The sequence below is a fragment of the Astatotilapia calliptera genome, chromosome 6 (genome assembly GCF_964374335.1).
Source record: "Astatotilapia calliptera chromosome 6, fAstCal68.1, whole genome shotgun sequence".
Classification (NCBI taxonomy): Eukaryota; Metazoa; Chordata; class Actinopteri; order Cichliformes; family Cichlidae; genus Astatotilapia; species Astatotilapia calliptera.
This window is the reverse complement of record NC_137427.1, coordinates 16,601,730-16,745,908: the sequence shown is the minus strand read 5'-3', so window position 1 is coordinate 16,745,908 and position 144,179 is coordinate 16,601,730. Positions and strand designations below refer to the sequence as shown.

At 40.8% G+C, this 144,179-nt stretch overlaps 3 protein-coding genes and 1 long non-coding RNA gene across 6 annotated transcripts; 1 reads left to right on the top strand and 3 right to left on the bottom strand.

Annotated features, from left to right (window-relative positions):
* The first annotated feature begins 14,307 nt into the window (after window positions 1–14,307).
* Window positions 14,308–15,226, top strand: LOC145429299 (uncharacterized). Its single transcript, XR_013909534.1, has 2 exons — window positions 14,308–14,390; window positions 14,978–15,226. It is a non-coding gene; the product is annotated as an uncharacterized LOC145429299 (long non-coding RNA).
* A 31,966-nt stretch (window positions 15,227–47,192) lies between these two features.
* On the bottom strand, window positions 47,193–124,892 carry septin9b (septin 9b). 3 transcript variants are annotated; one of them, XM_026170576.2, is made up of 11 exons: window positions 124,642–124,892; window positions 95,734–96,411; window positions 64,874–65,050; window positions 59,797–59,925; window positions 59,551–59,632; window positions 58,945–59,082; window positions 55,494–55,611; window positions 53,358–53,453; window positions 53,012–53,108; window positions 49,633–49,684; window positions 47,193–49,172 (listed from the first exon to the last, which is right to left on the bottom strand). In XM_026170576.2, exons 1-11 carry the CDS (start codon window positions 124,667–124,669, stop codon window positions 48,956–48,958), a joined length of 1,812 nt encoding a protein of 603 aa, XP_026026361.2. In that variant the 5' UTR covers window positions 124,670–124,892; the 3' UTR covers window positions 47,193–48,955. The 3 variants fall into 3 exon arrangements, with proteins under 3 accessions (XP_026026361.2, XP_026026362.2, XP_026026360.2); XM_026170577.2 differs by lacking the exon at window positions 124,642–124,892 and adding an exon at window positions 109,961–110,101; XM_026170575.2 differs by lacking the exon at window positions 124,642–124,892 and adding an exon at window positions 103,676–103,922.
* Window positions 124,893–128,071: 3,179 nt separating this feature from the next.
* Window positions 128,072–132,012, bottom strand: LOC145429298 (uncharacterized). Its single transcript, XM_080302577.1, has 4 exons — window positions 131,606–132,012; window positions 131,002–131,055; window positions 130,560–130,663; window positions 128,072–130,238 (listed from the first exon to the last, which is right to left on the bottom strand). The coding sequence occupies exons 1-4, from the start codon at window positions 131,844–131,846 to the stop codon at window positions 130,128–130,130; spliced, it is 510 nt and encodes a 169-aa protein (XP_080158703.1). The 5' UTR covers window positions 131,847–132,012; the 3' UTR covers window positions 128,072–130,127.
* An 8,007-nt stretch (window positions 132,013–140,019) lies between these two features.
* On the bottom strand, window positions 140,020–143,271 carry LOC145419367 (ubiquitin carboxyl-terminal hydrolase 37-like). The gene is made up of 6 exons (XM_080302819.1): window positions 142,781–143,271; window positions 142,565–142,688; window positions 142,327–142,478; window positions 140,949–142,221; window positions 140,622–140,779; window positions 140,020–140,535 (listed from the first exon to the last, which is right to left on the bottom strand). The coding sequence occupies exons 1-4, from the start codon at window positions 142,882–142,884 to the stop codon at window positions 142,092–142,094; spliced, it is 510 nt and encodes a 169-aa protein (XP_080158945.1). The 5' UTR covers window positions 142,885–143,271; the 3' UTR covers window positions 140,020–140,535; window positions 140,622–140,779; window positions 140,949–142,091.
* Between the last annotated feature and the right edge of the window lie 908 nt (window positions 143,272–144,179).

The window sequence follows — 144,179 nt, the reverse complement described above, 5'->3', positions numbered from 1 at the left end:
CTTCAGCAGAAAACTCCTAGTTTCGTAGTTTATCGGTCAGACGCAGCCTTTCTGTGATCGGTCACGCTGCTGCTGGAAACTGCAACCAAACACTGCTCTCAGTTTGCAAAGTACTTGGATGTCTGAAAAGTACCACACAAATAAAAATAGACAGGCGGGCGCGGGCAGACAGACAAATGGACACACAGGCAGAGCCGCTGTGTGCGGTTGTCTTGACAACAGAAGAAGAGCAGCACCCTGAGAGTGGATGGAGATCGAGACATGAGGAGGGATGGACAGAAAAAGCATTCCTAAACCCCCGTTAACACACATGAACCATTAAAAAAAAGAAAAAAAGTCTGTGCTACAGCATCCAACCTTTGCAGAATAGATGCCTCTGTCAGGATCCACTGACAATATGAAATAATGGAGACTGGCTATTTTAATCAAAAACTGTTCATTCAGCCCATTATGTTATCTCCACTGATTTCACCCCAACTGCCATTCTAAGAATGCTTAATGAGCTACCAGCAATGCACTGAAAAGTTGCCCATTATCCTTGATTGCTGTAACATCCTGATCATCATCCTACCCAACATGAACCCTGACATTAGTCTGAGCTGCAGTCCAAAATAAGAAATCCAAACGTGAGCTTCAAAATGAGTAACTATTATGTTTCTGCTCTGAGTGTTACTGTGCAGCACACCGATGTACGTGTGTGCTATTGAACATGTCTAGATGCATTCATCTCTGCATAATACTACACCAGAAATAACACTTAAGCTGTCTGTATCTTCTCGAGTGGAGGGGCTCAAGTATCTCAGGGTCTTGTTCACGAGTTAGGGAAGAAGCGAGCGTGAGATTGATCGATGGAGTGTTTTTAGTGATGCAGATGGTGTCCAGTACACCGGTGGTGAAGCGTGAGCTGAGCATTAAAGCAAAGCAAAACTGTCGATTTACTGGTCGATTTGTGTTCCTATCTATGATCACAAGGTGATGACAGTAACCAAAAGAATAAAATCCCACATACAAGCTTTGGAAATGAGTTTTCTCAAATTGTGTCTGGGCTCAGTCTGAGAGATAGGATGACAAACTCGATCACCCAGGAGGGTCTCAGAGCAGGGTTTGTTGTGTGGTACCACAGTTGTGTACAGTTGTATCCAGGCTATCGGGAGGGATTTCCAAAAAGAGTCCCCAAAAAAGAGCAAAGTAGCGCCTTGCTACTAATCTCCTAACTAATTATTCATTTGCAAAGTGGTGACTGAGCATCTGATAACGCAATCAGACATGAGCAACCAAGCGAACGATCCATTCAAAGACAACTTCACTTTTAGAGTTTAAATATCTAATTTTCACTAATAGACTTCATGGTATGCCTCCTTTTCAAAATAAGATAGCTGGCCAATGGAGCAGTAAAAATAATATGAATCCTTATTATAACAAACCAGTGTAATATTCACAAATAAGTTAGGTCATCTACAAATGGTACAGTACAACAATAGCTTCATAAAGCTAATTTTTTTTTTTAAGCTGTTACCTTTAAAGGTTGGATTATCTAGACTCTGTAGCTTATTTTGATCTGAATGATATTCATTCTAAATTATAATTTTATAAAACATGGTGAAATCACAACTACATACAAACAGCTTGAAGACTTCTGCTCCGCCTTTCCTCAATGTGGCATGGCACAGCATGGCACAGTGTGGCTGGGCCTGGCACAGAGAGCCAGACCACCTGGCTGATGCCAACTGTGATGTATAGTTCTACCTTGGCAGGGACCCCCTGCACAGTGACACAAGAGCATCAGGAGGGTCTCATGAAGAACAGGCGCTTAACATCGTGCCTCTCCATCTCTGTTAACCTCCTCTGTGCAAAAGGGGGTGGACCCTCTCTTATGCCAAGCAGCATACACACAAATGCACCAAATGCGCACACTGTGCATGTCTTTGCACACACATGGTGACAGATGGGGGATGAAGTTGTCAGACCCTTGCTCGGTGGTGCTGTAGACCCTTGTCGGCTGGCTGCTGCTTGTTAATGTGTTAATTAGACTACTTGCTCCTCCTGTTAGGTAATTACAGTCAGTCTGGGCCAGGCCACTCATCAGGGGCCACTGAATGCAAGACAGTCGGGCAGACAAGGCCGAGTAAGGAGACATATGACTGAGATGGTATCTGCTGCATTGATTCACCAAAGAGTGAAGAGTGTTACAAATGGCCAACACTAAAGATCATAAAATATAGATCTTACAAAAATAGTTTGTTAGTCTAACATAAAGGATCACAGGGACATTTTTAAATGTTGGTTGATATCAGATGCAAATAATCAGTTCTTGTTCCTTTATTTCCTCTTATTTAAGAGAGACTTCACTGAAAGTAGTGCCATCTTTTTTTAGAAAGGCTCCAAATCTGTAGAACCACCTGTAGAAGTCATATAAGTTAGGGTACTTATCTGTATATTCCCTACAAATTGAGAAAAACAAAACATATTGGCCTCCATAAAGTCTGCATAAATTCACGTAAGCGATACAATATCACGGAGTGGTAATGCAGTTTTAGCATAGACTCATTTTAAACGTCTGCATGTCTGCATTACACCACAAGAACAACTATGACAATAATGTATGCAGATTTGATTGCCAACGTGATGGTTTTTATATTTCTTATGGAAATGAATGGAAACCAGGACATCTGAGGTCAAATTCATGAAACTTTGCATAGATTCATAGCCACAACTCGATATATGCAAAAAAAAAAAAAAAAAAAGAAATATGCAAAAGTGTTCTTTTGTCAGATTTACAAAGTTATCCAGGAGAAAGCCACAAATGGATGTACATCACCTGTTTGCAGATCAAACCTCCCGGCTCCGATGCTTGTTAGACCTCAGTCAGCAGAATGGCAGAGAAGGAGAGCAGTTGCTAATTAAGTCTCGTTGGCGAACACCTGTGATTATACACATCTGTTACGCATGAGTGTAGTTATTTAAAGCAAATTCGTGGCATATACTTAGAAACCATCATTAGGCTCATATTTGAGTCATTGCTGTTAAAAGTCAGAAAGTTTATCAGAAATTACCTTAAATTTAACTCTGACTTTAACATACTTTAAAAAGTTCTTCAAAACTCTGGATGTAACTGTCTCTCTACACTTACAATAACCACTCTGGGAAATATTTAGCAAACTAAAATAGAAAAAAATCATTATACATAGAGCCATAATGAAAACAAACAGCTTTTTTTATTGTGAAGCAGACAGAAAGGGCAATAAATGAGGTGACAAAGGGGAAAAAGATAGAGATAATTTGTGTGGTAAAAAATGAGCAGGGTGCAGGAGAAGGTAAATGAAAAGTAAAAAAAAACCACACAATTTTAAAGCACACTGAGTGGACGTCAGATAAGCGCTAGGAGGGGTGGAGCGGTGCCGGGGTGTCGTCATCTTTGCCGTTATCTCTGGCTCTTTCCCGCTCCTGCAGGAAGCAGCCAGTTCATTTGCCTATGAGTGCCTGACAGAGGCGATTAAGAGCAGTTTGTTTTATAGACGTGGGCTAATTGAGTTGGCTAGATTGCCGTCGCTCGGTTTGCTCTCTCCATATTGGAGATTACATATTTCCTTTTTTCATATCTTGGTGCTGCAGCCGCCCGACCCATCTATCTCCATTCCTTCTCTCTTCCATTCCTTCTCTCCCCCCATGTAAAGTGAGAAGGGGCTTTGGTCCTATGTCTAATTAGTGCTCCTCTCCATCACTCTTCTTCTGCCTTGTTCACGACTACATCCTTGCCCCAGAGACCTTGCCTCGCCTCTTCTTTCTCTGTCTCTGACCCTTCATTCTCATTATCTACTCCTCTCTCCCTTCTTCCTCATCGTTTCCTCTTTGCACCACTCCATCCTTTACCCTCTCCATCTCTGTCATTATTCACCCACCCCCTACCTCTGTTACGCTCTCTCTTTCTTTTCCTCACCCCCCACAACATCTCTCGCTCTCTCCCTCTCAATGAGTTAATTAGGCTCATCTCTGGCACCCTCTTGCTGAAGCCTGTGCCCACAGGGCCGGTTGCAGAACTCCGCTGATGATTGGGGAGCTCTATTTTTAGAAGACAACAGAAAGTGGAGAAGCACAATGAAGAAGAGAGACAGCTGAAGGTCATTTGGTACTTTCATTTTGAGCCTCTGTATCTGAATGTGAGGAAAGGAAAAGGCAGAAAAATAAAAAAGGAGGATGACGAATGAAGCAAACATCTTCCGCGTGGATTGGATAATTTAAGGCAAAACTCTGCTTATGCTGTTCTTTTAGACCATTTCTTTTAGAGGAACTACATGAAAAGCCTGTGATTTTCCTTTCCCTTTTGAAACTAACTGTTTTTGTACACCTCAAAAGTAGATGCACATGCTGAAGTTCCAGCCCACTGTGTGCAATCATAAACTCATCTCTCTAATGAGCCAAGCCCTTTAAGAGCTCTGTATGCATACTATAGCCTAAGTCCCGCCGTCATTTGCCATTCATACTAAAAACGCACATCTTCTTGTGATATACTTTGTTAAATTGCCCGAGCAGCACATTATAACACCATTGTTGTAGCAATAGACAACAGAGCTGCACCATATATAAAGATTTCTTTCTATGCAACCTCGTAATCTCTCACAACTCATTGCCGTAGGGATAGAATGAATAATCCCTCGAAATTCCCCAAACCTATAACAAACTGTGGGCAGAGAAAATTACAAATCTAAATATGTGGGACGATAAAAGCATATGCAAATGCTGCACCATATATCACAGCAAGTGCTGCAATGTGTTTCCCCCCCTTTAGCCATGGTAGGAAGGAGAACAGTACATTGTTTTGATGTAGACAACAGCCACATGTGCAAATTAACGGGATTACCTTCACAAAAACCGAATCTATTCTTTCGTTTTCACTGGCACAAAGTTTCCCCTCTTTTCTGTGTGCAACAGCACAAGAAAAAAGCTCGCCATGCAGACTGCGGGCAAGCTAAGTACTTCCATCTAACTGAATTCTGGCCGAAAGAATCCGTTGGCCCTACGAGTTTCTCAAGAATTTCAGCTCATAGCCTCCGTCAGGATAGTCCAGAAGCCCACGAGCCAAAACGCATTCGTCAAACAATAACGTTTATCTATATGCTTCACGTGTTTCTGGAGACTTCATGCTCTTCGTGGTGCATTTGTGCCAGAAACTTCTACTCTCTGTTTTCACAGCCCAGAAAATGTCAGAGGAATTACCAGATGGTGAAACTCTAGAAATTAAGAAACTCTTGCGAATGTCCTCAGCCAAGAATCAGTTACATGGAAATATTCACCTTGGCTTAGCCTCCCAGAACTCTTTGGATTTACATACAGAATCAGTGTTTCAGATTCTGTTTTCATTGGCCTTCAATCATTTTTACTGTACAATCTGATTTTCAGTTGGTAGTTGGTTACATTAGGGATCAAACATGCTCGGTTTGGATCATGATTTGGGTTAAAATTTACTAACTGATTCAAGGTTTTTCAACTTTTTTGATTCCCCAGCTGATATACATATTTGATGATGGCACTAAATATTTCTCCCATACTGTCTTTTCTTCACTGGCTCTCTGTGAAATCACAATTGAATGAAATTAAGCTCTTTCTCCTTACATGCAAGGCCTTTTTTATTGATCTCATCTTATCTTAAAGACCCCAGAGCACCGCATCACCCTAATAGAGCACTTCACTTTCAGACTGCGGCCTTACTTGTGGTCACTAGGATATTTAAAAGTAAGCATTCAGCTCTCAGGCCCCTCTTCTGTGGAACCAGCTCCAAGTTGGATGAGGGAAACAGCCACCGTCTCTACTTAGAATTAGACTTAAAACTTTCCGTTTTGATAAAACATATAGTTAGGGCTGAATCCTCCCTTAATTGTGCAGTAACAGGCAGAGGCTACTGAGCACTTCCCATGATGCACTGAGTTTTTCACCATCACTCACTATTTTTCACCTTCTACTTTGCAGTATTCTGAATCTCAGGCACTCTTCGCCCATCACTGTGCGCTTTGTTGTGCCTGAGGGTTTATCCTCTTAATAGGGAGTTTTTCCTTCCCGCTGTCGCCAAGCGCTTGCTCATAAGGGATCATTTGATTGTGGAGGTTTTATCTGTACTATTGGCGGGTCTTTACTTTTTAATATAAATTGTCCTTAAGACAAATATTGTTGTGATTTGGTGCTTTATAAATACAAAAGAGTAGAATTTAAGTGAATGAACTAATTAGACTTCAGGCTGAACTAAAAATAAACATAAAATGCATCCATGCATGCTAACAAATAGGTAATTTTGTGATTACTTTATGTTTTTCCATGAGATCTGAATAAAGTATGTGCTGCTTAAATAATTTGTAGTGAACCAGCAAGATTTCTAAATTTTAAGTCCGACTGAAGACCTGCTGGATGTTATTTGAGCCACTATAGTCTTATGAATCTTCTCAGTTCAACACAGCTGTACGGACGTGATACGGCACAATGACACGTCTACCTCTTCCGCCACTATCATGCTGGTTGGGGTTACATTTTTTAACCACTTTATTAATACACCAATTGCCTACTGTACCTTAACAAACAAGACCCCATGGCACACTTTCTTAATGACAAATATAGACAGTAGAAATAGCGGAGACTGTATGAGTGAAACCACCCGGAGTTCATTTACCCTTCTCCCTCTAATAAACAAAGCAATCACTGATAGTAAGAGACACAATTATGAGGTAATTACAGAAAATAACAGATTCTCCCTCTCTACCTTCCACGCTTGTTTCACACGGGTACCCCCACAGATTACAACAGCCCCTATCATCCCCTCCCTTCCTGTGCCACCCCACCCCACCCGCACTCCATAAACACACACACTCACACGTATGCTTGCACAACATGCGAGTATACACGCAGATACACAAGCACAAAAAAAACAAAAAAAACCACGCACGCAGATTTATGCAAAAGGTTATTCATGCGAGTGTGCTCGCTCCCTCGCACGCAGTCATCCCATGCCCTCCCAGAGCTCGTCTTAATTAGCAAGCAAGTCGTCTCATGGCAACACACTCGTCAATCTCCCTCTATGTAGCCTCACACTAATTAACTGATTTAAATGGGAGTATCGAAGTGACACAGGGTGGAGGTTCTAGTCCCTCAACTGCCTGCCTTTCATGAAAACCCTCCACCAGCTCCCTTATTGGGGCGTATTTTTGTCACCATCTCTTTTTTCCTCTACTCTTTCCTCGCTCCATCCCTCTTTGCTTTTTTCTTGTCTGTCCTCCAACAGACCCGCTCACTTGTTTGATTACAGTTATCAACCCCAGGCAGCCTTTTCATCCTGCCAACTGGCAAGTCACTGTGCCCCTGTGCCCACATGGCTTGCTGGAAAGGGCAAAACATGGTCATTATCATGGGCAGCTCCGCGGGGAGGAGTTCCTCAAAATATGTAAATGAGAGCAATGTTGAAAGTGCCATACACCAAGGATGAACAGGGAGACTCACAAAAAGAGCTGCTGGCGGTGTCTCTAAGTTTTTTCAGAGTGCAAAAATTACAATTTGAAGAGACTGTGGTGCATCTCAGTATCAAACTGAGCCAAGAGCCACAGGATAATGCGTAACAGCAGAAATGAAATCTCATTTCCATAAAATGAAATGTGACTAAATCTGAGCAACCATTTTTGTTTCAGAGATAGTCCCGCTTCCAGCAGTTTTAAAGCAGGCAATTTCTTCATTGTTCTGAATGAATTTATTTTGGTTGCCAAGTATTTAGACAACATGAAGCAGAGTTTTTTCTCTACCCCACTGACTAGCGAGGTTTTGCCAGGAAAGGATCTATTTATGTATATAAAGAAAGTCTTTATGTAGAGCCCAGGCACAGGCTCCAGTCAGTCCCTGCAGAGATGGACTTAGCAGCATTTGGAAGATAAATGATGTCCAATTAATATGAGATACAAAAGTCTTTTCCCCACAATTCTCTGTTTCAGTCTGGGAGGCATCATGGGAGGTCCTTGGCTGGAGCAGCCCAATAGCTGTTGGGTCTTGCAAGCTGCCCTGAGGGCTTCTCACCTACTGCTCAATTACAGCTGAGAATGATAAAGCACTTGGTGGTAGCTGAGCTACAGAGCTGTAAGCTCCATGTCGGGCCCTCATCAATATTTCAGGACTCTTTCTTTATACTGTATTTCCCTTTATCTGGACGACGATAGCCCACATCACACCTCAACTTTTCCTACCCTCAGGCAGGGTTGTGTTGGGAAATGAGCATTTAAGCCTGAATTAAAACAAGAGCAAATGGACACAAATGAGGTTTCATTGAAGTATGTGTCTTATTTGTTTTGGCAGAGGTAGGTGTTTCATACAGAGTATGAATTCAGTGGCAGGTTTCAGTATTTCCAGTAAGCGTCTATCTCTGGGGATTTTGCTGGTAAGACACAAAAAGACCCCCACAGGCTGTTGTTTTTGGATTTTTATCAGCTTGGCTTGTTTTACAAATCTGCTTTTTCTTCTTATTAGTCTTTTTCTCGTCTCCTCTTATTGTTCTTCTTCCAAGTCACAGAATTCAATTGCATGACAACTTTGGGTTGAGTTCAGGTCACTTCCATGTAAAGGAATTGCGTCTGACATAAAACTTTTGCCTAAATCAAACACTCAGATCACAAAGAATGAAATTTCCTTACCGGATCACTTGCGGACTTGGTTAACAATGACTGCCTTCAGCGCTGTTGACAGATGAGGATGCCAGAGATGATGGGTGAGATGATCTGCTACAACAAGTAGCAGATTATCCCAAAAATGGAATTCCCCTTTATTCCTGCACACTGAAGTGTTTTTTATGTTGTTCCAGCGTGCAGGAAGACACTGTCAGTCTGCGCCCTCCAAAATCAGTGGAGGCAGAAATATGCTTTCATGAAGGTTTTAGGTTTCAGGACCTAAGATTGAAATGATGAAATTCAGGAGAAGTGCTAAAATGGCCAAAAGAAGTCTCAGAAAGCATTATGGTTAGGCTTAAAATGATTACTGAAAAGGTTTTGGGAACTTCACTATCATTTTTAACAGTAAAGATTTTAGGGGGGGAACATTCGTGATTGAAAGAAGCTGACACGGAGTATTTTCTGGAAAACTATTTAGCTAACAGTTACATCGTGTGCTGCTACTCTTTGTGAAGACACCACTTGACTTGCTCGTTTTGGGCCATTTATTGAAATGGAACTAAAATATAATAAGAGGAGCTTAGGCATCTACAGCAACAGATAAAGAAGTCAAAACATAAAAATAAGGGGATATGAAATTGAATCAGTGTGCAGCAGTGAGGGTCAGTATCTGCGAGCCTACTGAAGCACAACCTAAGGGGTGTTTTAAGGCCATTTTTCTCACAGGAATCCAATATTATCAGAACAACCACCACATCAATACACACACACACACACACACACACACACACACACAGTGTAAAGCTGTGGAACCCTCCCTCCTGAAACCCCCTGGCTTCCCATCACGGCTCACAGTGCCCGTTTTTCACAGCAGGTAGCTAATTCTGCTTTTATCCCCAAGTAATATTGGCCTTATCGCTCGCGCCACTGCATCTATGCCGAGACTCGGCGAGCCATGGGGGTGCGGATGGTGTGGGGGTGAGGAGAGGAGAGGCGAGGCAGGTTCTGGTGGAATGTCAGCTTGGTGGAACTGATTGTGCTTTGCAGTCACAGAGCTGTTGCTCTATTAGGTATAAACGCACACACTCAAAAATACAAACAAACAGCCTTGCTTCCATGACTGCAGTGGACGGCAGTGACTCACAGTACATATATTTATTTCCTGGAGACTCATCTAAATAACTAAATGCAATGTAATGAACTCCCGTCTAGTCTTTCCTTACCCGAAATCTGTTCTAACCACAAACTGATTTATGTCCTCAAAACTCCAGAAATATGGCTGCACACACAAAGAGAGAGTAAGAGAGAAACAAACTCCCCCAGGTCCTGCTCACTCGAGCCCTTCGTAGACCACCAATATTCCCGCTGATATTGCCTCGGTGTTACATCATTCAAGACACACCCACGCACGCACACATTGCATTCCCCACTGCTATCACACACCATCCAGTAATCTCAAGGAAGCCACAACCTCTGCTCTAGCCACAAGGCAAAAAACCATTTCACATTTCGCCCACAGCTGTCCCTCTTTGACCATTTTCACTTTTACATATTTTCTCATTCCACTGCTAAATTATAAGACTTGGAGCTCCACTCGTGCCGCCCCCCTCTCCTAACCCACCCACCGTCACCCTGTGGATAAAAGGTGCCTCTCTCTAAGTGACACCTGTCAGAGTTTACAGTAGACTGGTAATATGCTCCGATGCTACACCACGCCATACATCACACTCTTGCTGTCACCCTTACACATGCAGACAGGTTAACACAAACATACTGGGGAAACTTTGCAGTGCTGAACACTAAATGCCACTAATAGGCTGATTCTACACACACAATGAATTCAAGTTGCCTGCTGTACACCACACCAAGCTTAACGTGCTGCACTTAAGCATTCCCAGGCAAACTGGGGACATATTCCCATGATGCCTATCTGTGCTGTGTTAATGAAGATATATGGCACAGGTACAGTGATGACAATTTCATAGGCAGCAGACATCCTCCATCTGTCCCGAGGCATCATTTCATACGATGGCTGTCTGCTCCGTGATTTGGAAAGTCCATCGTTTCACACACAATGAGGAAAAAAAAATACAGTGAAGAGTTTAGGAAAATGAGCTCTCTGTCCTGTCAGATAGAAAACTCAATCCAGATTCTGCCATGCTGATTTAAGCTATTGTTTTCATTGACATTGAAAAATTACAGATCGGTTGTTATGCAAAAGTTGGCTAAAGTTTATCCACAGAAAACCCCTTTGCACCACCTTTAAACATCATTTTTCTGTATTAATGTTTTGAGGTATGAAGACTTTCTTCAATGCCAACCTCTAAATTTGTGTCGTTAGTCCTTAAAAGATGCCTTTTACCTCAGTGTGCAATAACACCATTCTCAATAGAAAAGGAACAGCAGTATCTGCGTATCTGACACCATGGGATGAAAATACGTTAGCTTGTTTTCGTAAGCACAGTCTTCACCACAATAATCGCTTAGAACTAGAAACACTACATCGATACACTGAAGTTAAGGGTTTTTTTAAGTCACTTTAATACAAAGTCAAATCACCTTTGAAAAAAATATATTAATAATGCTGCAGGAAATGTAGCTGCTGAGCACATCTGTATGATAGCTAAAATGGACAGCTTTAGTAAAACTTAGGCAAGACTTTTCTAGCTTTTTTGCATAAATGAAAAGTTATATATAGTTATATATTATGGGATGGTTAAGAGTAAAAATTAATGATAGAGGGAAACCATTCCCAGGTGTATACAAGTACCAAGACTGTTACGTAAACTTACTATTTTGATAAAACCCATTAGCCATTAGATGACTGTCAACAAAGGCCGGTAAATATAATGTTTTTCAGATAAAGTATACAAGACTTGATTTTCTGAGTATTTGCCAACCAGAAGACCGTGATCTGTGATCTGCTTGGATTTTGTTTGGCTTGTGTTCCCTTTATGATTAGTTTAATTTGCACTCCCTTTATATTTTAATTCTGTAGTTGGGTTTAAGCGCCAAAAAGTACCAGATGAAGTTTAGGAAAATACTAATGTTTGTTTGTGTCAAAGAATGCCATTGAACCATATTAACCCTTCACATTGAAAAACTATGCATACTCAGTGCTTTTAAATGCAGAGAGGTCCTTTTGAAGCATCCGAATGTGACAGACCAATAGCGAGAGACCCATCTCACTATTGCCATGACCCGCTGCACCATGCCACAGACGCCAAAGGAAAGCTTGCATCTGTGAGACGCCAGCGGCTTTAACAAAACAACAGTGGTTAATGCCCTGGGAATGGGAACGGGTTATATTATTACAACATGAATGGGAAGCCAACTGCGACAAAATGTGTTTGTTATGGAAATCGTTATTGTCTTTCTTTGAGGAGTTTCATCCTCTACCCTCTCCACTGATGCACCCCAGCCCTTATTCTTTCCACTCTCCCTATGTGTGTCTCTCACTAGGTGGTTAAAGCTGGGAGGGCTGAGGTAGTAGCTGACTGACGGATGCGGCGGAGCGTGTTGCCATGGTGCTACCTGGCGGGGAATGTTCCTGCAACAGGAGGCTAGCAGTCTGCCAATGACAACTCGGAGAGAAAGAGGAGGGCGGTGTTAGCGGTGTGTGCGTTTATATGACTATTCATGTGTGGAGGGAGGTATTGTCTAATTTCAGAACCACATTCACATACTAGCTCAAACAAAACCTCGCAGGCATGCATGCATCTAAGCAAGTGCACACACTTTCCAGTCTGCAGAATTAAATCTCACCACTTCCAGAGATAGTGCAGCTGAATTATTTATGGCTGCCCGTCTCCGGGCCAGGCTGTAATAAAGTTACGGCCGAGACTAATTTGCAGTTTGATGAGGTGGGCTTTTAGCAGCGGATCCTGGGCCAACATTAAGTACATATTGTTTTTACAGATTTGATTACTTTTTTATTGTTATTGTTATTAATGCACTGGGTGTGTGCATTGGGTTTTTGTACTGGCTACACGTCCTCGTTTGGTGTAGCCAGTACAAAAACCTGACCAGAGGAGAGAGCTGAAACTGAATAAGCAGTATGTAGGGAACTATTAGACATATTCGGAATGTAATCGCCTCACTTTAAAAATCCAATAAAAGTGGCAGCTCAACACCTTTTATTGCAACCTGGAGGCAATCTGCTTCTAAATACATAAGCCTCAGCCGTGAATCAGCTGTGAATTGGACCTGAGCCATCTTCCTGCTCACACATATACGCACACACAGGTGTGCACGCAGTCAGATACACAAACATGCACACAAGTACCTCCATGAGGGCCTACAGAAAAGTATCAGGGCTGGTAAGCTGATGTCGGCACTCACAGTCAGTACATTAAGGCTAGAGTGGAGGAGCTTTACAGTAATGGGATGATGGTGTTTGGAAAAACAGATTTTGATTTGCGATTTACCCAGGCTAAACAATATTCAATTTTACCCACTTTTCAAAGAGCCCCCCACTTTGGCTGGAAGAGACGACACACAGTAAACCCTGTGCATAATTTGATGGAGTGTTGTTGGGTTGTAAAATAAGTACTTTCAATAGCTATTAAAGGCTTAGAGCCTGTAAATATGTTATGGTGATTAAAATACATAAAGAAGCACAGAGTTATACAACACCTTGTTGATACCAAAACACCTCACACTGCTAAATAAGAGCAAGATGCAGTGCATTCCCTTCCCCTGAATACATGATAATCCTTTGATTAATGACGCCCAACATATTTAATGCCTAATACGTAGAACGGGAGCTGACAAGCCAAACAATTAGGTCAATTACGGGATGACAACTATGTTGCGCTGGGTTAATTACTTGAATCTTCCATGGTGAGACACATCCATTTGAGGGCCAATGGCATGTAACAGAGTGCACATGCAAATGAGCTCACCTACAGGACACAGCTATGCCCGACCATGTGATCTGTTATGAATAAGGATCCGTATTGAGCTGTATATGCATTTTCTTTTGCATCTTTCCAGAGATAGATGAAGGAATTATTTGTTTCATTGTAATTTATCAGTATTTCATAGCTGTTTAGGCTTGGGTGGAATTTGTATATCTCGCCCAACCTGTCTAAATGTGAATAGATTACCCCGAACTAAATATTTATAGAGAGGAAAAGAGAGGCACAGAGACTATATATGTGTGTGTGTGTACATTATATATATAAAAGTTATGAATCTTTGGCGTGCTGTTAGTTTGATTAGAAAGACATGAGAGGAGGCCCATCAATTACTATTAAGTTATTATTAATATTATTAAGAGGTGTAAAACAAAACAAAAAAAATCTTTAAATGGTAAATGGCCTGTATTTGTATAGCGCTTTACTAGTCCCTAAGGACCCAAAAGCGCTTTACACATCCAGTCATTCACACACTGGTGATGGCAAGCTACATTGTACACAGCAAATTCAAAAGTGTTAAATTTTTTGGTGTTAATAGTCTCCTTGCAAAAGTAGAGTTAATTTTACTCTAAGCAGAGTCACATTCTTTTAATGTAACTCTGAGGTGTAAAATGATAGTAGTTAAAATCGAGTGTTAAAAATGAGTGTTTCTCTGTCAAATCTGGAGGTGTTACAATGGAAACATTAACTCTTGACCTCTTAACTCTGAACTCCTAGAGGGGCTATGACACTAATAGAGTAAATTCACAGACTCCGCCCTCAGCACCATAGGCTCCAATCGAAGCTGAAGTGAAGCCGTTTCAGAACATTTTGCTCTACATATTTGAGTTGTTTGCCATGCTTGGTAAGTCATTTTTTCAAAGATTGTTTCAATTGTTATTAGCTTTTACTTCTGTGGCTCTTTGGAGGTGAGACAAAGCTGTGTGAAAGGCATTAGCCATGTTGCTCGCTGATAGCATAATATTCTGTTTTAGCTAGCTGAAAGGTATTGTTTGCGGGCAAATACCACAGCCTTGAAAAAAAGCTTGCATGTGAATTTTCAGTCAAACTTTTGGTCAAATACACCTAAAACAATGTCTAGAATGTGAAATGTTGGTGTAATGGTGCTACTTGAAGCCTGAAAACGATCGCCCATAAAAAAACAACAACGAGCAAACAGCAGTAGCTGACGTCCTGACTGGATTCTACGTTAGCATTTAGATCCCTCCAGAGTTTTGTGCACACGGTTTAGGTAAAAATGAAAAAGGTTGAGGTTTTACATTTAGTTCAGTATTACCTGTTGCCTGTGTCTTTGTCTTTTGGGAAAATACTTTACACAAGTAATGGCTCAAAGAGGATTCCTTTTTTTTTTTTTTACTGTGCTGCAATTGTTTACTGGATTATTTGTGCCATTAATTAGTGTCAACTAATTTTTATTCAATCTCCACACAGGATATGCTTGTTAAGATGGAATATGGGGGAGAGCAGAAGTGCGTTGAAGTTCCACAAAGGGATGAATGAAGGACATGCATATTGTATTGAAGCAATAAGTGATGAGAATGCTGTTATTTGCATTTACCATGTCAGACCTTTTGATAAACAAAATTCTAATGAAAGTGAGAACATGTACACTGTTACATCTTTCAGAAAATGTTTTGAAATTGTGGTGCACAGTTCAGAATAAATGTTTTTCAAAAACCATTGCATCTTTTTAGTAAATGTTTATTTCCAAAAGAAATTTCTAGAAGTTCAGAACAGTAAAATTCCCGCTTTTTAGAATGAATTAGAAGATAACTCTTACGTAGTTAAACTAAAATACTCTTTGAGAGTTAATATATAAACTCTTAACACCAAGTGTTAAATTATCAACTCCAGACAGATTTGGTGTTTAACACTAAATCAGAGTTAACGTACCAACTCTCCAAAAAGAGTTAAATTAACACTCTCTGGTGTGGACCCATATAGACACTTTAATAGTGTTGAAATCAAATCCGACAGTGTTAATTTGGACATGCTGGATTTGCTGTGTAGCCACAGCCACCCTGGGGCGCACTGACAGAGGCGAGGCTGCCGGACACTGGCGCCACCGGGCCCTCTGACCACCACCAGTAGGCAACGGGTGAAGTGTCTTGCCCAAGGACACAACGACCGAGACTGTCCAAGCCGGGGCTGGAACCGGCAACCTTCCGATTGCAAGGCGAAGTCCCAACTCTTGAGCCACGATCGCCCTAATTATCCCCTTTAACATGTAACAGCTCTGTGGTCGGCTACTTATGACTGTTACTTTAACTTTGCATTTTCAACACAATAATAGCATGTTTTGTTAGCAGAACTAAAATAATTACAAGTTTTTTCTTACTATTTTCTTATGTTTTATTACCAACGAAACCAAACAGTTGGGAAGTTGAAGAAAAAAACCTCTAATAGTATCTATTTGAAATAAAGCTGCTTTAAAGCTATGCAGAGTCCCACCTGTGCCTGTGCAAATGAATCGAATTAAAACAGTCTACTTTGATAACAATAAACAAAACACAGGGTTTGAAATCGTGTTGGCATGTTACATGTTAAAGATGATGCCAGTACAATTAGAAAAAGTGCACTGCACAAGTATGGCTTGGTTGGAAGGGTTACCACTAGAAAACCTCTTCTCTCTAAAAAACAAAAACATGTCGGTACGGATCTGTCTAAAGGACAAACTGAAGATGTTAGATCATAATGAACAGAACCACATCAGGAGAAGAATAATTTATCACATCAGCACAATGCCTCATGGTAGTAGAGGGCTCCTGATTTGGGCCAGCTTTGCCTGGGACTTGGGCACTTTGCAGTCACTCCACTATGAGCTGTGAACACTATGAATACTCCAAACACAACAACAAATCTACGACCGAATGGCTAAAAAAGCATCAAGGTGTTTCTCCTTCGATGCATGAACTAAAGAGAGCTGTGCATCAACAAATGGCCACAAACCTCAATGAACGTAATTGTAGAGAAGAGTGGGTCAAAACTCCATGATGTGATCATTTTATACTTCAAGTTACTGCTGATCAAGGTGATTCCACAAGTTACTGAACTTCTTATTCTCTCATTCAAATAAAGCTAGCCTTTTTGTTAAAACCATGGGGAGTCTGTTTTCAGATATCAACCAAATGTCCCCATGTTCTTTCTCTTTCTTTCCTGATTCTTTTCTTTCCTCCACAAAATCACACACACTTCTCGAGTGCTATAACCTAACTAGAAATGTACAGGGGGCCTCTTTTAATGCCTTGTCGCTTACAGAGAAACAGGACATACTCATTTGTATCACACTGCTCTGTGCATTAAGAAAGGTTGGCGTGGGAGCAAAAGAGGATGGCGAAGGTCATTTACATATTCACTTAACAGAGTGTTGCCTCTCTCTTTTCTGCACTGTGGCACTTTAATCAAAGCAGGTGGCGCTGTCACTGGCCCTGGAGCACCTTTGAAACACACTGACACCAGTGTCATGCTGAAAAGGACATGCTTTATATCCCCTTAAATAGCTTGCAAAAGGGTCCCATTGACTACACAAGCAGCCAACACTTCCATGCCTCTTCGTTCTGGCCTCTATTGTACTTCCAACTGAATGTGTCAATGATACTGGCTGAACACAGCGCACTGTTTAACAATATCTTGTGGGTTTTTTCTTCAATAGGTTTGTAGCATTAGTGCACGGTGCATATTTATATTGATATCCGTGAGATGGTCTTCTATGATACTTGGGGAAAACGACACCAAAAAAAAGAAAGAAAAAAAAGGAGAAAACGTATTATGGGGATGTGAAGTTTGTGATATAATTTTAGCTGTTTTCTTCTGAAAGGGAGGGCTACACAAACACTGATACAGAAGGTAATGACATGCAGACATCCACATTCAAACCAGAACACACAGCACACACACATACACAGACTTAATCACACACACACACTAACATGTGCACATACAGTAAACCCCTTCAGCACACGCAACCTAGAAGCGCGGCAGTACAGTATGAAGGCTGTCATCCATCAAGAGGTATTGCCTGTCCTTATTAGAAACTCCTAATCCACTTGTTTCTGCAGTCTATTCTCTTGGTAGTCGCCCTGTGCTACCACTTTAATGGGCCCAGAGAGCTTAGCACGCGCACACACACACACACACACACACACACACACACACACACACACACACACACACACACACACACACACAAACACATTCTCCGTCCTTCTCCTCCTATAATGGTCTTGGAGTGCTGAGAGTGAAAGAAGAGAAATGTTGGGCCATTGCTGTCAAACTATGAGTGTGTGTGTGTGTGTGTGTGTGTGTGTGTGTGTGTGTGTGTGTGTGTGTGTGTGTGTGTGTGTGTGTGTGTGTCAGAGAGAGAGAGAGAGAGAGAGAGAGTATTATAGGGCGGGAGAGCACCTAATGTTTTTTTGTTCTTTTTCGAAGAACAAATCCAGTATAGTTTTTACATTTTCTGCCACTTATCCAGGTCTATAGGTCACGGGGGCAGCAGTGTCCTCCTCCCTCGCCACCTCCCCCAGCTCCACTGACACATTCTCTCCAGGGTGTCCTTGGACTACAAGGGGGCTCCTCCTAGTAGGATATGCCCTACACATCTCACCTCGGAAGCTTCCTGCTCAGACTCCCAAACCACTCTAACAGCTCCATTCAATGTGAAGGACTAGTGTCTTTACTCTGGCTTTACTCTTCTTCCTGAATAACCAAGCTCCTTACCATATTGCCAAGACAAACCACTGACATTATTTGGCAGAAAATCATTTCCATCGCTTGTATCCACGACCTCATTCTTTCAGTTGCTACCCACAGCTTGTGGCCTCTGACAAGGGTGGGAACACCATCTCAACTACATAACTACATAAAAAGATGTATTCCTTGTAAACCATTTTCATTGTTGTTGATCAGGATACCTGTCTGTCTGCCAACAGTATTACACAAATGCTGCAGGAAACATGGTGGAAAGGTGGAGTGTGGGCAAAGGAAGTCAAAAAAATTCTGACAGCTTGAATTTTCACAATAAAAGTCTTGCTTCAGTGGCATGCATTTCTATATAAAACCCCCCCACAAAAAACAGAAGTATTTGTTGAGTAAATAGTGGGTTTCAAATTCAGGACCCTTCACATGTTAGGTGTACCAACCACAGCTCTATGAAAGCACATTAATATTTACTTCCTATTGCCATAGTTTAAAAATGCTTATGTATGTGTTACACAGCATTGTACAGCATTGAATATAATTCTCCTAAAACTCATAATGAGTTTCATCTGCTTCAGAAAACCAAATCAGATCAAATTATTTGTTACATATTTGGCATTCAAGTTCCCTCTGCCTTTGAAGATTAAAAACATTTTGTGGTAACAGTTGTCAGCTGCATATGCTGTTGGTTTGTAACAATTCTGAAACGTCTGCAGTATTGTGTCACAGTTTCATCTTCCTGTTCTGTGAAGCACCCACTTGGAGCTGTTAATGAGTAATCTTTGCAGACTGGAAATACATCAGAATAATGGAGTTTATTTTTGTTCATGATGCAGCCAAGTAATCAGGTAATCAAGTCTATGATAAAAAGATTGTCTCCCTGTTTTTTTTTCCCCTTTTGATTCTTTGGTAGCATTCCTTTAAAGAAGTATCAAGGTAACATAACTGTGCTTTTGGAGAGCTGTTATGCCCCTTAATAGCCAAATATTGTTTTTTCACAGTCATAGGTGGCATGCATGCTAAAAGCTATATTGTGTTTACTCAAACGGTTCAGTTTAATATGGAGACTAAAAATACTGAATAAGACTAGCTAAAAGTCATACAGCCACTCAAGTTTTCCTAACCATTACTTTTGTCAGACAAGTCCAAAGAGCAGCCATATACACTCCCATATAATGACTCCCATACATGATGCTGTCCTCTACAGGGTTTCTTCAATATACAGCTTTGAAAAAAAAATGTATTGGGGCAACCATATGGTGAAGATTATTGAACTAATAAGCTTTTGCTTGTAGCCCATGGCAAATCTGAGGTCATATAACACATCACATTTTAATTTTGTACATTCATCAAACAAGAGGCATCTCCACATATGCCATTTTGTACAGTCTACATACACTTACATACGACATACAGTTATAATTCGTACAATTAAGAGCTTGTAACCAGCCATGGCTCGCATTACAGTTGTGTGAGGGAGGACTTGGTGAAAAAGAGAACCAGATACAACAAAATATTGTATCGACAATGTGGTTTTGCTCTGTGAGGCTCCTCGGTGCTGTTGGATTAAGTGCAGCTGAGGTGAACGGCGTGTGTGTGTGTGTTGTTGTTACACAAAAAAGGGATGAAGAGTGGCTCTATGAGCACTATTTGCTCCATTTTTAATGCTTTATGCTGCTACATGTCTGTGTTTGTGTTTACTTGTGAACGCGTGGAGGTGTTTGGGTGCGTTTGTGGATATATGCGTGTGTGTAAGCGAGCCAGTGTAAGTGTGGCCCTATCACTTCTTTCTTCTCTCTGTAGTCTCTCAATTAGGCAGCGAGCGGGCCCATGGGGAGCCATTGTTTGAGCAGCTGGAAGACAAACAAGACCGCCACAGCACACAGGAGCTCCCTGGGCAACACTCGAAACCGCCGCAGTCATTCACTCACCGTCTCCTGAACATGCACGCATATATGCTAACACTATATTTGCATATATTTATCAGTGCATATAGGCACAAATCAAAAAAAGCATAAAAAAAGAGAATAAAAAAATAGAAATAAACCTAGAAACACACACGCAAATAGCAAAATCTGACACACAAATCATAAACCACATGTACGCATACACACATAAAGAGGTTTATACCACTGTGCTTCTTGGTAAATGGACCAAAACCACAGATCCGGGGGGGAGGCCACACATGTTTACGCACAAATTACACCCTGTGGAATCGCTTAGTCTTGTTTCTACAACAGAAAGCCACAGTGTTAGATGATAATGTGAACATGGATATGGATATGCCAGTTTACTTAAACTTAATTAACAGCAGCTTTGGCGGTGCAAGTAGCCATAAAGACCACAAGGATTTTGCTTTCAAATTTCAGCCCACTTACGGGAGAACAGAGGCGAAAGGGAGCGCGCTCCCCTCTCTGCTTGCTTTCCATCTGTCTCCATTACTCCCTCATCCTCTCATCCCTTAATCTCTGCTTTTCTCTCCAGAGAGCGAAATAGAGGATTTTCAAGTCATAAAAGTTTTATGGGAGTCGTAAAGGGTGAACATGTACAGTCGGCCCTTCTGAACTCTCACTGGCGCTCTTTATATCCACCTGAGAGGAGAGGTGTTCAGTCAGCTAAAGAACCAAGTCTAACATTAACTTATTTTGAGTTTCGCGTATTGTCCTGTTTTATTTCACCTCTTCTGATTTTGCCATGTGATTCAGGTTAATTCTACTCACCGATGTGTGCGTGTTTAGTGGTCTGAGTCTGTGTTCACACTAATGACCACATCGCTGAGGAAAGGCAGAAAAAAAAGCTCAGTGAAAAATGAAAACTTTTCATTCAGCTTCAAGCCGCAGACACTATTAGTCCGCATTAGAGATTGAAGTACACAGATGCACTTCGGGGCCTCATTAAAGCACAGGTATGTTTATTGCAATCTCTACCAGTGTGGATATACACCACAGCTTCTATTGTGGGTTTGTCTATCTGTCTTTTCACAAAATAAGGAAATAACTTCCACTCACAACACGGGCTTGCAAATAGAAGATGACAGTCATTCAGCTGAATGGGGAGGCAGCTGTTTTTTTCCCCCTAACCTATGTGGCAAGCAGTAAAATAGCAAGCGAGCAAACAACAAGAGAAATAAATGACTTTCTGGACAAAGGCAGCGGCAAAGCAGAAAGCATTTCTCCTGAGGCTAAGAGGGGCAATGAGAGAGAGAGATGGAGAGATGGAGGAGGGGAGGGGAGGGAGCGGGGATACATCACCTTGTGCAGCGCTCCATATCATTTGCATGGTTTATACTCTCCAAGGCCCCCACCATGCAAATGACTCATAAAGTAGAAATCGAGAGACTTTGGAGCTGGTGTCAGGAGTGAATTTATATATGATTGCCAGGCGAGCCCGGTGTCCTAAATCATTTTCAATTAGATGACACTTTCAATATCGAGCAGCTGATTTAGAGATATTAAAACTTCTTCTCCCTTATCCTCCACAGAGTTGAAAGCAAGCAAGCTTATCAGCCACCCCTCCTCATCCCCTTCCTCCCTTGCCTCTTCTTCTTTTCATTCCCCTTTTCTCATCTTCCTCCTCTTAAAGGTATATGTCAGAAATATCTTTCAGAGGAAGGATCCAGCTCTTCAAAGGATGAGAAGCCCCCTGCATATAAAAATGGGGGCGATTTGAGTTCCCTTTTAAAATTACCATCCCATTATCTAGGCAGGCAATTGCAGAACTGAAACAAATAGGATTCCCCTCCACCCCCTCCACACACACACACACACACACACACACATTTTTTAGACTTTGGCAATAATTCAAAAGGTGGGGGATAGAATACATTTTAGATTTGTGATGACATGGGGCTTAATTGTCATCAAATTACTGGCAGTTGAAGAGATAACGCTTTAAATAGTGAAGCAAAGTAAAGTCGCCTTGAAGTGCTTGTAAACCAGCACATTTTTTCAGTGTTTTACCCTCACAAGCAACCTTTATGTGCTGCGTCTTTGCTTTCACATCGTCAAGGCAAGCATTGATCCTGAATCTCTTTAATAGTCGTCCCCTCATTCACATTCTGCACACGTGGCCCTCTCGACCTTTCTCAAGGCTGCCTTTCAAGCAGTCATTGTACCGCACTTAACTCCGGTGCATCTGTAAACCTCAGCCTGAAAGGCACCTACATTTAACCAAGTGCATCGCTCCTGGTTCATCGTACCTTTCCTCAAGGCAGTAAAACTGGCTGAAATTGGCCGAGTGGGGTCCATATCAGAAGCTTTACCAGCCAGCTCAATCTCCAACACCCTATTTTGTCAACATCTAATGCACAGCAACCCCAGCCCATTCTGAGACAATAAAATCTATATCTTAATGGACGTACTCCAAGAGAATGTCCCACAGTAATGCATCCAAATGGCACTGCCACCCCCATCATTACAGTCAACCTCTCACATTTTGTCTAACTTATGCTCAGCAACCCCACCACTCCCCCTCAAATCACCACCCCCACCCTTTTTAGAAACAATAAAACCGAGGCTTAGATGGACATCTCCCATTTCTTTTCTTCCCTCTACACGCTGCCCTCCACCTCGTCTTCCTCTTCATCCAATCCTCTCTGTCCTTCCCCTCTCCTCCCCCCACCCATCCCTGCCTGCCACTTTTCCATGTCCCTCTTCATCCCAGCGCCCGTGCTTTCCCTCCCCTTCGTCGTCTTTCTGTTTCTGTGTCTACCCCACCTCGTCGATCTCTCGCTCCATCCCATCAGCCCCCGCCCCCCTTCTTTTACTACTCTCGGTGCGATTGTGTATGAGGCAGGTCTTGCTGACAGGCCTGGGCAGGACCGATAACGCAGGGAGCTGAACAATGGGGGAATATTGTAAAGCCTAATGGAAAGGAGCTAGAGGTGGAGGGGATCAGGGACATAAATCAGCATGCCTGGCACTGATGGGACTTTTCAACAGCCATAAGAGAGGCAATACCTCTCAGAAAAGTTCAGCAGAAGAGAAGAGAGGACCTACGTACTCTACTCTTGATTCAGAATATGAGAAGAAATAACATGAGACGCAAACACACTCACTAGGGCACGTATGCACATTTTCATGCAAACACAAACATTCATACATGAACAATGTCTGGACCTCGATGTACAAACACACAAGTACACACCATCTAAAAGCACTTTTTGAAGGTCTATATTAAGTGGGCACTGTCAATCTGTGTGCGGATGGATGGGGGTGGTGGGGGTGGGGGTGTGCAGGGTTGACTTCCATAAGCAACTGAGTGCGATAACCAGTGGGGATGGATGAGTCACATTTTACTTTTATGGTGTTCTGCTATTCACTGTGTAAAGATAATGGACGGAGCCACTTAGTAATCAGAGGAAGAATTAAAGAGCTTCTCTCATCTCCATTCTGACTCACTACAAAGCTTTTCTTATTCCATCACTTCTTACGCTCTCTCTCTCTCTTTTTTTTTAACCTGCCATCATTTCTAATTATCTAGAAATAAATGCATTGCTTCTGCATTAGAAAAAAAGATGCTGTGTGTGCTGTTTTTATCCAGTCGAAATGAGAGTGAAGGCAGAGTAGGCAGAGCGGCTGTGTGTGAAGAGGGAACAGAGGTCTGGAGAGTCTGGTGAAGTTGTTTTCAGAGGACAGAATGCTGTCATTGTGTACAAACATGATTAATATTAACCTTTAAAGAAAATAAGTTGCTAATTCCACCATTCTTGTTGTTTGGTGACTGTGTGACATCTCATATTTAGACCATTTTAGCCATGTATTTCTTAATATCTGCAATTATGAACTAAAAGAAATCACTGAAACTTCAGTGTTTACTGTAATGTGCTAAAGTCTTCAAGCCACCCCTGATTTCTTTACGTTTTGCTTCCAAAAGAGCCAGCTTATAATTTTTAAAGTGGCCTTGAGGATTACTTCTCCAGACTTTCATAAGGTCTTTCAAAGTTTTTCTTCGGACACTTGCAGTCCACTCCTTGTAACTATGATTTTCAGAGGAATTTTTAAATTTTTTCCATTTTTTCAGGCCATTTAACACTGACCTATGAACCACCTTGTTGATCTATCTTTAGCAAAGAAATCAGTGCAAATTAAAAAACACAATTTGCTCACATTTCTTTGTTTGAATCTACAAAATATGCCAAAAAACAGTGCAAATGGCAAAAAGTGGTATTTCGGAACCAACAAATTTGGCATTTCCAGGTGTGCAGAGCGTCCCCAAAAAATGGGAGGACAGAAGAAGAAGCGTCAGGCCTTAAAAAAACTGCAGCACATGAGAGTCGAAACAGTTAAAAAGTCCAGCAAAGAGCCGACACATGACCTAAGATATCTCTGGTACATGTTTGTTTTTAATGAAGCTTGATCAGAGATTAAAATGACAGCTGACAGCAACAGAAGACTATGTAAAATTTGACAGCAACGCCCTAGCGAGATGTTAAAAAATCTGAACGGCTTCAGTGTTTCCTGAATTCTTTTTTATGTCACATAATGTGTGTCTTGTGTTAAGGCAACAGATCCAAAACAAAAATCACAGAAGAGAAACTAACCCCAGTATTGAAATACTGTTGTTAAATAATAAATACTAACCAAATAAAAGACTATTTGGTGGATAAGATGATAAGATAACATGTTTCACATTATTAGACCAAGCGCAATCATTTTAGCCAATTTTTTTGTGACACATATGTGACTGTGTGGAATGACAAGTCAGTTAGGCGTCCTTCATAGTTCTTAAATATCCATTAATCATTTCCCCCTATTCATATGCCTGACTCTCACACAGATAAGGGTTTTGCATGAAAGAGGAACTGGATAAGACAGGGAAAAGGGGGAGATCACAGACTTGTTAAAACTAATAAGCTGCTACAGAGCCACGTGGAGAGGCCCTGGCGAGATGGGAATTGCTGATTAAATTAAAGGCTCATTAATCAGCCCTTGACCATGACTCCCCATTCCTCTTGTTCAGCCCGTGCCACTGACTTCCCCCATTTTTTGTCTTGCGTTTCTACATCCCTCTTGCCAAGAGAGGGATCTCCCGCTGAAGGGTCAGGGTTAAGAGTCAGCAGGAGAGGGGAGGGAGGGGATTAGAGGGGAGAATACCTGGCAAGCCTCTTTTCATGATTAGTCTGAAAAAATAGCAATCTGGTCTTCTGCCTACTTGTCTGCCTCCTGGTGAAAGTGAGTACATCCAGGGCCATCGTTTTTTGCAATGCCAGCAGTCTACCACCTCACATTTACACACAGCCACTCACTTTCTCTCTTTTTCATCCAAACTCAGACAAACAAAGCTTTGCTGGCAGCCAGCTAAATTTCTGCTTCGATTTGGCTGCGATTCTGGCAGCACTGCTGGTAAACTGTTTGGCTCACTTAGTTAAAGAGGAGCAAAAAGTGAATGAGCGATGGCTGTCGGGATGAGTAGGCAACATTGATGATGAAGTGGTTTAGAGAGCAGAGTGCCTGTTTCATAATGGTGGTGATTATGCTGAGGTCATTAGAACCTACACATTACATCATGGCTGCCAGCAAGGGGAATCCCCTCTGGTTCACCTTAATGGAGAAAAATGTGTTTTACCCTCATTGCAAAACCAATCAATTAGTCATTCAGTCAGCCAATCAATCAGTAAATCCATCAGTTAGTCTTGAATGATCCCTTCCTTCCCTAATATGAAACATGCATTATGGATGTTGTGTCTCCTCTGATGTTCTTAGTGGAGAAAAACATCATGTCCTCATTATGGTTCAATCAATTAGTTAGTCAGATAATCATTCAGAGAGCCAATCCATCAATCAGTATTTAAATGTTTCCTATATGAAAGACAGCCTTTGTGTTTACTGTTATTGGGATGGTGATGCTCATTTTCAGTCTCGGGTTTTGTTACCTTTTTTTGTTTGTGTGTAATGGACATCACTGTTGTAATAATAAAGCTTTGTCATAATCATCACAATCACAATCATGACTTGTAAGAGTCCCGCAAAAAGTTTACTGAAAGTGCATTACATTAGTGATTTATTGTTTTTTTGGATAAATTACCATTTTAGTCACGTTGACATTGGATTTGGACTAATTATGGTGCAGAATGTGAAAACCAAGCTGAAGCGCTAAACTTGTTTCCTGAAATGAACATGAAAAATATATTTTTTTACTTATTTATCTTTTTTTCTATGAATGTTTGACATGAAGATGTCAAACTGTGTCTGTTCTTTGGATTACTATGATTAAACTTCTGCAGCAACACAGAAAAGTCACCAGCATCACAAAGAGGGCAAATTTTGCTGAATGGCTGGCCAGGTCGTACCTCTGGGTGTGTGTAGCTACACTGAGCGAGGGGTTTCCCCTAATAACTGAGAGTTCCTGGACAAGGATTCGGGCCAAAAAAGTGCACTGTTTGTTTGCAGATTTTACAACAGAAACTGTCGCTAGCTATTTTTCTGTTAATTTTATTTTTGAGTCATTTTCACAAGCATGGGTATTTCCCCAAAGAAGTCACCATTTTTCTACTTAAAAAGGTGTAAAAACATGTTAATATTTTAGTTCTGTAATTTGAAAAATATAACAAAAAATTGCAATAAAAGTACAAAGGAGGAGTTTCAGATAATCATAGCCTGTAGAGTAGTCACATGTGGTAAAGATTTGAATTATTTTAACCTACTAGTAATGTTGTTATTTACAACTTCACACAGATTTCTTTGGTCAAAAATTCCTTAAAAATAGCTCTTCTGAGTCACAAGTAAAAACTGGCAAACTTTTGCTAGCTACATATTTTATTTGGTCTAAACTTAAAAACATAAAACAAGTAATGAATGAAACAACAGTAACTAATAACTAAAGAAAATCTAAAAAATAATTTGAAATAATGAAGTAAAATGGAAAAAGAACCACAGTTTCCTGGGTGAAAAACCTAAATCCTGAAAATCCATGCATAAGACTATACTGATTACAGTGCAAACCCCTATCCGGTTGTTCAGTGATGACGCGACAAACCCTACTTCCGGGTCTAAAGTAGTCTGCGTTTAATATGGCTTTTGTGTTGTTAACATGTTTAATGTTATGTATTTTCTTCTATTTTATCTCAAAAAGCTCCTAAAACAGTCAGTGATCACTGTTGATCTCCCTCGGCTTTTATTACCGCTAATCATTTATTTAAGCTCAGTTTTTAAAACCTTAGGATGTAACTACAGCCCAGCCCATGCAGCAGTATATGAATGACTAACCTCGTATTGTGGATGGATTATCTCAGTTGTTCTCCTGGCTGAAGTTTGGTCCTTTTACAGCATCCTGCCATGCGATTACATTTGTTCCTGACCACCGAGAACACTCACGGTAACTTTTATCGAGTGGAAAAAAAAGTTAGCTTGTTTATATTATGCTAACGTAGCTGTGTCGCTAGCGGTCACGCAGCACATCATTATATACCAGCTAGCCCAACTTCAGTAACCCTACAAACGTTACTGCTGTTTAGTTTTCTGTCTTCATTTATGCTGGAAGTAATAACAGAGCTGTACGTTTTAATTTGTTTCCAAAACCCCGCAGTCAGGACATGCTATATTGTATTTAGATAGAAGCTAGCGAGCTAACTCCCTGCTAACTTCTAACTCCGTTAAATGTCATAAATTCCGTTTTCATGGATGCCTGGATGTTAAACTCAATTGTTACACCTGGGAGAGCAGAACGCTGATCATTTTATTAAAGATGAAAGACTTTAGACAGTTTTTCAACTCTCAGTAATGCCACAGTGATCGTTTGATATATGGACCTGCAGCGGAGTTTAGACCCAGACACGGCTAGTGACGTCAGACTGAACAACCGGATAGGTGTCCTGGTTAAGCAGGCAACCCCTGTATCAGGGGCTATTTTCCTTAATGCGTGACATGGATTGGAGAATGCTGATTACAGTAACTTAAACTCTCACAGCTGAAGTTAAGGTTTTACACAGAGGTGACCATAACATACCAGAAAACTTTATACACGTTACAGTCTAGAGACCTTCTCAGTCTACACTACTGACAAGTGTTAATCTGTTTTCCACTGGTATCAGGTGAATGCTTGGTTAAAAAAAAGGGGAAAAAAGGGATAATCATGTATTAAAATAGGTATTCCTGTATTCTACCTCTCGCCCTGTCAGGTCCCCCTCAGGATAACCTGATAGATTTAACAGGGCTCCCTGACATATTTGACAGGGTCCCTTTCACTCCTTGGTTGCCCTATCCTAGCTCACTCCACTGTCCCCCACTCGCTCCATCCACCGGAGAGCTGGGAAGTAATGGGATCTGTGGGCTAACTGACCCCTATATATGAAAGGCGCTGACATACAAAGCAAAGAGGGAGCGGCCACTTAAAGAGGAAATGGAATGAATAAGGTGGGGGAATAGAATAGGAAGGTGTTAGCGAGGGAGAGCGAGAGAGGAAAGCAGACGAGGACGATAAGAGGAGCATAGAAAAAAAAAAAACAAGTGCCCAGCCATGTGTGAAAGACATAATTGAAAATGTCAAAAGAAGTAAGGAATGACAGCAATGAACTGGCTGAGCATGGCAGTGCAGGCTGTCAGTGATCTACTACCTCTATCCTGAATAGATTCTCCCTTTCTCTCCTCTCCTATATATTCTCACTGTGGCACGTGCACACACAAGCACAGTTAAATAAAATGCAATATTCTCCTTTACTCATTTGATTTCATCCATCTGCTTTTTGTCTCAGTGACTCCACGTGTGTCTGGCTGGTTGTTCCCAGCAGAGCATGTGGGCGTGCAGCCACACACTGCTAGCTAAAGGCTCCTATGTGTGTATGTGAGAATATGCATTTAGATGGATTTAAAAGGGAAATGTGAACACGAGATCAGCACTTGACCCTAATGTCAGCTTTACCGCTTATCCTCACTTCTGCCCTTCTCTTCTTCATGAGTCCACCTCCATTCCTCAAACAATCATCTTTTTCATCTTTCAGGATGAAGACCAGATTTGTGTCGCCCACATTTGCCATTGATGATGATATGTATGCACGACTTGTAATTCAGCAAATCTGCCCACCCTCAGGTGTTTTATCTTATAATAGAGGAGGTTGGGGGGTCTTTGTGGGCTTTAGATGTGTTGTGGGAGACCGTAAAATGCCACTTAAGCAATATCATACAAGAACAGTAGCTATAGGTGTGCAGGTATGTGTAAGAAAAAAACCTTCATCATTTAAAATGCTTGTCACATTTAGGCGTAAGTCTGTAGTTTTATAATGGAATGAAGCAGAAAATATATATTTTTAAATCTATATGAATATTACACCAACAATATTATTTATCAGCTAAATTAAGAGTACTGGCAGCATATAAAGAACATTTCCATTCTTCCTTTTAAAACCAAATTACACCAAAGCTTCATGTGCGAACTGAGCTAGCATTTGGATTAACAGCAGGGGAGCATTTAAGTTCAAGTGTGTCTCCTAAAAATGATAAAAATGCATTTAGAGTAAACAGGAAACATACCCAGCTTGAAATCAGACGTCTTAGCCTTCATCCAAAATCTTTGTGGTTCAATGCCAAAAAACCAGAATGTGGTTATGATCAGGATAGCCAGAGGTCCAATAGCAGTTCAGCCAGATCCTCTCATACAAAGCAGGAACTATTCATTATATTATTGCCAAAAACGCAAATGGTATGTTTTGTATTTTTTAATACAACAATTTTATTAAGTTGTGCTCAGCCAGCCACAAGACATCCATTGAATATACAAAGAATTACATCTTTTAAAATGCATTAAACACTTTTATTCTATTAAAATGTACATCTACATATAAATTAAATTCCTGTCTTATTTTGTGTTGCAACTTATTGAACATACGTATAAAGGCCTCTGAGCCGTAATGGTAGCAACAGTCAACCCTCTGCCCTTCCAGTGTAAGCAAAACATAAGTTTGCAAGGTATTTATGAAATGCATTGCCTGTTAGTTCAGTAGGATAAAACAGAATGACTGATAATATGTTATGAGAAGTTTTGAGAAGTTTGTAGAAAGCGCAGCATGGCTGATGTTCCTGAAGGACATCGAATACACAGCAAGGTAAAATACAGGTATTTGAGGTTTGAACGACAGCCAATCAGTGTCATCTGGATATTCTGGATATTTAAGCTGCCAATTGCATCGACACTAATGCACCCACATACCATCAGAGAAGCAGACTTTTGAACTGAGAGCTGATAAAAAGCTGGATGGCCTATCTCCTCTTTAGTCCAGAAGACGCAACATCCATGTTTTCCAAAAAAGAACTTCAAATTTTGATTCATTTGACCACAGAACAGGTTTTTACTTTGTTTTACTACATGTTAAATGAGCTTTGGTCAAAAGAAAACGGCTTTTCTGGATAATGTAGATATATGGCTTCTTCTTTGTGTGGATGGCATGGTGACCTGTGTTTGCAGATCACAATTTCTATTAGTGTTTTTGAGCTCATGCAGCGAACTCCGTGACAGAATCATGTCTGTTTTTAAAGCAGTACCACTCGAAAGACTAAAGATCATTCAATATCGATATTACTTGGCGATACATTTTATATTTGGCCTTATATTTGGCCTTACACCTTGTACACAGAGATTTCTCCTGAGCTGCAAAACAGCTGTTTCTTTTTAGTACCACTTTTTTTAGTGGTAATAGTACCACTAGAGCCTTCTGTTCTCCCTTTCCCAGTTTTTTTGTTTTGATGTGTTGCTGCCATGAAATTAAAAAAATCAACTAACATTTTTCATGAAATGTTAAAATGTCTCACATTTGTTTTATTGTGATTAAAAAATGAGTTTATGAAATTTGGAAATTGGTGAATTCTGTTTTTGTTTACATTTACACATCACGGGAAATTTGGGGGAAATTGTCATTTAAAACATTCCATAATTATTTAAAACTACCAACAGATTGTAAAGAAACAACAATGTCATGCTGTGTTAAGAAGATATCAACTGAAGTTAAACAATTTCTTTCACAGTTAGGCTGCTTTATGTTTTATTTTTGGAGCAACAAACATAGATAGGACTTAAAATACTCTACATTCTTTCATTTTGTTGGTAATGAACGCGTGTAAATAACTTGAATTTTTGTTTTGTCATAATAACTGCATTATTGCGTAAATAGAAAAAAAACCACACGGTGTTATCGAGACAAAAATGCAAAGTTAAAGCACCAAATAATCATAAATAGTCATGAAGAAAGGCATTCTGAGCACATTCTTATTCACAGTGTTCAAACATATTTCAGCATGCCCACTGGTAAAATGCTGCCCCCTGGAGGTGTTTGTTTCAAATTCTGTAGAGGGTAATTACAAAAAGTACCTTTAAAGTTTGTATCTTTGTGAGATCATTTATAGTAAATGCTGACCATAACATTTCTCTGCTGTTATCTTACTTTATTTAATTTAAAACATTAAGTATTGTAAAGTGAAGGGAACAAAAGATGCTGACAAATTTCTATATGGTATGTTCTATATGAACATTTTGCAACCTGGCAGGTACTTTCATGTATTGTTAGAAAATGGATTTGCTACTGCAAATGAGCTCTACATCATATCAATGTGCATATTTGATTTGTCAGTTAATTAATACAAGATGAAGAACTGGATTATAGATAAAGACTACAAATATTTAAAAGACCGTCCAATCAGACGTCACCATGAATATTCATCCTGTATAGGGTTCAAGAACTTCAGTTTCAGGACAGCAACATAAAGATGTGTGGCCATTTAGGGAACGTGCGGTTTCTTCAGTCATCAAAGCAAAAACAAGTCCTGAATTATCACTTCTCATTAATATCTGCACCAATTCCATTTTGAAGGAGCTAATTTTTCCTTGGAAGAAAAAACATTTTCTCAGCACCATTAATTAAAGAGAAAGCGGGGGCTGTACGGTCGTATGGAGATGTGAGGATGTAATTTGCATAGCTTGATGACATGGGTGGAAATCACTATGATACATATAGGCTTTCCGAACAGTCATGAATATTCATTTATTCCGTACGCCACCAACACAGCACATCAAAAATAGATGTGCAGGGTGGAAAACGATCTTATCAGAAAATCCACGGGTGACATACAACGTTCGGCTGCGGTCCTTCACCATGGAGAATCTGCTCAGTGATTTTAAGTTCATTGAGTTCAGAGTGTTGGTGTAAGCCGGTTTACACAGCCATTTGATAACAGAGCTCAACAGAAATGTCATGTAAGTCTTGTGTGAGAGATATCAAGACCCCCTGCTGTAAAACATGAAACTCCAAAAGACTCACTGCAGAGCAGCATACTCTAACTCGCCTATTTAGGGAAGAAGCAAATGCCACTGTGGCTCTGTGAGACAGTAACGGACTATATCCTGCAGCGAAACTGAAGGTGAACAAGGTAGCTCATCCTTGTTTCTTTTTGTTGCCAGTGGGAATCGGTTTTACTTAGGTTGTAATGCCGCCCTCTGAAAAGAGGGAATGAGAAGGAGAATGTTGGAGGGAGGGAGTGAGGGAGGGAGGCAGCGGCCAGGCAGTGAGGGAGCAAGAGAGGGAGGAGGAGAGGAGGCAAAAATGGCTGCAGGTTATGGGGAGTTTATTTAAGACTCAAATTAAACATCCAGAGCAAAGGCGCCAACAAAAATTAAACCTTAATGACAAATTATTACCCCTATATTAGCAACTCACAAAACAGAAGGAGAGGGGGGTTCAGAGGTTCAGTGTGCGTGCGTGTGTGTAAGGAGGATATTTACTTGTGGTCTTTTGTGTTGGTGCTGAGATGATGTCAAAGACCGTTATGACCATATGAAAACGTTACAGAAAAAATACAGTTTGTATTACTTTGCTTATGCAGCTTGTCTTAAATGAGTCTCAAAACCAAATGGAGCCAAATGAAAAACATGAAAATGTCAGTTTAAAACACTGTAGCTGGGATTTGATGCAGAAATATTTAGTTTTAGTCTTCTTTTCATTTGCTTTGTTTTGGTAATCCTACATATATCTCATTCTATAACTGGAATGCACTATTGAGAGTAGTATTATGTATGTATGCGAGGATGTGTGCTGGCATGCGTGTCTGATCGTGTGCCCAGTTGCATCAAGTTCACCAGCATCCAAGCAAACACGCGAGTGCATCGACACAAAACAGAGCCAGGCAGCGAGGCAACAAGAAAGAGTGCCGACACAGCAAACAATGCTGTGACCAGGGACAGCCGGTAATGGGATAAGTGGCGGGTTGCAAATGTGTCAACTGGAGTGTGAACGCCATGTTAGGTATGCAAATGAGGAGGAAAACCTATTGGCTTGGAATGCATGGCCCATCTATTCCGCAGCCGCCAGCCACACTGATACAAGACTTGTCAGAGATGGCCTGTGGTGGTTCCAGCAGTTTACACTATAAATTCGAGTTTATGGGTTATTGATTCCACCCTAGGAAAATCAATTCAATATATCACTTGCTGTAAACTAAATGATAATAAAAATGCCCTTCTTTTCCAATATATACTTTACTGTTCCTCCACCTCCAAAGGGAATTTTTATTAACGCAGGCACCATACAGGGCAAAGATAAACAAAGCTTAGGGTGCTCATTAGCCGACTGCATAATACTGCATCTCAGTTCAGATGTGGCTGTATCTCAATAAACTACAACTACTGATGAAAACAAAAATAGAAACAAACATGGATGAGTACAGAGGGATCTGAAGGGACCGGCATTGCTGCACAGCTTTGCAGACAGTTTTCTATATGTTGTAGCTGTTTATTGTCACCAGGGGGCAGTGTCAAATTTTTTTAGAACAACCAGTTTGTGGGAGAAGAGCTAAGTGGTAACACACGAAGCGCTGAAGTGAAACACTGTACAAAGTGTCGAGTGCAGCCACTGTCTGTGCCTTTAATGCTGCTTTTCTTGCACTTCTGTCTATGTGTGGTGACTTTACTGTCATCCCCTGACACTTTTGAACAATCAGCTTTTAACCTTAGCAGCCCCGCTCAAAAGCATGCTGTCTTTATGGTCTTTTTTTTTTAATTATTAAGAATCATAATTAATAAAATAAACATTGTGCTGTATACTTAAAACTAACTGACGCCATAAACACAACTAGAAAGCACTGAGGATCACTTTCCTATCGACTTGTATACAAAGCGACTTCTTTTTGCAGTCAACCGTCGCCTCGCTGATGACCAATAGAAAGAATGAGGTTTTTAGGCACGTCCTCAGTGGCTTCTCTTTTCAAACACGTATCCATCTGTTATAGACAGCGTATGGCACTGACACCGCTTCTACACTATCCTCTGGATATACTGCGCTGCATGAATTGATTTTCTTTTAAGAAAATCTTTTGAGCACATGCTGCTTTTTACAAACGGACTGGATAATTTATAAGCAGGTATTTAACATTATCTAATATATGACAAGTTCAAGACCAAGCTAGTCATTCTTTTAGCGTTGGAGGAGTTTAGCAGTGGAGCTTTGGCCCACTTACATCCAAAAAGATATTCACTCAATATGCTTGAGGGAAACTGCTCCAAAATCAAATTCAGTTGTCAAGTTTCAAAGTAAAATCAGAAATAAATAACACAAAAAGCCACCAAAAACATAATTATACTGATATGCCTTTTTCAAAATCCTCTTCTTCTTGTATGTTTTTATGCTCCTGCATGTTTCCTACATGTTCCTGCATGTATTTATTTATCTTGTTGATTTGGTGCACTTTCAACCAGAAAAATTGTTTTTTCCGCTTTGCACATTAAACGATGAAACGGGGCTCGTGGCAGTAATTGCATGCAGTAACTTACAGAAAAAGGACACAATTTATGGTGAATGCAAAGGCAAAAACAAAGACAAAAGTGACCCGCAGCAGAACTGAATAACATGCCAGCATGCCTGGAGTTTCTTTGAAGAAAAGTCAGGAACCCTTAAGGTTCAGAAAGGAGAAAAACCTGATTTCTGTTCCTCTGCATTTTTCTTTGTCCTTCTAGCCCTCCCTTCTCCTCCTTCCCTCCTCCCCCCTTTTTTCTAATTTTCCTGAGGACGGAGGTGCCTGCCTGCCTGGCACATGACATTGATTTCCATCAGTGCTTGGAAATAACCTCAGAGCCGTTGCCAGGGCAACCCGCATCTACCTTTTCGCATTTTTGCATATTGCCACTGAGGGTTTTTTCCTGTTTGTTTTTTTTTTTCTTTCACTGTGTCGGCCGCAGCTCGCAGTAAGCGAGGATGACAAATGCTTCCAGGTAGAGAGCCGATGGCACGGGATGGAGAAGCAGCATGAGGAGGGGGGTGTTGGAAGAGAGAAGTAGAGAGAAGCGGGTGGGTGGTGGGTGATATAAGAAGAGGGAGTGCACAGAGATGGATGGCTATGCCAGGCGAGAGCAGCCAGGGCCGTGGATACTCTGGCATGAAATGTGTGTTGGGGGAGAGGGTTATTGATGTCTCCCAGTTGGGGACTGGGGGGGGGGGGGGGGGGGGGGAGCCAAGAAGGAGAAGACAATAAAACACCAGAGAAATGACACCAATGGACTCCTGCCTCCTAATTAACCACATAAAGGACACGCTCAGATATTCAAAGAGAGAAAGAAGAAAAATGCATGCAGAGGGTTGGAATGAAAAGTGAGAAAAGAAAGGACAAATCAAACCAGAAAGATGCTACTTTCTTACTAGCATGAAGCATCTGCCACACCAACATCTGTATGTGGTGCAGGCCAGCACGCCACTGCCACTCACCACGTGTAAGAGACTGTCGTCGCTGTGTGTTAATATGCATATGCATGTATTGTTGTGTGGCTATCACGAGTGGCTTTCTTACTTTGGTCATCAGTTCAGCGGAGTAGAGACCGAGGCTTCCTTGTTATTTTGAGGGTTCCTTCAAATTTGTATGTGCACGGGAGCATGGGGCGTGTGAATGGATGCGTGGGGTTGGCTATCAAATCACCGAAGTGTGTCATGAGAAATGTTGATGCACACACAGAGAGAAAACGAGAGCGAGGGAGGGCGAGAGAGAGGCCAAGCTACCTACTCCGACGTTTGCCTCCTGATTTCTCTTCCCTGTATCAACAGCCCAGTCAAAGCGCAGCCAGGGGGGAAATTAATTTCTTATTACCTGATTATATTATTGGGTTTCGCTTGGAGTGTCTGTTAAATATTCTATATCAGCATTCATGCTGGGTATAGCATGGTATAGAGGACTGTATTGTAAAGAAGGGCTATGGGCCGAGCGGGGCAGGCCAGCAGCACGAGCCTGAGTTTGGGGCTGTAATCGTCTGAGACATGCCTTCTCGTCCTGGGGAATAAAGACTGGCGGTGGCAATATGCTGGCAGAAAGCAATTTGCTCGAAAGCTATTCCCTCCACCGGACACACACACCCCTGCATGTGCACACTAAGTGCAAAGCCTAGCCGAGTTTCAGTCGGGTAAAGCACTCACCATCATACACATTTTCTGGCCCTCACTTGTACACATACACAACTACAAATACGTTTTTTTTTATTTTCATTTTTTTCAGTAAAATAAGTGTCATCCATCCAGCCCTCAAATTTGCCTTTACAGAGGATTTCAGACATGACCAGTAACTCGGTGCACTCTGGCATCTCCCCATGTTGCACAAACACTAACTGATAGTGGAATTTAGAGGTCATCACATGGAGAAAATGAAAAATAATACACAGAACACTGCAGCGGCAGCAGCCAACAGTATATAGACTAAAACAGATCGACATTTCGGGTGTAAATCAAGCTCTCATATATCCCGATAAGTCTTGGAGGAGGTACGGTAAACAAAATTGATCATTACAAAATTCATGAGGTCCAGAAATCCTAACTTGGGCCTCTTTCCTCCTGGAGGGCAATGTTATTATTTTTTACCTCATTCCTTGCAACAAATCTACACACCATGTGGCTCGAAGACTCAAGAAAAGGGCAAATTTGCATACCCTCCATAAGGAAGAAAATCTGATCATATAAATGTAAATAAGGTGAGCTTAACTTATATTTTCCTTGAGAAAAACTGTGAATTGATAACATGAGTGAGCAGCAGGCAAAGGAGCGGTGGATGGAGTGGAGAAGGTTCCAAGGTGCCTGTGGATCAGTATATATATTAATACTGGGGACCAACAGTAGGGAATTAGTTTGTTTTTGGAGGGGTTTTTGGCCTCAAATGCTACAGCTGTGGACAAACAGCACGAGGCAATGGTGCAACATCAGGAGCACAACCATGTGCCTTCTGAATGTTTTACTCTGATAGGCAGTTTTTTAATGTTGCATTATCATTTGTTCTTTAATCGGTCGAGTACTTATTCTGAAACATTAAATGTACTGTTACAAATAACACTAAATACTATATAACCCTACACTGTGCAGCAAATAAATAACTAATATACATCATTGCATTCAAAATGGTTCTTGGCTTGTGTTAAATCACAAAGCTTTGTTTCTTTGCATAACTTCTAATTGAAACTTACAGTGAGGTCAAATATTGTCTATAACCAACTGAGTAAAAAGCATCGGTCACTAAAACTGAAAACAATCAACCATAAACTACAATGACTGGCAGATAGATGGTGACAAGGGAGGCTGTAGCAGTTAGCTTTCTGCTAGGCTACAACACAACTAATTTGAGTCACTGAAGTGAACCTTTAGGGTTTTCCAATAGGTGGTAGTACCTAGTACCAGGTATTTTTTTAGCACATACTTGACCAGGGTTCGCCTTGACATCCTCCTTTGTCGTAGCGTTTATGTTGCATACAAATGACTAAAGCAGTTAATTTCACAGGCAGACAAGTAACAACCTCAAACAACCACTCACTAACCACTTTTTGCTAGGGACCGGTGGGGTGTGTGTGTGTGTGTGTGTGTGTGTGTGTGTCACCAACTCCACCTTCTGGGCAATGGCACACTGCCAAAGTGCTAGCTTTAACACCAGGCTTCATAAACCAGGATGACATCCTCTTGGTTATATCCATCTTTTATATACAATCTTTGCTTTAAACATTACTAATTCAGTTTTTGTTTAGTTTGGGTTTGGGTTTTTTTGGTGCTGCACAGTGCAACAGCCCCTTACCTACAATGTCTTCTGGACAGTATGTTGGCTCCTCCATGTTTTCCTCTCTCTGTCTTTTCCTGTGCATCTACAACTCCAGGTGTCCATGCTGTAAATTGACCTATTGATGTAGATTACTGTAGCTACTGAAACCAATATGCTTTCAATATACTAGAAAAAGGGAAAACACAGTGCCACAGTGGTTAGCACTGATACCTTATAGCAAGAAGGTCCTGGGTATGAACCTCCCAAAGACATGCAGCTAGAGGGATTAGCTTAATTGGTGATTCTAAAATGCCTGTAGATGTAAATGTGAGCATGAATGGTTGTCCGGGTGCGACCTGCCCAGGGTGCAAGCAGCCTCTCGCCCTATGGTAGCTGGCTCCAGTTAAGTATTCTCTTAACCAAGGCTAAATCACTTCACTGTTTTATCAGCTCACTATATTTATGTAAAACTACATATAAATATTTTTTTTTATCTTTTAAAGTTTTGTCTTTCTTGTCCTTAAACTATATCTAAACAAATAGAGGTTTTTTTGCTGAGAACTAGACTTCTCCAATGACTTCTCATTGAGATCAACAAAAGCATCTGACTGCTTCATTTTAGTTAATATACTGTATTTGGCTGCAAGGCACAAATGCTTCCAGACTGAATGTAATTGTGACAGAGAAAAGTTCATGGCTGAGAAGACACAAGACAAGCATTCTATTAGTCTGCTCGGGGACACGCTGCTCTGCCTACAGAGAAAATGAAAGGACAATCTCTCTGGCTGTAGGCGCACCGTGGGCTCAAATCTGATTATGTTCCCCACCTATTGTGACTCAGAATTTGATCTTTTCATTTCTGTCAAACAAACAATCTAATTTTCTTCTTATTTTGACATACAATGAAAACATTAGACGTATGCAACATACTCTAAGAGCAACACAAGAAGAAGAAAAAAAACAAAACAGGTTTGGGCTTTCATTTTCTCTCTGAGCAGTACGAGCTACAGACCAACACAATGTGATTCATATTATCTTGACCTCGAAGGGGGTTTCATTACAGTGAGACTGCGAGGATGCCAACTCGGTCAATGGTGCATGAAACTGCCTCCTTTTATTGGCATGGCATTCAATCAGCTCCTCTTGGGTATATGTCCTTGGCTTTGCAGTGGGGCCACCTATAATAGCGCTCCATGCACCTGCCCACATCTTACTACCCCTTTTAATGCCTTTCCCCCGCAACCGCACTTCCATTCCTGCATAAATATAATCAGCCCTGTCAAGAAAACCAGAACCACTTGCTCTCTTCCTCTATTGTTTCTGATGGTTTATGCAGAGCAACCAACGCTTTCTCCTCTCAATTCCTCCCCATGTCTTTGAATTCAACCAGAGCTGGCTCGATGCCAGCAGATCCTCCCCCAGCGTTCCTGCTTGCACTGTTTAACCCTACAGCATGCCCACCTGCCTATACATCACCCCTCTTTCATCTCTTGGACAACTATCACCCTCAACTAGTAATAGCAAAAGGAGAATAAAGCAGGGGAAAGATGCCGTTTAGGAATTTATCCATTCAGACTAACAGTAACAAGGATTCAGGTAATTATTCATGCAACTGTAGGTTTGTTGCAATCATTGTAAGACCAAACTGAAGAACTATAACTGTAGGTCTAGGTGACTTCTGTCACAGCAACAACTTATTTCTCTGAAAAGCTGAAAATGTTCTGGGGAAGCAACGTTTTGTCTGTCACCCAGTCCACAGGGAACAGTCTATCTGCTACAGAGTGGAGGGATGGCCACACGACAAGCCATTTTATTACACAGACACCGGGTTTACTGTTTTCTCGCAGCAGCCTGGCAGCGGTTGGTGGAAATACAACTGACTTGGCATGCCAAAGTACCTTGAAGGCTGGTCTATATTTCATTGTCAATTGCTTTGGTTATCATGCAGTGTGCATTCATTCACATTCTGCATCAGTGTGAGCTTTAAATTATGTGCCAGTCAGTCAGCCCCATTAAACCCCAAAGCAGTCCCTGGGCAGCCCTTTCGTCTCCTCTATTTGTTCCCCACTGCAGCACTAAACAGCAGCTCCCACAACACTGACTCCAGCTAAACAACCTTTGCATCCCTGGAGAGGTATACTTTTTCTTGTCTCATCTACACTGGTGACTTTAATGAAATGTGCAGCTGTCTTTAAATCAAAACACGACCAATTTGCATACGGACCGGGACGGGACAGTGGACACTCCCCTCCGTCCTGACCACGTCAGAGCTGGCTGCGATCTAAGCAGATGAGCACTCTGATGTCTGAGCAGTATGAAGGAGACAGCGAGGAGGGGTTGGAGGAGGAGGAGCAGGAGACATAGAAGGTGTGGATGGGGGGTGAGGGGAGGGAGAGGTGGAGTAGGAGGGGCGGGAACATGGCTGGAAACAAGAAAAATCTAAATTAAACAAACAGATGGATGTGGCACATTTGCATACATCAACAATAAACAGGGGTACTATGCTTCATGTCCAGCAGGGCTCAAGGGTAAACCGGGCAGAGGATTACAGAGAGCGCTGGTCTGTGTACACGTATTTGTTTTGGTGTAAATAAGTTTGCCGAATCTAAAGGTGCTGATTAGCCCGGGGTGAGCTGGATGCCACGCAAAACAACTGTCAGCATGCACAGCTTTAATAAATGCAAACGAACAGCGAATTAATTACCGGCAAATTACCTTGCATCGATTACTCTGAAGGCGCTGCGGAGCGAAGCAGGGGATGTGGGAGCTGGGCAACGGGTAGCAGCCTTTTGTTTTGGGTGTTTTGCGGCTGAGGACTGAGGAACAGGCAGAAATAAGAGAGTTCTCTCCTGTTGTGTGTGTGCATGTGTGTGTGTGTATAAGTAGCTGTGAAGGAGACTGGCTGAGGAAAGATGTGTGTGTGTGTGTGTGTGTGTGTGTGTGTGTGTGTGTGTGTGTGTGTGTGTGTGTCTGTGTGTGTGTCTGTGTGTGTGTGTGTGTGATTTTGGGACTGAGACAAGCAAGCAAAGTAGCCACTAGTGCCTCACCAGTGCAGACGGGCGTTGGCTCGCTCAATGACAAACTTACCAGGCAGATGGTAAACTGGCTGAGTGGAAGTCTATGTGGTTGGCGTGCTGGTTGTCTGGCTAGACCGGTGGCTCATTGGCTGTCTGGCTGGAAGAACTCTGCCTGGTAACGACGGAGCCAGTGAAGGAACAAGGAAGCCTGTGTTTTTGAACCCTGCTTTTCTTCTCTCTGTTCCTTCTCTAAATCTGGCTTTGACTCTTCTTTGTTATTTAGTATTTGTTTACACACAAAAGTATATCCTGTCGTGTGGAAAAGGCGGAACGGTGTCTTATCTTTGTTGTTAAATGATCAACATGCAACGTAACCCACCTGTCTGTGTTCCTACCAACGGGCACTAGTGATGTGCCGCATTAGAGCAGTATGGCTGTGGATGAAGTGCAGTGATATATTAGGTGATATGATCCAGCTGAGACACATTATGTACCTGCTCTTAGAGTTGGTGGGAGTTTCTATATTTCTAAAACACTGTGATGGAGGGGAGTCTGGCTGCCATTTGCTTTATCAGAATTAATCAGTTCAGAGTTACAGTGAAGCCTTTTTTTTTTTTCATCCCTCTGAAAGAGCTCTCAATTATTATCCAGCCTCACTGAAAAAAAGGCACACATTCATACCTTGTCAAACTCCAGCTGCCCCATCACCGCCGTCAATCCAGCCGACACTTCATCAGTGAGGCACAAGCCCAGCCGGCCACCTGCAGATGGGCCGCTCGCTGACTGAGAGAAAGCAGGAAAACATATTTCACCATCACTTGCTGTCAAATTTAAACACACATCAGATCTGCTTTGGTTGATCTTACATAGCTTCAAACGATGCCGTGTAGCTAGTGTTGTCGAAAGCCTAATTAATTCAGGCCTCCCACAGCTTTACAATGTGACACTACACGTTGGCTCGTTGCCTGAACTGAGCATTGGTTGTCTGCAAAAACACAATGTAACTCAATATGTGTTGCATCAGCTATCCGCGGAAAATACTCAGAAACATAAAGCAGCCCCAGGGGCTGTCTCTGCTGTTCTTGTGACTTATTTGTTAGGAAACAAAGCCTGTGATGAGCGATGGCGGTGATGATGATGATGATGAGTCAGAAGTCTTTCTGAAGTGCTGAGCAGGACGTTTCCAGCAATCAGTGCCAGCAATGAGCTTTGTTTGTTCAGATGATCAGAAACATCCTGAGCTGCCATTCAGTAAAGACTGTGGTAAGCTCCTGACACCAGATAACAAACGAACAGATGAAGGCACGAGGGCAGTCCAGAATCTATACATTTCAGTATAGATTCAGTAAATATGGTTAGTATATTGCAGTTATGGGGTGGCTGTAGCTCAGAAGGTAGAGCAGGTCATCTACTGATCGTAAGGTTAGTGGTTCGATCCCTGGCTCCAGTCTACATGTTAGGTAGAAACAGTACTTGTGTGATTGGATGAATGTGGCATGTTGTATAGAGCACTTTGAATACTCCAGGAGAGTAGAAAAGTGCTATATAAGAATCAGTCCATTTACCAATACTTATTCAAAATCATAATATACATTTCTACTAAAACAGACATTACATTAAATGAGAAATGCAGACCGGCAAGTAACAGGGAGCAATAAGGATATCCTCAGCTAAGCATTTTATATAATAGTATAATACAATACAAATAAGTAGAGCAAAGTCAGGTTTTATAAATTCCCCACGGATACAGAAACAAAAACAAAACAACCTTGTAAGCTGGATGTGTAAAAGTGAGTTGACTTACCTATCCATTCACTAATCTCTCAGTTTAGTTTTATTCTTTATTTTTACCAGGACCATGCATAAGAAAAGTGACTCTCATAACAACAACATTTGCTACTACCTAATTTCAGACCCTAGGCAGGCACAGCATTTCACAAAGCTAGGTCGCTGGATAACCCTCGTGCAGCCAGTTAGCATAATTGAAATGACACAGATAAATATATATATTTCTGTTTTGTACAAAGCTTATGTATTTTGGTTCAAATGATCCTTATATCAGTGTATGAAATAGTCTAATCACAAACAGTACAGCAGAAGTCTACTTTTATTTATGTCTGTTGCACATACAATGGCGCAAATGTATAAATTAGATGGTTGGCAAAACTTAAGATGGAAAAGAGAAATAAATAAAAACATACCTGATGCAGAAACTCCCTTTTTTCTTTTTTTCAGTGACAAGACTTCAGATGAAATTCCTCCCTCTCCTCCCACATCCTGCCACTCTTCCTCTCAACCTCCGAACCAACCAGGCCACAACAGTGTTTCGGTCATTATTAACACCATGTTTTCGTCATCTTACTCATATTTTGAAAAGAAGTTGGCAAAAGTTTTAATCCACCTGCACCAAACTGCATTAGCAACATTCAGTTTCTCTTGTCATTAGTGCCAACAGCTAACCGTGCTAACGTTGGGTTTGCCTGCTAGCGGCACTCCTGCAGTAATGCAGTGGGAGAGGAGGGCAGCTGTCCTCCTGTCTCCAAGGCTGTCATACAAACATTGCTGGAGAACTGCACCTATCAATAGCCACAAAGGAGAAAAACAGCTGTGTGCAGCAGCAGCACTTTGGTAATGTGTTTGCACTATACAATATAAAATATGTATCATGGACCTCATTGGATATTGATAATTTCCACTCCCAAAAGAGCAGAGACAGGCCTTTTTTTGCTTGTTTATGCTGGTGAATTTGAGATCAAAACACAAAACAGTGATAAAAACCTACTTTGATTTCATAATATTTATTATAGGCACACAGAACATGTAAGATATATCTCATAAAAATATCCCAAAATTGAATGTATATATCCTAAAGTATCATCAGCACAGTGAAATGATTGGTTCCTTTCCATTAACATATATTGCTCTGTGTGTTATGTTTTCATGCTGGTTTCTTAATCCTGATGAAGGCCATGTGGTGAAACATATCAGCTTGTTAAAGTGCAGATGCTTCTAGCAAGGCACTTGGCATTGCCAAGTTGTTTATATCTTTGGCTTAGACAGTCTATTTCTGTGACATAAAATAACCAGCTTGGCTTCACAGCAAATCTGCTCTGGTGTCATTAAATGTAAACACTCTGCTTTACACTTGCTTAGTAACTGCTGCTTAGTGATTCTGAAAGTTTAGTTTTAGGCAGTCTGTGAAAGGCCACCTCTTGCCCACTTTATTGCTCTGATGTACGATTTCCACTGGAACGGCTAACTGTAGGAGACGAACGGCAGCAGTGAGAAAGTACAGATGTCAGTTTATATGCACCAATAAATTGGTCTGCCTCTGCTAGCCAGTGAATCTGGCACTGTCATAGCAGTGTCAGAGATGTCATTATCACTCACCTTCATGGCTCTGGGTGGCTGCCAGGGAAACTGTTTAGACAGAGGTGTCAAAGTTACGCGAGTTTTCAGTAGATACTGATCTTTCTGCAAATTTCATTGTCTCTCACCTTCACATTTGTCATTTGTCACCAGAGCGGCGTCGTCCTCGGCAAAGAGGACTTTCAAACCGAGGACTGAATCTAACACAAGAGACGGCTGCAAAAGCCCCAGCAGGAGCTGCAACGTGTGAAAGGATGACAATGACCTTCGACAAGCAACGGTGTCAACACGTTACAATCGACAGAATAGTTGAGAAAGTGTGAAAGGAGGTGTAAATGAAAAGCCCTATTAAACCGGTGCTATGTGGGCATGGTGTGATGCCGCTGCAAAGACATATTTCCTCTCAGTTGGATTTGTTTTGTGAATGCGGTGCTTGATGGTCAGTATATTACATGATTGAAAGCTATTAGGAACTGCACTCAGAAAAGGAAATTATTTCTTTTTGTCAGTACCTTTATCATAACATCGCAATGACTGACTCGGCTCAGAAAGCATATGTGCGACCTGGTGTGCTTTATATCCACCAGAAAAAAGTTAGTCATTTAGAGATTACTTCATTAACAACACTCAGTGTCATTTCTTCAATTTAAATAGAGTTTTTTGATTTTTTTTATTCTTGCTTTGCACAGTTTGATAAGTGAAAAACAGTAACAACAGTACAACAATATAACAATATAGTTAGTGATATATTTAACTCTGACTTCAGAACTGCCGCAGGGTCAACAAGGTGCCAGAAATATTCTTCAGAGATTTTGATTCATAGTCACGTGACATCACCTCGTGGTTACTGCAGATTTGGCTGCACATCCATAATATAAATCTCTTGTCCCAACACATCCCAAAGCTGGATTGAGGTCTGGTGACTGTGGAGGCCATTTGAGTACAGTGAACTCGTTATCATGTTCAAAACCAGTTTAAGATGGCTTGAGCTTTGTGATGTGGTGTCTTATCCTGCTGGAAGCAGCCATCAAAAGATGGATACACTGTGGTTGCAAAGGGATGATTAGCAACAAAACTCAGGCCGTGGCTTTAGACAATGCTCATCATTTTGCCCTAAAGGTCTAAAGTGTACTAAGAAAATACCTCCCACACCATTACACCACCACAACCCCGAACCACTGATACAAGATAGGCTGGATTCATGCTTTCATGTTGCTTATGTCAAATTCTGACCCTACCATCAGTGTCGTAGCAGAAATCAAGACTCATGAGACCAAGCAAACTTTTTCCATCTCCTTATGTCCAATTTTGATGGGCCCATGTGAAATGCAGCTTTAGTTTCCAGTTCTTAGCTGACAGAAATGTTACCCAGGGTGGTCTGCTACCGAAGCCCATCTGCTTCAAAGGTTTAGAGATGCTCTACTGCTTGCCTTGGTTCTATCAGCTCAAAGTAGCCTGGTTGATCTTGAGTTAACAACGTATTATTGATAGGGATTACAAAGAAAGTGCATATTTCTCCTATACTGGCGTCTCCCCTCTTCTTCTCTTGGCTCCCTGTTAAATTCAGAATTGAATTCAAAATCCTTCTGCTCACATATTAGGACTTGACTTATGAGGCTCCATCTTATCCTAAAAATCTCATCGTACCATATCACCCCAATAGAGCACTTCGCTCTCAGACTGCTGGCTTACTTGTGCTTCCTGAGGGGATTTAAAAGTAAAATGAGAAGCAGCTTTCAGGCTCCTCTTCTGTGGAACCAGTTCCCAGTTTGGATTCAGGAGACAGACACCCTCTCTACTTTTAAGATTAGGCTCAAAACTTTCAATTCTGATAAAGCTTAAAGTTATGGCTCGATCGGATTACCCCGAGTCCTCACTTTGTTACACACCATTAGGCCTTGGCTGCTGGGGGCTTCTCATGATGCCCTGAGTTTTTCATCTTCACTCAACGATCGCTGACTCTGGAGGTCTGTTCCTGCCTTCCTAAATGGGAGTTTTTCCTTCCCACTGTCGCCAAGTTCTTGCTCTTACGGGATCACCTGATTGTTGGGATTTCTTTCTATAATTATGAATGGGGATTATGCACCATATAAATAAATAAAACTGAACTGAATTAAACGGCTGTACCCAAAATAAGTTTTGCTCAATTAACTTTTGACTTTCATTTAACTGATTGGGGGGGAAAAGATCTGCCTTCAAAAACCAGGTATATGAGGTGTAGTCTTAAATATGAAAAAAAGGAGTACCGTAATTGTCGGGCTATAAGCCGCTACTTTTTGCACAAGCTTTGAACCCTGCGGCTTTTAGTCAGGTGCGGCTAATGTATGTACAAAACAGGATTTTCCCCTGATTTTAGCTTGTGCAGCTAATATTCAGGTGCGCTTTGTAGTCCGGGAAATACGGTAAACTGAAATTAGAATTTTTGAAATGATTATCCTTTTAACCGTAGGCGGTAAGTGATGAGATACTAGCATGCTGTGAGGAGTGTAAACACTGTGAGGACTGGGCCATTCATTTCATTTTTGAAAAGCAAAGTAAAAAATGACCTCTACCCTTCTTCATTTGTACATTTTGGAGAGAAAAAATAAACAACTATTAAACAATAAAAATATCAATCTTTATTCTTTGAGATAGCATATCAAAGATAAACCTTGATCTATAATACCATGACAAATTACACAAGAACTATACAACGGTAAACAGTGTAACCCAATAACTTTCTCTTGATAAACAATAGTTTTGTTTTTCTTTTCTTTACTCTTAAGTAATGAAAATATCTTTGACTTCAATTATACTGTTGACTCTCTTTTGGAAATTAGAATGGTATATTTAGATGTAGTCTCTATAAAATATCCCATGAGCTTTTAAAAATACTTCCCCCCCCCAAAGAATATAATCACGTGATGTATATCATATGATATGACAGGCAACATTTAGAGGTATCATTTCAGGCTTTTAGGTACAAATTGTTCTGCCACAACTGCGAGGGACATCTGCCTCTGATGAAATGATGTAAGCTTGCAATGTAAAAGTCACCGTCTTCCCATTATTTGTTGGCATGACTGATTGTAAATAATAAAATTCAATGTACAAAATGATCAATTCTTGGAAAGTTACTGGTTGCCAGGTATGGTAAAGTCTCACAAACAGCGTACAAAATACTGCATGATACAAAAAACCCAAACATATTCTAAATCTAAATTATCATCACTGGTTAAGACCTGCAACAAACCGGAAGCCAACAGCTGGAATCAACGATGAATTAAAGTGATTACATTAAACACACACATAAATACCTATTGATAAAATCAGATCTATACTGTATACTGTATGTGCTTCTCTTTAGAAAAGAAAATGGACTTTTATTTGGTCAGAAAAAAAAGGACAAAACGGCTGCATGGGATAACAGTTGCACCCCCATCTTACACAATAAAATTAGAACATTAGCAATTAAAATACAACAGTAAAAGAGCAATGCAAAATGACTGTATTACACAACATTGGCATTATATGGAAAGAGACAATATTGTTTGGCAAAAAAAGGGGGGAGGGTTTTAAAAAACATCCTAAAAACACTGGAAAATTACAAGACTCGTTGTTTCCAAAAGCTACTCCACACTGCTACCGCTTGTCTGTTTAATTCTACAATGCGGAGGTGTCAACAATATCTTTACTTTCTCTGTAACACTATAAGCCTAACCTACATATCCCTACTTAACCCTAGCGACTATACAATACTATACACCACAACACAAGTCTTACTGGGTCAGTGGCACTAAGTTAGGTGTAGTTTAGAGCTAATCTACTGGCATCTCAAAAGCTCTACTGTACTCTGCAACATGACATTTCTCCTCATCCGTGCAGCCTTGGCTCGCCAACACTTCTGTCGACCCATAATTTCGATTATCTGTGTGTGTGGATGACTTCTGTGGATTTCTGTAAACAATCCTGAATGTAGATTGGACTTGACAGTTATCATGACGGGAAAACGAACTAAAAGAAAGTAAGAAAGAAATAGATCACTGTATGATATTGTGGCCCACAGCGAGGATGTGATTTTGCTTTCAACTGTAATGATGTAAAAAGATGAGAAAACAGCTCCATGGATGGAAAAATGTAGGAATTTACTCTCCGCTCTGTTTCTTGTAACTTCCTGATAAATTAAAAGATGTAGTTAGGTAGTCCTTCTTGGTAATAAAAATGATCTTCACAGCATGAATGCGTGTGTGTGTGTGTGTGTGTGTTTGTGTACATCTGGGCTTGTTTTTGTAAACAGAATATATGCAAGAGAGTGTACGCTTTGTGCCAAGCTGTGTCCTGATATCATAAATTGGCAATTTGGCTCCACATTAGACCCTCTACATCTCGTGGGACAAGGCTTCGTGCTGAGCAGCGACTCCGTTTGGCTGCGGGGTGGCGGGCTGCTCCTCGGGCTGGCCATTGGCCTTTGGCTGAACAGCAGGATGGTCAGGCGGGTTAGAGGTGAAAAGGATGTTGGATTCATTTAACCGGCGAACACGATATGTCTCATAGTGGATGCTGCATGTGATGTCTTTGATGTTCTGCATATGTGTCCTGAAAACAAGACGAAGAAGAGAGTATTACATCTAATGAGAAAATACCGCAAAGCAAGCTTAACAGGAAATGCCTACAACAGGTATCACTCTATATTTATGGTCATGTGTTGTGGAAACAATCGCATGTATTTGCATACTGTGTGCGAGGAGTCAGTCCTACACTAACAAGCTTAAATGCACAGATTCATTGGAAGAACCTGAGTAGAAATGCCTGCTCTACCACTGTCTAGGGAAGCACTCAAAACATCAAAAGGAATTTCATTGGTATTGATTTCAGTCGGAAATTGAAGCTTTATAGAATCACTCCTGTCTCCAATTCATTTCAGCACATCTAAAAGACAGAGTGAGCTCTGATTTAGCAAAATGGTGAACCTGTAGCTGGGTTTTTATTCAAATCACACTATACTCCTAAAAAACAAAAACATTAAAATAAATGTAGAAGTGTGATGGATGCTCACCTGATTAGGAGATCTCGGAGATAAGCAAACTCACAGTGTGCAATGTTCTCAACTGCAAAGAGAGAAAGAGCAAATCGGTGAGACTAAATTCACAAAACAATCCCAAATCCTTTCCAATCCTGCTTTCTTGCAATTCCTTAAAAAGGTCACAAGATGGCAGTGCCGTTCACAATCCAGTTGAAGGGCGTCCTCTAACATGACATCTACAGCAATTTTCTTAAGCCATGATAACTCCCTCCTCCACTTTCCAGCAATTTAACACATCGGAGCTCTTCACTGTATTGGAGAACTTTAAGTAAGACGTTTTAACAAATTCCCTATGACAAGCTTGTGGTGCCTTTAGTAGGCCTAACATGTTTGAATTATAGATTATGTCTAGTGAAAATGAAGTAAAGGAGGCTACTACTTAAGTAAAGCTTTGAAATCCAGGGCAGGAAATTTAATTCTCTTTGAAAGTGGGAGAGTGGAATAACTGCTGGGCCTGTGAGCGCTGATTAACGGCATCAAGGGAACAAGATACCAACTTGTAACGAGCTGAACTGCTGGTGTCTAGACGCTCTACTCCTCAACTAGCAGTGAGGAGCTGTTATATCAATCGATATGTATGTCTAATATACCCGTTACCAACACAGCCCCTGAAAATAAACAGTATTTTCAGTGCTTGTGATAGTATAGAGACTTAGTCCTCCTCTGAGGCCTAATTTATGATGATGGTGCCGGCATGTCCGGGAGCTTTCTCTCCCTTTCTTTTCCCTGTTCCCGCTCTCTTACTACTTGGCTTAACCAGAACTGAGCCACTGTTCTCTTAGCCAGACAAGACTGCATTTGTCCTGAAATTCTTGTACTCTATCTCCCTCACCTTGCGGTTCTACAGAATTCATTTGTAAGCTTTCGTATGAGTAGACTGGACATCTTCAGAATGTAAAATTGAAAGGTTAAAAGTCCAAAGTACCATGTTTTGAGGAGGAAGAAAAGTCTGCATGCACCTCTGAATATAAAGCAGGTTTATACACTAGAAGTACAAAGTCAAACCTGAAAGTATTGGGATACCGTGCGACATGTACATTAAAAACAGAATGCAATGATTGCAATTTCATAAACCTATATTGTATTTATCATAAAACAATTAATCTTTAAACTAAGAAAATGTACCACCAAGGTCAGTTTGAATTTGATGGCAAAATGTTTCATAAAAGATGAGGAAGTGCTGTGTTTACAGCTGTAAACATCTGGGAGCTGAGAAGAGCAGCTGCTGGACTTTTGGGGGAGGAATGTTGTCCCATTTTAGTCTGATAAATGATTATAGCTGCTCAACAGTCTTGGGTTGTCTTTGTCATATTTTTGCTTTATGATGTTTTGGTGAAAGGTCTGGATTACAGGCAGGCTAGTTCAGCACCCAGACTCTTCTACTACAGAACCAGTGCTTACAATAGATCCAGTATGTGATTTAGCATCGTCTTGCTGAAATATCCAAGGTCTTCCCTGAAAAAGAGGTCATCTCAGTGAAGCGTATGTTGCTCTAGACCCTGTATTTACTTTGCAGCACTGATGATGCCATTCATGATGTGCAAGCTGCCAATTCCACAGCCACTAATGCACCCCGACACCATCAGAGATGCAGGCTTTTGAACTGAGAGCTGATGAACAAGCCAGATGGGTCCTCTGTTTTAGTCTGGAGCACATGGTGTTTTCAAAAAATAATTTCAACTTTTGATCCGTCTGACCACCGAACGGTTTCCCACTTTGCCTCAGTCCATTTTAAGTGATTTTAAATATTCAAAGTCATTGCAATTATTATTCATTAATAATTTATATCCACTGTTCTGAAATGATTCTACAATGTATAGACAGCTTTTTGCAGGTTGAACCCATCCATCCATTTTTTATACCCAGTCATGTTACTGACCCGATGCCAGTTGATCTCAGTTAATCTAAAATGTTCCTCCAGCTGTTTCCTCTTAGTACAACTTACTTTTCCAGCCTTTTGTTGCTCCGTCCATACTTTTTTCTTCAGTTGCTACCATCACATTCAAAATGAGCATGAGTCTCTCAGTTTAAACATTTGATATGTTTTCTATGTGCTATCGAATAAAATACAGGTTTACAAATCACTGCATTTTGTTTATTTGCATTTGAATCCTTATCTTTGAAATCATTTTTTTATTTTTATCCCAGTGTTTTCTGCTCGAAGCGTCACGCCAAGTCTTGCATGCTACCATACTGTTTAGATACTTGTGTGATTGAAATGCTCTTGTTTATCTGAACATTTGTTGTGTTTCAGACACAGTATTTCAAGGTCATATTTCATAGTGAACACTGGGCGTTTCCCCAGCTACACTGAATCACAAAACAAACATAGTCTGAGTCATTTACATTTATCATTTACATGATATTAAATAGCTTGAGGGGTTTTTTTGGTGAATGATTTATACATTACAATGCATTTATAGGACAGCAAATGAACTAGATGCTCTGCAAGGACTGTGCTGAAGGGTGTCCTTAGCAGGAGACACTATTAAACAGTGATAGGTCCCTGCTGAGCTATCCTTCCGTTGGCTTTTTGTCTTTTTGCTACGTGTCCAGAGAGATGTCCTCGCTCTTTCTCCATCTCTACACACACACTTGCACAATTGTGAGTAATGCAAGTACAGTTACTTGCTAAGAACCTCTTTGGCACTGTGAGCGTGCAGCACCGGCCAACAAATGTAAACCACATCACAGAAGTTATTGCATGCAAGTGTGTCTGTGAGACAGTGTGCGTGTGTTTTATGTTTCTTCCTGTAATCTCAAAGGACATAGAAAGTGTCTGCAAATCTTTTCCTCCTGTCTCCTACGTCTCCCAAGTTACAGACTCAGAGAAACTTATATAAACAAGGATTCAAACAGCAGATGGTTAAACTAGCTGGCCACGTTTTCAAGCAGCAGTCTCTAACTTTCCACATGCTGAAAGTTCACCAAAATCAGTCTGCTGGTTTTGCTGGTCATTTTGCCACCACAAATACCAGCATGAGCAAGGTGAGACAACTCAACTGTAGTTAGTAACTGTAGCATGCATGCTGCTGTATTATTTATTGGGTGAAGTCAGATGGCTTTGGCACTGTCGTCTGGACAGGTGCGACCCAGTCATGAGTACAGGAAATGGGCCGTTTTAACGTTTGACCAGATGGACATTATAACATTATTAGGCCAAGCCAAGTATTTTTTTAACTGCTTTGCTGGAGCAATTAGTGGCACTGGCAGTGACAGCTACATGTCGACATGGCCGATCTACATCGAGACAGTAAATAAATGATCACATTGTTCTACCTTGTTATTCATTTTCTATTATCTGGCAGGGAAACTAACCAGCTGTGGTGTTTTATTTGCAAGTGTGTATTACCCTCTATGGTGCCCCACTTTGTTTTCCTTCCCAGAATCCTCTTTCCGTTCACCTGGTACTCCTGGTCGCTGCCCACCACAGCAAAAGGGGTCATCTCCTGTTGAGTGCACACATGCAAACATGAAGAGAAAACGCTGAAGTGTTTGCACCGATTCATTTTCAGGTCATGTTTGACTTGTTGCAATTTCCCCAGTTATCATGGATTTTCCAAAGAAACACATACCGGAGATCAAAAAAGTTGCATCTAACAAAGGCTTACATTACATCCATGCTGTAGCCACAGGATGCTATTCTTTAGGTTTGCTGTTAAAATTCGAAGTGAATGAACAAAGCAGTATCAACTTACCCTGATTTTGTCATTGATCATCCTGTCCTCTGCATCCTCATCAAACTCTTTCTGAGGATAAACATCGATCCCATTGGCTCGCAGCTCTTCCCTAATCTATACACAAGTAAAGAATGACACACAAAAACAATAAAGTTAAGATGACAAAAAATGCAAAAAAGTCACACCGGCACATAATATATAAATGAAGATGCTTCAGTCTACGCAGATAAAAATGTACAAACGGAGAGTGAGACTGTGGCAGTTGTGCACAAACTCACTTGACTGTGTCCTGGAGCATTTTGTCAAACCAGTATAACAGAATATAAGCTAGCTGTTGATACCCGTGACAGAAAGGGGCAGGGACACGCTGGTTAACAACAGACTTTCTTGAGAAGTCTGACATCCAGACAGAGGTACAGCTCATAAAATCTCCACCCCTCAATTTCAGCATGCTTTTAAAACGACTAAAACTCGGGCACGGGCGCAGGAAAGTTTCTGAGAGAAATGTCCTTTTAATGAATGACTGTTCACTCCCACAATTACTACTCTGACAATTTCCACTTGGTCCTTGATCAAACATTTTTATTGTGCATCCTTAGAAGCTTTCTCAGGGTTACATTAAAGGATGCGAACCAAGTGAAATCCTACAAAAAAGCCACATCAGCGGTGGTTATGTGAACACACATTCATAGTTGAACACACCGAGACCCAACATTTAATAAAAAACAAAACAAAAAAAATTCAGCTTGTTCTGGTTGCATGTTAAGTTGCTGCGGGGATAATGGGAGGGAAAAAAAAACTGGCACGAGAAGCTTTTAGTCAATAATCTTCAGGGTCAAACAGAGCATGTGCAGCCAACCAAAACAATCCAGCTACAAGCCCCGAGGCTTCGACTCTCTGCCAGGGCCTGGCACAGAAACCAGAAAGCAGACTCTGCTTTGTACTTATTGGACTGTGTTACTGGGATAGAGGGGAGACTGGTAGCCAAGACACCCATTGTGCTTCCACCTCTCTAAAATGAATAAAGCTTTTGGGAAGTCTGCATTCTTAAAACAAGGGATGTGACACAGAGAAAAAGATGGAGGAAGGCAGGTGGCTGTCTGCCTCCTGTGGAGTGAAAATAATCCAGCAGAGAAACGCAGCGAGGAAGAGATTCAGCATCACGTAGGGACTCAACCCAGGTGAAGCAGGAATCTGTTTAGCAGGGAAAGCCATGATAAGAAGGTGAGCGGTGTGAGGCTACAGATTGTCAGGTTTACAAGTCAAAGTGTTGACTGTAAAGCCAAATATACCCCCAAATTACACTCTGTGGATGAAAGCCTGCACAGATTTACAGTGGTTAGCCTGGATGCATTTGCTAAAATGTGCTTAAAAAACTTCAGTGACAATAAAGATTTCTTGCCATTTGCCAAAAATAAAAAATGCCCATCATGTTGCTGAAATAGAGGAAAAGCCAGGAGATCATAAAATTCATTATGTTGTTTAGTTTGGGAACCGTAACTGCATGTATAAAAGCTCTGCGGCGTTAAAAAAAAACAGTATGGGACTTAACAATGAAAAAATAAACTCACGTATCAAAAACGGGCAAATTATCTCAGATTATTTAGAGAAACTGATGAATATTCAGGGTTTACTAAAATGCTAATTTTGAACTCATTTAATTCTAGTCATGTTTTATTGCACAGTGGAGACCTCTTTGAGCTTGGCTGTATTGTATGCTCACCCCATAATTCAGTGGTAGCCAAACGAAGAGCCTGTCTGCTTAGCTGGAAAGTGGGCTTAAATCTCTTGGATTGTTGCTTAGATAAACAGTTCTTAAATATCTGTAATTAATAAGAGCTTAAAATGTTCACAGTTCACAGAGATAATAGAGTATTTCCCAGGATGGATGGAGTGTGAGTTTGCACAGATGGCTTCAGTTTGTGGTTAAGCCTGGCAGCTTCTATACACCAGTGATTAATGATTATTACTGGTTACTGAACACACCTGTGTTCATGAACACACTCTGTCGTCCGATCTACCAACGCACTGCATTTATTTATCTTAAGCACACTCTGAAGCGCTCCTACAGGCTACTGCAAGCCAGGTCTCGCACACAGCTAACACGATGCAGTTACCAAGACCCAGCAATGCATGCAAACACACTTCTCTCACCGTCTTTTTAAAGGAGTCCCTCTCCTCCAGGGTGAGAGTGTCGGCCTTGGCAATGACAGGAACGATGTTGACCACCTTACTGAGATGCCTCATAAACTCCACATCCAGAGGCCTAAGACTGGAAGATGAAAAAGACAACAAAATTCAATTTTACTTTAAGTAAAATAATTCATATTTTACACATAAATGCGCAAGGAGGTTCTAAATTAAGAGGTCTTACACTATGGAAGGACAAAGCAATTTATACTACAGATAAAAAGACACCAAGATGTAAACACCTTGTTTCATTTTTAAGTGAATAGTAATAATAATTTAATTAAAAGTGCAGGAACGTCAGTTTAGGTTTTAGATATTGTATACAGGAATCGCCACATACAGGATCAATCAGTTAGGCAGGTACCTAAATAAAATATTCCAAATGTTTGCTAATAATATGAAATAATCAATAATTCCAGGAGCTTGCGCCTGATGATGTTCTCCAGTGTGAGCACTGACCAATGCCTGGCTTGCAGTAAAAGAGAAGAACGGGGGGGGGGACTCAAACTGTTTCTTTTCAGTAGTTGACTGCACCAAAAATAGCAAACGTGGTTAATTACATGTACTTCACTGCTCCAAACAGGCAACTGGAAGTTATATTTAAGAACTGACATGACTGTAAGGAAAGAGAACAACCACTAGAGAGCAGTCATGGTCCACTGCAGTCTTTCTGTTCGCCCTGAAACCATGCCGCTGTAACACACAGAGGGGCTTTCTCATTTTGACAGGTTCACCATTTTCCCCATTTGTCCTTAATATCCTGCTTTCGCCTAACTCAAAGCCAGTTTAGATAAAAGCATTCCTCCTCACTGGCTTTGTGAATCTTTCACATCTTAACAGTGTGTTTGATTAAAGTTGTTTACGTTTCTCCTTTAGCAGCCTGTAATCGTGCCTAGCGTAGCAATGATTAGGACCGTCAGTGTGCACACTGTTGTTCCATGTTGCCTCCAGTTGCTCCTGCACACAGTTTCCTTTCATGCTGTCTGCTCTGCCCTCCAATTAACCTCAGCCAGCCTGGTTCAAAGACCCAGAGGCAGCTGGAGGGAGGAAGGATGCCAGGCAAGTTCTCCAGAGCAACTGACAGACATGTCACCATCAAAATGGGATGAGCTTGTGCTACACAGAGCACAGAGACAGGACAAGAGAAACAGAGCAGCAGAGGTAAAGAGAGAGGAGCGATGCAGAATAAGCGAGGCATCAAATGCTCAGGGGGCAAAATGTCACGTGAAATAAATACGCAGACAGGAAGGATATCCCCCCCTCCAAAAAAAGAAAAACTGTGGCTCACGATCCATGTGTGTCAGTGCATAAATAAACTGGGGCTATATGTACATGTGTGCAGCATCACATGCATGACAGAGCATACATGCACACTTTCAGATGTACACATGCACTCTTACCGCAACATATGCAGCATGGACAGTCTTTATAAATTAAACATGGATGCATGCACAGACGTACAACTGTATGTCTGTGCATGCATGAATAAATCCTTCTGTCTAGCAAGTCGAAGAACATAGCAGTGACGTTTAAATGAACTGAGAATGGTTAGCTCGGTGGTCAAATGAAATGAGGAGAAAACAACCAACCACACTGCGAGCAGCACTCCCCTCCCACCATTTCAGCAACGGGTCAGAAAACCAGCTCGGAGTTGACGAGAGCCAAAGTGGAGTCTTTGTTTTCTCGTGACAACATGAAAATAATGTGCCTGATGCTGCCATTATCGGAAATGGCTTCTTTGATGCCAAGGCTGTGTCTTGCTTCACTGAGCGCTGCTCTTCGATCCGAAACCACAGTAGCAACCGAAATGCACATCTCCAACGATAGAGGCTTATGAAAGCTCAATCTGTCGTCATTTTGCTTCCTGTCATTCTTGGTCACATGGCGCAGGCATCCAGAAGCCTTTGGCATTGTGTCTGGGTAATTGGTAACAGGCCTCATTTAAAAAACCTTCAGCTAACATTACTGTGAGAATTTAAAATGAGAAAATAAGCAAGCAGAGCATAATAGGGTAAGAGTTTTGTGATTCTTTCAGGGACTTATGTTCTTATTTTATTTGTGAATCACTTCTACTAAGTTAAAAAAAAAAAAAACAACTGCAAAGATCTGCCGTAGGTTTGTAAGTATCCTTATATGTACGTATGAAACTACCAAACAGGAACTCTCTACCACGTGCCATACCCCAACGGTAGCCCCAGCAGATGTCTCCTTTATTCTTGCATACAACTCTCTGGATAGCTGTAAGGAAGATCACTTCCTGACAGATGTTTATAACTTTTGATTAAGAAAAAAGGTGTGAATTTTTGCAAAGCGGACACCTCTGCTTATGAGCAGTATCTGACCTGCAGCAATACTATGATTACAAAGATGACGCTGGAGGATTTAGGCACTAAGAGAAGCAATGCACAGTCACAATAGAAGAGGGTGGACTGAACTCTGCAGCTGTAAGCACAATTATCCACAAACACATTCAGGGTATCCACATATGCGCACCCGTGCAAGTTTCAGCATGCCCACTGCCCACTTGAGTCCACTCCCTGCGCCCTGCTTTACAAGAACAAGGGTACACACGAACACACACTCGCTGAAGCAACAGCTGTGGTGACATGAGCAGATGATGAGGGGGTCTGTCAAACTGTGGGGCTCGCACATGTCATCCCTCGATCCTTGAAAAACATTTAAGTGGACAACTGTTGAGTTATTGGTGCACAGAAATATGCGACTGGGTTGGATCTGCGGTAAGAAAGCCAGTTAATGGGTGTTTACAGTTGGTGCGCATTAAAGCTTTGAGTGTTTTAATTCACATATGTACAATATTTTAAAGCCAAGGTGGCTTTATCAATCACACACACTCAAGAGACAGTATCTTTCTTGCTCCTGAGGTAACACAAGGACACTAGCATTAGTTGCTAAATGAGACACCTGCACTCTTTTGGTCCACACTTTGGTATGTTAGAATCATTCACACCATTTTGTTTCTGCTTTAGCCTCCAACCACGTCTTTTGCACATTTGGCGGCTCAGTGAAACACGCTCGTCTCCAACCACTGTCGCACTGGATTTCATCATCAAGTTTCCGTCAACTGCTCGATATCACATCTCTCTATTCAGTCACAGATGATAAAGCCGAGAGATATTTAAGAGAGAGACGGCTCAGAATGAAAGGAATACAGCGGAAGTTGCAGAGTTCAGTTTCTTTGTGAAATGTGACCCTTCGAGTGACTCTTACGTGTCTTTGAGGAGAGAACGAGTTCCACATGTGGTCATTAGAGAGTGAGATGAAAAAGACCAGGAAAGCGATGTGGTTAAAGAGCTAGAAAGAGACAATAGGTCGGGGGAGGTCCCCTGAAGACCCTCTGTAGTTGTGGTGAGAAAAAAGGAGTAGGAGCTTGTATCATTTTAATACAGGCTCTTACCAGTGGCCAGTGGGAGGTATGAAGTATATGCAGCAGTGCACCCTGGAGTCTGGGATCCTTTTCTTCCTGTTAATGTTGATTTCCTCTTGCAGGTAGGATTCATACTGGTCATTGATGAATTTCATGATGGGTTGCCAGCTGTAACAAAGAAAATTAAGGAAAGAAACTATTACCTCAAAACCTCTTGTAAACAGTTACTCTGCTACAGTGACTCCTTTTGTTCTGCAACATTAACTTATAAGCTCCAAAGAAATTTGTAAAGAAAAAACTACGGATTTTTTTTTCCTTTTCGGTGATATAGCGATATTATAACATGCAGCATTGCCTCCAGGGAGGCAAATGTTCCTGTAATGCTAAAGACACTTTTAAGACATTATAACTTCTAATTAAATCATGCATATTTTACTTACACAAAAACTGAATCACATTTCCTCAACACTTAAATTATAAAATAATAACATGAAATCCACCGTCTTGATTAAACAAAATAAAATGGAAAAAGTGTTTAAAAAAAACAAAAACAGAAAGAAATTGAGTTTCAGCTTTGAGACAAATTGAATAAGTACAGGAAGTGATTGTAGGCAGGTAGATCAAGTCTGGGCTCACCAGTTTTCATTGTTGATTTGATCCCCAAAGCCAGGAGTGTCAATAACTGTTAGCTTCATCCTAACGCCTTTCTCTTCAACATCTACAGAAAGAAAAAGTGATTCGTGTAATTTAGGACACTTCACTTTTGCCAGAACGATGTACCGTTTATATATTTATAATGACAGATTAGACAGAAAGCCCATATTTCATATTATTAATGCAATATGTGCTGCATCAGGTGGTAGGCTACAAAACACGGCATACCGTGACTGACGGACTTGATCTCGACTGTCTTGGGGATCCTCTCCTCCACGTTGGGCTGCACAGACTTACGGCTCACCTTGGATTTGAACAGCGTGTTCATCAGAGTGGACTTTCCCAGGCCGCTTTGCCCTGATCCGAAAAACGAACAGACGAACATGCAACATTTAGTAAAAGTAGGAAAACAACCATCTTAGGCGGTCAGAAGGGAAATCCCTTTGAAGACAAAAGCACAATTCAGCTTCTCTTTTTTAAAACCTCAGAGTGGGGAAAACTACATCTTATAACAGGACCTTACGCTCTTCTGCATGGGTTGTGTGGTGGGTGTGTAGTTGCATTGGGAGCCTCGTTATAGCCCCCAGAAGAGCCACCTTTGGACGCCACAGTATTGTACAGACCACACACAGAGATGCAGACATCACCCACTAGGGGCTGAATCCTCTTACGTTGTGTCTCCAGTATTATATAATTCTACTGAATATGGTCTTAGTGAGATGGGGTGGGTGGAAACTAAGTAGAAAGTGCATATATACTTATTATACAATATTATAGTGTCATTTCTCTTACTTAATTAAAAAAGGTCCACTGCTGTTGATACCATGAATAAAAATGCAATTTCCCCTTCCACAGTGTATACTTATCATACTTGTCAATACATTACATTTAGCATTTATTAATCAGTACAAGAGTTATACTCCGACATCTAAAAGCCTCAAAAAATGTGCACCTGCATAGTATGGTATCCAGAGTCGTTCGGCTACGTTTCTTTTTTTGACTTCCAAATGAATTTAAAATTTAGTCAATCTGCTCATTTCCACTTCTACATTTTTACTCTAAAGACTGAGGTAGATTTGCATAATTCACAGTTGCTGTAGCTCCCTTTCCTGTAGCTCAACTTTACTCTGACTGGCTTAAGCATTAGCTGTATGCCTGACGACATCATTATTTAAAACCATGACACGCACGATTGTCAGATAGTAAATATGTCGAACTTGTGGACAGAGGATGCCAACATGGCGAGTCTATGAAGTTAAAGGTGACTTACAGCGATACTGTGATGCTATTCATTGCTTGTTTAGCCAATGGAAACATCGACTAAACAAATGCGTGCTTGTGCTGAAACAACAACGAGTTGGTTTCCTTTGACTGGACGAAAATAATACAAGGTGGAAGCGAAAATCTTGATTTGATACTAGCATCATTTTGAAACATTAGGAGTAACCGGATTAACGGGTCACTGCACACAGACCCACTCTGTGTGCCATGTCCCACATTTCCTGTCCTAAATGTAGACTCTGTGGGTATCTGATAGGGCATATGGAGAGTCGCCAAGCTGCCAGTCCCTTTGTGACCCCTCTTGGTGGCCTTTACTGCCTCTCTCTCACCTTACATAAACACACTGCCTCTTTAGCACACACTTCACATGCAGTCTGCCCTGCTGTATGCATTCACCCACAAGCACATGGTCACATTTTCTTTCCTTCTTCTACTGACATACACACTTAGACACATTGGCCAGGACTAGGTAGCTGAGGGGAGAAATTAGGGTCAAATGCATTCTCTGAATACCACAAGACCACAAGGGACAAGACCAACACCAGTTAACCTTTTACATTTCAACTAACCACTCAAATAGCAAATCTGTTAGCCAGCAGGAACTTTATTAGAATGGGAATAGATTATCTCTTAACGTTAACTAAAAGAAATCTAACAAATCTAACTACAGAAAAAAACAACAACAAAACAGTAGTAATCTGACTACACACGGTAGCCAGATTCCTACTGTGTTTCATGGCCTTGAGCAAGAGCTGAAGACAGTCTCACAATTATCACCAAAATGATGCACACCCTGCTGTCAAAACAGTCAGAACCCAACGGCAGGCCAGCACTGAACGGAAAGTAAGAAGTAGATGCCAATCATGTGCTAGGTGTTTGCTAACACATTGCCCGAGGAACTTGACACGTTGCTATAGTGATGTACTTTAAAGCTCCCTTTGGCAATCAAGACGCCTCGTGCCGGTTGAAACTTGCCTTTTCTTTTCCTAGTGAGCGTTATTTAACAGCGATAGACTTTATCAGTTAATTTTCAGTTATCCTTGATGCATTTGGGGCACTGCAAGCAAACATGTCAATGTTGGGTAGAAATCTGCAGTTTTCCTGCAACAACACAAATGTGTAAGCAGGGATGCAAATCTCACAGAGATTGAAACACGCTGCTGTTTCACTCGGGAGCTTTTTGTGTTTACTCAGAAAATAAACGTTCGGTGAGTCATGTTCCACCATCATGCTCTCAATATAAATCTGACACTCTCACTTCACACTCAATGCAATAAACAGTAACTATGCAGCAGCCCTCATTTGCCATGCTATGATCCATTTCCATGAAGCTGCACTGACATGCCACCGTACTAAACATAGCCCCGAAGAGCCTCAAATCAGAGTTTTACAGTTACTTCCAACAGGCCAGTACCAACAAACAAAACAGATAAAATCTCTGATTGTTATGTAGCTTGATAACATTCCTTTGTTTATAAGCAACATTAGCATAGGTCTGTGTCTCTTGTATGCATGTATGCACTAGAGATGGCACGATACCACTTTTTTATGTCCGATACCGATACCGATATCATAAATTTGGATATCTGCCGATACCGATATGAATCCGATATAGTGTTTTTTAATCAACAAAACTGTTTTTTAAAATATCTTGCTGCATTTTGCAAGTCTGCAAGTTCATACTCAAGTTTAAAACAACAACTACACTAAAGCTATTCTGTTATACCTGTATACAAAAAAAATATTTCATAGTTCAGCAATACTGATCAATCTAATAAACTTAGACCTACACCATCCTCCCTATTCTGGTATTTTAAAGAGTACTTAGCGTAAATATTAAGCAACCTAACTAATAGGGTTCCAACTCCCAGCAACAACAAAAAGAAATAAATAAAAAATAAGGAACCACCCCTCACGCTCCACCTCATGATGCTTAATCGACGTAATCAACCTTAATTTGATGCAGTGTGAAAAAAAATACACAGAAATCAATTATTTTTCAAGAAATATTAAATAGATTCAACATCTTTCTTCAACAAAATTGCAGACTGCACAGATGGTACCTTCCCAAAGTAAAAAGTACTATAGCTTACTAGGGTATATATATTAGACTTAATAGTCACTATATACAGTAATTGACTTCTATTCATTTTACATCAAATTAAAACTTTGGGTGTCAGATAATTATTTATTAAAAGCTCGACATTTTAAATGAGAATAAGAAAGAAAAGTATGTCTTTGTGCCCCCTTTTCCCTGTTAATGCCCTATCGGCCCCCCTGGCTAAACTTTGCTAGATCCGCCCCTGCACAGTTACCAGCCGTCAGCTACGTAGAAAAGGATCCTGGTGTAGAAATTAATATTAAATAAATTCTAACAACAGCTTATCAAGCTTAAACGTGCTGCTGTTGTTCAGCCGCTGGTTTCCTCTTTCTGGTGCAAAGTGGACCAAAAACAAACGAGAGACTCACGACAGAAAAGCCAATCAGCTGATTTAAGCAGTTTCACGATTGAAGTAGCAGCCGGAGAGCGAGAGGCAGTCGCTTGTTAAGCTTAACGTGGGAATGCTTTACAAACATTCAGAGATGGACTTACACACTTGCTTTACTTCTCTCGGGGATAACTTTGTCGGAGATGAAATGCCAGGTTGCTAGCGAAGCTCCACATGCTATCCAGACCACCGACAGGTCCTGCATGCCACAGCTGCTCTTTCACGTGATGCATACGTTCTGAGGTGAGTTACGGCGTGTTGCAAGTTTTGTGAGGTGCTTTCGTGATATTTAATGGATCGGATTACATTTTTTATTTTTCTCCGATATCCGATCCAGTAATTTAGGTCAGTATCGGACCGATACCGATACGTAATATCGGATCGGTCCATCTCTAGTATGCACACAGGTGCAGGATTGGATAGATGTACTGACACTTTGATGGTGAGGCTTAACTGGAGGTGCGTAGCTGCTTTCTGAGGACGTGAAGTCTCACACAGAGTGTGTGCTGCAGCTTGTCAGAGTAATCGCCATCATTATAGCAATTACTCAGCCTGACAGCCTAAGTTTATCCTCTCAAGTGAGAGTGTTTGTCTGATAAACTGTGGACACTCAAAAAGAGAGCTTGTTGAGGAAGTCGCCACGTTAGCTGACTGTTACCAGAACAAGGGAAGTAGAACCACACTATCAAACACGCACGGTTCGTCCTGCCTTTGCTCTTTACGGCAGCCTCGTAATAGATATAAAAAGCGATTTTCTGAATCGACAGCAAGCAAACCAAGCATGTCCTCTTTTAACTGGCGATATGTGTGCTCCTGATGTGTGTTGCGTCTCAGTTAAATGCTGACTCATGTGTTACTTGAACCACAACTCTTCTTTCGTTGCTTTGTTCTGCATTTTGAGTTGTTGCTGCACAAACTGAAAAGTTTTAAATGACTCCCATGTGATTCCCCCCCCTTTTTTTTGCTTTGCTGAAATCAGGACTGGGACAATATCTGTTGCAAACACACCACATTTGGGAGCAATTACAGCTTCAAGCCTTCTTGGACACATCTGTGCTAGTTTAAACTGGTTACATAGTTATATTCAAATCTAACATGAAGGCATAATAAACATTAAAGTGTGAGGTCAGACTAGATGGGAGGAAAACATTTAGAATTAGGCCTTTACATCATTCCACAGATTTGTACGAAAGCGACCACCTTTACTCACTGTAATTATCTTTTTTATATGCCATAATTTAGCATCTTTAGCATCCCCCGCTTCTCCATTTAATAATAATAATAATAATGGATTGGATTTATATAGCGCTTTTCAAGGCACCCAAAGCGCTTTACAATACCACTATTCATTCACTCTCACATTCATACACTGGTGGAGGCAAGCTACAGTTGTAGCCACAGCTGCCCTGGGGCAGACTGACAGAAGCGAGGCTGCCATATCGCGCCATCGGCCCCTCTGGCCATTTAATTTGACAAGACAGGGTTAGAGTCAACAGCACAGGTTTTCACTGGGTAATGTTGTGTGTCTTACTCACCCACAACCATGACATTGAACTCAAAGCCTTGTTTCATGGCCTTCCTCCTCATTTGCTCCAGGATGGCATCGATGCCCACATAGCTGGTGTCGCTGATCGGGGTCTTCTCCCCCTTAGCTTGAGGTTGGGGCTTGGTGGCTTCAGACATGTTGCTATGGCTCAGATTGACCTCTGACCCTAAGGGACACAAAGAGGGGGACAAATTAGTGTATTTTGTTGGTGTTTATCCCCAAAGCTTGATGTTTGAGCACATTAGTTTATGAAGTTAACGTTTAAATTTAGTACATTTGAACAAGCAACATAAATTCAAGTGAAACCTTATTAACTGCAGTGAACACCAAGTTAGGAGTGCAAATCATACACGATACTCATCTGAGAGGCTGACTTCCTGTGTGAAACAGGATACCAGACTCAAAATTCATAGCACCAACCCCCTTTTACAAGTTACTGTGTAAATGAGACATTATAGAAGAACAAGAAACTTTCCAGCAACCACCTCACGCTAGCAACCCATTGCACAAAAGCTGTTGACTTTTTCAAAAAATAATGATGTGGAAGTTGGAGCCACAGTCAAACAATGCAGCTGTGTTTTGCAGTAAAGATAAACTAATAAGGAAGACAAAAGAAACAGACCTCGGTGGAAGAAGCGACCAAATATAAATCACAGCTTACCTCACTTTAAGGCGGATCAATTGAAGGCGAAGGCTGTGTGCCAAAGCACTGCTGCAACAGGCAAAATAAAAAAAACAGTTCAACCCTACCAACTGTACTAGTATGTGCTTGCATCAACAGCAAGACTCACTCCTATGGTAGGAGGAGATATCATTTCCTGTACTGTGACAGCGTGTGCCGATGCCTGCGTGAGGTCTGCAGTCAAAGACACTACAAACCACAGACGTGTACCTGAAACTGAATCTGTTACAGCCATCCTGGATTTATCTTTATATGAGGCACGCTAAAACAACAGCTTGTCCATAAAGTGCTTTCTGCAGCATCATGCCTTTTAACGCTATAAATATAAATGAAGCAGTTATGACAATGAACTTTCTGATACTGCTCCCTGCTCAGAGTTTCTCTCTTCCTGGGTATGGGTAAGACAAAAACATTTTTTTGTGAGCGTTTTGTTTTTATATTGATACCATGCTGGTTGTTTACAGGCATAGAAAACAGAGATTTACCCACAGAGGCTGAAAGTCAAAGACTCACAAGATTGTGGGTGTCCACTCTCAAGTGGACACCATTAGTCAGCACAAGCCTGAAAACCACAGACTTTTCTACTTTACAAGTCATGCATGCTTCCCTTAGCCAAGATTAGAAAAACAGTGCACACATGTTCACCGATACCCAGTTATTTTAATAGATATAACACAAAAAGTAGGTAAACTACATGCATGACGAGAAGGTAGGAAGTTAAATAAGAGTTTTCAAACAGGAATGGCTGCAGTGCTATCAGACTACCTTGACAACTTTCCTTTTGGTTAAACCTTACAGTTAGGGTTGGCCCTTAACCACCATAACTTTAGTTATGCTGCTATAGGCTCAGGCTGCTGGGGGACGTCCCATTCTCCACTCACTTTTGTCGACTCCTTGCGCATTCATGCGTCACTAATGCATGTCATTACCATCTGTCTACATTGTCCCATAGTTTGTGTTGTTTCCTGTTCATGGTGTCTCTGTGTCATCTTTTTTTCTACGTTCCTCCACTTAGCAACCAACTAACCGGTGTAGCAGACGGCTGCCCCTTCCTGAGCCAGCTGCAGGTTTCTTCCTGTTAAAACTGAGTTCTTCCACCCCACCGTCTCCAAGTTCTTGCTCATTGGGGAGCATTTGACCATCACTGGTTCTGTTTCAAAGATGGGTGCTTCAATTTATAATACAAAGCACCCTGAGAAGCTTGTGTGAGCTTGTGCGATATACATAAACCTGAACTGAATGTCTACTAACATAACATAATTTCAACCTTCTACACACTTGCATAATACTGAGTACGTCTGAAATCAATGACCGCTTCTTCTCTGAGCGAGACAAAGAGCCACAATTTTGGACCACGAGTAAGGTTATTGCACCTTCAGCAGTCTCTGTGGTATCCATCAGACCTCTGACTTTCAGACTCTGATGGCCAAATGTTTAGTGGACGAACTACTCATGTGGCTTGGCTAAAATTCAACAAATCAATCATCAGGCAATAAGTGATCACTAAACAATGCATTTCTCTTGAGAAATCACTCAACTGAAATTAAAATGCTATTTCTTTTTCAATTCGATGGGGGGAAAATCCATCCACCACAACAATTCAGGAGTTTAACCCATGCTGTGATGTAAACCTCCTGGCAATACTGCACAGTGTGATCATTTCGAGCAGCACAGCTGTCCTCAGGAAACCCAACACATAACTGCTGTCTGTTGGACATGATACAATAAGGTTTTTGGATTGGTATTTCTTTAGCCTGTGTTTCAGAATATTTGTACAGGTTTACAAATTGTTGTTTGGCTAACTATGCACAATGACATCAAACGTGAATGCAACAGTAGCTTCTTGAATGACAGAATGAAAGATTGCTTTAATGACGATATCCAGAGCATTTGCCAAACTGCCTTCTGGTCACCCTGACCATGCCAGCCCCAGACCACCTACTACGTTATAAGTCTGCTTTCTAATAATGGACAGCCACCAGCTAGGTGGGGCAAACAAGCCAGGCTACTGAAATCCTGCAAAAACAGACAAATGTGTGATACACGTAGGAAAAAAGGAGAACAAGTATCAATACCAGGAAAGTGCCTGAAAGCTCTCTGCTGTCAAGCATACTGAAACTGTTTTTAAAGTCACTTCTCCTTTTCCAAGGAGAACCAAGAACTTTCATTTTTAATCTCTGAGCTAACCCACAGCTAATTGATTAATATAATTAATCGCTGAGCTATACATTAACTGACCACTAGCGGGCATCTACTTTACTAAGAATTATTTGTGGTCTTCACGTACATAAGAGCCAATTCTGCTAAAACCATTTCTTCATCAGATCTTGATTATAATGTTGTAAAGTTCCACAAGAAAAGCACCAATAACGCTTGCTAGTGGCAGAACATATTAATCGCCAAACCTCATTCATAAATGAACAGAAACAAAGGCTGTGACTCAGATCATGATTTGGCTGCCACAGCCGTTGAATAAAGACTGCTTCTACATGAGAGAGACTCAGCAGAGTCATCATAATGGAACAACATATCAAACTGTGAGATGCAAGCAATTGATGGCAAAGTGCAGTGGACTACAACGATGCATCAAGGAGCCTCAGCGAGCACCTATACCGATAAAGCACACTACATTTATTTTACCGCCCTTGAATCTTACTTCAAATGAAAACAGCTTTATTAATCTGCAAAAATATTCTGTCTTAAGATCACTTTGAAGAGGACAAAAGAAGAAAAAAAACCCCCACTAGACAGAGGATGTTTTGCCTCGTAATATGAAAAAGCAGCACTTTGGGATTAACTGATTTCAGAGCTCTGTTTAATGAATGGAGAGGAGTTCAAGCCTTTTCCCTGCATGAATGGATAGATCCCATCAAAGAGATTACTCCAATCTCTTGTTAGTTATTTTCAAATGAGGGCACTTTATGGGAAGCTGACGTTCATTTGCACTCAAGATGGCATCTTGCTGTTTTGTTCTTGCTCTTTAGAAGTCGACACAGTTTTCCACACAAACATATTTTATGTTGTCTTAATGGCGAAATGTGTCTTTATTTAATAGGAGTTGCATGCTACAAAATAATTGCTCTATTAAAACGAGTTTCAGTTGTGCACGTTTTCTAAAAGATTTCCTGTTTGTCACAGAGGGCCTCACAGCAGACAAACCACAGCATTTACATCCGCACTGAAACGGTTTGTACAGCTTAAAGGCATACACCAGCAAACTGTACTCATGAGGATCAATTAATTTGCCACAAGAAATATCACTTAGCACTTGTACAGTATCCTCCATTTCTCTGAATTTAACCTTGTCAAGTCTGTGAAAGTAATCCCGAGGTTGTTAGACACGTCATCGGGGATATTTTAGCGTGGCCAAGTCCATGAAGAAGAGCGAGTTAAAGACTCTTGTCGTCAGTGGGTTGATTGGGCAAGGCGTGTTCCCCTTAGAGGTGGACTCGGGGGATGCCGCGTCACTCCTCGAAACCTCTGGTCATCCTCAGGTTTGTGCTGAGGAGGGGGCGGGGACACCTACGGTGGTCAGACCAGGTGAGGGAAAGCCACCAACCTCTCTTCCACGGTTTGAGCCCTTCTCTGTCGAATCTAGTAATCCCAGTGTTAGTGCACGCGTAAAGGTACGTTTAGTTCGTCTTGAACTTGAGGCCAAAGAAAGGGAACGTAAGGATGAGCTTGAGTTCAAGTTGAAGTGTCGGGAGCTAGAAGCTGAGACATCTATTAGGTTGCGTCAACTGGAGTTGCAAGCTAACAAATTGTCTCCTGAGCCTTCTGCTCCACCTACAGTGAAGGATGAAGACAACAATAGCAATCCTTCAGATAATTCTCTCCCTGCTCCTGCACCTCCGGCATTTGATGTGGGCAAAAACATTGCCCTAGTTCCACCATTCAGGGAGACTGAGGTGGAGGCCTATTTTAATGCGTTTGAGCGCATTGCTATGGCGTTACATTGGCCCAAGGAGGTTTGGTCCCTTTTGCTTCAGTGCAAATTAATTGGTAAGGCACAGGAAGTATGCGCAGCTCTCACTATCGAGGACAGTCTTGTGTATGACAATGTCAAAAGCGCTATACTCAGAGCCTATGAGTTGGTGCCTGAAGCCTACAGGCAGCGTTTCAGGACCCTGAGGAAATCCGCTGCTCAAACATTCCTTGAGTTCGCAAGGGAAAAAGGGACACTATTTGATAGGTGGTGTCAAGCAAGCAAAGTGTCAGAGTTCAACGCATTGCGTGAACTGGTGTTGTTGGAGGAATTCAAAAACTGTGTTCCTGATCGTACAGTGCTGTACCTGAATGAACAAAAAGTGGCCACTTTGCAGGAGGCAGCTGTCCTGGCAGAAGAATTTGCTTTAACGCACAAAAGCGTGTTTGTGGGTAAATCCGAATCACACTATCGTGAACGACTGGAAAAGGACACAAAGCCTCAACAACATAGGGGTTCCTTGGGTTCAAAGTCTGATAGACAATGTTTCTACTGTCACAAAGTGGGGCATATAGTTTCTGAGTGTTTGGCTCTTAAACGTAAACAAGTGCCCCAGCAATTAAAACAAGCCAAAGGGGTTGGCCTAGTCAAGTCGCTGAGCTCCCCCCCCCATGTGACCATGAGTGAACCTGATAAGTGTTTTAAACCCTTCATTTTCGATGGTTTTGTCTCCTTAACAGGGTTTCCTGGGGATCAAAAGCCCGTGAGAATGCTGAGGGACACGGGGGGCTCGCAGTCATTTCTATTGGCCGACGTTTTGCCAGTCAGTGATGAGTCATCCTGTAACGCTAGTACAATAGTGCAAGGTATTGGGATGGCCTACATACCTGCACCATTACATTGTGTTCATGTGCAGTCGAGGTTAGCCTCTGGTTTGTTCAAGGTTGCAGTAAGAAACTCATTTCCTATTCAGGGTGTTGAGTTTATAATGGGAAATGATATTGCTGGGGACAAAGTACTCCCTGTTCCTGAGGTGGTGGATAAACCCAGCTGTATCCCGGAAGAGGACGAGCTGTTGAAATCCCACCCTGATGTGTTTTCTGTCAGTGTTCTTACCAGGTCGCAAGCTCGGAAGCTGGAGGAAGTGAACCTAAGTGAGACTGTTCTTGGATCTGTTCTAACTGGGGACAGAGAGCCAGCTGCTAGCCCTTCTAAACCAGCGCTCGATGAACAGGGTCTGGCTACTCTGTCTGAGGTTCTTCCTTTGCCGGTCTCACGTGAGTGTTTGAGCCAGGCTCAGGAAAAGGATGAGTCACTCGCTAACTGTTTTAAAGAGGTAAGCGAGTTAGCAAACAATAAAAAGGCACACAGGTTTTATCTTGAGGATGGGTTACTGCTAAGAAAATGGGTCTCAAGACCTGCATTACAGCAGGAAGGAGGTGATGAGGGTTGGGGGGTGGTACGCCAAATAGTCATTCCAAGGGATTACCGGGGTGGCATATTGCAGCTTGCGCATGAACACCCATGGTCAGGTCATTTAGGTATTACTAAAACCTATGACCGCGTTCTTCAGCACTTTTTCTGGCCAGGTCTGAAGAAAGACGTTGCCAAGTTCTGCAAAACATGCCAGGTTTGCCAAATTGTGGGTAAACCTAATCAGACAGTGCCACCTGCTCCTCTTAAACCCATCCCGGTAGTTGGGGAGCCTTTTGAGCGTGTTTTAGTGGACTGTGTGGGTCCTCTACCCAGAACAAAAACGGGTAATCAGTTCCTCTTGACAATCATGTGTGCCACAACCCGTTTTCCTGAAGCCATACCACTTCGAAAAATCACCGCTCCCACTGTGATTAAGGCTCTACTTAAATTCTTTTCAACATTCGGTCTGCCTAGAATTGTTCAGACCGACCAAGGCAGCAATTTCCAGTCAAAACTGTTCAAGCAGACATTACAATCACTTGGTATCAGACACATCCCTTCCAGCCCTTACCATCCCCAGTCACAAGGTGCACTAGAAAGATGGCACCAGACCATCAAGTTGATGATGCGAAAATATTGTCTGGTGACTGACAAGAACTGGGATGAGGGACTGCCATTCCTGCTGTTTGCAGCTCGTGAAGCAAAACAGGAGTCCCTTGGTTTCAGCCCTGCTGAATTAGTTTTTGGGCACAGTGTGAGAGGGCCTCTAAAAGCTCTGAAAGAACAGTTTTTGTCTGATGTGCAGCCGCAATCAAATGTGCTTGAGTTTGTCACGCAGTGTCGGGAACGTTTGTACCATGCTTGTGCAATAGCTAAGAAGTCTCTGTCAGCAGCCCAAGGGAAAATGAAGCGGCAGTATGACCGGAAGGCAGTGCAGCGTTCTTTTAAACCTGGTGATCAGGTACTCGTGTTGGTGCCCACATCTGGTCCGTCTCTGTCAGCCCAATTTGTGGGACCATATGTGGTAGAGAGCAAAGTCAATGACACAGACTACATCGTTCGCACTCCGGATAGGAGGCGTAAAACACGGCTCTGCCATATAAACATGCTGAAACTGTTTCACTCTAGGGAAGACGATCGCGAGGGCTCCATCTCACTCATTTCTGTGCCCATGAACCATGATGATGGTTTGGTGAAGGGTAGTGAAGGTCAGCAGAGCGGCAGGCTTGCAAACTCAGAGGTTCTTGGTGCCTTAGACACGTACCTCTCCTATCTTCCTCATGACGAGAGAGACGATGTGAAAGATCTGATCCAAGCGCACCCTAGTCTGTTTGGGGATGTACCGTCTAAAACCCCAGTGTTAAAGCACGACATTGACGTGGGTGATGCGTGCCCTATTAAGCAACACGCATACCGGTGCCCCCCACTCAAGAGGGAATTAATGAAAAACGAGGTACAGTACCTGCTTGGAAATGGTTTGGCGATACCTAGCCATAGCTCTTGGAGCTCTCCATGTCTGCTGACACCAAAGTCAGATGGTTCTCCTCGTTTTTGTACTGATTTTAGGAGAGTAAATGCAGTCACAGTCCCTGACTCATACCCATTGCCTCGCATGGAAGACTGCATAGACAGTATTGGAGCCGCCACCTACATAACAAAGCTAGATCTGTTAAAAGGGTACTGGCAGGTTCCTCTAACTAGCAGAGCCTCTGATATTTCAGCATTTGTTACTCCAGACTATTTCTTGCAGTACACAGTGATGGCGTTTGGCATGCGGAATGCACCAGCCACTTTCCAACGACTTATGAACCTTGTGTTAGCAGACATTCACAGTTGTAATGTGTATTTGGATGACATTGTGGTATATTCTTCTTGCTGGACTGATCACGTGAGTACTCTGAGGGATGTTTTTGCTCGTTTAACCCAGGCTTCCCTAACTCTGAACCTGGCAAAGTGTGAATTTGCCAAGGCGGTAGTGACATACCTCGGAAAACAAGTGGGACATGGCCAGGTGCGCCCCGTGAATGCAAAGGTGGAGGCCGTACTGAGCTACCCGGTGCCCACCACCAGACGGGAGCTCAGACGCTTCTTGGGTCTGGTGGGCTACTACAGATGTTTCTGCCGGAACTTTTCAACAGTGGTGGCTCCCCTGACTCGTCTGTGCAGTCCAAAGGAACCCTTCGTATGGACTGCTGAGTGCCAACATGCATTTGACTGTGCCAAGTCTCTCCTTTGCAGTGCCCCTGTACTGGCTGCTCCCGACTTCAGCAAGGCCTTCAAGCTAGAAGTGGATGCAAGCGCTATGGGCGCTGGAGCAGTACTGTTGCAGGATGGAGTTGATGGCATCAGTCACCCGGTTTCCTACTTCTCAGCTAAGTTCAAGCCTCATCAACTCAACTATTCCACCATTGAGAAGGAAACCCTCGCCATGTTGCTTGCTCTGCAGCATTTCGACGTGTACGTGGGGTCAACCACCACCCCTGTCATGGTTTATACTGACCATAACCCTCTGGTATTCCTAAAGCACATGTACAATCATAACCAAAGACTGATGAGATGGGCGTTGCTTGCTCAGGAGTATAACATAGACATCCGACATCAGAGAGGTGTGGACAACGTGGTGGCTGACGCACTGTCCAGGACCCAGTATTAACCCCTTAACCCCAGTAACGGACCTGGTGGCAGTTGTTAAAGGTGTCTGTTTACTGTATGTGATATTTTATGTGGGGGGGTGTTACGGTCGCTGACCTCTAGTGGCTCTCCCTCTGTAGAAGAGTTGTTTTTCTCCTTTTCTTGTGTTGCAGGTCTGCCTCATGAGCCGCAGCTGAGGTGTGTTCCAGCTCGTCAGCCACGGCATATAGGCTGCCATCCTAAACTGCCACACCCCCTGCCATTTTCCCCATGTTGCCAGAGCTGTGAGCTGTAGAGTTTTGGGCAGCGGGCCTTTGTGTGTATGTGTGTGAGAACTTACCCTCTGTGAACTTTGGTTTTTCTTTCTTTTATTGTGAGCGAAGGTGTGCCCTTATTGTGATAATTAGTTTGTCATTGTGGAAGCAGGTAGGGGTTCTCTGCCATTTTTGTTTCAACTGTTTTCTCCTGGTTTGGTTAGACAGGGAGCTCAGCCATTGTATTTTGTTTTTGGTTAGTGAGTACTTGGTTTTGATTTCTAGCTAAAAGGGGGTGTTTTGTTTATTGTTTTGGCCTTGGAGACCCTGAAGAAAAGAGCTTCCCTGTGTTTTTGTATTGTAGTAGTTTTAGGCAATAAATCTTGTATACTGACATCTCTTTCTCCAGTAGTTCATGTGTTCCCTTTCACTTTGTGTTACCCCTCACTCCAGTCGACACTCCGTTCATTAAGTGGGGCGTAACAGCATACACCAGCAAACTGTACTCATGAGGATCAATTAATTTGCCACAAGAAATATCACTTAGCACTTGTACAGTATCCTCCATTTCTCTGAATTTAACCTTGTCAAGTCTGTGAAAGTAATCCCGAGGTTGTTAGACACGTCATCGGGGATATTTTAGCCTTACAGAGTTTTGTACATGCAGATACTGCAAAGGATATTTAGGCCTTATCTTATAGAAATGTACCACTGAATAAACCGACTATTGTTTAATGAACTATTATTTCTTATCATTTTCCATAGCGATCCCATTTGATACCTACTGTAATAGAAATGGACTGACATGTAGATCGTGCTTTTCCAGCCTGAAACGACAAGTCCTATTTAACCATACATTCCTAAAGTGCTTTGGTCTATAGACTTCTTTTGCCTTAAATCGACAACCAAGTTAGAGTCAATGACTGACTTAACGTGCATGTCTATGAGCTGGTGCAGGACATGGAGGAAGCCCATGCAATTACAGAGACAGCTTGCAAACTTTGTACATAAAGTCCCGTAGCGATCAGGACAGTGAAATCTGAAAACCTCTTAGATTTAGGTGACAGTGCTACAGAACATCTCAGTTTAAAATAGATAATTATCTGCATCTACTATATGAAAAAGCTTTCACAAAGCCTGCAATAAACTGTCTCTGACTTAAATTTATGTCGTCATACAAAAATATGAACTATTCTGGGAGAACCAAGTTGTTGAATTTCATGCAGTTGCCCTTTGACACATGTAGCACACGGCTGCTGATAGTTTGCCCTAGCTGGGTGGTTTAGGTGAAGGTGCATTATCAAGGACGCGTGACAACCCCTCGCTCACTGGTAATTAACTGGAAAGTTATCTGCCCTATTCTTACATGGCCCCATATGGGCATTACTCAGACTTCGTACCAGTCAGGGGGCAGATTAAAGACATTTTAATCTCCATCAGGTAATGTCCTCAGAGGACTGCGGAGGGAGTGAAAGTGAGGAGAGCTCAACATCCACGACTCACAGAACAGAAATGATTGCCGTTTATCTTCAACACCAGCAGTTTTTTGTAGACAAAAACACAGAACGGCTTTCAGGCAGCAATTCTTATATCATAAGAGTAGAAAGATAGACCACTTTGAGATTTCAAAACTTGCATACAGCTGACAGATCAAAAAGTGCAATCCTGGACACCAAACCCACTGCATTGTAATATAACCTTCCTGGAAAACTAACACACAGTATTACTCTTCCGTCAGATATAATACTCTGTTTGGCTGTAACAGAGAATCCCCTTCCCATTCCACATTCACACATAACTCAACACTCCCTCCCAAGCCCTTCATTAAAATCCCATCAGGCATATCATATCCAACTCTACATTTAATATTCACCAAGTGAAACTTGAACATGCCTTCCCAAGAAACAAAGCCTTTATTGTCTTCTCGAAAAGCCTCCTCAAACCAAAGAAATTCAGTTTCCATCGATCCGCGGACGCCACATCACCACTTTTCAGCCCTGCTTTAAATTACATGAAAGTTTTTCTCTGTTATTGTTCGACTACAGCCAAGACCCTGACAATGCTGCAGAGGGAAAAGGAAGCAGGAGGTGAAGGAGAGATAGAAGAAATGAGTAAAATGAATCAGTGCGTGTACAGCATGTAATTAGCGCAAATGAGCCAAACTGTTTAAACGCTGTGGTCGATGACTGACACTTTGAAATTTGTGCATTTTGAGGATTTTACAGCACCCCCCTAAAGACTTACTGTGAGGCTTTTTAGCCTTTATTTTTGAGATGACAGTAGAGTAGACAGGAAAACAAAGAGTGGGGGTTGGGGAGAGAGCAGCAAATGGTCAAGATGCACTCAAACCTGGGCCCCGGCAAAAGCAATATGCTGCTTAACCCAGTATCTGAGGATTTTACAGCTGGACATAACTTTCTTTTTTTCTGGATTCAAACAGTTCATCAGATAAATGGTTTAAAGTGCATGAAGCTACAAAGCTACAAAAGTTTCTAGCCTCATAGAAAGGAAAGACAGAATTATGAAAAACTTTTTGCTAGTATCCTCTGAAGCGAGAGAGTATTTAACTTTGTTGCACTGAGGCTCATCAGAATGCCAAAATAACCAAGGACATGGTCTGCAAATTACTCGTGGCTAGAATTCCTACATATATTGCATTGGTTGAATTTTTGTTTACATGCAGCAATGTTAATAAGCAGCATCTCTGTTATAATAAAATACAAACACAAGACTTGGTTTATGTCTTGGACTCACTTGAGTTTTTAAAAATCTACTGAACTTTACATTTTCAGATCTTGATTACCTCCCTGAAAGTTACTTGTTAAAGAGTCAGATTCTTTACTCTAAGTGAAGCGTTTAATGTCTGTTGACGAAAAAGAAAAATTCTCTGGGAAATCTTGATTAGCTCTTATACTTAAATCACTGATAAGTCCACTTTCATTCAATTAATCTTAATAATGACGGTAAATGTGCATTACAGTTTGAGATTCTCCTTTTTCTTCCTGTGTTCAAAACCTCTCCAGTCCCTCCTGAGGGGAAGTGAACCCTGGGTAAAAGGAAGATCAGGTTTGTTGTCGCACTCACACAGCTTTTTAACATCATCTGCTTTCTGAATGCTCTGTTATGTTTTTAAAAGTCATGGTTCCCATGAGTCAAATCCCCTGATCCTTTCCTTTCCCATGTGTGTGTGTTTGTATTTTTCTGTTGCTGTCCTCATCCCTTCCTCTCTTCTTAAACCAGAAATTACATTTCCAGAGGTGGCGTCTCGCTCTCGAGAGGAAGAGATCGTTAAATTTTATGCCAGCTGCTGTCTAGAGTTCAATAGATAGACCAGAGAGAAGAAGGAAGCCACAAGAGTACACAGTAATAGAAGTGTGGGGTTAATATACGCACAATTTAGCATCCTCTAATAATTTAATGGAATGTTTCTATGCCAAATATCAGTTAAAGAATTTAAAAAGATTTTCATCTTCAGGCAAAATTGCATTAAAACTCAGTTCTACTCAAAGCTGCTGTTTTTTTTAACCATTTTCATCAATAGTTGCAATATCAGACAAAAGTATCCTATAGAAACTGTGACACAGACAAAATAACGCAATTAAAAAAACAAAACAAATAGAGCATACAATATTGCACTTACACTTCAAATATATGCCTATATTAGCATCAACTCCTGCTACAAGGGCGTACAACATTGTCTTCAAAGAAATGAGATAAAACTGAATCACCTAAATCACACAAGCATGAACGAATTCTTGTGAAGGACTCCAGTCATAATGATCACATACGCCAAACACAGGTCTGAAGTTTAAACACACAAAAGCTATAAAGTCGACTAGTCTAAATAACACGACTGCGTATCGTGTGAGAATGCTACGAATTCTTCTCCACAGCACTAGCTCACATTTCCTTTTTCCGTCAAGGTCTATTTCCAAGTGGTGTTTGTATCATCTTATCCATATTGTAAACGCTCAATCCACAAGTCCTTCTTAAATCCTCATGAAAGCCTATGACAGGTTTTGCCTGGTGAAGCTGACAGCAGCACAGGCCCCTAGCTTAATCCTTCCCTGTGTTCTGTTTGATGGAGATAACATGATGACATGTTTACAGAAGGCAGTGACAGAGCGAGGCTGACAGCTCAAAGTTGGAAGGGTAGTGGAGCCTCTCACTGGGCTCTCATGTGTATCCCTGACAGAGGAAATCCCTCAAACATAATCCCCCCCAATCTGTAAGTTCAAACCACAGGAACACAATGATTAAAAAGGGACCTATTATCCTTTGCATTCTAGTAGACTAGCTTTGCATGATTCTTATTTCAAAATAATCTTTATTTATCTGCTGGGCCTTTTTGCAGCCCCTCAGTTCACACTGAAACAAGCTGTTTTAGCTCTTTTGCCTACACTTTGTTACACTTTCTTCTAATTAACTGAAGGTTTCAAAAGCAAGTCTGAGCGGCTGCTGTATAATGTCTCAGTGGCATAATAATGATCCAGGAGTAGAAAAAAATTGGGGGGGGGAAACCCCTAACAGATCCACTTTTAAAGGTTCTCCTTTCTCCGTAAAATGGCGTGATTTTGTGAGGTCAGTCAAGGAAAGAGCTGACACAAACTGAAATAAGAACTCAAGAAAAGGTCTGGAAAAGGCTACTGGCCCACTTCATCTTTCAGTCTTGTAACATGACAGCCCACTGAGAACGCAGCCGCTGTCCTGGTGTGGAGCAAAAGCAGATGGTGTTGATATGCTTGTCACTCGTAAACGTCTGTTAAGGACCTTTAACAAAATACCTCACAAAGATTGAAAGAGTGAGAGTGGATGACCAGAGAAAGCTGTAAATGGAGGACCCTTTAGGTGAAGGACGAGTCAAGAAAAGAAAAAAGGAAAAGAAACATGAGCCAAATGAAACAATATCAGTGACAAGCTGAAAAACAATAGGAGAATACAAAGCCCAGCGCAGCAGGGCAGACACTGTGGTGCTGTGTACCACTGTGAGAGCCCGCTGTTCTGGGCAGCACTCAGCAGACTGAGAGACCACAGCTGTAACTCAGAAGCCCGGGCGTTTCTGAGAAACATGGAAGGGGAACTAGGAGGGTCTCACCACAGAACCATCCACAGCTGCAATAAGGGAAGTAGGATAGGGCAAAGGACAAACAAAGACCATAAAGGAATAAATCAAGCAACCACTAAGCATCAAGTGGGAAAGGGGCTGGCTTGTTTGCATATATCAATGGGCAGCACTTAATTGGGGGAAATGAGAAGCAACTCGCTGTGCACAAATGGCTTCTGCACTTCTTCTGCACACAGTTTTGTTGTACCCTTTATCTGTTCAGAAAAACATCCAGCTAATCGGGTCTATTAACGGACCCTTTTCAATGCAATTATATAGACAAGCTACAAGTCAAGACTTCAGAGTGAGCCAAAGCTAAAAACTGATTCTAATTTAAAGAACCATGAGGTATCTGTGTGCAAGCCATAGACCAAATTGTATCATTTTCTATTACCAGTTTAGAATCAAGATGCCACAGCAGAGCATAATATTATAGACTGGTGCAGTTCTGTAGAGCAGACCACCGCAAATAATAATCCACTCTAACCCCCTCCACCCACCCAGTGTCGGCAGGTCCTCAAACTGTCACCTCTGACAGGACGTGACATGTCTGTCTTCCTCCAGGCACTGACATACGTACAGACAGAAAATGTCAGCTGTGGGCAGATAAACAAGCCATTTTTTAAACAAAATGTGACATTTATGACTCGTGCATTTTTATTTCCTACCACCACCTGACAAAGACAAGAATGAATAAAAACTTCACAATGGCGAACAAGAAAGACAAGCAAGCTTTTAACATGTGGGTAAAAGGTGTGCACGCTAATGTGTGAAAACATATTGTCAGCCTGTTTCTTAATAGTAAAACAAGTTCACACTACTCCTCTCCACTCAGCTCTTCTTCCTTCGGGGAAAATTCTTTGGTCAAGAACACCAAAAGTGTGTTGAATGTCAAAAATGACACCAGCAGTGGGTTATGTGTCCACAGGGGTGGATTTATACCTTTAAAGGATCAGGTTTGAAGTCTTTATGCGCTCGCAAAACAACAATAAGTCTCTGAAAATGATCCATCTGCCAAAGCTCACGATAATGCAAGACTTAATTACAGAAGGGGAAGTAACCCCCTTCATTTATTTTGGGCTGCTAGCCCCAAACAATCCTAATGAAGCGTTTATCTGTTGTGATTGAATTACTTATTATTATCCAGCTACAGTAATCTGATTAGTAGCATGTAAACAATGGATGACTGACTTTAACCAAAGGATTTTGTAATAATGCTTCATGTAAATCAGACGTGAGGCATTAGGAGTAAGTAATATCAAATGTATTGTGTGATAAGCTGTAACAGTGACAGCAGCACGACTGCTGTGGGGAAAAACACATTTAAATTAATTTCCTAATTCAATAATGTTCTGGTGGTATTGTGGCGCTACAGTGACTTCAGGGTAGCAACACAAAATGCATGCATTTATTCATGCAGACGCAATACGCAAGGATGAATGCATCTCTTTACTTATCAGACATTAAGATGAAATGCAGCTGGTTCGTGTCGGTTAACGAGAACATTTCCAATAACACAACAAGAGAGCAAATGGAGCGGAAAGATCCATCTGCTACATTAGCTATGAGATGAGTGGGATTCAAGGGCATCGTATCCAACAAAGCAACTGTTCAGCTACTGTACTAAAAAAATGGGTAAGAGAAGATCATCGGAGACACCAAAAGTATGAGATCACAGCTAAAGTGACTAATCACATCCTTGCACAATTTTCTTCCTGCTTGAAGCAACTGACAGGAGTTAGAGGAAGAGATAAGTCCTTCCCTGAGAAAGTCTCAAGGCAAATCTCAAACTCACAACATGACCTGTTTGACTCTTCACCTTTAGCTGAACTTGGCAACAAACTCTCTGGAGAGAAGACACAAGGGATTGACAAAATTAAATCACATCACAACAGCTTAGGTCCATCGGTCCTTGGCTAATCCACTGCACTGGATCAAACAGAGCCTTGAAACTGTGATGTGAGGAGAGCTGAGGCTAAAAGAAGGGATCCTTACTACAGAGAACCCTGGAGGCATGCAACTTAAAGAGGAATACGGGCTACCCTGATTGGTCAATCACTCTGCCTCTTTATGCGAGGCTGACTACCCATCCACGCTTCAGAGTTGAGGACACAATGGGGAGGGAAAGCAAGAAAGAAAGGGAGAGGGTGGGAGGAGGGGGAAAGTAAGGAGGGGGGAGAGTAGCAATGCTGACCCCCCAAACTCTTCCCGATAGTTGAACAATAGGAAAGAAGAAGAAGAGTGGGAAAGGGAGAAAAATTAAGGTATTTACACTAAATTTGGCTAGCTGTACAGATCTCCTGCAAAAAAAACCCCCATCTAATCTACTCCCAGCTTCAAAACTTTACTTTCTGAGCACACATGAAGCACCTAGCAAACTAACTCTGACACCAAACAGCCCCAGAGGACACATTTACCCCCTCCCCACACACCGACACACCGCCCTTTTGTTTCCCTTTCCCTCCCTCTTACAGCCTGCCCCCTTTTATACTTTTTCTAAAACCATTCCCCACTGTTACTGCGAAACAGAAAAGTACACGGTAAACATAAAAATCCACAACTCACCCAACCCTTTCCTCTCCTCTCTTTCTTCCTCTCAATCACAGATTCAGCTGTAGAGGCCAGGCTGCCGCTTCTCCTCCCGGCCACGCCCACACGTGGTCATGTGACTGCCATCCCAAGTGGCTAAGAAGGCATTCGGCAGTCACACCCCTCATTCAAAGAAAGTGAATGAGGAATATTGTGGATATAGCGAGCTATCCTAAACCACATTTATTATAGATAAAGTTTTATGTCTTTATGGGAAAAGGAAATTACAAAAGAAGAGTGTGTGTTTGCACAATACAACAGGCAATACCTACTTCCCTGTCCTTATGTGTGCCCATATGCTCTCTACCACCCCCAACTGCTTTGCTTCACAGCAAGAAGTGTAACAGATTATCTGTGTGTGCACACTAACAGCATTTGGTCTTTCCTTCAGTCCTCATTGCGCCTCTTTCTGAAATAATAGGCAGCACACACACACACCAACATGCATCCTCTCCCTCCAGCTGTAGCTGACTCATGACCAAAACCATGACTAATTCAGAACATTTCAGAGTTTATAAAAATAAAACTACATAAAGGAATATTTTGCGAAAAATGCTGTAAAAGGATCTACTTGTTTTATGCACCGTTCCCTTTTCAGCTTCGATTTCCCTCTAAAAACTGGCAACAAGGAAATAAGCTCATAGTTTGTAAGAACGCCCCCACCCCCAGTAAAGCTTACCAAACAATTAATGAGTGTTGTTTTGGAGGGTTATGTGTTGACCAGGTATAGTGGCTTCCTGTGGTCCAAGGCGGTTGATATAAAGACTCAAGGAATGATTAACTTTAGTTGTTTTCTTCTCCTTTCAGTTGTTATGCTTAGCCAGCTGGGCTTTAGCTTTGCCTCAGTGGGCTTTAGGTACACTCTTAATTGGTAGACGTAAGAGAAGTCTTTGCCGTTTTAACCTGCAACCAAAAACCCAATACGGTTATTTCCAGTGATGCCAAACTACTTGTTTTCCAACAGAAAACGTATGTCCTGGATGTTCCCCCTGTTACACATGCTGTTTTTATTTTGCTGTGGTAACCCAGCACCGCTCAGTGTATGAAATAGTCGTGTAAGAACTAGACTGTACTTGTGTGAAGCTGCACTGAAGTAAGCATTGGCTGCGAAACAGCAGAAAGTATTTCCAAATCCCAAATGTTCCTTGGAAATGTGTAGGCCTTGTGCTCCTGCTTCCTGTGTCCCTCCTCTCCAACAACATAGAGGTTCACATTGATCAAATCCATCCCTCCGACTGAGAAATACTAATAGTGCAGTCAGCGTGCGAGGAGCTGTTTTCTGAGAACAGATTTTTATGAATAAAGACAAAGAAAGATTTCTGCTACAAAGTGGATTTAATCTTAACTTACTGGAAGAAGAGCGTGATTAATTTGTTCCTTTGTTGACTTGGCTCTGCTTTTTTTTTCCATCAGCATGCAGGCTGAAGGTCTGACAGAGGTTTTCATAACATTCAGCAGAAATACTTCCTTCCTGTCAAAAATGGAGCTGAATCTGACTCTTGGCAGCGGTTTTGTTGTGAATATGAAACCAAAGCAAACGTGCAATATGGTGTGTTGTGGGTATCAGGTACCCAAACATATTCACTGCTGTTATCAGTTTGCATATACAAGCTACGAGTTTTTAAGATACACCTATTAAGAAATCTCAAACATAGAAACAGCAAATCGATTTAATACTGAGCAACTGCTCAGAAAGTTTACATTCACTTCCTTCACTCGGACCATGATAAAAGATTAGCTTTACCACAGGACCGGATCAACCATGTTATCTGATGTCTGTATCTAGAACACCAGCATAACTTTGTGAGACATCATTTATGGTTAATTCTCCTGTGATCTATATGACTAAAGCATCTAACAACTTTAAGCTATATGCAGCAGTTCCAAGGTTCAGTTTAGGCTATGTCCTGGGCTTGTATCACAGCTGTCATCAGATTCAATTATGAATATAAATCTAATGAACTTTTGCTACATAAGGAAAAAAAAACCAAAAAGATAAATGTTTTCACTGTCCCACATGCCTTTTCGGGTGACACGCTTTCTGACAAATTTCTGTTTTATCAAAGAAGATATTTTCCCTTCAGTTGTCACCAGACAATAAACAATGTTGTCAGTATGGACCTTGCGACACACCAGTGTCTGAAGTTCCCATTTCCTCTTGGAGGAAACAAACATCAAAGGAGAGGAGACATTTTATTAGTGCTGCAAAGAGCCTAAAAGACGGATTTCAGAAAAAGCAGGCGGGGGTGCAATATGTGTGTTTGTGTATTATAGATACATTTCCTTACTTATCAATGTATATTTAGAGTGTAGTATGCATCCCATGCTAAAATGCTATGACTCATATCTGCACAACAAATAAGTGATTCAGACGGCCAAAATAACCCAACAATCACCTCTACTTCAGCCACACAGTGCTATCTGTGGCCTGATCCACGTATCGCTGCTTCACTGTAAATCTAAATAAATAAAGAGTTTCCTCTTTCACTTTAATTTCAGCTCAAATACATCAAGCCATTAAAACCTGTGGTAACCGAATGCTAATATGTAGGGATGGCTGAGGGGAATACGAGCTTTGCCTTAAGGCCAAAGCTGATTTCTGAAGGCTACCCAATCAGGGCAGAGCACATACTGAGCTGATTAAAAGAGTCGCTTCCATGACTCAGCGGACTCAGTGACACATCCTCCCCAGGAGAGGTTGGGGAGCTGAGGAGAGAGCAGAAAGCAAAGGGAAGGAAGGCCGGGAGGGAAAGAGGAGGCAGAGAAGAGAGATAGCAGCAGGAAAAGTAGCGGGTGGGGGTGGTTGGGAAAGTAAGGAACAAGACAGAGAAGGGGAAAGAAGAAGAACATCTGTCTTGGCCTAGATATCTATGGGGAAGATAGCTGGGTCTGCTGGAGACTTCCTGTTGTGTTTTTTTTGCTGTGGTTGCTCTGCTCTCCTGTGGTGCAAATGGAGACAGCATGTGTGATGAGCGAGGACACCCAAAAGTGTTCTCGCAAGACTCAACTTCTGGTTAAAATCGCCAAACATATATTAACAGTTCTGCTGGATTAGTCTGCAAATATATCTCCAGCTACTTCACATGTTGACAGTAAAATATTTCACTGCTCCAGGTTTTTTTCTTCAGCCTGCAGCTTGGACAATTTATCTCAAGGCTACTATGACGTATGCTCATGCTTGTATTTTATTAGCTTTTCACTGTACCAAACTAGAAAAGAATGTGCTTCGTTCTTTCTTTCTTTTTGTTTTTAACAATGATGAAACCATTGAAGATAAAGTGATTTTGTGGTCCGAGCAGTTGTTTAAAGAGATGTGTCTGCTTGTGGTTTACTGTTTCTCTTAAAAAGCCACTAAAGCATTCCCAGCTGGACTGCTTAATACAGAGATGAGTTAAAAAGACAAAGAGAAGTAGAAGCCTCTTCCACTTTCAATTACCATATTTAAAAAAAAAAAAATCCCACTCATTCTTCTATAACGATGTTTTCTTTCAAATGTAACCACATCACCATTCTGGTAAGAACAACATGTTTTTCCAATTCATAGGAATGAAAGGAGGAAGTGCAGAATGGTGTCTCATAAGACATTAAAACACTGATCTTTGCAAAATTGTGAATTGAAAAAATGTTGAAAAAAAAACCTCTTTTCCTGCACCAATTTCCCTGCATCCCCATCTGAGGAGGATTCATTGTTCATCCTTTTCCATGATTGTCCTTAATGGAAACCAGACAGTTATTCTGCCTCTGTAAGGAGATAGTCCAAAACAGCCAAGCTCTCCCACAGATACAAAAAAGACAATGCCTGAACAGATACTCACACAGGGGTTCTGTCTTGTGGTTGTTGTACATCTCGCTGCAAGTAGAAGTCATATCTCCTCAAAGCGCCTTTCCTTCTGCACCTCTTTCTTACTTTCACAAGTGAAAGACCAGGAGTTAAACTTCTAGTCCATACAAGCCAGTGTGTGATCTCTCACAATGTCCTCTAGTCTTCCCTGCTGACCACCAAGCAGAAAAACTACAGAGAACTGGCCTTCTGGGGAATCCCTAGCCCCCTGCTAGGTCTGCGGGGGCCAGGATTGGGGATGACTCAATTCTAAAAATGAAAACAGGACGGAAGGAGCTCTGTGATTAAACTGTTTGTGCGGTCACGGCATGTCTTCGTGAAACATCTAACTATGTTATGATGCTAATTAAATCTAAACAGAAACCTGGGATGTGCACAGACATGGAAGCAGATAGAGATGGAAAATGAAGTTCAGCTTCTGACATTATAAATATCCTTCTTCTGTAACTGGTGTCAGCATTCGTTTGTCGACAGGACAAAAATACCACATAAGGCTTCCACTGAACATTGAACCTCAGTTTGATGGTGCATGAGAGACGAATGAATCTGAGGAAACTTGTCATTTCTCTGTGCAGTTGTGTTTTCCACCCTCATCTGCCCGCTCTGCCGCTGAGTGATGCTGATGACTACAGTTGGCTGTGTACCATTAGCAAATCCTTCACACCATCGAGGCTGGACGTGAAAGTTCACCCAAAGTTCCTTCAAGCTCAATTGGTACATTTCTTTTCTCAACAGATGACGGGGTTCTTCAAACAAGGTAATTGCACTAAAAACCACAAAGCTGCAGGCATATTATCTAAATCCCTAAACTATCATTGTAAATCCCATTTATAGCAAAAGATCCAGATCACTGCTTTTAGAGTCTTTGCTGATTATTGGAAAGTAAAGACTTGAGCATCAGTAATGATGCTTGCCCTTTCTGAACTGAGAAACCAATCAGTCAGCAGCGCAGCATGTCTGAATCAGGCTTACAAAGCTAATCTAACACATTAATCAGCAGGGTGAAGGTAAGAGCGCAAAAGAGGCGATGAAGATTATTAATATAAAAAGTTATGTAGCACTTCAGTTTTTTTTCTAAACTTCATTCTCTGTTATGAAATGTCATTTACTGACACTGAAATTTTATACTTTTAAATTTCACATGTGCAGAGTCTGCACAGTTCAGCATCAGCAAGATCACATTTTTTATAACTGCGCTGTCTTTAAGTGGTTTAAGATAATCACCTGTTGTTGGTGCACAATGAGGGACGAGACTGCACAATCTCATCTTTATTTTTGGGTTCTTTTCCACGCACATTCACTTCAGACATACTAACACACCAGTCCCTCCGCTTTACTCGTTTCAGCAGATGGTAAGTCTGTGATGCAAAAGGCCATCTGTCTGTCCATGCACAAAACAGCCCCCTATCAGCCAACAAGTGGATAAAACATCATTAGTAGAAAATGTGGAGACAAACACATGAACTTTTCTCCTGCACTGAAACGACTCTAAACAATCAATATCTGAAATGTATTTTACCCCGACTCACACAGATCCATGAAACACGCTTGAGTGAGCAAGAGGCGTTAACCAAACGAGCTCACCAGATTTAAAAGTGGGAAAAAACTGTTTTTGTCAACTTTAGAATTGGAGTTATATACGTGTAATGCTGCTTACTATCATAATTATGCAATTCATCGTCATTCTGGTCACGTTTTAGGTTTGTTTGTAAATGTTTTTGATATGATAATAGTGGATTTAATGCTCAGTTTCACCACCTGAACATATCTGAAGATCAGTTCTTTAAATTTATCAAAGTTTTACTGAAAAAACAAAACAATGGCTGATAATAGCATGCCATATTCCATTTTAACCTCCTCTTTAATTTCATGACCAAGATAAGAGGTATGATTTTCTCATCAGCTTTTCCAAGACAAATGAATCACTAGCCCCATATCTAGATAAATAACAAGGAAGAATCATACGCTGGAAGGCCAGATAAATGAAGATAATGTCAACAGACTAAATGCTATCTTGCCTTCCTTCATTAGGCTCTGATGGCCCATATCCTACTATCTGTCTTTTTCTCTTACGGCAAGGTCGCTGCTTCTTTGTGATGTGTGTGCGTGTGTGAAAGTCTAAAGCTGAGCTGTTTACGTTTTGCCAAAAGTTAATTTCCTAGTCAGATGAGTTTAGTATATTCGAAGTAGTAAATGCTTGGGTATACATATGCTTTAAAATATAAGTGAAGGAGAACTATGTGAACATGTTTGGGTTCACAGCATGCAGGGGTAACTGAATGGAGAAGGGGGTGTTTACAGCAGTTTGGGGATTTGGCATAATGACTTAACAGGACAGAGGTCTTTCTGCAGTGGTGGGAAACTTCTTTAACCCTTGACTTCCCCCAGATGCTCAGTGTAAACTTTAACTTCCGAAAGCCTTTTCTGGGTGAGAGGGGAACTGTGTGTGTCTGTGGTCTGTGTGTGTGCGTGTGTATGTGGGACTATTTATCTGAGGCAGAAGGGCTGTCCCTTTCCCATTATTCAGCTCCACCTTCCAGTGTAAGATGTTCATTGTAAATAAGGAAAACATTTCATGTCAAGTCTTTTTAGTGTCTGCACACTTCAAAGAACTGCAAAGCAGTTTATTGAAAAAATGTCTATCCCACTGATATATTGGTGTATTAAAAACATTCATAACATATGAATGGAAAAGCCTGACATCTCTTTTCTGCACCAGCATGGTTCAAATTTCTGACCCTGGAGCTTTTTTCTTCATTAAGCTCCAGCCATGAGAGAAAGCGCAGTTGTATGATAACATTTTTCATTTGAAAATTAAACTGTCTGAAAAAGCATGAAACACAGCTTTATTTTACCTGCCACCCAGACTCATTTCATTTCATTTCATTTTTCATTTCATTTCATTTATTTATTTATTTATTTATTTATTTATTTCACACTTGGTACAACAGTTTCCACAGTTAGTTCTTTCAGACAAACCAACCACACTTTCTGTCAGTAAAGCACTGCAACAATGTGTGAAAAGGAGCAGGAAGAAGAAAATATTCTTATTAAACCCTGCCCCCTATCTACAATCCAACTTATATTGCAAGTGGGCACCACAAATAAAGGAACAAACTAACATTAACATTTATCTCCGGTCCTGACTCAAACCAAACAACAAATTTACAATCAGAATATACCACTCCACATAGTAACAAGGAGAAAAGATAAGAAAATAAAATAAATAAAACAAAAAACAATGGATCCTTTTTCAATGAACTCCAATTTCATTCACATTCTTCATATTGAGTTATCGTTTTAAGCATGTCACACTTTTTAAAACAATGTAAATTTATACAATTCTTTAAATTATAATGAAGAGAGTTCCACAGTCGTATACCCCTAACCGTTGGACTTATTAATCTTTGTGTAGTCCTAGCTAGCTGATGCTTAAAAGAAAATTTCCTTCTGCTGTCTTCTCCCCCCGAACACATTAAAAACACTCTTTGTAACTTAAAAGGCAAAATATTACTTTTAGCATTAAACATAATTAATTATATTAATTAACAATTTCGATTTTATAGATAATTTATTTGTATGTTCCCTTTATTTAATATTATGAATCATTCATATCACTTTCTTCTGTAATAAGTTTAGAGGTTTTATAGTATTCTCATATGTATTCCCCCAAACTTCGACACAGTAACTAAAGTATGAGAAAAACAATGAAAAATATAAAATGCGCATTGTTTTGTAGTCTAATAAATCTCTTACATTTCCCAAAATATAAATGTTTTTAACCATCTTCTTTCTAATATACTCGATATGTGATTTCCACATCAAATTTTCATCTACTATGACACCCAAAAAGCAAAATTCAGTAACTCTTTCAATCAATTCTCCATTAATGGACATAATGACTTCTTCCTCCTTTACACGATTGCCAAATATCATGAATTTCGTTTTTGTCAGATTCAAAGATAATTTATTTACATAGGGTTACTCAAGATTTACTAATCACACACTGCCTCCTGCTGGCTTGTTGGGGAAGCACAGTGACAGTGAAAGTCATGCACAAGATAATAGGAACTGACGCTTGTCACTGCTGTCACTGCAGGGCGTTTTTTGAACTGAAAAAATAGATGTAAACTCGAGGCTCGCTGACTTCACATGAGCAAAAGTGCTCATTAATTTGCAGCACAGCCAAAGACGCAGACACGAAGAGTCTCCCCTTCAGCGCAAGAGCGTCATTTTAAGCCACAAATTTCTCATCATCATGATCAAGGATCTTGAATTATTTGGCAAAAATGTACTTCTATCTAAAAAAATATTATTATAATCCAACAGAAGAGAGGATTTTCAAACAATTCAAACAAAATGATTCTCGCGTTAATGAAAGAACAACAAACTAAAGTAGGATTTTATTCCCATTAAGGAACAGCTCCTCCTCACAAGCGCATAGGTAAAGCCTGCCCCCGCTCTCATTTTTTTCCTTGGCAATTAGCCGAAGGGTCACACTGAGTAATGGTCTGGGATCAGTCCAGAGTAATTACACTGGGAGAGGATTGACCCCACATGTGCCTCTGCCGGAGGCTGCGTGTTTGCATGTGTGTGTGTCGATGAGAGACAACAAAAACACGCATACACACAAAAAGAGAGATTAAGAAAGCATGCTTGTTTGTGTGTGCATGTGTGTGTGCGTGTGTGGCCTTTTTTGACCTTTGGACAAGCAGAGACAAATCGCCCTCCACCCTCTGTGGACGCCTCCTCCTCACTTTTAGAAGGTCAGTCCAAACTAAAGACAAATGGCCTCACTTGGTCTTTCTTTCACAGTGACCACATTTTAATTATGAACAGAAATGTCAATAATAATAGGAATCAATTAAGGCAATAGGCAGACATATTCTGTCCAGCTGAAATGAGGATATCACTTTTGTTCCGTACCATCACAACAGGAAGACAGGACACAATGGCACTACATGAAGCGACTCCTCAGTAACACCCATTAAATACACATTTACTCTCAAAGCCATAGCCTTGGTTTCCTTTGCAATTGTATTTTTAGTGTGTTACAGTTTACACTTTCTGATGTTCTGAATTTCCTCTCTACCCTTATCACAACAAAATACTAAAGAAGTGAGCAAATGAGGTTACTGGATGTTACCCTTTCCCAATGATAACCTATACCAGTCCCATCATCCCACAGATAAAGACACTATTTATGGTCAGCCACTCTAATGAGTTACTATAAAAGTCCATGCTTGATCTTAAAATAAAGGCTTTTCCGGCAAGAAGAAATTGTATTAAAGTTGAAAAATGTGTCAGAAAAAAAGTGCTAAAAAAATTCTGACTACAGGTGGTTCAAGCATTTCTGTCCAGAGATATTACGGCTCCTTCTGCAATGAACTGGTGAATAGCAGGCCTAACTGTCAAGATAACGAGTGGACCAGATACCCATCAGAATGCCTCTGGCCTGAAGTGAAGCTTTGTTGTTACATTTCTTAGATGTGCTGGATCAGTTTAAAGCTGTTACTTAAAAAAGCTGCTTCTTTCTGCTTCAAGTACTTAAGCTGCCATCTATCACAGCTGAACCGAGACAATATTGAGGTCTTTTAATATTTCACCACATTATACAAGATAGAAAATTCTGAATTTGTTTGAGATTTAAACACGTCTCTCCCTGTTCAGCTCAACCCCTTGGTTATTATCAGCAAAATTTTGACTAGAATTCTGTAATGAAACAGTTTTTTAACACTAAACTTTTTATGGAACCTAATAGACTAAAAGGGTGAATAAACTGAAGACAGTGGCTTACAGATAAATATAAGAAAACTCCAACAAGTGTTAATGTCAAGTCCAAATGTGCATTTGAGTCTTTGTGCATCTGTTGGGAGTAGAACAGCCGTCCACGTCCCTAGCTAAAACACCATAATGAACTTAGTATGTACAGTTGCCTGAGATGACATCTGTTGCTATGATTTGGTGCAGTATAATAAAATTTGACAGAATTGTGCGGCCTCTGTTGACTTAACCCTCTTCAGATGACGTATGTGCTATTCATTGATCTACCAGTGATTGTAAGTCACACAGCAGTGGATGTGCGTGCACATTTCTTTTCATGCTGACCTTTTACCTAAACATCCTGGCGTATTTCATTCCCCTTAATGCTCACATCAAAGTACGGAGGGATATTGTCGAGGAAGCTGACTAACTTAGATCACATGACCCCTGTGAGAGGAAGCGCTCTGCTGTGAGGTCAGCTGCAGGGGAAACAATCACACTGAGAGAACACGGAAGGAAGCAAGCACAGCGTACACTATGTGTGTGTGTGTGTGTGTGTGCGCACATGTGCGTGTGTGCATATGCACTCATATGATGTGTAATGTCATTTTTCTGGAAAAACTGAATAGGCCGGAAATCAGGGCAAAACACTTTAAAAAAGTAATATGGAAAAAATAATCAAATCATAATCATTAGTTGAAGTGTTGCAAATAACTTTCCCTGTTATCTATGAGGCAGATACACTTCAGAAATTTCAAATCTGTGACAGTAGTGCATTTATAAGCATAACTTTGCAGATGTGTTTTTGCCACAGTTCTCTTTTGCGTTTCTGCCGAAGAGGGCGGGCCCATTCAGGTCACCCCTCATTTAGACCCCTATTTGGGCCTCTCCCTGTGGACAAATAAGTGGCTACAGCTCACATAATCTCGAAGAGAACCGTTTAAAACTCTCAGCACACCGTCAAGAGATTTATAGTAATATGCAATAAAAAAAGACTATAAGTACAACGTGACATACTTACAGCACAGGCACATGGGCACACTGGGACACTTTTGAACAACAAAAAATCTGCCAGATGATAAAGTGCAGTTTTCATGGTAAAACTAGTGTAATATTTCAAACCAGGTAAATATAAAATTAAATGTCTAAAATCAGCAGGAAAACACACACATTATGTTTCATCAAGTGATAATTGCAAAATACTTGGCATTGTTGATAAAAGCTGATATATCCAGCTTATATCCAGTACAGCAGAGTTTTGCATTTTTATACTAGCTTTGGAATGATGCAAGCTAATGGCCATTTAATTGGCATTCGCGGCTAAAGGTGCAGCCAAAAACTTAACAAATAAAGCAGATGGCTGTAGAGTCTGTGGCCATAATCCAATTTTTCTATAATAACAATTTAATAAATGACACTGTGAAAACAGTGTGACATGACAGTGGTTACTCCCAGTGATTAAAATACTTAATCATCACCTGAATCTGTGAAAGAGATTTATAGTCATTTTGCTAATTAATCCTAATGATGATCTTTAAAAGCCATTTGCAAATTAATTTGCAGATCCAAATAATCGACACTCCAAGGAAATAAAAAGAAAATGTCACGTTTAAGTTTTATACCAAAAACTACACAAAGCTACCAATTCATACATTCCTTATCCATATTTGTATCCATCACTGAACAGGTTGCTGGGCTCTCCCAGTGTTAATACAGAGAAGCAGACCTTCACACTCATGCCCAATTTAGTATCATCAGTTACTCATAAGTACAGAAGACAAGGTTTATTCTTTATGTTTACTTCTGCCACTTATGCTGAAAGAGCTCAAAGGTATTTAATTCAATTCAATTCAGTCAAATCATAACAACAGTTGCCTCAAAACACTTTATATAGTAAGGAAATGAACCTACAATAATACAAAGAAAAAAAGAGAAAACCCCAAGAATCTTATGACCTCCTATGAGCAAGAACTTTGGTGACAGTGGGAAGGAAAAACTCCCTTTTAACAGGAAGAAACTGTTCTAAGCCTAATCTTAAAAGTAGAGATAGTGTCTGTCTCCCAAATCCAAACTAGAAGTTGGTCCAAAAGAAGAGGGGCCTGAAAGCTGAAGGCTCTGCCTACTATTCTGCTTCTTAAATACTTTAGGAACAACAAGTAAGCCTGCAGTCTGAGAGCGAAGTGCTCTAATAGGGTGATATGGTACTACAAGGTCATTAAGATAAGATGGGGCCTGATTATTTAAGACCTTGTATGTGAGGAGCAGGATTTTGAATTCAATTCTGGATTTAACAGGAAGCCAATGAAGGGAAGCCAAAACAGGAGAAATATGTTCTCTCTTTCTAGTCCCTGTCAGGACTCTTGCTGCAGCAGTTTGGATTAACTTGAGGCTTTTCAGGAAGTTTTTAGGAGATCGTGATAGTAACGAATTACTGTAGTCCAGCCTAGAAGTAATAAATGCATGAACTAGTTTTGCAGTGTCACTCTGAGACAGGATGTTCCTAATTTTAGAGATATTGCGCAAATGGAAGAAAACAGTCTTACATATTTGTTTAATATGTGTATTGAAGGACACATCCTGGTTAAAAATGACTCCAAGGTTCCTCACAGTGTTACTGGAGTCCAGTGTAATGCCATCCAGACTAAGAATCTGGTTGGAAACTGCATTTTAAGATTTTTAAGGATGAGTTCAAAAACCTCAGTTTTATCTGAATTTAGAAGCAGAAAGTTAGAGGTCATCCAGGTCTTCATGTCTTTAAGACGTTCCTCCAGTTTTACTAATTGGTGTGTGTTATCTTACTTTATGGAAAGATAAAGTTGGGTGTCAAATGTGTATATCAATAAAATGTATGCTCTGAAACCTGAAGGAAACTATTCAATTAAAACCATTCCTCCGCAGATGATCATTTACCTTCTTTATATCTACTCTTTTAAGAATTTTTGAGATAAAAGGAATGTTGGAGATTGGCCTATAATTACCTAAGACAGTTCAAATGATGACTTTTTTAGTAACGGTTTAACTACTGCCAGCTGACCTTTGCCAGCCCAGCTACAGTGCTGAAGAGAAAGCTAGGGTTGTTTGTATTTCATTCAATCAGTGAAGATGTTCTAGCTTTACAGAGGGCTTTCCGGGCCAAATTATGATCTTTTAAATTAGCGAGGCACCATTTCCTCTCCAGTTTTCGAGTTACCTGCTTTAAGGTGTGCATTTGAGAGTTATACCAGGGAAGTATGACTTAAGGCTTTCTTTTTCAGAGGAACTACTGTGTCTAGAATTGTACTCATTGAAGAAGTAAAAATATTAAAAAGACAATCGAGCTCTGTGGGAGCAGCGTTCAGGTAGCTGCTCTACACTGAGTTGGTGCAAGGCACATAGCATAGCACAAGGCATGTAGCTGGATGTAGAGTTTTCAGAAAACACTATGTCTAGATGAACAGAATAAATGTTTTGAGACACTATCTATAGGTTTTTAATTAAATTGGCTTCGCAAAAAACACAACTGCGAGTTGTAACATGAACAGGAAGTGATGCTCTACCATAGAGAGACCCAATACATAAAGAAGTTTGTCAAATACCACATTTACCTGAACATAAACATAACCAAAAATTATATTCTGTATCACGATCAGTCATTTGAGCTTCGAGCGGCTCGAAATACAACACAGTCCTGTGGGATAAAATCATTTCATGGTCTTACTTCATCTTTCTTACCTTGTACTTAAGACAAATACTATTTAGCTGCCATAATTACTATAAAGGTCAGGCTTTCATCGTATCACAAAACTGCCCCGGCTCTAATGCGCTGTTCAGGAGAGACATGGATAACCACAAACACAGACAGCCCAGTCTACTGTTTCTACCCAGAAACAGGCCTCTAAAGATAAGTTTCCTTGTATTACTGACAGATACGCAGACATCAGATTAATCAAACCAGCTGCTCTTACTGCTGCTTTTTCCTTGGTTAGAGATCTGATACTTGGGTCACTTTGTGCAGAATGGAGCAGTGTGCAGTGTGAGTACAGAAGGGAGCAGGAAAAAATAAAGTCCAAATGGAAGTCCAATAACACCAGAGATCAAATAAAATGCAATCTGGAAAATGTGACAACATTTCTCACTGGGGGATTTTCAAATGTAAACTCGCAGCCAGGAGTTTAAAGTTGCTGTTTCTCATCACATGAGAAAATGTAATTGGTTTCATTTGACTTTAAGACAGTCTTTTATAATCCTTTTAATCTCTTTTCCACTGATGATATTCCCACATCAATATGGTAAGTCAATGCTAAAGCAATTACACAAGCTGGTGAACTATATCAATGCACCAAAGCACCACTTTACTAAAGACGTTAGAATGCATGAGTAGACAGCATGTTAACAAATCTGAGCAGTTTGTCAAAGAGAATTTTCCAAATCAACAACCAACAGCATCCATCTGAAACAACAGCCTTAAGGGTGCGTGATACAAGTAGCAGATGAGAGGCTAACAAATAACCTAACAAATCTCATGGAGATACCATAAAGTTACTGTGTTTCAGACGTGTTTTTTCAAAAAGAGTTCAGCAGACATAATTTCAGGGCACGACTAGAAGGAAAAATATGAGTGGAATAAGCGTGGGTTGGACTGATATATGGTGAAAGCAGACTTACTGTCAGGGTTTGGGGATTTGCGTCCATGGTTAGGCGAGGAGCAGCGGAAAGTGGTGACGATGGTGTTGTGGTGAGGGTTGGGGTGGTGCGGGTGGTGCACTGCTGGATGGTGGCCATTGTTCTCGGGAGGTGGTTTAGTGATGCTGATATCAGGTTTACGGATATCCCCTGGACTAGGGGGCTCAAACTTGCGGGTGTGATTTTGCTCAGGGGCTCGGCTGGTCCCGTTGTTGTTCATGCTGCTCTCATTGCGGCGTGTGACCGGGGAGTCAGTTGACGTCTTGGCAAAAGTCACCTCCCTCTTGTGGCTTGTCTCGGGCGTCTTGGAGTGCCCCAGGACTTCTGGGCGTTTCAGGGCGCTGTTGCTCACAAAGCGTGCGGAAGCAGGGCTGGTGACATTATCGACCTGCTTGCTGGAGGAAGAGATGTCGATGGAGAGTTCAGAACGGCGGGACACAGGCTCCGGAGTCTTGGAACCTCCTCCACCCATGATAGAGCGGGGCTGGGTATAGTTGAGGTTGTTGTTGTTAGTGGCCGGGGTGGCAGAACCGAGGTCACGATAATAGATGCTGGTGGGAGACATGGCGTTACGGTGAGGTGAGTTGGTTGTCCGGCGGGAGCCGGGTGAAGAGTGAGATGAAGTGTCAACATCCTCTACCTCAAAGGACCTCTTCAGGGCTGCATGAAGGAGACCAAGACAGCGTTTTATTCATACAGTCATTCAAGTGCACGCAAGCAGTTACAAAGTGCTTTACAAGTGATCTAGAAAAAAAGCAAAAAGTTGGTGGATTCACAATAAAATATTATAGAAAATTAAAGCGCTGATTAATAACAACACAAAATCTAGTTAAAACACAGGTTAAATAACACAAAAGTATTGGTCTATATTGGTAAAAGTGTTACCCACTACATATGTAATTAAAGTAAGCAAATAGTAGTACATAAGTACAAAAACAATCTTCAGAAATGTATGAACAACATAACTAAGCTATTGTTGTTCCTGTAGAAATGCTTCAATTCACAAGTAGCAGTTTGCTCTTTTACTGCTGTCTGGCATCAAAATAGTTTAAATTATATTTATATTCATATCACAGGTCATTGTAACAAGTGTGGAATTGTTAATGAAGTAAAAAAGAGGAAAAACACTCTTCTGCTTGACAAATGCATGCAAGCAGTATCTCTAACTTGTACTAAACATACTTGGTTACTTTTCACATAAAACAGAACACAACTGGTTGAAAGCTCGTTAATTTACTGGTACAATTTCTTAAATAAATCAAGTACATCCTTCGCTTATAAATGGTGACATTTACAAGTAGCAGGAACAAAGTCATAAAAAAGTCATCAAAAAGGTCAAACCAATTAAGTGAGAAATATAAAAAGTTAACTGTTTTTTCTAAAGGCATTATGAACAGCACCCAAGTAGTAAAGCGCCTGGGGTTTGAGGGTGGAGAAGCTGTAGGAACAGTTTTGGTGGCACTCGAGAGAAACAGCATGCGCTAGTAATTAAGCCGTGTACTGTATCTAATTTCATTCTCAATCACCAGCAGCAAGTTTTTCGCTGCCGTATGGACTGACATGTTTAAGCCAGTCCATGCCTTTCTTTGTCATGACCTTGCTTGCTACGTGTGTGGTACGCTACAATATAAAATTCTAGGCTTTCACACAGAGTCACTCGAAGCGTTTCACGGCATGTTATAGCGCACGCAATCAGTCAAACATCGACTGCCAAGCATCTGGGCAAAAAAAAGTCCCAAGACTCCCTGTTTTTGAGCAAAGTCAACACACAGATAAAGGCACATAGTTCCCCAAGGTTAGTTGTGATGTGAGAAAATAACAGCACTGTCCAAGAAGACACTGAAGGATGGAATCACCCCCTGGTAAGACTGTGCTGGCTGAGAGTCAACTTGAATTTGACTCTCAGAGTTGCTGTGCCAAGCCAGTGGCCAGGAGCTGGCATCATAATGATATACTAGTAAGACTAGTCCACTCACGCACACCCTTTAAGAGCATCTCTAGTTTCTTACAATCCAAAGCACAGTGCTGATTATTTGATCTGTTTGTGGCTTGCGGTGTTCCCAAGTGTGCCTATGTCTTTATGCAACTATTTGGAGTTTTGTTCAAAATGCTTGTAAAGACATGTAAGTATGTGTTGAGGGAATGTATACATGTTTATTTTTAAGCAACTACACAGGGAGGACACAGAGCTGCAGCTTCACTGCTCTCAAAACTCTGCGGAACTCAACACAATCACATCAAAGCTGCACATCAGCCAGCATCCCTAATCTGATTTACTGCCATGAGATGCCTCCTAGCAGCATGGTGGACATTTGATACAATTTGCTGTCTAAGAAAAATTCAGGCCAAAGCCGATGTCTTGTTCTCCTTTTTGTGTTAGTTGGACACACCAAGGAAATTCCCATGCACCGCGGGAATAAATAAATCTGATCTCACATCTTGGAGTTCGTGGTGATTTGTCTTACAAATCCCTTTAACTCCCCGCACCTCCCTGTACACCACTCATCTGGACCTTGAGGTACAGTTACCTTTCATCCTTGGCACTATTACTATGTAGAAGACTGGTTTTATAAATGTTGTCTTAGCCATTAGGCAGATAAAACCTGAAGTCACTGAATATAATGTAGCTGTGCAACGCCTGTGCTATGTGTGGAAAACATCTGTTTTACTAAGAAAAGTTGAAACGTTGACAAAAGATCATTAACAACTACTAATAAACACTTTAACAATATTCTTTCTCACAATTCTGTTTCTTATTGCCTGAAGTTCAATATCCAACTTTACAGTCTATTACTTGAATATGCAATCTGTAAATGGTGTCCAAACCCACACTGCAACCGAACTATGCCCTTCTTACGCCTGCTGTCTTGTTTTTGATGATTCCTAAGAGGGAGTCCAAGGTTATGGCTACTTTCAACTCTGACCAGAAAATGAGTCGGTGTGCCAAAATCAGTCTGCACATTTCACAGGAAGCAAAGAGGCTGTGATACATGCATGAGTCTAATCAGTGAGGCATTCTTTTTAACCTCCTCTGCAGTCAGGACTGCAGACACCCGTGCACACTCTTAACTTTTCTTGACACTTGCTGTAGACTTTTGTTTAACTTTGGAGAAGTTGCAAGTGTGAGAAGCGAAACCTGGGGGATATATTCACAAGTCTGACCAAAATCAGAGAGCTGAACCAAAATGTTTTCCAGTGACCTGTTAAGTGATTGCAGATTAGTATTTCTGGTCTTGGCTGCTTTGTGATTATATGCCTTCAGGCACGTGACTGGAGCAAAGGGTTTGAGTGCTTTGCTCTCAGGTTGTTTGTATTTAGAGGCCGTGCAGCCAAGTGTACATAATTTAAGAGCACAAGTGTATTTTAATCTTTCTCTGCTTTTTTTTTTCTAGGAATAAAGAGAGTGGAAAAGGGCATTCGGGGGCATTTTTCATTCACTCATCAGTCAACTCTTATATTCTTATTCATAAAGTCTGTCATACCTCGTTCTGTTTTCTTGTTTAGCCAAAGAAAAAAGAGGAAGAAAGAATATCCTAAGTACAGGATCATATAGCAATAGAAATTGTATTTCTGCAGGACTGACAGATGGATGAAAGAGCATAGTTCCCTGTGAAAGAGCATTCCCAGACTATGAGCAAGAAATGAGAGGTCCAGTCTACCCCAGAGGAAACTCATTAACAGGAGCCAGAGGCCTCATCTCCCCACGTCCCTCCACTACCTATCACTGCCCAGTGTTCCAGTATCTCACACTATCTCCTGTGGGAAGATAATGCAGCTCAGACAATGTATCTCAGGACTACCACTATAAAAAAAACCCAAAACAAAACACACACAAAAACAGAAGCAGCTGTTCACTGTCATTTATCCTATATGCAGCCCAGGTGCCTAGCCACACTGTCTCTTTATCATCAGTGTCATCACTTACTCTCAAGGACATCCCAACAAATGAACGCAAACATTCGGTATCATCTCAGTGCAGATGGACTAATAAGAGATAGTCAGGGCTTTGAGGGCGGAAAACAAACACAAAAGAAAGGAGGGAAAGGCAGAACACTAGAAAGTGGGAGAAGCCAAAACAAAACTGTAAGCACTTCTATTACTGGCATGAGCTGGGAGTGAGGGCTTTCCACACTGATTTGGTATGTCAAAGGCGCACATCATTTGTTAAGGGATGAGCTGACACATTATTACATTGCTGCAATAAGATTGCAAAGGTCGTAAGACTGGAAATATAATAATATAATTGACAAAAATCTTACAACATGAAATATATTGCATATGGTGCTGGCAAGTTTTAGAGATGACTGGTTCTTATTTCAGTGATTAAAAACACTGATTTTTATTTTTTTATTTTTAAATTGATTGATGTTCAGTTCCTGTTAATGAACTTCACCACTTGTTATGTATGTAGCCCAATAAAGGTCCGCTGGGAAAGGGAAGGGATTATGCATCTGAACTGCTGTAAGGCATTTAATGTGGAACAGATGGGTAAAGTGCTTAGTTTGCATTAACAGCAAACTGCTTTAACAGCAAATGAACACCATAAACAGGAGCAGATTAGAAAATTATGTTTTTTTAAACTAAGATGACAAAACTGGGAGAATTACAAATAAAGGACTGTCAGATAAAAGGCGTAGTGTTACAGCACACCTGCAAACATTTCATTCATTTGAGTATTGTGGTAACGTCCTTTTAGATGGTAAATGTATATAAAAGTATATTGCATATATACTGCATATATTGCAGTGCAAACAACAACAACAACATAAACAAAACAGTACATCAGTATTTTGATTAATAAGAGGGCGTACTTCATTTTACATAGCCTTGAACTCACAACTGGGTCCAGTAATTCTAGCCTCAGAGTCATACGTCAAGTGATTAAGACAGTTGCTGTCTGTCACACACTGGTTATTTAAGACCATTTTATGCACAGTGCAGTTTATCTGATGTCAGTAGCCACTGAATATATATCGATGTGGTCAGGCAAGGAAAAACATGACCAAGGCTTTAATTGACAGGACAAGGCCAAACAATAAACGATAGAATTTCACACTATGCTATTCTGCTGGGTAAGACAAAACCTTAATGCTAAACTGTCAAACACACACTTCCTTCAGCTGCCCACTGACGGTGTTGGGTTAGCTAATGGTGCCCGGGAGCAGTACATCTCAGTGTGTCAGATTTACTGCACTGGTCTGCACTGGTCTGGCCGAGGAAAATGAAATTCTGGGAATGTTATAGGTGTTGTGGTGAAGTGGAAAGACATTAGAGGAGAAGCGAGTGTGGAGAAATGACCAAAATTTGCATTTTTAGTTTTTATTTTTTGCCATAATGTTGATGAAGCAGATGCTTAAAACCAAGATCTGAGCTCTAATCAGAACCAAGAGGTAGTTTCACCTGTTAGATTTTTTAATGCGCACACTTTCCAAACTGATTGGAGTCTGATGTTGAAAGGCTACCCCAGTTCTTGGCTTTAGGTTCTCAAGGCTGTAACCTGAGAGATAAATCCTTATTCTTGTACTTTGATCATCCACTGGCTAACTCTATTCCACATGAATAAACAGATTTACATCAGTGATCAGTGAAGGTATAAAGAAAGTTGTTGCATTCCACTTACCGACAGATAACAAACTGATTGGGCTTAAAGTCCTGATATAAAGGGAGTGAGGGGGAGAGAAAGTGGTTGACAAAATGCAGATTAAACATGTGATTCACTGGAGCTTAGTGACCTCAAAGTAGAAACGATGATGTTCAAATGAAGAACTTTTTGCAAGATGAATCACACAACACACATTAGAAGATGCCGCAGCAAAAAAAGAATTCTTTAAACGAAGCAGGTGCACTGAATCTGCCACTAAACTAACAGATAAAGGATGTGACGATCCAGCGCTGTCAGCTGTATCTCTAGCCTCTGGGTGTGATGATGTCACAAGCAGCAAACGCAGATTCACTAACACGGGGCTGGAATCGAATTCCTTGCAGGTCAGAGAATCCAAGCATACAATACTTAAAGAAATCTCTGCTCTATCTAACTGGCATATTAGCAATAACTTACCACCTGCACTGTAATATGTCTGCCTCAGAATGAACAGGACCACAGAGAACAGTAAAGAATGTGTTGCATATATGCACATAATCCACTCATACCAACTTAATAACACACTCTGCCAAGTTTGGAAAATGTGCCACACACAGACACTCTGTTCATTTCGATGTTAATTTCCTCTCTGTCTATGCATGTCACGCGGGACAAAAATGTTGCACCTGTAAGCAGATAATGTGCCTAAATGTCTTGGCTCTGTTTAGGCTGGAAGAAACATGAGAGGCCCACTGTTCAAACGTCTCTGTGAATATATAAATATGGACTTGTTCCTAAGGTTAGACAGATACGTTCTCTTCCTTTCAGAAATTCATAATATTATTTCAGTGTGTAGTTTCTATGGACGTTTCAGTCACCCATATTCCATTATTGGGTCTATCCGAAGAGGAATTATTACATCTTCAGTGTGTTCACCAATTCAATTGCCTTTTTGTTTCGGTACCCATTTCCTCCTCAGTGTGAAATATAGTGGAGTGCAATGCACTGTAAAGCATAATGATGTGGGGTAAAATGGGGATTTACTCAGTCAAGTGTTTGCTGTGCAGCTTTCTCTACCCTGAATGGAAAATGTAGTCAGTGTAATAACACATTGAATGGCCACAACATTAAAACCACCAATGCAAAGTACACATTCATCTGGATGTTACTTTGAGGCGTTTCATCAATCTAAAAGCTGTTACAGACCTAGCACACCCCGCCACGGTAATGACACTCCCCAGAGGCAGTGGTCTCAGCAAGAGAATGCAGCTTGTGAAACAGCAAAAAAGGCTCAAGAAGGGAAACGAGAAACACCCAGGCTTGACCCATCCTCCAAACTCCACAGATCCCAATCTGATCAAGCATCCATGGGATGCGTCCTAACAAGCCTAATCCACAGAGGCCCCAATGCAAAGCATCTGCTGCCAGTGTCTGTCTAATTTCTGCATCGGTGCATTCAATTCAGTGGATGAGACTTTTCTTATATAATTGAAAAAGTGTTTTAAAGAAAAAAAATCCTTAGCTGAATGTGACCAAAACAAGCTCATATGTAAATACCTCTGAAAGAGTGCCGGGACACAACACACAATAAGCATGAAACAGTTATACCGCCTTATATTTTTTGAATCTATGGATATTATCCCCGTCTACAGCTTAACTGCATCAAAGCTGTATCAAATCACTGTAAACCAGATTACTGGGTAGAAGTTGCTTTACTTAAACAATTCAAACACAAGTGTAATTTCAATAATCTGGTCAATCTCAAGGATACAGAAGTCAGCATCAGCCCATGACGTCTGACGGTAAGCATCAGGCCAAACAGCAGCTGTAGGAACTGACAGGAGGAGGAACAGGAAAGAAACAAGCGAGGAGGAAGGAAGAAAGACAGAATAGCAGAGGAAAAGGAGGACAAAGGCAATCAGTGCTAGTTCCACACTGGCTTGACAAACAGAGACAGAGTTGTGAGTTTTTTTATGAGGGGTTAGACAGATGTTAGTTCTTACTGCTGAGGTTTTCACTGTCTCCCTTTCAGTGTTTACAGCTGAAGGCTTTCCGGTGATGGTATTGTGTCGTCTCAATACTGCGTTTCTTTCTGTTATTGCTGTAACCTCAGTATAATCAATAACAGACAAAAGGTACAGGAAGCTAGCATCCATCCAGCGCTATGTTTTTTTGTTTTGTTTTTTTAAATACATGCACAAGTGCCCCCGCCCACAGAAACATATTTGAAACTAAGAAAAGCACAATGTACATTAACACCACCTATTGATCAATTTTAGCCTTTAGCCAATGAAAATGTCTTACAGATGGAGTGAAAGAAATGCAGAAAAATACATAACAAACCTTCAAAATCTGAAATAATTCCCTCCAAGTGTGGGTTGACTCCAGAATCAGACATTTTTTCAGGCAGAAACCTTTTCTTTCAACTTCTAAAGAAAGTTTGTTGCTTTTGAACAAACTCAAAAATAGAATCAGTGTGAAACAAGTCGGAGCCCACAAGTTTCTCTTAAAGTATCAGCTGTTTCTCTCTGACTTCCCACCAACTTCTCTATGTTGCTGCATTCAGACTTCAGAGAGAGAGAGAAAAGGCAAGCCTCCTCCCTTCTCCTCCTCCCTGTAGTTACACACCCACCCTTCTCCCAAATGTCCTGTGTACGTGTGTTTCCCCTGCCCCCCACACACTCATACATGCACACTCATGTAGACAACAGACGTCACTCTGAGACCCTTTCCAACCAACCAACCAACCTGAGGTGTGATTTCCTCAGTCAGCCTCTGAACAGCTCTGAGAGCCGAAGTGGACAGCATGTCAAAAACCAAATTAAACTCAGATCAGACATCTTTGTTACAACTGTGGCTGTTATGATCACCTTCATAAAGAATACCTTCATTCTGGCACAGCTAGAGCGGGACTACAGTTAAAGTGAGCCTTTGAGGTTTCAGTTTTGGGTAAACAACCTCTAAAACTGGCTGACATGTTAATTAGAGTGCAGTCACTTCAGGAGTAGCTGCTTTCCTGTGACACGAAAACCTGAGAGACTTCCTGGAGAAAGTTGACATTAGGGATATACAATGGCGCCTCAGGGCAATCAGCAAGTGATTTGTGCACCAGCCCGCCTTGTGTGACTGTGTTATCAGGAGAAACATGGGAATTCAAGCTCCGTGGACACAGGTAATATAGCACTACTGCACTTCTGCTGGCAGTGGCACTGATGAAAAGCCTGCTTTTTGATGTGGTAGATATGGTTACATTGCTCGTCCTTGAGGCTGCTCTAACCAATTTGGTGACTGATCTTTGTAGCGATAGAGAAATCGTGTTGAAAAGGTGCTGACAAAACAACCCAAAGTGGTGAAATATCAAAGTTAGCCATGCGTTTACTTAACCACTTCCACTGTCTCCCTGTGGGACGTCCTACTGGATTTCTTATGCGGGAATCTACTGCGGAGTCAATGCAGCAGTGATGCTATCACGATAATTGATGATTGGTCATGAGTGAGCAGCTTATCACAACTTCCTGTTTGGAGACAGGAATGACTGCAAATGAGAATTGTGGCAAATACACTCTGATCCTGGGTTAGTTTTACAGTTTCCACACTAATGGTAGCGGTCATAAGCATTAATGTAGCAGATGATTCCCGACTGGCATTGAAGGGAAACCCAAAACTAAAGAATAAACCACAGGAAGCTGGTATTTCCTACTTCAGTGTCACACATTAGGTATCACAAATTAAATGGCGTCTTTCACCACAAGAATGGACAAAGAGGCTTAAGTGTTGCGTGGCACATTTACAGCTTTTAAGAAGCATTCGCGGAATCCTATCTGAATGAAAAGCTTCATTTTAAGGTGCACTGGGTGCCAAGCCCACCCAGTGGCCCCTAACCCTAACACCCGAGAGGTCAACAGTAACACAGAATAACACTGTGTGTTTGTGGTGCAGTGTCATTACTTCATACAACTGCTGTGAAGGTGTCTCAGGACAAAAAACAGAGCACAGCACATGCAGTGTCCAAATCCAATTGTAAAATATTAACATTTATTTTCACGTGTTGAGCTTTAAGTCCACCTTAATAAAGGACAGAGCAAAGTAATGATTAAGCTGTGTGTTCAGGTCTTTATAGTGTATATTAGTGTGTGTGTGTGTGTGTGTGTGTGTGTGTGTGTGTGTGTGTGTGTGTGTGTGTGGGCTCTCTCTGTATGCTGACTGTAGATTTTGTGCTGCACTGTGGACAATATGCAACATGATTCTGTAGCAGTTGCACTAAAGGACACACGGCTTGTGAAACACACACCTCATTTAAGCTTGTGTGTATTTATCCAAACATGGATACACAATCCAGGCAGGGCAACAGCATGAGCTCAAAAATCCAGAGTGACATCTGGAGTGACAAATCTGTGAGTAACATTACATGAAAATGTGCCTTTGTGTAAACTGACTGTAACTGCAGGCGCAGGTTTGTTTGTGAGTGTCTGCGGGTCCGTGTCCCTGAAAGAGCTCTGTAACAAACCGAGCCCGAATCATTCAGCGTCCTGTCTCTTTGGCAGTGAAAGACACCAGAACTGTTTGCTTTGTGTCTTTTACCTGTGCGCGAGTGTTCAACCCTTTAAGCAATGCGTTATTCCCAGAGCAGTTTAATGTTTTCACGAGCGGGGTTTGAATGGGATTTAATGATTCACGCTGAGATCACCTTGATGGGATTTTCCAGAGACATTGCATGTAATTGCACATTTATATTATAATCAATGCCTCAAAGAACACAAATACAATTTTTACTTTGAAGTGTTGGAGATGTAGAGCATTTCTAACATAGCAAAATCACAGATACTCTTAGGAAAAAGACATAATTTAATCACTTTGTTTTCTATATAGATTTGACATTAGGCCTGGATCAAAGTTGCACATTTTGCAGTCACCTAGGGTAGCACTGGCACATAAGGCCTTGCTTTAACTATGACTGTTCACTGGAAAAACTAGTGAGAACATAAAATGATTCATGTTGTCTCCATCGTAGTAAGATAAATTGGCTTAAAATTTGCGTGGACAATTTATAGTGGCAGGAGGCTGTCGTGGTCTGCAGACTTGGATGCTAGTCCCTGTGTAAGTAATTGGCCTCCTAAGTTTTTGGGTGAGACATACATTATGAGGGATGAAAAGCAAGCCTGAGTATTTTGTCCATGAAATGTTCCCACAAGTTCCCCATACACAGCTATCGCTTTGTTCATATTTTGACACTTTACCACTATTGTACAGTTGTTCGCACCCGAATGAACTTTTCAGAGGAGTTTGTTTATCTCTGTTTTCTCACCCTTATAATAACCCATGTTTCCATCATGTTGAGTAACATCACCTGTCAGAAATCCTCTCTCAGGAGGAGTGAAGGTGGGGCTTCCCTATCAGTTTCCTTTACCCTATGCACTGTTTTCATGGCTCCCTCATTTATCATTACTAAGTAATAATAAAAGAAACAATATGAGGTGAGATACTGGGAGAGCAGCGGGAGGAGAACTGCGAGGCGTTCACTCGTAGAGGATGTCCTGTACACCTTTTTTATGGAACATGGTGAGCTGAGTGATTTCCTTGATTTCCTTCAACTCTGGGTTCATGTGTATTTGTGGATGTGGGTGAGGTTATGTGCACGTGTCTTTTAGGGTGAGGGTATACAGCTCTCAGAGTGGATACACCACAACAGCACTTCTACAACCCCATATGCATGTGCTAAAAGAGTGAACAGTTAATTAAAGACAGAAGTTGCAGACTGTGTGCTCAGATTCATCTGAAGGCTAAAATTAAAAAATAATGCTAAACGTTGCGTGCTGATGTTTACGAATATAAATAGCCACAAACATAATTAGACATCTAAGATGCATTTTTAGAATATAATAACTTTGAGGAGAAAAGCAAACATCGTATTCACATAAACCAAAAAGTTGCAAACAAAGTGGACTGCATTTTTAATGATAGATACAGTCTTTTGAAAACAGAGGGAAAAAGCACATCCTATGATTCAGTAGCCTGTAGAAGCTCGTTTAGCAGATATAAGTTGAAGTAATCCTTTTCTGTACAACTTTATCAATCTCTTACATCATTGTGGAAGAACTCTGGCCCGCTCTTCTTTACAGTGTTCCTTCAGTTCATTGAAGTTTCAAGTATTTATTTATGCACAGCTCTCTTCAGGTCCCACCACAGCATTTCTATCACGCTGATGTCTGGAATTTGACAGGGCCATAGCAACACCTCAATTTTTCAATACTTTTTCAGCCATTCTGTTGTAGATTTGTGCTTGGGATCATTGGCCTGTTGTATGACCTAAGCTTTATCTGTCGGACCGATGTGGTCTTATGGTCAACTCACTGACTGTAAGGCACCCTGATCCCGTGGCTGCAAAACAAGCTCAAATCATCGCTCTTCCACCACTGTGCTTGACAATTGGTATGAGGTGTTTGTGCTGATATGCTATGTTTGGTTTTTACCAAACATGGGGCTGTGCACTGTGGCCAGACATCTCCACTTCTCAGAAGAACACAAGTAGTGTGGTTTGTTCAGTAGCAACTTTCCAAACCCCAAGCTGTGCTTTCCTGATCTTCTTAGTGAAAAGAGGCTTTCTCCTGGGAACCCTTCCAAACAAGTCATACTTGTTCGGTCTTTTTCTAACTGTACTGTCATGAACTTTAACATTTAACATGCTAACTGAGGCCTGCAGAGTCTAAGATGCAGCTTGGACTCTACTGAGCATTGCACAGTCTGAGCTTTGGATGAATTTGCTGGGTCATCACTGTGTTAACAAAACCTGACCAGACTAACTTTGTGTTTAGAGTTTATATAATGCATCATACTAAGACGTGTCGAGACAAGAACTTGATGAAACTTCTTGATCTTAACAAATGTGAGGAGATGTTTATTTGCCTTATTTCCCAAAGGAAGTGTATCAACTTGTCTTTTTAAAACTATCAAAGAGGGCTTTAACCGTCCTATTTAATATCCTTTTTACATCTACTGAATTATTGTCATTTGATTCTAAACAGGCCACAAAATACTGCAATTAATGTAATCGCAACAGTCATGATGGCTATTTCCTTCCAGTTTAAATGCTAACACATAAAGCAACTTGACACATCTCTTATGTCAAGTCGTAGGCTTTGATTTATTTTCCTTTAGTTGTATTTTCAAAGTAATTCTAACAAGTCAATGTGTTCACCATACAGGACAGCCATGGTAGATGACATCTCATGTTGAACATATTACTTCAATCCCAAACAGATGAAGAAAAGGAACAAGATGGTTGTGTTACAAATGCACACAAGAATTATTTTTGCACTTTTAAGCAATCACAGTCTTAGCTCTTACCATTTACAAAACAGAGGCTGAGAGGATCAGCGATGGGTGGTGTAAGGGCTGGGGCAGCTGTCAAGACAACAGGTCCAAACTAAACCATACAGCACAGACGGAAAACCAGGAAACAGCCATGCAAGACTTCCTTAAATAAGAGGAAGTCTTGCATGGACCAGGGTGAAGTCATATCTAACTACAATGCTTTCTTGTTGGCAAAACAATGCTCTGTCACATATCTCGAAAACACCACCCGTGACCGCCTCCCAGTTATTGTGACAGTCTTTACTAAATTCATCAACCTCCATAAGAATCACTTCAGCTGTAAAATATGAATCATCCACAAGGGAAATTTCACAAACTGAGAGAAATGGTGACTACAGTGCAGGAGATAAAATGACACTGCAACAGTGCCATCAAGTGGAAACAAAGATAGGTGTGCCATGTGTGTCTATGCATAATGCCACTCACTGAGCTCAAACACCTGATTTAAAGAGACTGTTGCTCATCTTGATGCCAGGATTTAATTATTTAAAAAAAGCTCAATAAGTCAGATTAGAGATTTAGCAAATCTATACATTTAAAAAGAGTATAGAATAGAAGAGAACTAAGTAGCAGCAGATGCAAGAAAGTTGAAAGAGTTTTCTTTCCAGAGCTAAATCGTATTAGCAGGAATATTAGCTCTGCTTCCTATCCCCCTCAATTTAAAATAAACTGCATGTGCCAGCTAGAACTAATCTGACAACTAGGCTGTGCAGCTTAAAATGCTGTGATGACAGCAAGGAGACTCAGCTCTGTCTATCTACTGATGGGCTGTGTATGTGGATCAACTGTACCCAAAGCTGGTAGCTTCAGTTCAGCAGCAACTGGAAGATTTCTCTTTCTGGGAAGTCATATTTGACAGCTCATCACATGAGATTTACTCACTGGCTCTTTGTGTGCGAGAGCTGATAGAAATAGTCTGAGCACTTTACAGCCTACTGTACCTGTGGCTGTGCGTTCAATCAATGATAAACAAAGAAGAAAAGTTGAAGGTTTGTAGCTCATGCAACATCTATGAGACGTAGATCAGAAGGTTAAAGTTGACCTGTAGACGGACGCGCGCACACAAACACACACAGACACACACAGACACACAAACACACACAGACACAGGGCAGCGGCTCCCACCGCAACAGATCAAGCAATGCAAACGCAAGTGGGGTGGCTATAGCTGAATGCTGCCGTACTGCTAAGAAGCTGCTTCCATCTGAAGTCTAACCAAAAGAAAAGAAGCTACGCTGAACAAAACGTTGAACTTACCAGCTATTCTGTCTCGCTCCATAACTCAATGGCTACCTCAGATAGCCACATGCAACCCTCTCGCTTTTCTCTCCTCTCTTTCCTTCCCTCTCTTTTTTCTGCTTGAAGACTTCCCCTTTCTCCTGACTTAGTCACCCTGTCCCCCTCTTCCAACCCTCCCTCTCTCCTCCCTCCTCTTCCTCCCTCCGTCTCCCTTGCTCTTACTTCCTCCAAGTTTTAATGTCTTCAGTCTGTCAGAATAACAAGTGAACAGAACAGACAACCACAGCCATGTGCGAGTCATATGGAGTCCCTCTTTCTTGCTTTCTTTTCTTTCTCTCTTTCTTGATTTTCTCTCCTACACACATATTTCACAGACTTTTATCATAAGCGGACACTTTTTCACTGTCGCCTTTTTTCTCCCTCCACTTTTCTTTTTCCAGTGTTTTATATTATCCCCATGATACCGAAACGAGTCCTCCTTTCTCTTTATCTCGCCTGCTCCCGTGACACTGAGGCTGTATTATCTCTTTCAAATAGAACTTCAGCCCACTTGGCCATAGGTCCTCATGTGAAAATAAACTCGCTTATTTCAAGAGAAATACTCTTAACAGTCCACAAGGACTCCCTGAACTACTCCAAGAACACACACTACATGTTTCCATGTCATCATTGCTATACTAATTATGCTATCAGGATATACAAACCCTACATTCACCAAGGCCAACATTTCAAACCACAGATGAGTCTCTAAGTGGATTAAAGAGATTTCTCATCCAACCTAATCTAAAAACACTTCAGTCCTGGCACTCATGAATGAGGAGCCTCTCAATGAGGCTTCTTTGCAACTTGCTAATAATCGTCATTACAAGATCTCCACCAACAAGCTTGTTGACCTCTGTGTCTGTGTCTTTCAGCTCAGCATTTAGGAAATGACAACATTTTTCACAGTCTGAAAGCATAATTGTTCTGTGAAACCAAAACCAGATTTAGCAGCAGAAATCACTGGTGCTCCAGAGCAGCATGCACACATACTTCACACATCATGCCTGACCCTCTGCTTGCTGCTCAACAAGGTCAAGGGCCACTTAGGGAGCTGCTCTCTTGGCAAAACAAACTCATACGCATCCATCTTTGTTTTTGTGTCTGGGAAAGAATGAGGAGTAATAGACTAACATGCAACGACTCACTTCCTCTTTCTTAGAAGGAACATCCCTTCTTTAAATTGCAAAGCTAACGTCAGCAGAAAGCATAAACCTAAAACAGTCTTTGTATCACCCACAAAAAAATACATGAAAACAAGCGGATAGACAACATCTCTCTTTATTCAGACCTTGGACAAAGTGGTCAAATAACCTGTAAGGATTACTGTCCAAAAGTCTTGAGCCGCTCTTCTTCTCTTCATATTTTGTTAGGAAAATGGGAAATACGTGCAGCGATTTACTGAAACATGTGCAAACATAATGGAAAGTATGCAAGGCAAAGAGAGAGTTTATACAATTGTAATGAGCTTGAAATTCAATATTTGGTATGACCACCTCCATTCTTCAAACACAGCCTGAACTCTCTTAGACAGGATTTGTTGTAATTTCTTTAAACAGTCTTCAGGAATAGTTCTTCGGGCTTCTTGAAGGGCATTCAGAGCTCTTCTTTGGATGTTGGCTGCCTTTTGCTCTGTACTTTGTCAAGATGATCGTACACTGCCGCGACGATGTTGAGCTCTTGGGTCTTGGAACACAAGTTCACGACTGAAAGAGTTCCATTGTGTGTTTTTCTATTCAGGTATGTATTCACTGCATTGGCAGTGAGTTTGGGATCACTGTAATGCTAACAAATGAAGCTGCTTTCAGTCCCAAGCTTTCCTGATGGTACTGCATGGTAGATCCAAATGTTTTCAGTCCATCAATTTTGACAAGATCTCAACGCAGAACCCAAACCATGACAGAGCCTTCACCATGTTTACTTCTGGACAGTCACCCTCATTTCTGATGAGTCAGATATATTTCTCAGGTCCTGCCAGGTCATTACAACAAATATAACAAATAACAATATAGCAAGAAACAAAAGAAGTACAGTGACAATCAGTATAGTAAGAAAGTGCCTAAAGATGTAATTAAAATGGGTTATGCATAAATATAACACCGGTTCATCTCTTGAGTTAGATGCCTTTTTATGCTTAGATGATTTTTAGGTGAGCGTTAAGTGGCTGAACTAACAAAACACATTAAAATGGTCAAAGAATGGACTGAAAGTGAGTGAAAAAGCAGCCAATGTCCAAAGAAAAACATTCATAAAACCTTGAGAATTATTGCAGAAGACAACTTTAAAAAAAATTACAGCCAGGTCTGGCTCCTTTTGTCTGGCGCCGTTGCACAGTACTGTATTTCCTGTAATGATGAGAAGATTTTCTCTATTTGGAGTGCACTTTTACCAGAGCACTTTCATCTTCAGTCTTTTGTAACCAAATGTTTGTTTTGCTTTGTCTGTGTTTCAAATTTCAGGGCTAGTAAGGGAAAGATTATTCCCATTATTTCACATTTTTCAACACGCTTTTCCACATGAAATGAACACAAATGGTAGAGGGGTGGATCATCCTGACTAAAACAGGAAGCGCCACTAACATACAAAAAAATACACAGCTTCCACTCTTCTGTAGTCCCGGGGGCCATCATTTGACATCTGCAAAAGGGAAGTGAGGAGAAGCAGAGCAGAAGAAACAGATTAGGGATATTCAAGTGTAGGTGCGATGTGAGGATTTAAGTAGCTTTAGCTCCAGGGAGGCTCTGTGGCTAATTGCAATAATTAGAGTTTTAATAATACCTAGAATAAAAACAATCATTTTATATATCATTAACAAGGTTAATAAAACAAAATAACTATTTTAAAAATAAAAACACATGGATTATAGCGCACAAAGGGCTTTAAATACAAACACCTGACCGAAGATTCTGGTAAAATCTTATGTCTCATAAGTTGGTTGTAATTAAGATTTCCATTTATATTTCTAAACATCCATATGCATTTATAAATTGCAATGTTTTTACCTTGGAAAGTCTGCCTCAGATCAGCCATTTTTTCAAGGGCTGAGAACAATTACCGCAGCTCTGAATTCCACCCGTCTGGTGAGTTTAGATGACGATAAAATTCTGATGGAGGAGACCTTTTAAACCCCAAATCGGAATAAAAACACAGACAAATTGTGAGTGAGCGTCCTGGCGTTGAATCCATATGGCAAGCAGGAAGTCGATGTTGTGACAAAAGTGTGCGTTTAAAAATAGAGATATGTCTGTTTTGGCCACTGGCTCTTTCTGCCCCACGATGATTTTCCAGACTTACAAAGCTGCAGTTAATCACAAGGTCAGAACCCCCCCCCCCCCCCCCCCGCCCCACACACACACACACACACACACACCAAACACACAACATGTGCTTGTGCATTTGTTGACTCACTCACATATAACACAACAGAAATGTAGTTTTTGATGCTGCAAAATGTGTTAAAATGCCACGTTTGACATTAAGAGCTACTTTTGTTTTCTTTTATTTTTGGATGGAGACAAGTTATGCTCCAGAATCATGTTTCTTGCACTCTCTCCCTGTTATATATGTCTCACTCTTCTTCTCTGATTTGTGTGTGCAGGTATCTATTAGTACACAGGAATGTGCACATTTACATGGAAACATCCTTTAAATGGCGCCGATGATGTGGATGCAGGAGCTAGGGTTAGTAAAGATTATTATAACTTAAGGATAAATAGACATTCCATGACTTAGTTTACTTATTTAATATGAAAGTGAAAACAAAGATAAAAAAAACCCAAAATAACATTTTAGATATTTTATCATTTTATTTATGAGTTTAATTACCATTTCTTTTCCTAATTATCTCACATAACCTAGTTTGGGGAAGTGTTGCTGGAAGATTACTCGCAGCAGTGCTTTGGATCTTTATTTAAAGTGACACTGACCTTTCAGCTTTATTTATTTAAATGTTCTTTTTCTGCTTGAATGTAAATTACAAGTTTAAAGAGGGACATTATTAGCGTCAAACAGCTCATAAAAAGGGGTTTAACTGTGTTAGTTTTGAGAGAATTCATGTTCCCAGTGAATAAACATGACATTTATGGCCTCGTTTCTCTTGCATATGCCTTCTGTTTAACTATACATAGTAAACTGGCCTTGGTCCTAGAAAGAATCTCTTTTGTATAGCAAAACCCAAACATTTTAGATGTATGTGACAGACCAAAAGACTTTATTTTGGGTGCTGCAAAACAAAATTTGTGCGTAGTTTATGGGAAATTTGTTTCTTTGAGCTTGTAAAAGACATAAATCAGACAGTTTGGGGGACAGACAGAGGCCTCCCTCATTCATACCTTTCAACACCTCTCCATCACCTGCTGGAGAGATAACCTCCTATCACACACACACACACACACACACACACACACACACACACACACACACACACACACACACACACACACACACACACACACACATAATCAGCCTCTATTATCTGTATGTGCCTCTGTTATGAATTTAAGTCATTTCATTGACATAAATACACAAACACTATATTCAGCATGTAGCCTACAATTTCACCCAATAAGGCAGATGGTCATGAGACAGAAAGGCACGTGCGCTCGTTCACTCATGGGCGACAAGCTCAACCCCCACCCACCCTGTCCAGATGAACGCAAGGTTATCACACATTGACTAAGAGTGGATGGAGAGCCTTGGGGTGCACATTAATGTAAGCCGTCACTGCATAGCCCGACCTATGGGCAAAACGTGACTCAAACATGCTAAATTTAGTTATATAACAGTCGGGCAAAAAAAACTCACCAGCATGTAAGCCAACACTAAAGGGATGCCTGCAGGGCAGCGGTGCACAATGAAGGAGAAAGAAACAGCGAGTAGAAGATAAAAGATGAAATGAGAAGAGGAGGAGCGAGCATGGGAAGCGGTGAAAGAGGCAAATTGAGGGGAAAGAGAGGAGAAAAGGTGAGAGCTGAAAGCTTCTTGTGTCTTCAGGAGTGAAAAACACCTTTTAGATGGATCTACACTCAGACTGCACACTCTACAGACAAAACTAAACTTGGCAAATTAAAACTGATTTGTAGTTGAGTGTTTATTTTCAGGTAGTTATACAGCCGCTGCAATGCAAGAGTTGTAAAAAGAAAATCTACAAACATTGTGCTTTCATGGGAAGATATTTTTACTGGGAGATGGGGGAGAACAGTTTAAAATGAAATGAATGATGGTTGGATTTAATTTGGCTGCTTGACTTTCAGGGTCTTGGCATTGTGCGCGGTTGGTCAGTGTAACAATGGCATGGTTAACAGGGACAGAACAAGAAAGCCATTATGAATGTTCCTGCTGACACTTGTGCTACAAACTAAAGTGAATTATTACCTTTAGATGTCACATATTTACTTTACATGTGATGATTATTAAAAGGCCAAATTATCCTATTTACATTGTTAATTTACTTGTGAGAGTGATGATGTTCGCACGGACGAGCCTTCCAGGGGAGATTGGCTTCTGATTGGCTAACTGAGTCTGTCTTGAACTTGTTTGGTGTCTTTAGAGTCATGTAGGAGAAAACAAACTCAGCCCACAATAACCAGTCATCATGTTTGTGATCTTCATGTGACCATGAATTCTGCTACATTTAAGAGAAAGTGCACTTTAGCCAGAGCAAACTTTATAAGTATGGATTCCAGGTTAAAGAAATAAATCTCTGCTGTTACACCTCATTTACACGTAAGAATAAATCTGGCTTCAAGTAAACAGACAAGCACCTGTCAAAACACAGGCAGACATACAGAAACACATTGCAATTTATGCTGCGCATTCACGCTGCAGTGCAAACACATATATTCATATGTAATAACAGAGACAGTGACATGCCTAACTGCACACACATACACACACACGTGCACAGCTCGCTCAAATCCTCTCTTTTCTCCAAATGTTCAGTATTCAAGAATCCCATCTGCACTCAGGAGATGGTGGAGAGCTAAAAAAAAACAGTAATAACAAAAAGTGATGTGGTGCTGTTAGCCACAGTCTGATGACCTCACCACAGAGCTACGCAGCACTCATCTTCCCCCTGCTGCATGTGCACCACACACATACACAGTGAGACACACACACAGAGAGAGAGAAAGGCACTGTCCTCCTCATTTACGTCCCCTGCTGCTTCTGCTGCTCCAGCCTACACACACAACCTGGGGCATGTACAGGGAAGACACAACACTTCACATCACTCATCTACACAAGCCAAATTTAGAACTGGGCCCATGTGCTCACACAAACCTCGTGAAATGCATTTTTGTAAACAGAAAAGAACTCCGACGCTACAGTACTGAACTAAAAATAACAATCCACCTTCTAAGTCACTAAATCACAAAAAGCCCAGGAGCTATTCAGACACTTTTAGACCGTGAGAGCTCATCGTTACAGCAATCTGGGAATTAGAAAAAGAAAGAACGAGAGAAGATCTTATCCCAGGTTTTTAGATCGTAGACTCCCGGCCCAGCTGCACGGCCCTGCAGACAATCTACTGGGTGAAGTTTTTTTTCTATTCAATGCATCAGATATGTTTGAAATAATACATGTCAGCTATGTATGGAAGCTGAACAACCCAGCCTGCTTCCCATTCATCATCATGCAGATTTTGAACTGCTGATCTGTTGGCTTAAGTGAATCAAGTCAGGCTGGATTCAGTAAAAAGAATAAACGACTGTCTAAGTATTGTAAACATTTCATTTATATGAACCATATAAATCTCTGTGGGCAAACCCCCTTTGAGATTTCCATGTAGCCACTTCGACATTTGGGGTTGTTCAAAAGAAAGATTTACAAAATGTTAGTGCGAAAGACTGAAAACATGAGAAAAAATATAGCAGCAACTAGAGGTCTCAAACCACGACCGAATCTGCAATACAAACACCTACCGGCTCCATTTCTCAGTCTTATTCCATGTTAAGAAATCAGCCACGAGAAACTGTAAACCACCTTTTTAAAACATGCAAGTCACAATGTTTAGAGCTCCTGTGGGTAAAGAACAAAATTTGAGTTTATTTTGTGGTAATAATCCAATCATGATGGAGTCGTTACATGTTTTTATGCATGCTTTTCATCATATTAAAAAAACGCAAGAAGAATAAACAGGTCATAATTGACTTGGATGTAAATTAATTTAACACAACAAATATGACCTAAAGTGATAAAAACAAATAAATCTCAGATGTGTTACTGATATGAGAACCACTATGGCTAGCCACATGGCCTGCACTCTTGTGAGTGTGCACAGCTCTGTGTGTTAAATTGGGAGTTTAAGATGGTTCCGCTTTTTCAACAAGCTCCCACTGCTCATTGTGCGAACGACACAATCACAGAATGAACAGCAATGGAAACTATAGAAACAACACAAGAACAAACAGAAGAGAAACGGTGCAGTTCCCGATCTAATGACGATGCCGTAAGTCAGCAAAGTCGCTATTAATCATGTCGTATTGCTAAGTATTTCCTGTTATTTAAACCGCAACCCTCTGTATTGGTGAGATTATAGGAAGGAAAAGGCAACAGATTGACCTGAAAAGTGTTTGTAGATGCATTAGAGGCCACTGAAGGCAACAAAGTGGAACAGCCGTGGCATAAACAACTCACCGCCTGGAAGTAAGAGCAGCTTGCAGTCACACCAGCGGCACGGTGAGGCTGTGATTAAATATAGCAGTGCTGCAGGTATAATGTCTACCATGATCACCAGCTTACTGAAGCATGTTAGCGTGTTTATGAACCTGAACAGAACTTGTGGTGACGCTAAATACAAGTTCAAGGGGGTTCCAAGATTTAGTGGGACTCATCCCTTGAGTATCTCCGAGGTCTGTAAATAATTTCAAAGCAAGCCATCCAATATCTCAAGACAGTTAAGGCTCCGCCCGAGAAGATGTTTCACAGCTCATAATATTAGCAGTACAAAACACATAGCTGAAGTAATTACTGATGCTGACTCAGCAGCTGGTACATCCTTGTTGAGATGCACTCAAGCAATCCTCTGTGAGAACCAGAAAGTGAACCAATCCATGACACACACTTACGCAGAGTGAAACACGCTCACACAGTCCATCCAGCCAAATCCAGTTCACAGGAAAGCCCATTCCTTTAAGCTATAACTCACACAGGCTCCTCTCTCCCAGTTCTCTGACAATTTAAATCCCATTCTCAGGTCATTTGGACTGTCGGAGGCTGTAAAAGTGCTAGTAGTGCAGTCTGCATGTCTGTCCATCCCAGCGTGGTTGTGGTAACACTGCTGGCTATTTCCTATTCACCATAAGGTAATCATTAGATGTGATAGTGGGCTGGCAGCAGTCTGCATAAAATGGGATATCCTAAAAGTTCTTGATCCCTTGCAGGAAATAAGGCGTCTGTTGCAGCAACTGATAAATATTTGGACACTAAGTAGATGCTGCAGACAGTAGCCGAAGCTGCTGTGCATCGTTATTAACCGTGCAGGACTTCTTGTTTTCTAAAAAGCTCATTTTGAGTTCTGATTATCACAGAAGCCAGAATAAAAACAGCCTGAAATACTGACGTCCCAAATCCATATGAGATTTGTTAGGCTCTAACAATAACAGTCTGTCAGCAATGCTACATTTGCTACAGTGTGTAATATACCTCATTGTGCATTATAAACTTACAGTCCACAGTGGTTAACTGCGCATTAGGTAAATGACTAAGGTAAGCTTAGACAGCACGGATGAGAGGAGCAAAGCTATGCGATTTGGCTGATTATCATAAGGCACAGAATCCTGCCACATAAGCCCCAGGCCTCCTGCTTTCACCTCCATCTCTACAAATTAGCCTGAACTGATGGAGGGATAATGCTGGAAAGAAAAAGGAGGGAGAAAGAGAGGAGAGTTCCTGTGGTTCCCTGTGGCTTCAGACCTCTGTAATCAGCATGCCAAGCTCCTGATGTCTAAATCCACAACTCGGACCCAGACAGCACACGCACATACTCATCACACACAGGCAAAGATACACATAGGCACATGCACACAGATGCACACAGAGCGAGTGCCTGACACATGAGCTCTGCGGTGTTCATGTGGAGATTGGCAAAGAAGTACGTCCCAAATAAATGCAAGAAGACAGAGTTTCAATTACATAAGCTGTGTGTTGCACAGAGCCGAGGTTAAAGAGAATTCATTAACATTTTTCTGAGAGATGAGAAAAAAAAAAAAAGATTAGTGAGATTTTTAACAGACCCCAAGTCATGCTGGATTTTAGAGGCAGATACTGTTACAGTGCGACTTTTGGATAAGAGTGACTTCAGTTATTATTAAATTACTGTGACCCAGATATGAGTGGGCCAAAAAAAAATTCACAAGTGGTCTGCAGTGGGAGAAAGACGCAATGGAGTTGCTGTTTTTAAACACATTTAACAATCTGTGCTGGAATTTCATTTTATTTAAGTACATAATCACAACAGTCACAAATAATACCTATAATTGTAGTAATGGCAGCTACAGTAGCAAGAAGTGATACAAGATCTTCATGAGAATGACGATCTTGAGCAAATTATTATGTTATCATTTTCACATAATAAAGGTAGAATTTATTGTCCATCCATTTTCCTCAGCTTACCCAATTGAGGGTCAAAGGCTAGCTGGAGCCTATTGTAGCTGTCATAGGGAAAGAAGTGGGGTACACTCTGGACAGGTTGTCAGTGTGTTGCAGGGCAATACAACATTAGACAGACAGTCATTCACACCTGTGGCATATCATTAATCGGCCACACCAATTAGTTTAATCCAATGGATGCATTTAGACAATGGAAGGAAGCTGAAGTAACTCAATGGAAGCCATGCAGAGAAGCGAAGAAAATACAAACATCACACAGAAAAGCCTCAAATCAAATAAACTCAAGAAGATTAAAAACATAAAAACATGTGTAGGTTACCACGCCATAAAGCAGTGAACGCAACAAAATAAAACAAAAGAATGGGACCTATTGTGTAAGCCTGGGTGAATAAAAAGGTTTTGAGTCTGTTTTTAAATATATATCCACAGTTATAATTGATCTCAGGTCTGTAGGCAGCTTGTTCCAAAGACCAGGACCACAATAAATAAAAGCACCATTAAGCACCGGACTGGACTGTGAGCAGCTGCTTGTTGGCCAACTGCAACTGCATTCTGTTATTCTGCAGCTCAATAAGTGAGCTGACATGATTTCAACTTTATGTTCATGGAAACTGCATCTCAGTTTGATGTAAATAAAGATACTGGCCAAAAATGGATGATTGTAAGTGGTCACTGATCATCCTCCACAACTCATCATTCATGCCTTTCTGTCTTTTTACTTTGTGAAAGGGGTCAGGCTAATATTTTGACACGGATACCTTATATCATTGGAATTTTGTCTGATACCTCAGAGGAAACATTTTCTCACTGTAAAAAAAATGTCCCTGTAATACACTAATAATAACCATGTAACGGGACAGTGGATGCCCTCATTATGATCATCCCATGCTTTAACTAATGACATCTGCTTGTAACATCAGGTGTTTCTTTAATGAACATGCAGCAACATTTTTCATGACTGGCTGGCTGCTCATCATGATAAGCAGCAGTGACATGGCCTGTTTTCATCCTTATGTTATTCACGGGGGGTTTTGTTAAGCTGAAACGTCATCGTCCGCCTTCTCTATTTATAGCCAAACTCTGACACAGTGGCAAATGATGTCATACTTGCATGTGTGCGTCTGTGTCCATGCGCGTACACTTAAGCACAAGGGTATATGCAAGGGTATATCAGGTTATTCATCAGCAACTTTATTCAGATGTGACTTACAGATATTAACAGGGACGAAGTGAGATGTAAAACCTCAAGAGACGGAGCAAAATCAAATGACATTTTCTGCAGTAGGTGGGAACGCTTTAGGCTAATATCTGAAGGAAAAAGTCCAGACCTTTCAGTGAGTAAAACCTTGGCTGAGTAACTTCTATCTCAGAGCGCCACTAAGGGATAAAACTGAGCTTTTGTACATGGCAGTCATGAAAGAAGACTGATAAAAGCAGTCAAACGCTAAAGCAGGGGATTTAAAGTGATAAGGATTATATGAACTGGAAAACTTGGCAGCCTGACTCTAAGGTAGTGAATTAAACAGACGCATACCGATGAATACCAAAGTCTCCAAAGGCGGCCTTATTATCACAGGGAGAAGTAGTGAATGCAGTCCAGGCCAATATGTGACTCAGACTGAAGGGAATCTAGCTTAGCTGTCACTAAAGAGCCATTGTTAGGAAGAAATAAAGAGCTGCATTGACTTCCCTCATCTGCTCTTTCTCTAGGGGACCTACTGGTGTGGTTTAGTGGGAGGCTGCATGATGTGGAATTTAAAGTGTGATGGATTTTTAAAGAAATCAGTTAGACTCAATAGTGCTAACTTCTGAGCAATATCTATAAGCTAAAGGGAGCGAGCAGCTAGCTAGTGGTACAATCACCATAACAGTGGGTAAAGACCGTGATGTTGAAAATCTATTGTTACCATGTGCAAGTGACATGTTTAGATTTCACGCTTTGCTTTTCCAAAGCATGAAATGGACACACATGCAGAAGCTGCATTACCAGCAGGGAGAGATAATATATTTAACACCAAGAGATCGCTAGTGAACAAAAAAGGTAAGAAGTACATTCCAGGGTCTTTCATCGCCAGAAACGATTAGGCCGTGCAGTTAATGTGTATTTAAATGTAAATGTGTTAATAATGTCTGTTTAAAATGCTTTCGCATTATTATTTTTATGTTAACTGTGCTGTTAAAGCTCATTAATCTTTAGATCCAGTCTTAATGTCCAAAATCCAACCTGTTCTCATGGATAGATTGACGTTCCCCATTCTTTATCAATAGTTTTAGGTTGCTGACAAATAAAAAACAAAACGTTATATTAATAACTGTTTGTCTGTACTGACTTAATAGAGGCCAATTATATTTACAGAAAGGTATTCTGATCAATGACAGTACTTCTGTCTTAAATTGTATTATGTACAAAATTTTTAAGGAAAATAACATTTTAACATGACAGTTACATTTAATAAACATTTGCTAAACGTCTGACTGCTGGTATACAAATACTCACATGAGAAGTATAGCATGTACTAACAAAAATCAGCTCACTCTACTGTATATTGTAGTGAGTGGGCCATGCCTCCCACTACATGTAATCCAGCAGGCTAAATCCTGGCCATCATCGGGCTGGTGCACTGCAGAGAAGTTGACTCATTAATAATTTGCCATTTCCTTATAATATAAGAAAAGGTAGGACTGTGTACTCAAAATAAAGCTGTGCCCATTGCAGTGTCCTTTGATATATCAACTTCAAAGCACTGCAGTAGAGATTTTGAGAGACAAAACAAAATTCCTATAAAAACATGTGTGCAATGTGAAATTAATTATCAGCTGCACATTTTTCAGTGTCCTGTATTTCGTCCACAAGTCGACATCTCCTGCTTCATTGCATTTTTCTGTGAAATCTTCTATTCAAGTCGAGCAAATACACACAACCAGCCCTCAGCAAAAATCCACCATTAAAAAAAAAGTCCACTCAAGCTTAGGCTGTTTTCAAAAAGCATGACAATATATATCACAGCTGACTGGGATCTCTCATGCGTAGGAAGAGCAAGAGAAAAAAGACAACAGTGCTTCTTTGACTCCGCTGGATCTCACTGTTCATTGAGGTTTACATTACATGAAACTACAGAACAACATGTGCACCTCCAGTTCAACAAGCCCAACAGACTGTTAGTCTTACCGGACTTTAATAAATCAGAACAACATAACATAATCTTATATGTGACCTGACCAGGAACAACACAACGGTCCCACTTAAGAGTATAAAATTCAGCATCAGGTACCGGGAAAATGAGAGAACCTTCCGACACTTCCCAAAAGTTGCTCTTTCTGAAAGCATTGGCATTTTTCAGGCATATTCAGTGGGACTTTTTAAGCTTAGCTTTGAAGGTATGTTTAAAGTAATTACGAAAAATGAAAGATTTTACACATCAATGGTCTGTTATCTTAGGCTGTTTGAACTAATGCACCAGATCATAGCTACACTCCAGAATACATCCGCACAACTTCACACATCTGCACTCCCAGTAATGTTACACTTCAACTAAAACTTTGCAAAAAAGATATGCAAAATGAGAAAGACCAAAAAACTTCCCGTTAAAGCATATTTATTAGGGGAAATGCATTTTCAATACTACTAATTGGGTTCTCTCTCAGTTCAGCCATGAATGCTCTAGCCTGGGAGAAAATCTGACACCTTAAGGTCATGATGCTGCGTGAAAAAAAACGCTGGAGTTACAAGCTTTGAGCTAAAAAGGGGTGAGTGCGGCTGCCAGGTCTTATGGGTTTTCTTTCTTCTGGAGGGAGAGCAGACTAGACACTCTAATGATCAAAGTGTACAGAGACCTTTGAGAGAAAATGTTTGCGTTATTCACTCAGCAGTGATAATCCTCCTAGGCTGCTTTCTCTGGTAAGTGTTTGAAAAAACACTGGACACTGTTTATTTCTGCCCGCCTCTTCAGTAGTCTCACCATATACTAAGCTAGTGGAACCACAAGCTGTTAAATATAACACAGTCACAGTAATCACTGAATGTGATTGTATAGTAATACTGTGTCAGTGCAGGTGTAGCCATGAATAGATCCATATGCACTTTTCCCACAACTTTATTCCCTAAACAGTCAAGCACTAATTTATTATTGAGCCCTGTGAAGTTGGAAGACTCCTCAATGCATTTCTTTCCTTATCAATGTAAACACATAGACAGAAATAAAGTTCTGGCTATTGTTTTATTTCAGTTTTCTTATTTTCAGAGCCTGAAGCGTTAAGTGTCCAAGCACTTACAGTGTGGACCTTGTCTCCTGTTTTCAACACAAGCCCCAACAGCATCAGCTTGTGCCACATATTTTCGTGTTTAATCTAGAGCATGTTATTTTTCCCCCCCAGAGCCCATCCTGAGTTCCCAATGTTAAAGGAGAGTGAACACACAGATGGGGCTTGAGCAAGGCCAGAGACATGTTGTATAACACGCACACACTATGTTGTGCCATGCACTTACAAGGCAGGGTCCCACATATAGGCTACACAAAACCATTTAGTCTGACATCATGCGCAAGCAAACGTCAGAAATGATTGTTAACGCAGACACACAGACAGCAGCGAGTCCAGGAAGGCAGCTCAGCCTGAAGGGTCCATTCCATCCATTCAGAAGGTCAGACTGGGAAGGACAGATGATGCACATCAGACTGTAAAGGCCAGGAGACCCTGAGGTGCTCCCGTGAGTGCTGCTACCTCAGCCACAAAACAGATTGGACCAGAACAACAGATGTGGTAAATCCCAAGTCAGAGTTTAAGTAGTTGAAGAACTATAAAAAAGATAACCTGGATTTATAGAATTTAAGATGTAAGACCTACAAAAAAAGCTACAATTATCTAAGATATATCAGAAATGTACGTTTAAGTACTTGACTGCAGTATTACAATATGCAAAACTTTAAAAGTATATAATAAATCTTTTTTTCCCCAGTCTGTGCCATTAATTACACACAAAAATCACTCTTGTAATTACTTTTTGAAGAGTTTAGTGCACGTGATATTTCAAAGGATGCTTTTTCGTGACTCACCTGTACCCGAATTTTGAGCTTTCTTCATGCTCTGCGTTTCCTGCTGGTGCACTTCAGGTATTCGTCAGTAAAAGCAGAGAAGCTGCAACTGTCGGTCGTCCTTCTCACCACGTCGACCAAAGAAACTGGAGTTGACTTTGTTGCCTCAGTTTCCCCGCACTTGTTCTTGTGCAGAAAGCTGAGTGCGTGACGACACTGTGTGACTGCAGGCAGCGCTGATGCAGATATGCCTCAATGATGTGCACTTTAGTGGGATGTTGAGAATCTCGAGACCGCAAGACCATGTTAAAAGAAACGTGAGCGCACGAGGGGGCGGGTGGAGAGGTCCACTGACGCGCTTTTACGCACGTATCCAAAGAGGAGATAACAGGATCTATCCAGTGTTGGGCAGCTTACCCCAAGGGAAATTTGTTTACTTAGTCACACTGATATAAAATCTATGTGACAAACGCATCAGAGATATAAGGGAGTTCATCCTGAAGCCATTTTCTTTGGCAAAAAACAAATAAGCAACCGGCTTTGCTTCAGTGGTTATTGTCAGGGTGGAAGTTTAGCACCAAGGAAGCTAGTAGGCTGTATCCGTTACAGGCTTATGTGATGCTAAGGAAATATTTCCCACATACTTCCCATTAGAAAGAAGAAAATGAACACATATTTTTCTGACCTACCAAAACTCACATTTTCTCCTTTTTATGTAGAGTTAAACCAGTCTAAATGCAGTCATGTTTAAACGATCACTCAGGAAGACACGATATACATTAACATCAGCCATGAATATGAGAAGTATGTTGAAGTGCTGTGAAATGCTGCTCTCTTGTGGTTGGATGTGTCACAGCTGGTGTTAGGACCACATTGGGAGTTTTGGTTGAACCACATAGTCAAACCCAATAAGCCTAAAAATAATTAAGCGTCTATTACAAGTAAAAGCAATGCGGCCTGAATAATATTCTGAATACAATTTTAAGTAATAAAAGCATTTTATTAATATACAATCCTGCAGTATAATGTTCTACCATGAATCTTGTAAGAATCTGGCAAGAGATTTCCCTAAAACAAATGTACTTTATTCAAAGGTAGGTTAACACAAAACTATAAGTCGGTGTGGAGCTCAGGAATGTGTGAGAGAGAGTGTGCGTGTGAGTGTTGCATGCTGTAAAAAGTGTTTAGGCTGTCAGCTAATCAAAACTAGAACTAGAAAAGTACAGTGGGGCAAAAAAGTATTTAGTCAGCCACCGATTGTGCAAGTTCCCCCACTTAAAATGATGACAGAGGTCAGTAATTTGCACCAGAGGTACACTTCAACTGTGAGAGACAGAATGTGAAAAAAAAATCCATGAATTCACATGGTAGGATTTGTAAAGAATTTATTCGTAAATCAGGGTGGAAAATAAGTATTTGGTCACCTCAAACAAGGAAAACCTCTGGCTCTCACAGACCTGTAACGTCTTCTGTAAGAAGCTTTTCTGTCCCCCACTCATTACCTGTATGAATGGCACCTGTTTGAACTCATCATCTGTATAAAAGACACTTGTCCACAGCCTCAAACAGTCAGACTCCAAACTCCGCCCTGGCCAAGACCAAAGAGCTTTTGAAGGACACCAGGAAAAGTATTGTAGACCTGCACCAGACTGGGAAGAGTGAATCTAAAATAGGCAAGCAGCTTGGTGTGAAAAAATCAACTGTGGGAGCAATCATCAGAAAATGGAAGACGTACAAGACCACTGATAATCTCCCTCGATCTGGGGCTCCACGCAAGATCTCATCCCGTGGGGTCAAAATGATCATGAGAACGGTGAGCAAAGATCCCAGAACCACACAGGGGGACCTGGTGAAGGGGACAGGACGACTGATCCGTGTTAAGGACAGAATGAATGGGGCCATGTATCGTGAGATTTTGAGCCAAAACCTCCTTCCATCAGTGAGAACTTTGAAGATGAAACGAGGCTGGGTCTTCCAACATGACAATGATCCAAAACACACCACCCGGGCAACAAAGGAGTGGCTCCGTAAGAAGCATCTGAAAGTCCTGGAGTGGCCTAGCCAGTCTCCAGACCTCAACCCCATAGAAAATCTGTGGCGGGAGTTGAAAGTCCGTGTTGCTCGGTGACAGCCCCAAAACATCACTGCTCTCGAGAAGATCTGCATGGAGGAATGGGCCAAAATACCAGCTACTGTGTGTGCAAACCTGGTAAAGACCTATAGTAAACGTTTGACCTCTGTTATTGCCAACAAAGGTTATGTTACAAAGTATTGAGTTGTATTTTTGTTATTGACCAAATACTTATTTTCCACCCTGATTTACGAATAAATTCTTTACAAATCCTACCATGTGGATTCATGGATTTTTTTTTTCACATTCTGTCTCTCACAGTTGAAGTGTACCTCTGGTGCAAATTACTGACCTCTGTCATCATTTTAGGTGGGGGAACTTGCACAATCGGTGGCTGACTAAATACTTTTTTGCCCCACTGTATATATCAGATGCTGGAAATGAAAGACAGCATGAGCACATGAACAGTTTTTATAGTCTGACAGGCTGAGGTGAACTATGTCAACTGGGGAAACTCCCATGTTAGAAGAATACACGTTGAAGTTGGACAGGAAGGCTCAAGGACACTAGAAAGAGCATCACAAATTTAATTTTTGTGTGGCAACAAAGACAACAAACAGAGATAAAAGAGTGACATATGAAATATTTGAATTAAATAACACTTTTAGAAAAGATGTGAAAGAAATAGATTAGATAGAATTTACATTCCTTTGTTACTGTACAGATGAAATAATCAGAATGATGCTTTATTACACATTAGCCTTCAGAAGTATCTGCCTCATAATCAGTTACAAATAGTTTGATAACCTTGATGCTGTAGCACTGTAGGTAAAAGATACTGTAGCATAGTATTTTCTATAGGGTTTAAAGTCACTGCGTGTAAAAGTTTCAAAGCTAGATGGGAGTAAATATAGACTGTACCCCAAAATGGTCTGTAAAAATGTCTGCAAAATCAATAAAACAAATAGCACAAACTATATTTTAACTCTGAATAATATCAATACTCAGAATAAATTAAACAAAATATGTGTCAATTAAATATTTTGCAATATTTTATGCTTTTACTCTTGAGTCGCCTCAAAAACGGTGGCACTGGCTGTCAGTCCACGTTTCACCTCAGCTGTTAATAAGCCAGGTAAGAAACATCTATATCTATTTTCTCTGGAGGAGTCAGTGAAGCTAACTTTGGCTATGTCTTTCCTTAGCCTTTTCTTGGTGAAACATAGGTACAGTGGCTTGCAAAAGTATTCGGCCCCCTTGAACTTTTCCACATTTTGTCACATTACAGCCACAAACATGAATCCATTTTATTGGAATTCCACATGAAAGACCAATACAAGGTGGTGTACACGTGAGAAGTGGAACGACAATCATACATGATTCCAAACATTTTTTTACAAATAAATAACTGAAAAGTGGGGTGCGTAATTATTCAGCCCCCTGAGTCAATACTTTGTAGAACCACTTTTTGCTGCAGTTACAGCTGCCAGTCTTTTAGGGTATGTCTCTACCAGCTTTGCACATCTAGAGACTGAAATCTTTGCCCATTCTTCTTTGCAAAACAGCTCCAGCTCAGTCAGATTAGATGGACAGCGTTTGTGAACAGCAATTTTCAGATCTTGCCACAGATTCTCGATTGGATTTAGATCTGGAATTTGACTGGGTCATTCTAACACATGGATATGTTTTGTTTTAAACCGTTCCATTGTTGCCCTGGCTTTATGTTTAGGGTCGTTGTCCTGCTGGAAGGTGAACCTCCACCCCAGTCTCAAGTCTTTTGCAGACTCCAAGAGGTTTTCTTCCAAGATTGCCCTGTATTTGGCTCCATCCATCTTCCCATCAACTCTGACCAGCTTCCCTGTCCCTGCTGAAGAGAAGCACCCCCAGAGCATGATGCTACCACCACCATATTTGACAGTAGGGATGGTGTGTTCAGAGTGATGTGCAGTGTTAGTTTTCCGCCACATATAGCATTTTGGGCAAAAAGTTCCATTTTGGCCTCATCTGACCAGAGCACCTTCTTCCACATGTTTGCTGTTTCCCCCACATGTTTGTGGCAAACTGCAAACGGGACTTCTTATGGTTTTCTGTTAATAATGGCTTTCGTCTTGCCACTCTTCCATAAAGGCCAACTTTGTGCAGTGCACGACTAATAGTTGTCCTATGGACAGATTCCCCCACCTGAGCTGTAGATCTCTGCAGCTCGTCCAGAGTCACCATGGGCCTCTTGGCTACATTTCTGATCAGCGCTCTCCTTGTTCAGCCTGTGAGTTTAGGTGGACGGCCTTGTCTTGGTAGGTTTACAGTTGTGCCATACTCCTTCCATTTCTGAATGATTGCTTGAACAGTGCCCCGTGGGATGTTCAAGGCTTGGGAAATCTTTTTGTAGCCTAAGCCTGCTTTAAATTTCTCAGTAACTTTATCCCTGACCTGTCTGGTGTGTTCTTTGGACTTCATGGTGTTGTTGCTCCCAATATTCTCTTAGACAACCTCTGAGGCCGTCACAGAGCAGCTGTATTTGTACTGACATTAGATTACATACAGGTGCACTCTATTTAGTCATTAACACTCATCAGGCAATGTCTATGGGCAACTGACTGCACTCAGACCAAAGGGGGCTGAATAATTACGCACACCCCACTTTGCAGTTATTTATTTGTAAAAAATGTTTGGATTCATGTATGATTTTCGTTCCACTTCTCACGTGTACACCACCTTGTATTGGTCTTTCATGTGGAATTCCAATAAAATTGGTTCATGTTTGTGGCTGTAATGTGACAAAATGTGGAAAAGTTCAAGGGGGCCGAATACTTTTGCAAGCCACTGTATATCTTCTGAAAGTGCAGACATGACTAAAAACTTACCTCCATGGCATGCAACTGTCTACGCGTCCCTTTCTCCTCTGGTTTTGGTGTACTACGTATATGGTTGGTCTTTGGCCACATATATAAAAGCAGAGCAACAATGTCCATCTCAGCTGCAAAACTATACCCATTCCTATCTTTTTTTAATGGACTAATTCTAATTAATCATGAGAATCCATTAATTGGCCGAAGATCTATTTACACACTAAGTGTATATTTTTAAACACAATAGTCTATTTTCTATTAAATAAGCAAAAAAAAGAAAAGAAAAAGAAAAACGATTGTGTGTACCAACTCCTTTATCTATTTGCAGTACTTGTGCTTCATTATTCAAATATAGACCAATACTATACAATGAAATATGACAGTGAAAATAATGCTGATCAATACTAAGAATGATTTGAAATAATTCAAGTGGTTTCGATTAACCAGTGTTTAAAAAATGTAAAAAAAACCAAAAACAAATTAATGTTTGACATTTTGACCTGTGATTGAAATGACTTCATGAGACTTCAGTGAGCCAACAACATTTGACTGCATTACTAATCAAACTCATAGGGACTTGAGTTTGATTAGTGCCCTGAGACAGGGGAGAGGTCACTCTTGGTCATGACTTCGTAAACGTCATTGGATTCTTGCATCGAACGTCTTGGTCTTATGTTGTCACTACGCTTTTGTTTCACCTGTTGGTAGTAAAACACCAAAAAAGTTTGTATACAAGTTTGTATACATACATACATATATATGTGTGTGTGTGTGTGCGTGCAAACATCTGCAGCTGCACTCTAAGATGCAAACAGAGCAGTCAGTGGTTTTAGATGTTATCATGAACTCAGGGCAAGAAGATTTATAATGATTACAGCAGTTCTAAGCATTTGCGGTGATTCTGATAAATGTGAAAACTTACTGTATCTGCAGCTATACAAAATAACCACTGCTGCACATGATAGCTTGCAGAGCATGACCTTACTTTAAAACCTTTAAGCAGACAGAACTGAACTCACCTTTTGAATGATCAATTGGATGAAGACTACGATTAACAGCACGCCCAAGACACCAATGCTGATGATCAACACCAAGATGTGCTGGTCATCTTGTCCAGGATGTGCTGTGAAAAATATAGGAAAATTGGATATTTGCTTATACAAGCTGTGGTATTTTAGTGCAGCTACACAAGAAATTTGCTGTAATTTTTTTTTTTCTGGTCGCACGTCTTTAAATGTACTGTTTTTACTCTTTGCAATGCAATACAGAATTCTCTGAAACCCTGAAGAGATGTCATCTAAAACTAAACTGTATGTATCATATAGGCAAGCAGTAAAATAAAAATAAGGGTGGACTAATTTATGTCAAATTAGAACCACAACTCCTGTTTATTTTGCAGCCAACTGCAAAAAATCATAGAAATTTGGCTATTTAAAACCAATAACGGTGTACTGAACTCACTCGTGGGTATCTTGGGTGTATTTTCACAGGAACAGTTCTCCACTACATGTACCCCTGTGCAAAATGAAGGAAAATGCAGGTTACACCAAATGTCTCAAATCTTGCAGCTGCCCTTAAAATATTTACACGACAATCTTTTGTACTTTTCCATCAATAAATTTTCTGCTTGTTAAATAATTCTCAGAAACCATAAAAAACCGAGAAAGAGAAGAACATTAAAAATTATTAAAATACTGGTAGACTAGTGATATTTTCTTTTTCACATCATTTTAAAAACTGAAAGAAATATTAAAACAATATGAAAGACAATAATAAAAGTAAGAGTCTTTTATTTATATAATTTAGCCCATTGGAGTTAAATTTTGGCTGTAAAGAAGCTGAGATCACATTCAAGTGTAATGTCGCCACTGCATAGGTTATGATATTGCTTTTTCTTGGATATTTCTGCAATTTCTCACCTTCACAAAATTCAAGATTACAAAACATTGCATAGATTTGCATATTCAACAGACAATGTCCTGCATTTGGCCAGCTCTACAGAGATGCGAGTTACAGGATAAAAATAGAGAGTTTTTAAGAAGAAGGGTAAAAAACAACAACACACCTCTTATAAAAACTGTGTAGACTTTGCACTCAGCACTTTTGTCTACTGATTCTTTGTAGACACAAGTGTAGACACCAGAATCATCCACAGTCAGATTAGTCACGGTGATGCTGTGGTTCATGGGAGCTCCGTTTGACTCAATCCTGCCTTTGAATCTCGATCGCACAGAAACTTTGCTGTTTACCTGGTTGATATAGTAATACACCTCATTCTGTTCAGTAAACCTATGATACAGATACATCCCGGTATATCGACTATTGTTTTGGGGGCATTCTTCTGAGGAACATTTCAAAGTGATGCTCTCACCAGGCTCTGTGATGATTATAGTGCTCTCTGTTATTAAAAAAAAGACAAAATATCTGATTAGTTGGTGTAAAAATATATAATATAATATAATATAATATAATATAATATAATATAATATAATATAATATAATATAATATAATATAATATAATATATAAACGTCAACATTAATAAGTCAGTATGGATAAAAATATCTTTGTCTGATGATTTTGTAAATATTGTTCCAAGCAGTCTTGAACTATACCAACACAAGAAAATATTATAAGAAAAGTAAATGGACATACCTGAATAGCAATAATAACAAATCAATAATATGGCCCAACAGAGTCGTACCATCTCTGCAGCACTAACAGCATAAAGTCTCTGTTTCAAACACAATGCGCATACTTATGCACCAGTTCAGACAACAAGCAGTGTTTCCTGTATGGTTTTTGATGTAGATCAATGATGTGTGCATCCTGTGAGATTAAATCATTCATTACATTCACTCATTTAGACAGCGTGTAGCTTTATGTAACACTCTGAAAATGTGTACGAATAAAACAAAGGTTTACAAATGTATAAAGAACTCAATAAAACAAATAAGACACATAAATATGCCAAGCATTAAAAAGCAAAAGAGGGGGAACTCAATTCATCAACAATAGTTTTAATTCATGCTATTACTACGAATCCCAAAAAGTAATACAACTATTCATATAGTTAGTTATTCATTCATGTAGGAATTCTTTTCATGTATAAACCATGAATTCTGCCATAATGGAGCCAGAAGATACATTTACGTTTAGTTCCAGGATTGATACAAAGTACTGAATTCATCCTCCTTGTCTAACTCGAACACCAACTCATAAATATTGCTTTCCAGTATAGTCTGCTAGTGAGAAAGCCTCTCTAGCAGAATGATTCATGTGGATTAAATGGTCATTTTAGCCACATGAATCCCTGGGATTTTATTCCTGGATTAAAGACTTATAAAAGCAGGAAACATGTGGTTAATACTAGTGCCCAAATATTTGGTATATTGAGTACATTAATTGATACACTAGTGAAAAACAGCAACATCCTTCTCACAGAGCTGATCTGAGATGGAGTTAAGATTTCTCTGTTATGTTTAACAGGCATAAACCAAAAAAGGAATCATAAACACACACCTTTTATATTTATATGTATATTTATACCTATATCCCTAAATTTATCTATTTATGTTCATATTTATCTATCACTATCTCTGTTTCTACACTCATTTATATGAGTGGTTATGATGTTGTATATTTGCTGCCATGACAACTCTGCCCTCTTGTGGGCAAAGTGGAGAAAAAACTGAAGATATAGTTTTACACGATCGCGCAAAAAATCCATGCATTTTCAGGTCAGGCCCCTCTTCTGTGGAACCAGCTTCCAGTTTGGATTTGGGAGACAGACACTATTTCTACTTTTAAGATTAGGTTTAAACCTTTCCTTTTTGCCAACGCATATAGTTAGGGCTGGACCAGGTGACCCTGAATCCTCCCCTTAGTTATGCTGCAATAGGTGTAGACTGCTGGAGAATTCCCATGATGCATTGAGTATTTCCTTTTCAGTCACCTTTCTCACTCACTATGTGTTAACAGACCTATCTGATGAATCACACTTGTTATTAATCGCTGGCTCTCTTCCACAGCATGTCTTTCATCCTGTCGTCCTTCACCCCAACCAGTCGCAGCAGATGGCCCCGCCCTAATGAGGGAAGTAGGTACACATGGGGAAGCAGCTCACACACATGAAAATAACGACATCACAGGGGAAACATAAAGCTAAACACACTGAACACAGGACCTCTTCAAAATAAAACAGGAAACATAATGAAACGCAGACATGACTACACGAACCTGACGACAAAAGACATGCAGACATGAAACACATGAAGGGCAAGGGAGACTTAACATAGGGCTGAAGACACAAGCGGAGTCTAATAACAAAGAACTGTAACGGCAACCTAAGCATAATAGAGATGAACTCAGAAAACCTAAACGACTTAAACATAGAAATAAACTAAAACTCAAAACTCAGGGTCAAAAGACCCAGGATCGTGACAAAATAATCATAATTACAATGCACCAAAATCTTTTAAAACAGGTCTTTTTGTTTGTCCCCAAAGCAAAGGATCTGGGCTAATGTCAGAGTCATCTCTGATTACTTAGTGATGACTGATTACAGAGCGCCTGAGCTCCCTCCTGGGGAGTGCAGTAATTTCCAGTAAGAATAAGCATATTAAATAAATTGCTGTAATAATATAAAGATAAATGAGCTAATGTATAATTTCTGATAGGGGTGGAGGGCATACAACTTTTAGGTAGATACAAACTAAAGGATTATAAATCCTTAAATGTAGTCATCTCTCTGCACCATTCAGATATTGTCGTGCACATGGAGTGAATTGATTGTTTAGCTCTTAAGCATGATAATGTTTGACATTTTGTCTCAGTTATTTTGATTGAAATTACTACATTGTTAAAACAACATCAACAACAACAAAAAGAAAATCCTTAGATTTAACGGCACTGCAAAGGAAACTCTGGAGCTGATGGAGGTTGCACACCAGTGTTCGTATAACTTTGATTACAAAATCAGTGGATTGCCCTGCAGCTACTCCATTGTTTCACCTGTCAATAGTAAAACAAGACTGCAGTGATTGTGTGTGTGTAGTATAACAATTTTAACAGATTTCAAAACGATTTATTCCAGAAAAGATTAATTTTAAGCAGAAGGACATGAGCTTACCCTCTGGACGATGAATATGATGAATGTTATGACTAACAGCATGCCGAGGACACCAGTGCTGATGATTAAGACCAGTAGTAGATAACGCTTTTTTGCGGTGGTCTGGAGCTCTTCTCGGTTTGTACATGCATTTCCTGTGAAAATATAGGAAGACATGGGTTATAACAAATTAGTTGTTTTCCTGTATTTACACTATAACTCTGGGGTACATCTTTTATTAGAATGTTGTAACAATAAATATGCAATGTGCACTGAAGAACAACTCATCTAAAGCTAAAAAAAATGTTTCTATTCTCGTTGTATGTGTCATACAGATAGCTAGAAGGGTGTATACGATCCACCTCTATCTATGCCACCTGTTAACCCATTCCAAGGGGGATAATTATTGACTACGTTGTGAGCTTTAGGTTTAGGCTTATGAGAAACTGACTTTCTTGTAGATCAAATGACCACATTCAGGTGTAATATCATCACTGTGTAGGTAAGCGTAAAGGAAGTTTCCTTCCTATTCTTAGACATTTCTGCACTTTTCACTTTCTTAGCTGAGGAAAAAGATAAGCATCATGTCTTGAAGATGGAAATGGGACTGTATGCATGCATACAGTACACTGCAATTAGCCAACTCTGAAGCATTGTGAATTACTCAATGAGATTGTGGAGTTTTTAACAAATAGAAGAAAAAAACACACACCTCTCACAAAAACTCTGTAGACGTTGGAGTCAACGCTCCTGTCAAGCAATTCTTTGTAGACAGAAGTGTAAACACCAGAATCATCCACGGTCAGATTAATGATGGTGATCTCGTAATTCATGAAAGCTTCATTTACCCAAATTCTGACTTTGAGTCTTGGTCGCTCCACAGTTTTGTTATTGAAGTACACCTGATTCTGTTCAGTAAAATTATGATACAGATACATCCCAGCATATCCATCATTGCTCAGGGGACTTCCTTCTGTTTAACACTTCAAAGTGATGCTCTCAGCAGGCTCTTTGACAATTATAGTGCCCTCTGTTAAAAAAAAAGAGTGTGTGTAATATAAGACACAGTCCAAGCTTAAGTATAGTTTAGCTATAATAAGGATACTATGGGAAAAGTCCAGTTCAAGGAACAAGACAAATCTTGTTTGCTGCTATCAGATTGCCAGGTCCAGATGGGTTCTGTTCCAAGCGCCGCACCAGCAACTCTGCAGAATCACCACCTCCGCACGTCCTCCCGCAGTGATGGTTAGTCCCTGTAGTCTTCACCACTGCCGTATTTTTTTGTATTTTTAATAAAAAGGAAATAACATGCCACTGTGCTGCCAGTTATAAGTTAGTGAACTAAAACTCTCCTTCTGCTGCACACCCCACTCCTGGTACCAAAATTATGTAGCCTGGGAAATGATTAGCCACACAGGACACAATTACTGGGGTTCTTAATGTGCAGTTTTATTGTCAATGACGACTGAATAAACCAAAAAAATGTCCTTTGACCTTTACTTTTGTCAAACAGCGGCCATATGGACTTGTACTGAACATCGACAGCACGAGAGGTAACGTGGCAAAGTAACAGAATAACCGATTGAACAAAGATGCGCCAATACAATACCAGGAATTTATTATTATTTATTAAGTGGCATACTGTTAATTGCATGGGTAATCTCCTCCACTGTAATTGGAGCATCTATAATCTGCTGGTCAGTAGTAGAAAGCTGTGGCAGGTTTAAATCAGTAAAGAATGCTTCGAATTTCTGTTCATCTAAACTACCTTGTGTAGAATAAAGATTATTGTAAAAGGCCCTGAATCCATCATTTATATGTCTAATAGAAGCTGAAATAACCCCATGTGATTGTCGTATGCCTGGGATATAGTTCATACTGTCTTTCTGTTTAAGACGGTATGCTAATAAACGACTCGGCTTTTCTCCCATTTCCCAATATGCTTGATTAATGCGAAATAAAGCGTATTCTGCCTTTCTGTTGTACAGTACATTCAACTTATATTTAACTTTAACAATTTTATTCAACGTAACTCTGTCTTTTGTATGGGAATGTACTGCCTCAAGTGCCTTTAATTTGGCTTCTAACGTAATGATATTCTTGTTAGCTGCCTTCTTTTTAAAGGGAGCGTAAGAAATTATCCTCCCCCTTAAGTATGCCTTCATAGCATCCCACCAAGTAGCCAATGTAGTGTCCTCTCGATTATTTGTCTGTTTGTAAAATTGTATTTCATCTCTTATCAATTTAATAAACCCAGAGTCTTTAATTAAGGACACATTTAAATGCCATCTGCGGCTTTGAGGTATCTGTAAAATATTTCCAAGACATAGAAAAATTGGCACATGGTCCGAGAATACTATATTACCAATACTAGAATCTATAGAGTTATTCACTAAGGCTTCAGAAATAAAGTAGTCGATTCTAGTATAAACATTATGAGGCGGAGAGTAAAAGGAATATTCCCTGCCTTCTGGATGCATTGTCCACCAAATATCATTCAGACCTAAATCTGAGGTCATCTGCCTTATGGCAACTACAGATTTACTCTCTGTGCCTCTCCTAGGAAGTGCTCTATCTAGGTCTTGATCCAGTATTTGATTAAAATCTCCTCCTACCACTATTTGTGCACCTTCTAATTCCAAAAGATACTGTGACAGGTTATGAAAAAAGGCGAGTATGTCCGCATTAGGTGCATAGATATTACATAAAATTATTGGTGTGTCCAGTAGTTGTCCATAAACCAATATAAATCTACCTCCCTTATCTGTTATTACTTTTGTTTCAGCAAAGCTAACTGCTTTATGAATCAGAACCGACACTCCCCTACTTTTACCAGTTCCAGGACTGTAAAAGACTTTACCTACCCAGGAACATTTAAGTTTTAAGGCTTCTGACTTGCACATGTGCATTTCTTGAATAAAGGCTATATAAACTCTTGATAACTTTAGATATGTTAATATTTTCTTCCTCTTAATCCCGTTATTCAACCCCTTAACATTCCAGCTGGCTATTTTGAAATCTGTCTGTCTATCCATCTTATATGTTGTCTGCTTGACCTGGAGACAACATATAAGATGACACCGCCATGGACCTCAACCAGCAGGCTTTGTGTTACTTGTTTCTTTATACAGGAGCATGTAGGGGTGGACGGCCTTTTTATTTGATTACCCTTTTCTCATGTTTTTGTTAGTTAGGGACATTTTGGGGGACGTTATACTCTTACTTGTTAAACACATGCTCCCATCCACTCTCTTGGTCCAGAAGCTCCATAATCCAAGTGTCCCAACTCAGGTCTGATGGCATTTTTTCAGTGGTGTTTTTAACCTCTTGGGAACTTTCACTACATTCCTTACTTGATGCAGAAAGAAGAAACGAGTCAGGGATGCATAGCAAGCACAACAAGACAGCAGCAGCCCAGACCTTTCACCAACTGAAGACATTTGCAGCACCATAAAACATGACAGAGAAGAGCTGGGACTATGTGAAAGGGTGAAGTGCTGCAGTAAAGTTGCAATGGTCCTATCTTTTATACAGTCTATGGTTCACTCTATTCGATTACCCTTTTCTCATGTTTTTGTTAGTTAGGGAGATAAGACATTGTTATTTGGTTTTATTCTTTTCATAAATAAGTTTTGTACATCCTTTAGATACGGTCCCTTTTGTTTGTTGTTTTGGGGTCCACCCTGAAGCTGTAGTTCGCTCCTTTCCTTTGTTAGAATTCAATCACTGTGAAAAAAAATCACCATCAAAATTGTACTGGTTGTGTGATGTGCTGCTTGGGGTCAGACAGGGGTGGATCACCCTTATATTATGGTCTGGCCACCCTTAGACAGGCCATAACACTAACTAAAATGAAAATTAAAACTAGACTTATAACTGGCTGGCTGGTGTCCTTACCAGTGTCCTTGGGTCTGAACTGTGGGCTCCTCTTTCCAGGTGTTCGTACTGCCTGAGTGGCACCAAGGTGTGCTGTCTTGCCTCTTTTGGGTTTTCTGCATGTTTCTGGCTCAACATGCAAGTATCCACTTCTTGACGTTCGCTGTTGGTTGCAGCCACTTGAGGTTTTTGGGCTCATTTGGGTTCTCAACACTGGGCGACTTTGATGGGAGTGAAAGCATCCTCACAACATAAATCACCACACTACCTGCTTTTGTTTCAGGTTTTTTCTTTATCCTTGTTAACATGTTTGGGTACTGGGTTTACCTGTAATGCATTTTGTGCTCCAAAAGCTGTTATTTTGTGCAGCTGTGCTCCAAAAGCTGTTAGCATGACCTTTCTTATCATTAGATTGTGCCACACCAGCACCTGAGAGAAAAGCTTTGAGTTTGATTTTGTGTTTGTGTTTTGCAGGCACTCAGGAGAATAAGTCATGATGTTTCTTGTGTTTGTCATGTTAGTATCTCAGTGCTTGTCAATCCCCAGTCAACAGTGTCACCACTGTGAACAACATCCTGCGACTGTTTGAGCCAAAACCTTCGAGAAGTCCCTGCAGCTGCTTCAAAACTCATCACTGAGCTCGATCTCTCTTTTAACACGCTGGAGACAACAATGAAAGATGACTTTCTTTCATATGCTGCTTTGAGGGCTTTGCTGATGAAGTTCAGCCAAAACAGGAAACATGCAGCAGGAGACAGTAACTTGTTAAAATGTTATAAAAGGTACAATTAAAGATTTTCACCCTACAGGGTTGTCAATGATCCAAGGATAAATGTCTAATTTGGTCAAAAGTTTATAAGCCATTTCTGGAGAGACTGCAGTGGAAATGTTGTCACTTTTGGACTTTGCTACCTGCAGCTAAACATTTGCAGCTAAATCATTTATTTAAAAGCAGAAGCTGCAACTGATCGAGTGAATGTTTGTCTGAAAACTTAAACTGAACTCCAAGCGTACCATTGCTCCAGCTTACCATCTTTACCTGAGTGAATCAGTTTGTTGAACAATCTAAATGATTCAGAAACTTCTGTGACATCAACTTAACTAAGGCTCATTACAAATTTCACAAAACACTGCTGAATACTTTTAATATTTTTTTTATTAGTTATTTTTGTTTTGTTGTTATTTTGATTTTAATAAAACAAAATAACATAAAGAATCAAATTGTTTCTTTGTTTTTTTAAATTTAATTTATTTTACAAATAAATTAATAATAATATTAATAATAATAACAACAAATTAGTGCTGTCAGCGTAAACGTCATTAGTTAAAATGACGTTAACGCTGAAATTAGTGCTGTCAGCGTAAACGTCATTAGTTAAAATGACGTTAACGCTGACAGCACTAATTTGTTGTTCCAGAGAGCAAGCCAAACACTGGTCTAGAAAAGGACGATCTCTAGTAGTGCTGCACTAGTAGTAGATTTTGTTTTAACCTCCTAGGACCTGGTGTCCACATATGTGGACATAAGATTTATGAGACCAAAATACAAAATTTTGCTCTTCAAAAACCTGATATCCACTTATGAGGGAGGACATTACACTGCCCCTGTTCAATCGAACTTTAAAATGAATGTCCTCATATGTGGATCTCATTTTTTTGAGAAACAAAAAAAAGATAGTCCGAATCTGATGTCTTTGTTTTCACATTCATCAGGTCCCAATCAACCCAAATGGCACAGAGAAATTAAAAATGCATGCCATGAAAGAGTTCAGGTCTTAGGATGTTAAAAATGTCCCTGCTGATGAGACCAGTGAATGTGGGGCGACGGTGGCAAGAAAAAACTCCCTCCTGGAGGAAGAAATCTTGGGAGGACCAGGCTCTCTGGGAGGACCCTTCCTCCTGAGGGCAATACTTACCAGTACTTGTCCTCCAGTGTGCGATGGTGGGCTGGGACGAGTGTTGTTTCTTCTCAGCATGATGATGACCTTCCTTCCATTTCCTGTTTCAGAACTGAGAATGAAGACAAAACTGGTTAACAAGGTAACAGGACATTTAAAAATTCTCTCACTTCAGGATGAGATGCTGTGTCTTCTTACGTTTCTCTTGTAAAACAGCATGTAGGCCGAGTGCTGCTGTTCCTCACAAGCTGCCGATCCGGTTGTGTGGAGCACCTGTGCGTCATTATAGGTGAGCCAGCGATCTGATGTAGAGTGCTGACTCTCCTCAGGATGGACAGAACTACAGATGTAGTGTCCTGAAATCACATTAAGACAAATGAATCCAACTTCTGGAAGTCAGCTGATTCAAGCAAACAGTGATTTTGACTTAGTGCGTCTTAGAACATCAAAAGCTTTTGTGTGTGAGTCCTTCACTGAAAAGTAGAAAGTTTTCATTTTCTGTTTGTAACAAGTCTGTTGTTTTACCTGACTCTGTGCCTCCATAATGATTGATGATGCTGACAAGACTATAACAGCCACCACCCTGAGAAGGAACAAATCCAAAGAGTGTTAGTTTCACAAAGTCTCACATCAGAGCCATAATTAAGCTGATTTGCTGAGGCTACGTCCACACTAATGCGTTTTCGTTTGAAAACACATCGTTTTCTCTCCGCTTTGACCTCCCGTCCACACTGAGATGGCGTTTTCCTCAAGGAAAAACACAGCATCTTGAAAACGCTCTCGAAAACGCACACATTTCAAAACGGAGTTGTCCCGTCGCAGTGTGGACACTCGAAAACGCAGACTTTCTAAAACGATGACGCATTTTAGTCATGTGATGCAGTCATGTGAGCAATTAAACAAAGATAGCCGAGTGCATTATACAGCGGTTGTTTTGATTGCTCTCAACTTTGACAGCCCTAAAAAAGATTAATATCAGTTTGTACATGCTCCGGATAGCTTTTCTTCAAATTCTGTAATCCTCACTCACTTTTGCGCATGCGCAGGACTGGAACGTAAGCGTTTTCGGCCGTTTCAATGCAGACGCACAACTATTTGAAAATGACTGAAAACACTAGTGTGGACACGGAGTTTTCAAATCTATCAGGGCTAGTGTGGACGTAGCCTGAGACGTTCTGCAGTCTGTTTTTACCTGATTGGATGGCACCACCAAGTCCCTCTGCAGCCTGACGGGGTCATCCACCTTCTTAATGTTGTAGGTTTGTGTAAAGCCAAACCTCTTCAGATGCAAGATCAGGACTCTGGCAGAAAAGAAGAAAAAAAACACAAACAAGGTAGAAAATAAGAAGAATGAGTGTCAAACACAAACAGAAGATGGGAGAAAACGACTGCTCAAGTATTGTCTCGAAAAACTCTGATATTTGATGCGCCACAGTTTGGAAACCTGGTCAGTCGATCACTTCTGATGTGACCTTACTCACCTTGGCAGTGTATCAAAAGACGACTTCAGTTCTGAGGCCGTCCCTCCACAATCACAGCGAAATTCTATTTCTTGTTCCTGAACAACAGCACAGAGAAAACAGGCTTTATGGTAGAAAGAAATCTCAACATATGCACACACACATACGCACAAACACTAACAAAAAAGGTGTGTTAAGATCGCTGACACTACAACTCTATTGGAATTTGTGATCTTACCTTCAAGTATGTCTCTAACATGTTTATAATAGACCCCTCTGGAACAAGGTCAAGAGACAAGCTGGTGAAGTCCTCGTGCTGTGATGATTGGTGACCACAGCTACACATTTCAGGAGTAACGTAGTTAAAGTAAAGATCAGGTAGGTGGAAAAGAGGTATATGAAAATATTGCAACCAGCTCTGCGTTTCTGAAAGACAGGCTTACCTCTTGCATGTCCTCATGTTTTCCATTTTAAAAATGTGATGCTCTTCTACTGGGCAGGTATAACTTTGGCCCAGGAGAGCTGCGTTCCTCTCCAGGTGAGGTGCGAGCCTTTTGACCTCATTGAGGAACAATGTTAGGAATTCATGAGCGTCCTGAAAGAAAAGCAGAGAGATTTAAAACAGTACATCAAAATCAGAAGGTAAAGCAAAAAAACAAAATGTCCAAATAGCTGACGCACTTTCTGTGCACTGCCGGTGTATTCAGGAGCTTGACTGCTGAATGCCTTCTTAAAAGCTCTTAGGTGGTGATCTTTAAGGCCATAATCTGTTGACTCATGACAGTCCCTGACATCAATGAGCCTTCTGTAGAAAGGAAAGGGTAAACAGACATTTCTGCTGTTAGATCTCTTTGTTCTTCAGGTTTTTGAAGAAAGTAGAAGGTTGACGTAGCGCACCTTAAGAGCTGAGCTTCTGGATCTGTGCTCCACAAAACCTCCTGACGCCTGATGTCTCTTATGAACTCCTCAATGTTGAGGAGGCTCTGCAGGCAGGAGTTCATGTAGCAGGTGTTTCCGATGTTTGGAAACCTGACACACACGCACAACGTTTACAGTATCAGTGTAAAAGAATTCATTTTCTCCACTTTGACAAAGTGAGCTTTGGTCTTTGTGCACCACGTGTACTCACCCGAAGCAGTCTATAGTCCCAGTTTGACTTTCTATTATTTCTCCACCGCATGCTACACTGCTCCAAAAAGGTAAAAACACAAACACAAAATTAGGAAAGATGTCAGGATGCTGAGCAGTGTATGTGCATGGATGCATGAGCTTTGAAGTTGAAACATTTTGGAGGACGTCTTTCTCTTACCTGTTAAACACATGCTCCCATCCACTCTCTTGGTCCAGAAGCTCCATAATCCAAGTGTCCCAACTCAGGTCTGCTGGGATCGTTTCCGTGGTGCTTCTTACCTGATATAAATATATAGGACATAGCTGTGTGCCTCATTGCTCTTAATTGCTCTCATTTAACTGTGATGAGTAAATGCTTGATGACAGTGACTCTTTCCATAAAACATACCTTCCCGGATTTAAAAAGAGTCTTCACAGTGTTGCTCTCTGCCTCTGCATCGCTGTCAGTTTGCTGCAGAGGACGAACAAACATAAGTTTATTAAAAAGTACATTTTAAAGAGAATGTGTATTTCATATGTTTTGTGTAAAAGCAAACCGAGGAACAGCAGAAGATGTGTCTCCATTTTCTCTTCTTTTGGCCATTTTCAGGGTTAGCTGGTGTGGCAGCAACAGAAGCATCCGGGATGCTGATGAGGACAAAAGTGTAAATGTTGTGGAAATTTATAAGAAGGAGTACATTTTGCTAATACAGATTGCTAATAAAAGTGAATAACTGTAATGGAATACCAACATGAACAAAATCATGTATTTTATACATTTACACTCTACATTTTCAAACGCTAATCTCTGCATCCATATAAATAATAGACAAGACTAGAAGGAGTAAAAAAGATGTAAATACACAAGGTGGAAGAAAAATGCCAATAAAAGGGAAATAAAAGAGCTCCAACCAAACCACTGCTATAAATATCTCCAGCAGCATTAAAGACTGGCGCATTTCTTTACCTCTGATGAGACGTAGAAGGAATTTCCTTCTCTGCCACGTTTTGTTTGTGTAATTTCTGTTTAGAAACAAGAAAACCAACATCAGTAATGGCATAAAACAAACATACCAAGTGGGTCTCTCCATGAAAAGTGTCCAGTTAGAAAATTTGGTATTATTTCATATTATTTATCACTTTAGTGAGCTGTCAGCTCATGAAGCAGATATAGGAATATCTTTAA

Bases quoted from the DNA above. Each gene is read 5' to 3' on its own strand.
- septin9b (XM_026170575.2), bottom strand. From the start codon at position 103,730: ATGTCTGATTCTGGAGTCAACCCACACTTGGAGGGAATTATTTCAGAT. The intron at 65,051-95,733 runs GTAAGTCTGCTT...TGTGTCCCTTAG, and splicing joins CAAATCCCCAAACCCTGACA to GGTCAGAGGTCAATCTGAGC. The intron at 49,685-53,011 runs GTAATACACACT...CTCTCTTTGCAG, and splicing joins AAAGTGGGGCACCATAGAGG to TTGAGAACATTGCACACTGT.
- LOC145429298 (XM_080302577.1), bottom strand. From the start codon at position 131,846: ATGTATCTGTATCATAGGTTTACTGAACAGAATGAGGTGTATTACTAT. The intron at 131,056-131,605 runs GTGTGTTGTTGT...CATTTTGCACAG, and splicing joins CTACACAGTTTTTATAAGAG to GGGTACATGTAGTGGAGAAC. The intron at 130,664-131,001 runs GTGAGTTCAGTA...TATTTTTCACAG, and splicing joins TACACCCAAGATACCCACGA to CACATCCTGGACAAGATGAC.
- LOC145419367 (XM_080302819.1), bottom strand. From the start codon at position 142,884: ATGAACTCCTGCCTGCAGAGCCTCCTCAACATTGAGGAGTTCATAAGA. The intron at 142,479-142,564 runs GTGCGTCAGCTA...CTTTTCTTTCAG, and splicing joins ACACCGGCAGTGCACAGAAA to GACGCTCATGAATTCCTAAC. The intron at 142,222-142,326 runs GTAAGCCTGTCT...TGAAATGTGTAG, and splicing joins AACATGAGGACATGCAAGAG to CTGTGGTCACCAATCATCAC.